The sequence below is a fragment of the Tasmannia lanceolata genome, unplaced genomic scaffold, assembly GCF_043159265.1.
Source record: "Tasmannia lanceolata isolate RefF3 unplaced genomic scaffold, GAP_Taslan_0.1 ptg000037l, whole genome shotgun sequence".
Taxonomy (NCBI): Eukaryota; Viridiplantae; Streptophyta; class Magnoliopsida; order Canellales; family Winteraceae; genus Tasmannia; species Tasmannia lanceolata.
In genome coordinates, this window is record NW_027518714.1 from 4598129 (window position 1) to 4740514 (window position 142386).

The following is a 142386-nucleotide window of genomic DNA, read 5'->3' on the forward strand; positions in this document are numbered from 1 at the left end:
TATCGCCACTCATGCTGTGAGAGGCATTTTCTTTCGAGAGTTCCTTGGTAGAGCTCTCCATTCACGTGGATGATCCTGAGACTGACTCGTGTGGGGGCACACGTCCCCGCCGCCTCTCTCGGATCGGGGTCCACAGCAACACACGTTCGACCCTATATGAATGCAATACAGATGTATATAAACACAGGTACTTCCTAGTTGGATTTCACTAGGCCTGTAAGTATATATATAATATATATAAAACAAAGTAGGGCTCCGGACTCAATCTAAAGGGTACTATGCGTATGAAACATACTTAACATGTATAACACAAGTACGCCCCGTGTCATACATAGTATGCTTCATTGCTCATCGGCTGCTGTAGACAAAAGTACGCCCAATGTCTACGACTGCAGCTATAGCGCATAGCTTGGAAATAGATTCAACAGTACCATCAGGGTGAAGACATCCCAGTCGGGTACGCATCGAATCTATCCCGTGGAGCCAAGAAGGAAAAACAATGAAATAAATAACAAATATGATAATGCATGATGTGCAGTGTGTGAATCCCTCGTTTTAATTACGCACCTGTCTGGTGCCCCTGGATTCTAACGATAGAATTCCCATTTAAAATGATTTTAACTCAAATTTCTCCAAAGTTAGTAAAAATGGCATTTTTAAAGAGTTAGGCAATGTTTCAAGAACTCCCCAGCAGAGTCGCCAGCCTGTGGACCCCGTTCCGAGATAGCCTGTGGACCCCGATCCGAGATAGCCGGCGAGGGAACGGGTCCCTATCACCATCCGGATCATCCACGTGTGAAGGAGAGCTCTACCAAGGAACTCTCAAAACGGATGCCACCCTCATAGCATAGCACGAGTGGCGATATAAAAGAAAGAGATATGTCTCGATCCGGAACCGAGGTTCGAAACCGAGACATACCTGAAATAAACTCAGAGTCGCCATCCATGGATATGCCATGGAACCCTAAAATCAAATCCTCTGTACAATGGATAACCAGAAATATATATGGGTTCGTGCCTGGTTACGAATGGGGAAGGTCTGAGAGCACCCCCGATTCGTCCGAGTGCAAGCACTTGGTCTCTTATGCCATTTATTATTAACTCCAAAGAAGTTTGGGTAAAAATCATCTGAAATGGGAACAATCCTCAAGAATCGTCTACCTAAGCATGCATTTCCTGAGGATAAAGATAATAAACACATATAAAATAAAATGAAAGATGTGCCACCTAAGCATAGCTAGGTTATGAGTGACAAACCTAATGGGTGTCTAAGTTCTGATGTGCAAACACATGCAAGCTACAGCAAAAGGTATAGGATCAGTACGAGAAAGTAAGAAAACACATCAAAACATATAATAACAACATAATAAATCCTAAGACTCCAAATTATTAGCCCGAGTCCTCGGGTGGTCTGGTATTCATCCAAAGAAGCCTACGTATCCCCGCCTCCACGAGAATCAAGGCAACGTAGTTCTTCGCGCCTATTCTAAGCTGTGATGCCTAAGACACCTAGCCCTCTATCCTAGACTCGATCTAAAAGACCGGACTAGTTATTAAAGTTTCTTGTACGATTATTTAAATTCCAGTGAATTATGGATTTTTAGGACACCCTATATGCCCTAACTAAATGCAGATTAGCCCTAGGCTAATGCAGGTGGTTCCTACAACCTAAGTGTAACTAGGCTGCATGCCCTAAGGAAAACAATAGGATTGCTAACGTATCCAAGACCTAGTCATCAGTCGGCGATGTGAATCGCCAACTAACCGGACGGAGGCACTCCTAGCTAGGACAAACCCCTAACTCTAAAACAAACACAAACAAGCACACAACAAATCAAAGACGAACTCCTAACTCTAAAACTCTCTATCTAGGACAAACTCCTAACTCTAGAGGAAGATTTTTGTTAAAAACAAGGTTTTAAAGTTGAAGGGTTAAAGTATATTTATTTACAAAGTTTGGCTGGACCTGAGATAAGAATCTCAAGCTGCACTACGTACCTCGTGGAAGAGGATCAAGCCAACGTAGTTCGAAACGAACTCTCTAACTATCAAACACTTACAGCAAATCAATTATTTTTTATGTTTTCACCCTTTTGGCCAAAGACCGGAGGGAATATACAAAACAACATCCTAGGGACAAACCCTAGGGTGTTCAGGGGAAACTATGCTCTAATAATACTATTATAAGAGCAAATGAGTCAAAGACTCTCTAATGACAGTAACTGAAGAATAAATGAGTCAAAGACTCTCTAATAAAAGCGACTAAAGGATAAACGAGTCAAAGACTCTCAAATAGGAGCAACTGATAACACTGAAATGAGATAACAAAGTCAAAGACTCTCTAATAATACTTGCAAATGAAACAGATGAGTCAAAGACTCTCTAAAAACGGAAACACGAGTCAAAGACTCCAATGACACCAACTAAAAGATAAATGAGTCAAAGACTCTCTAAGGGAAAAGAAACACGAGTCAAAGACTCCACTAACACCAACTAAAGGATAAATGAATCAAAGACTCTCTAAAAGAGATGAAAATACGAGTCAAAGACTCCACTAACACCAATTAAAGGATATATGAGTCAAAGACTCTCTAAAGGAAAAGAAACACGAGTCAAAGACTCCACTAACACCAACTAAAGGATAAATGAGTCAAAGACTCTCTAAAAGAGATGAAAACACGAGTCAAAGACTCCACTAACACCAACTAAAGGATACATGAGTCAAAGACTCCCTAAAAGAAAAGGAATACGAGTCAAAGACTCCAATAACACCAACTAAAAGATAAATGAGTCAAAGACTCTCTAGAAAACCACCGAAAAGGCAAATGAGTCAAAGACTCTCCTAAAAGACCACCTAAAAGGTGAATGAGTCAAAGGCTCTCTAATCAGAGCAGACTCCTATGCGAATGGACTATCGAATAAGGAGAAGCTCACAAGTAAAAAGGAATAAGAGACCTTGTGCATATTTGGCAAAGGTAAAACACCCAGCAGGGCCGGACAGCTACCTAGCCCTAGGGTGCAACAAATGTGCAACCAGATACCCATATAGGATAGGGGTATGAAGCCAAGCCGAGTAGGGTGTTCTCCCAAAAAACCAAACAACGCACAAAGAGGAGATCTAACGAGAGAATGAGACCAGGCGGGTCTCCTAAACACACACAAAGATGAGCTCTAAGCGACGAGGCTTGCCTCCAGAGGAAAACTGCCTAACGAGACAAAACGTGTCTCCTAGAAAGGACATCTCTAATAAGACCAATTGGTCTCCTAAAATAGGAAAAGAAACTACCATCTAAAGGAAGAATGAGTCAAAGACTCCCTAACAGTGCTATCCAAAGGACGAGTGAGCCAAAGGCTCTCTAATACTAGACTTAAAGGAAGAATGAGTCAAAGACTCTCCAATAAAAACACCTGAAAGGAGAGTGCTTACGAGACTAAGTAAGTCTCCTAAGAAAGACTCCCAGTACATCCATCATTGTCCTGGCAATGATTAAAGACAAAGGCAACTAACAGACCTAGTTGGTCTCCAACTAGCGAGGGTATAAGCTGAGATACAACTTAGAGAAGAACTCTATAAATGAGGCAAGGCATGCCTCCTATGGGTACACTATCCATCAAGATCAAGGTGATCCCCCCGAGATTAAGCTACAAATGAGGCGTGCCTCCAAAGGAGGATCGCCTAACGAGACAAAGTATGTCTCCTAGTACAGGTTCTAGTATCTAAAGAAATCTAACAGAAATCTAAAAGACTGTGCTAGTCTAATCAAAGAGAGAGGAAAATACTACCAGATAATCGCAAATTCCAATCAATTATTATAAAAAACAAGTCAAATATCAGCAAAATATGATCTACAACTAAAGAGTGCACAATCTGTAATAATAGCAATCATACAATGATAAATAATATTAATTAGTCCAGACCAGCCGCTGGATAGCCTAATAAAGCAAGAAACAACATTAAACACTTCTATGCCCAACCACAAGTACCACTGCCCCGATATGGGGGTGAAATCAGATGATGCTAAAGTAATCATCTGATATCACAAATACACAGAATAATATTCCTACAAACCGCCTTGAAATCAGACAGTACTCATGTCGATAATATCGAATAGAGTAGTCATCTGATTTCCTCCTTCAATTAAACAATTTATTGAAATAAAATTAATTAGCCCAGACCAGCCGCTGGGTAGCCTAAGTAAAATAAGCTTTCAAAATAGTCTCACCTGGACAGTCCATTCATCTTCAGAACCTAACTCAAAGTTTAGTACAAAAGAAGAATATTAAAATTTTTAATAGATTATACAAATGCACGCAATGATATTTCTGATTTTTATAAATTTTTGATGCATAACAAGGGGCATATCTGAAAGGTTGAGTACGCCTACTAAACAAAAGAGGGGAGCGCTACTTAAATTGAGCGAGTCCCCTAAAGATGGGCTTGGGCTATCGCCTTCATCGCCCCTACAAAGAGGAAGGAAACCTAAGGTTTAAGGGTTTTCAAAAGACTAAGTCTACTATACAAAGGAGGGGACTGCTACTTAGACTAAGCAAGTCCCCTGAAGATGGGCTTGGGCTAACGCCTTCATCGCCCTGAATGAGGGGAAGATCCTGAAAAATCAAAGACGATATCAAATGATTGGGAGCAAACCGAACCCTAACGGAGGTCCCAGAAACAAAGGAAGCTCTAGAAGTTAAAACGGAATCTAAACATTTGCCCAAAACCCACAAGATAAAGAAGGACAAACAGAAGGTATGAGGCTCCTCATCAACCAAGACTAAACATAATCGAATCAAATGAAAACAAAAGCATGCAAATTTTGGAAGGTTTTGACCCATGCAGCATAAACTATGGAAAAGCATATTCCTCAATACTTGTCCACCATCATAAAACCCACAAAAATGATCCAAACAGATATAGAATACAAGAGATCATCCAATCAAAACATTCCTACTACACCATCTGGGTTGAAAAGCTTAGATCGTAACCTTGTGCAATCATTAGCATTAATGGTTTCCAAACATCTAGTAGGATTCCTTGGTGCAACCAAAATGACGATGTTTTCATCATGACCATTTTCAGCAAACAAGTGACAGCAAATCCACACCATAGGTCAGAACAGGGTGGAATCAACAATGAAATACAATGTTATTACATGCATAAGCCTAGAGTCGGGAAATTACGATCAATCTATTGTTATCCTCACATTCAATCATAACAACATCATTTGGTTAGGACAGTCACCAGGGAAGATTGTATCCCAACAAAGCATTAGAAATGGTTTTAGAACCCATACTGAAAACTCAAGATTTTCCCATGAACAAAAGCTACACCAAACACAAGGTACAATTAAGCATCACAATTAGATCAGAGAAACAATCACTGTCCGGAATTGGTTGCCGATTCAACAAATAAATCCAAAAGGCTCCATAAGTAAAACATGGTTGTGGGAATATCAGTCTCTAATGAATGTCTTATGGAAATGACACTCTCACAGCCATGCTTTCACTAGGGTATTAAGCTGCCTTCCTTTTATTATACACAGAGCCGTCAAATGCTCTTATAATCTGGAGACAGCCTGTGATAAAAACCATTAAAAGAGATGAAATGACAAAGTAATTCCAATGACACCAAGCCTATCTTGTTTCACTGGTAAGATAAGGTAAACTCATGCAATTATCAAGACAGAACACGATGATGCCATTTTCCACAAAGATCAGAGGAGGGGAGTCCTAATTTCTTGAAAGATCACAAGTATGTAACACATAGAATTAAAGCTTGCATCATCGCCTTCATCTATGATCTAATCATAAGAAAAGATGAGAGGGAGATAGAATTACCTGATTCTGCTAATGAAATCCAAAGAGGGTAATGACAAAATATAGTGATCGGAACCTGCAAATTCACCAAAATTGCAGAGAATGCCAAGGCCTGAATTCGCCGGAATGAAGGTACTAGGCCGGAGAAAATGGCCAACTCTCACTTTCTCTATATATATTTTTCTCTGATTTCCCTTTTTTTATCTTTATTTTGCAGCGGAATTTCGACAAATCTGCCGGAGAACGAAGCATTTAACACGAGATCTGAGATGGAAGCAGCTCTCTCTCTCTCTCTCTCTCTCTCGGATTCTCGCTAGGGTTAAGGATCAAGACACGGAGGAAGAGGATGGCTGGAAATGACAAATTTCACCGGATTCCGGTCGGGAAATGGCTGTGAAGATGAGGTCAAAATGGTGAGAGTGATGAGGCCGCAGATCTAGGTTTTCCCTTTGCAGATTTTGCAAACCCAGAATCAATGGTGCCGGCCGGATCTCCGGCAATTTCGCCCGAGAAGAGGAACTCTCTCTAGATGATTCTCTCAATCTCTATGCTTCGGATCGAAGGAACGATCGCCGGAGGAAGAGAAATCAAAGGAAAAAAACCCCAAATCCCTTTTTCTCTCTCTCTCTCTGTCTTATCTCTCTTCTCAGATCTCTCTCTGTCTGTCTGTCTCAGATCTGAAATCTCAGATCTGAGATCCGAGATTTCTCTGCAAATGGGGTTTTGGATGTCCGGCTGGGTTCCGGTGGGGTTTGCCGGAGGTGGAGGTGGCTAGCCGGATTTAATGGTGTCCGATTGGAGAAGATGATGGTGCCGGTGGTGGGAATGGGGGTCGCAGATGGCCGGCGGCAAGGTGGAGCTAGGTCGGAGAAGATGGATTCGGGTTTCAGATCTGGATTTTCTCTCCTCTTCCTCTGCGATTTTTTTAGAAAAAATGAAATCCTCCCGTTTGTAACGAAAAATGGGTTTTATAAAAGCAAATGCCAAATTCGCACCCCCTCTATTACCTTGGACAGCCCCATCTAGGATAATCCACCCCCCTTTTAGTCTGCACTGCGCTTCTTGCACCGCTCGTCCTATTTGACAAATTTGCCCGAAATTTAATGAGATTTAGCGGGGGTCTTGGTGAAACCTCAATCTAGCTTGCGATGCAATTTGGGGATCCTAGCTTGGTGATTGGACGAGGCTTCGCACAAGCACAGCGAACTTGGGTCCGGTCAAAATGGGGTGTCTACACGCACCCATTCCACCTGCTAAGGGTCAATTGCCCTAGTGACCAAGATAGGCCATCCCAATACGTGTATGGAGGCAGGTTCGATGTTGGTTGTGTGCAGGTATGATATGTCCAATCTCAACCCCAATTAGGAACATTTTAGGTCTATAAAGAACTGGAAGGTCATATCTCCCTACCACATAATTTCTATGTGCATGACAAATCCTACGATGCTGCCTAGGGACAAACGTGTGTGAAGAAGCAAATCACACACTCCAATACGTACCCAATAGATATCACGAAACAATAAATAATAGTTTCAACACAACAACAATTGGCTTTTATGGCATATACTCTGATACTTCTACCTCGGTTGAATCCTTAATTTCCATTGGCCTTGAGAAAGCCCACTTGTTGAAACTATTTTTGTCTGTAGGGAGTCCTCCGATTCCCAATATTCTAGAGAGTGATAAATTCACCCCTAGAAGGATAAATTCACCCCTCTTTAACTATTGTGGATTTGTGGGTACAACTAGGGGTGTAAATGGATATTCGAAAATTCGAGTACCGTCCGCATCCGAATCTGTTTATAGCGAATATTATCTGAATCCGTTTCAAGCGGATATTATCCGAATCCGTTTATGAGATATCCGACTCTTAGCGGATGCGAATCTGGTAAATGGTACATCCGATCCGCTTAACATTCGAATCCTAGAAGTACATCCGTTTATCCCGAATATCCACATCCGTATCTGCATATCCGAATTCGCATTCAAATTCGATACCGGGATTCATTTTTTTATTTTTAAAATAATTTTTAATATTTATTATTAATAATATCATCAAATAAGTGAAATAAAACCCTATATTGATATTTTCACTAACCTACCTTGTCTTAGTATTTAAAGAGCTATCAAAAGTTTATTACATTTACCAAAAGACTTTCACAAGCCATTTAAAATAGAAAAGACAAGTTGGGAGAGTGCAGTTATCAAAACATGGATGTGTTGATATCAACCCCCCCTTATATTCAAAGAAGAAAAATACAAGTTGGGAGAGTGCCACTATCAAAACATGGGTGTGTTGATATGAGTCCCCCCACCCACAAACCAATTAAAAAAAGAAAAGACAGTAGGATTGGTGTCATTACCAAAAAATGGGTGTGCTGATATCAGTTATGTGCTTAAGGACCCTAATTATGAAAGGAAAGGGGGGTCGACACTTGCAGGGGGTCTCTCTCATCTTTCTTGAATAGGACAAAATGTGGGGCGGGGGGCAGGGTTAGGGCTGGCAATTTCACTCGAAAAAGCGGGGATCCGCCCCGCCCCGCGCCCGTTTGGGGAGGGGATTCCCCGATTTGAAAGGGGAAGGGGAAGGGGAAGGGGATTATAAAAATTCCCCGGTGCAGGGAGGGGAAGGGGATGGAGTTGTCCCCGCCCCGCCTCGCCCCGCTACGCCCCGCTAATCAATGCCATTTTTTTGTAAATTTTTAAGTGTTTTTTTTAAGGAAAACTACTAGAAACTCTGTGGATCGGCTACAAGATTCCCCCAAACATAAAGTTAGCTTGTCTTTTCCTTTTAATTAGCTTCTGAGAGCATTTTGGGAACTATAATAACCTTTTCACAGATGTTGAAATAATAAAGACAAGCTGAGAGCCTGAGACGCTGAGTGTATGCAATTATCAAAAAATCGTAGTGCCAACAAAATTTTAGGGTTAGATTGCAGGTTTTAATTTTCAACAAGAAAAATTTAGCTATTAGAAATTTGTTTCATGTCAGCACTAGACTGAATTGCAGTTAAAGAAATAAGTCATTTGTTGATTTTGTTCTCTTCTCCATTCTCATTTCTCATGCTCATCTGGGGGTTAACATGCTATACAGAATGAACATTATTTTGCGTGTGTGAGCGCCCACTTATGGACTTTTAAAGTTCATTGTGACTACTGAAATAGTTACTTTTTACACATTGGCTGCCTGTTTGGGGTAATCCTGGTGCTCATTTCCTATTTATCATTCCATAATTTATGCAGAAAATTGCTGAAAGATGAGGTCCTGTTGTTATTTATGTTTGTTATCTCATCCATGCATTTCTGATTTTGTCCATCTGTTTGTTGATCACATGAATAGAATCATAGCATTCATTACAATATTGTCTGTAATGGACGTAGAAGAAAGAAGCTCTGTTTGCTGGTTTGATTGGGTTCCAAAGAGGGGGCGGGGCGGGGATTTTGTCCCCGAAGGATGCGGGGAGGGGAAGGGGAAGGGGAAGGGGATTAGATATTCCCCGCGGGGAGGGGAGGGGGATTCCCCACCATCCCCGCAGAGGGGAAGGGGAAGGGGAAGGGGAAGGGGAAGGGGACCCCAACATCCGGCCCCGACCCGCCCCGTTGCCACCCCTAGGCAGGGTACTTATCTTTCTTGAGAAAAGAATGAAAAAAATGAGGGCTGAATTAGGTAAAAAGAAAGGGTAGTTAAAACTTAAAAGAAAGTTCATTTAGGCTTTTAGGTTGGGAGAAAGGAAGGCCATAGGATAGAGAATAGATGATGGAGATTAAAACTTAACTAGGGTTTTCAATGAACCAAGTATATAAAAAAGAAAAAGAGGAGAAAAAGGGGGCAGATTCTTTCGTTGAGAGAGGGGAGATCTGCTAGGGTTTCTAAAGAAAGGAGGAGGGGAAGACTAGGGTTTGGTGTGGTTAGCCACCACCTCCTCTTCCTCCGCCTCCGTCTCCACCTCCAAGCTCCGGATCCCTCCACAAGATTCACCACCACCATCTCTCCTCAGCCACCACCATCAAATTTCGTCGACCACTACCTCCTCCATCAAACCCTTGCCACCACCACCACCACCACCTCCTCCATTTCTGCCACCTATCACCACCCATCTCCTACATTTTTACCACCCACCACCATTTTCCATCTCATTTTAGGGTTAGAAGAAGAGTGAAAACAGGGGGATCTTTCTTTTCATTCCAAGATATTCTTAAGAAGAGCATGACTAGGGTTTGTAGCTTGAAAAGAAAAGGGGTTTTAGGGTTCCTTGAGAAGAGTTCATCTAGGGTTTAGAGAAAGAGATAGCAGGAGGAGAATAAGGAGAAAAGGGCTAGAGAATTAAAGTCTACGGCCACCATTTTTCATTTCCAAGCCGCACCTCCACTTCCTCATCCTAGCAGCCTTCAAACGAATTCGGTTACTGGATTTCGGACATCCGGATATGGTTACTGGATTTCGGACATTTGGATATGAATTCGAATATTCGAATATTTGGATAAACGATATGGGTAATATCCGAATTCGAACAATATCCGTCGGAATTGAATTTGGTAATAGATGTTAAATATCCGTTGAATTCGGATTCGAATTCGAGTAGTGTATACTGTAATCGAATTCGGATTTGGATATAGCCATATCCGCTTCGAATTCGATCCGTTTACACTCCTAGGTACAGCACCGGTACAATAGTGATCTCTCTCACTCTTTGTCTCTCTCTCTATCTTGCTCTCTATGAACCCTTGCGGGGCCAACAATTGAATTTGTTTAGATCTTTGAACAAGTTAACCCGCCTATACTTATTCTCACAACTAGTAATCTCTCAGTTCTCTCTTTAAACACAAATCCTTAGTGGGGCGCAACAATGAATGGTTTAGATCTATGAAGAAGGTAGACACCATGAAAAGTGTATTTAAAACAAAAATCACTTGAGCTCACTTTGTTCGAAGATCCAAACCGTTCATTTGTTGCGACCCAATGTACATAGGCCTTGCCCCAAAAATCATCTCCCCAAATTTGATCCTAACCCTCCAATCCAATACGATGACACCACATAAAAATCTCGATGAGTATGACACCTCATAAAAATCTCTACGGTTCAATGAGTTAGGATCATCTTAGGGAGATGATATTTGGGGCAAAGCCTATGTATGTTGGGTCACAACAAATGAAGGGTCTGTATCTTCCAACAAAGTGGCACCCGGTGAATTTTCTAAAGATCATTCATATTATGATGTATGTAGTGCCATATAATAGGTGGGTAATTTCTCATGTTGAAAAACCCAACCCAATGGGTAGCTAGGTTGGGTTTAAAGGAAAAAAATCTAAAATCCAACCTGACTCTTTGTAGGTGTACTATCAATTTCTTAAATATCTCCTTAATAGCATGAGAAATTATATTTTAGAATATCGATATAATTATTTTTATTGAGGTGTTTATGCCTGTGATGTTAAAATTTGATTTTCCTTCTTAAATTTATGCACTTGCTGACTTAAAATTAGAGATTTAAGGTGTGAAGATTTGTTGTTTTCTTTTCTTTGAAATTTGTCACTATCCTAAGCTAAACATTAAAACCCCGATCAGACCCGATCTTAGAAATTATGTCTTGAGATTCGCTAGGGCCCATTGCAGAAGGCATTTTGCGGAATGGTTGTGGCATGAGAGTGCAGCCAACTCAGATCAATTAAATGAATAAGACAAAATCTGAGCCTATGTAGGCTGCTCTCTCATGCAACAGACGCTCCGCGAAATGCATTCTGCGATGGTCCCTAGCAAATCCCATATATCTTTGGTAGAATAAGGTTAATGAATCTCAGGCCTTCCCATTATAAAAACTTGATCTGACTCCACACGAGATAATATTCAGGGTCCGGTAGGGTTATGGAAACCCCTACGTTCCCTACCGAGTTTCCTTCATTCTTGGTCTAGACAACTCTGATCATTGTCCCCTCCATTAATATAGAGAACGAGTCTATCTAGCTATAGGTTCTCCAGTTGTCTACAGATGGAATGCTAGAATGCTCCCTTTGTCTTGGACCCTCCTCAATGCTATGTCGCATTCAAATTTAGTAAGGCCGTGACGATAGGTAACTGGTATTTAGTGTCACGGGGAAGAGGCGAAGGGGGATAAATCCTCGTGAGCCTCCAAAAGGCTCCTTCCTAATCCTACTTTCACGCTCTCATTTGTCACATATTTTCTATCTTCACTCACCGGCCCTCCAATGATTGATCTTACACCAGTCTCATCGAGATTAGGAGGCTCTTTTTAGATGCCATGTCCTGTGCTTTGTTTGATATTAGTATGGCGCCCCCTTGTTTGGATATGTGCACCCCTCATCCACTTTGTTGGGGCTCCATGCAAAAGCAAAACATACCACATCGGAAACGTGAAAGAATGTGGATGAGGTTATAAGATTGAGCACCCTCCCCTTACCGGCTAGCTTTTAAGGGTGAGTTCTACCCAGGTCCCAACAAATGGTATCAAAGCCGGGGTGGGGTAACCCCGGGATACCCTCATGGATGGAGAAAATCCCTCGGGAAGATCTTGGTAACCCCGGTGTACCTTTCAGGAAGGTGAAATTCACTCGGATAAGATCTTGTAGTTCCCACGTTGCCATCGCGTGGAGGGTTCCTTCGGAGAAAATCTTGTAGTTCCCACGTTGCTGATGGAGGGGTGAGATTATCCACGTGGCTTCCACATGGAGGGGGAGATTGTTTGGGTTTCCATGCAAAAGCAAAACATCCCACATTGGAAATGTGAAAGGATGTGGATGAGGTTATACGGACTTGGGCACCTTGCCCTTAACGGCTAGCTTTTAAGGTGAGTTCCACCCATGTCCGTGTTGGGTTTCCGAGCCACTTTTCAGCATATTTTGTCTTCATTCACGAGGTGTTAGATGCAGCAGACCAACCACGAAATGCCTTTTGTGATGTACCCTAGCAAATCCCATGTTTAAAAGAACACTAATGAAATTTTTTTTTAAAAAAAAAACGAAACTCTACAAGCAACTTCTCACTCTTTCTTTCTCTCTAAAAAAGCTGAAATGAGTTCTCCTTTTTGTTGTTTTTTGTCCACATCTCCCGAGCCATTGTTTTCACCGATCTAGGTTAGGCAGAGTTGTACCATCGCGTGAGACTTGAGATGCCTTACATATCAAGTCACTGATCTTTGCTAGAAAATAGAAATAATCAGCATATCTCAATTCATATCTATAAGTTTGGCATTCTTGCTCAAAGTTCACATCATTTTGGTTGTACGTGAATGGCTTTATACATGGCGGGTCTTTCTTACATTTTGGTTTTTATTACTCACATTCTAAGGTGTTACTTTTCTTACATTACAAGATAACCATGCACACTAATCAAGGGATTGGTTTGATAGATACGTCTCTATCTTAAACTTTCTTTCTGCGTCAGTAAGGGCTCGATGGGAATTGTGACTAGGGTTGCAACTTGACGTCGGGCTGGGACCAAACGGATTGAACCTGATTTCGGCCTGAGTTGGGCTCGCCTTCAAGGTTAAGAAGAGCCAACTCAATTTAATTTCGGATTGGGTTAGAGTTGTGGCAATGGGCAACCCGACCCGACCTGAATCCAGCCTCTGTTTTTGAATTCTATCGTGAATTTAAAAACCTTAAGGTTATGTTTCTTTTGTATTTTTTTATCTTTTTTGCCTTAGGCTAACACGAACCCAACCCCATTCAGCCTGACCTTATTTTGAAAAAAAAAAATGGGTTGAGACTTAGAGAGATTTATAGGTGGATTGGGTTAGGGTCAACCGTCCTTGATCCAAGGCTTGAGTTGGGTCAGGTTAGAGTTGGGTGAGTGCTATCTCAGTAGCGTTGGACTCAACCCGGCCAGAGTTGCACCCCTAGTGGCTACAAGTTAACAACTAATGAACAATTTCAGAGTATCTATCAAACCATGGGGGCGAGAATATCACTTTCCAAGATTTTATATGGTGTAAGCCCTTATAGTCCCGTATTTTTCAAAAAAGTACTAGATGGACCACATCATAGGATGATCCAAACCGTCCATGTGATGGAACACAACGTGAATAGGTTGTGCCCCAAAAATCTTCCATAGGATGATCCTAGCCCTCTGATCTATAGAGGAACTGCATCATCCTATGGAAATGATTTTTTGGGCACAACCTATTTACGTTAAACCGGATCATCCTATACTGTGGTCCATACAATACTTTTTGAAAAATACAGGACTCTAAGGGGCTTACACGACATAAAAACTCATCACTTTCCCTTCTTCTAAATCCCGACATGTAACCCCTTAGACAGGTTGGCGATATTGGTCCTTGTCCCTTGTGAGGAAACGAACGTCATGCATGGCTAGTTATTCTTGCTTCATGCAATGCTTTCAACTAGGCGATAAAATAGGGGACCGCATAGTGGCTTAAATTCCAACTCTCTGTCTTATTCCTTTCTTTCTCGTTCTCACAGCTGCCTTCCTTCATTTCCTTCGTCTCCACCTCTCTCCCCTTAATGAGACATAAAGTATCTTTCATGCAAAAGAAGTGGGTTCCCATTCTCATTTAGTAAACCAACATACGGGCTATACATGTGAACAAGGTCTAAATTTGCTACGCAAGTTCACATAACGCCATTTTGCAGCTGACTTTTGCATGAGAGAACAGCCACCCCAGATGAATTAAATGAATAAGATAAAATCTGCCGAAAAGTGTGCCTGGGTGGCTAACAAATTGCCAATCAAATCCCCTATGTTAGAAAGTAATTGGATGTTTCGCACCCTAATTGAAATATTCTAAACGTACAATCAAAGCTTTTTTTTATTGATTGAGCGTGGAATTTTACCTTATTGCACAATATTGAAACGGCTAGTTACTCCAAAACATTAAGTTGTTGAAGGAGTTATTTAATATTTTACACTTTGACACTCCCCCTCACTTGTGGCCCTTCTTTCTAGGGTCAGCCTATATGTGGCACATGTGGCCCCTCTTTTGGGTTTGGCCGTTGCATGTGGACTTTTGCTATCCTGGAGGTTTGAACTCAGGACCTTTGCCTCTGATACCATGTGAAACGGCCAGTTACTCCAAAAGCTTAATCTCTTGGAAAAAGCATTATTTAATCTTTTATACTTTTGACACAAGCAATTAGTATTGTAAAATTGATGTCATTTCATCCCATTACTCATCAATAAAGTATTTGGAAAATTCTAAAGTGAAAAGGCTTGTTACTCTTGCTCATAAAATACATTCGTTGGGTTAGCTCTACTTCTAACTTGTATGTGTGAATATATTCTTGTGTTGGAGTTCCACGCAAAAGCAAAATAGTCCCACATCAGAAAAGTGATGGGGATGGGGATGGGGATGGGGATGGGGCTGGGTTATAAGGGAATGGGCACCCTCCCTCTAAAAGCTAGCTTTTAGGGGTGAGTTCTACCCGGTTAGATTCCCCATCAAATTGGTGTCAAAGCTGTTGGATCGATCTTGCAGGGCAAGAACTGCGGACCGTTCGGCGTTTGTGGTGGATTCTCGTAGAGGTGGAGTTTTCCTGACGAGTTTGTGGGTTTGATCCAAGATGGCTGCGAAAGGCTCAAACATGAAGTTTGAGGTGGAGCGATTTGATGGCAAGAGTAGTTTCAGCCTATGACAACAAAGAGTTCAAGACTTGTTGGTTCAACAAGGGTAATATAAGGCATTGTCGGAGAAAAACAAGAAGCCGGAAACAATGAAAGAAGAAGAGTGGGAGGAACTCCAATTGAAAGCAGTCAGTGCTATCTGGCTATGTCTCTCAGATGAGGTAATGTACAATGTCCTTGGAATTAAAACCGTACCTGAATTATGGAAGAAATTAGAGAGTCTATACATGGCTAAATCTTTGTCAAATAAATTATTTCTTAAGAAACAATTGTATGGACTTTGAATGGAAGAAGGAACTCCTCTTATGTCCCACCTTAACACATTTAACAAGATTATAACTCAATTGTTGAGTGTTGAGGCGAAGATTGAAGAAGAAGAAAAATCTATACTTCTTCTTGCTTCCCTTCCTCCATCATATGATAACCTGGTTACTACTTTGTTATTTGGGAAATACACTTTGGTTTTTTATGATGTCACTGCAGTATTATTAGAAAATGATATACGTAAGAAACCAAGTGGGGATGACTCCCAAGGTGAAGGCTTGGTGGCAAGAGGAAAAAGTAGTGATCAGGGGAGAGGAAGGTCAAAAGATAGAAGTCCTTTCAGAAAAGGGTCTCAATCTAAGTCGAGAGAAAAATGTGGTAAATTCAGATATTTCCATTGTAACAAGGAAGGCCATATAAAGAGGAATTGCAAAAAATATAAGCTTTTAGAGGGAGGGTGCCCATTCCCTTATAACACAGCCCCATCCCTATCACTTTTTCGATGTGGGACTATTTTGCTTTTGCGTGGAACTCCAACAATCTCCCCTTCCACACGGCAGCTACGTGGGAACCACAAGATCTTCTCCGAGAGAATTCCACCATCCTCGGAGGCACATCAGGGTTACCGAGGATTGCTCATATACTTACTAGGAACGACGGTTCTTGGCATCATGTTTGATGCCCATTGTACTTTTACACAGTTAGTAGGATATGTGGATGCCGATTATGCAGGTGATTTAGATGAGAGGAGATCTACTACATGTTATATGTTTACATTAGCCAATGAACCTATTTCATGGAAGGTGACACTTCAGACTACGATTGCTTTGTCTACGACAGAGGCAGAATATATGGCAGCAGGTGAGGCAGCCAAGGAGGCCATTTGGTTGGGTGGTCCTGTTCGCCAGATGGGACTGAAGCAAGAAAGTGTGTTGTTGCATTGTGACAGTCAAAGTGCTATTTATTTAGCGAAGAATCAAGTGTATCATGCCAGGACTAAGCACATTCATGTGAAACACCACAAGATAAGAGAGTGGGTGGCAGATGAAAGTATTCACTTGAAGAAAATACATACAAATGACAATGCAGCGGATATGTTGACTAAGCCAGTTACAGTAACTAAGTTCAAGCATTGCTTGGACTTGGCCAACATCACCAGACATTGATTATTGGTGGGGCACCCCAACGAGTGGGGTAGGCACCTCATGTGCAGGAGGTGCGGAGCTGTGTTCTTGATGATGCACAGTATAGTTGATCTTCACGTGGCTGTGAAACAAGACAAAGGTGGAGCTTATTGGAAAGTTGCCTTGTTTCACACGGCTTGTTATTATTAAATATAGCAATACCGTGAGAATCGATCAAGTGTTGGATCGATTGAGGAATCTATTGTAATCTTTGTTACTTCTTGATTAGTGGAATATCTCTCTTGGAACGCCCTGAGGATGTAGGCTTTGCTGAACCACGTAAAAATTGTGTGTTCTTTGTGGTTGCTATTGTGTGGTTTATTTTATCCTGCTTTAGATCGTGGATTTTGATCGGACCATTGTCCGTCAATTTTACTACAAAATGGTATCAGAGCTGGGGCATGGTAACTCCAGGAAAGATCTCGGAAACTCTGGTGTGCCTCGGAGGACGGTGGAATTCTCTCGGAGAAGATCTCATGGTTCCCACGTAGCTGCAGCGTGGAGGGGCGAGATGATCCACGTTGCTTCCGCGTGGAGGGGGAGATTGTTGGAGTTCCACGCAAAAGCAAAATAATCCCACATCGAAAAAGTGATGGGGATGGGGATGGGGATGGGGATGGGGCTGGATTATAAGGGAATGGGCACCCTCGCTCTAAAAGTTAGCTTTTAGGAGTGAGTTCTACCCGGTTAGATTCCCTACATCTTGGATCCGAAGGGCAACTATTACTCTATTAGTCTGGTAAGATTTAAACTTGGAATGTTGTTCAGGACTAATGAGTGCTAGGCCATTCAACCCGACTTTAATGAGTAAGATCACAAGAAACGGTATTAGTGTCTGTTAACGTTTATGACTAATGTAGACAAATAAGCACACAAATGAGAGAGAGAGAGATATATATATATATATATATATATATATATATATAGAGAGAGAGAGAGAGAGAGAGACTTTACATGCTGTGTGCCGTGAGATTCTCTATTTTTTTAAAAGCACAGTGGGGACCACTTAATAGGATGTAGGATAGCATATTCATGCTGTGGTCCAACTAATGAACGGGCTGGATCTCATTTGAAGCAAGTGGGCCCATTGTACTTTTCGGAAAATACTGGACTTTGTTATGTAAATGACCTACTGTGCCACAGCCTATTTATGTTTTGGTCCACAAGTTGAACGGGTTGGATCCAAGCTTTTAAATTTCGGTTTCGGTACCTATTTCGGACCCCACCGAAACCCAAGGTTTCGGTATGAAATTTGGTATTAAGCTTTGAAATTTGGGACTGAAATTTCGGAATTTCGGACAGAAATTCCAAAATTTTGTAACATTTAAAAAAAAAAAAAGAAAAAAAAAAGGGCTTTTTGGTCGAAATTTAAAACCATGGTTGGATCATCCTTTGAAGAGTGGGCCCCATTATACTTTCCGAAAAATACTGGACGTTACGAGCAAACACCCTACAAGATCTAAGCGTTACAACTTACAAAGAGGGCAATAGGTATTGAATGCCAAACACTAACTCGGGCTATCTCACTCGCCGAAAAAATCATAATTACAAATTTACAATGATTCGCAATATCCTCGCGTGGAAACAAGAGACAAGAGCAGACAAAAACCAAAAGGTAAAACAAAGCGCCTGTCTACGCCTCTACGGCATGGTCACGGAATTCATCAGAAGTCTACACGTTAGGTAGCCAAGGGCAAACTAATTTCTCAGTCACATGGGCAGAGATTGTACTATAAATAGGGGCGGTGTATGATCAGGGAAATAATTTTCAACCCCCTTTCTCAGAATTTTCAAACCCTTTTTTGCTGCTTTTTTTTTTTTTTTTTTTTTTGGGTTTTGCTAACGAGTGCCCTCAGGGCACTTGTTAAGGTGCATTGGGAACATGTTTTCACACTTATTTCCAACAAAAAGCCATAAAAGGTTGATAGAAGTCTTAAAACATTCTCAAAATGTGTGTAAAAACATGCTCCCAGTGTTAGCAAAAGGAAGTGGAGCAAGCGCGTGTGACGACGCTATTGAAGCCCAGAAGGAAAGTGAGATCATATTAACAGTTGATCTAAACCATTCATTTTTTGGGGTCTTTTCGAAGATAGGCCCTGCCCTAACCCTTTGATGATTTGTAGCACCATTTTAAGATGGCCCACTAATGAAAATGCCTTGAATCAAAGTGTTTAGTACAATCCAGCTCCCTACAATGATGGGGCCCGAAAAATGAATGGTTTTGATCACCCATTCATGTGGGGCCTGCTGTCCTCTTTAGCCTCATTTCGATTGTAATTACCAAACAATGTATAAAAAAGAGGGAAGTAGGGTTCTGATCTTAGTCTTCAAATGAGCGGTGTGGATCATCCAACAAATGATCCATTTTATAAAGCCCTACAATGAACTTCTTCTCATTACGACATAATAATATAGAATTTCCCATTTCTTTCATTCGAGCCGTTTAAAGCGAGAAATACTGAGTAGACGTAAATTTATCGCTTGATTTAACAGATAGTTCCGAGAAAATAGATACATTCCAAATTCTCGCGAAAAACGTCCTTCTTTTGAAAGAAAAGTACATTATAATTTATAACCTGCGGTGGCCCCGGCCCCGGCCCCGGCCCCGGGTCTTTTTACCATTTTTGAAATTTATAGCCGGTTGCCCGTTTCTGTTTTTTTTTCTCCCTCTCTTCGTTTTCTAATAATAAGAAAAAGAAAAATATCTTTTTTTTTTACTTATTTTTCGAACAGGATCCAAGAAAAGATGACCGTTCCTCGACGCCTGTGTCACCCTCCCTTGTATCGTCGCAATAAAACCTCTCTCTCTCTCTCTCTCTCTCTCTCTCTCAGACAAGCTGTTAAAAAAAGGGTTTCTCAAACTCGAAGAAAGCGATAGATGAGGAGCTATTTTTCCCTCAAGCTAGACTAGACTAGATTAGATTAGTAGATTAGGAAGCGGAGGAGAGGGGAAAAAAAGAGAGGAGAGGAGAAAACTCGTTTTGAGGGATGGTTGCTGGAAAGGTGAAAGCGGTGATGGGATTCCAGAAAAGCCCTGCAACACCAAAACCAGAAACCCCCAAACATCAGTGTTCTCCGAGCTCTCAAAAGCCAACACCAAGCTCGCAGAAAACTCCATCAAAAGCAGTTTTTTCTCGCTCCTTCGGTGTCTACTTCCCTCGTTCCACACAAGTTCAGCCCAGACCTCCGGATGTCATAGAGCTCGTTCGCCTAGTCGAGGATCTGCGGGAGAAAGAATCTCGCCTCCGTACAGAGCTTCTCGAACTAAAACTCTTGAAAGAGAATGCCTCTATTGTTCCTTTTCTTGAGAAGGAGATCTCTTCCAAGAACACGGAGCTTGAATCTTGTTCACAGAGAATCGAAAGGTTAGAAGCAGAGAATGACTCTCTGAGGCGAGAACTCATGAATATGAAGGAAAAGATGGAGAGTGAAGGGATGGAGAGCGAGAAGAAGACGAAGGAGATGGAGGATGAGATCTCTGAGCTGCGGAGAGTGATTGAGGAGAGGAATCGAGTGGAATCAAAGGCGTCCTGTGTTGAAACAGGTGAAATGGATGAATTTTCGTCATCGCAGAGATTCCAGGGACTGATGGATGTTTCTTCGAGGTCGAATCTACTGAAGAACTTAAAGAAAGGGATGAGATTAACCAGCATTGCTACGAATCAGGAGAATCAGAAGGTCGAGATTTCAGATCTGAAGGTAGAAGATGCAGAATCGGAACGGATGCAGCTTCCTGACTGCAACGTAGAGATTTCTGAGTCTTCCGTGAAATTTCGAGGACCTAGGGTTCCAAAACCACCCCCAAAACCCTCATCTTCCTCCTCCTCCTCATCATCTTCTTCATCATCTTCTTCTTCTTCTGAAATCTCTGTAGTTTCCAAAACTGTTGCTTCATCGGAAAAGACAAATCTTTCTTTGCCGCCGATTCCTCCGCCCCCACCGGCAGTTTCAGGCGGAGGACCGCCTTGCCCTCCGCCACCGCCACCACCACCGCCTCCGGCGAGGGTTTCACATGCGACGGTGACGAAGGTGAGACGAGTGCCGGAGGTGGTGGAGTTTTACCATTCTTTGATGAGGAGGGATTCTAAGAGAGAGGCCGGCGCCGGTGCCTCTGACGTTCCGGCCGCTGCAAATGCTCGGAACATGATCGGAGAAATCGAGAATCGGTCCGCTCACCTACTCGCTGTAAGTCAGACAAATTACCTCTATCTGCCCTAATTTTTTTTTGTCAAGATTTACAAAATTACCCCGCTCTGCTTCTCTGTGCGTGAGGACCAACGTGTTGTCTTAAAAGGAAAGTAGGAAACTGAGTAGATTAACCCTGTGTTTTCGTTGTGCGTGCCTGAAAAACAGCTGATTTTCGATTCTGTTTGATGTTTTTCCAAATCTGTAATTGGCAATTTGGCGTGCACCGTGCACTGATCCAGTCCGTCCACGAAATAATCATCCAAACCGTAGATCATTTTGATCCGCTAATTCCAACCGAATCCAATTAAGCTATTCGCAATTGCATTTATAGTGGGACCTACGATTTCCGTTGTTATTGATTGTCGTACATTCACAAGATGGATGATCTGGACTTTTGTCCACTTTCGCCACGTGTATGATGGATTAGGTGCTTCTGGTGTGTACTTTACTAACAAATCCACGTTTCTGAGCTAATCATTTAGCTAGTTATCTTAGCACAATTAGTTAGTACGCACGTGAGTAGAGGGAGTAAAAGGTATCCAAGTCCCTTCTTTCTTTCTATTTTTATAGGGCAAGAGGAATGCCCAAGCTTATTGGGTGTTTGGATTTCCCAGAGGGGGAAAAATCCATTTCAAATTGACTGTACTATCTGTCTGAAGTTTTCAATGGGCTGAACCCTGCATGACTTGAAAATTTGAATTTATTTTGACCAGAGAGCACAGATCTTGAGATGCCCTCGAATCTTGGGAGTCTCTTATGTGAAGTGCAAATACCCTTTTGTGGGGTAGATTGGTCATTTTAACTCCCTTTTCTTTCTGGTTTAATTAATTGGTCTTGTTCGAAATAAATAAAAAAAAATTATTTATTTGATGAGTTATTACTGCAGGGATATTTTCGTAATTTCGTATCTGATGCTTTTTTTTCCATTTTTAGATAAAAACGGACGTAGAAACTCAGGGAGAATTCATACGGTTCCTGATAAAGGAGGTGCAGAACGCTGCATTCACGGACATTGAAGATGTAGTCGCATTTGTCAAGTGGCTTGACGACGAATTATCTTTCCTGGTATTTTTCAAAAAACCCACCCACAAAACTTCCTCTGCTTTTTTCCTTTTCAGCCTTGGTAAAGTAATGGGTTTTTTCACAGGTGGACGAAAGAGCAGTGTTGAAGCACTTTGATTGGCCGGAGCACAAAGCAGATGCAATGCGAGAAGCTGCATTTAGTTACTGTGATTTGAAGAAGATTGAAGCAGAGGCTACCTCCTTCTCTGATAACCCTCGTCAGCCCTGTGGTCCTGCTCTTAAGAAGATGAGGGCTTTGCTAGAAAAGTAAAAACATTTTACCCTCTTTATCTTTCATTAGATTACAGGAAATTTCTCAATGAAACTCTAATTTTAGAGATTCAACTTAGAAATAGTTTATTGATTGTGATATTGTGGGATTCTTTTTGATGGTTTAAATTAGGTTGGAACATGGGAGTTACAATTTTTCACGTCTGAGAGAAGTTGCTACGAAGCGTTATAAGGAATTCCAGATCCCTTGGCAATGGACGCTCGAAACTGGATTTGTAAGCCAGGTATGGTTTTCTGTTTGTTTTTTTTATTTGATTACGTGATTGCCCTTTATTTTACTATACTTTTCCGATAATACCCTTTCCTAGATTTCCTTTCCCTTTCTTTTAGAATCGTGTGGTATAAGATTAGATTCTGGTGTCTTCTTGTGTTTTCCTTAAACTAAACCTAGGAAGTCCAAACTTTTCACTTCTGTTATAAAAAATGAGGACAAAGTGACAAAAAAATAGAAACGATTCGCCTCAATATCTCAACCCCACGCGCGAGGATTCTCGTATCCCTAGAGTTTAGCCTGTTCCTGTCAGTAGTTGTAGTTTGCTAGGAGAAAGATGTTAGGCGATTTTGCTGGCGGGTGGATGGGGCGTTAGATTTGTTAACTTCTCCTCGATAGATGTGGCCTAGAGAACAGACTCGCATTACTAGGAGTTGAATTTGCTGGTTCCTTGCCCTCAATCGAGGCGATCATGGAGAAACTGTCCCTAGAACTAGAAGGAGCCTAGTTTAGGTGTGGCACAACACCCAATATGATGGAGAAAGGCGTAGTGTTGGTCTAGCGCCGATGGGTCCCTTTGACCTGGTAATCTGGAATGGTGATCCGTCTCTTTCTCGTTTAATGTTTCTCTATCAAGAGAATAGGCTGCTTCATGTGGGCCCATTCCCGAAGTCGCTTTTGGTAAATCTCAACCAATCCGGGTCAAGACCAGGCTTGATTACGAACCCCTTGCTTTGACATGTTTAGAAAGTATTGGGAAAAGTAGCCCTTCTATAATGCCGAACCTAAAAAAAATAAGGAAGGTGTTGAAATTAGTGATAGCGAATCCAAAGCTTATAACCGCTCAAAACTTTATTGTACGCTTTACAGTATTAGGAACTTAGGGTTTGAATTTTGAAACATCCCACAGACCTTTTCGTATCTTTACTCTTGGATGTATTCTTTTTGTTTTTGTTCTGAAACATAGTGGGTTGGTTGCACCCAAAGCTCGGAGTAAAAGCATGGTTTTAAATTTCGGATTTCGGTGGAGACCGACACCGAAACCACCAATAACTGAAATGGCCGAAATTTCAGTTTTTACAAAATTTGACCCAAAAAATCTGTTTTGTTTTTAATTAATTTAATATTTAACCAAAATTTAATATTGAATAAAATATGGGTTTCGATTTGTGTACCAGATTTCGACCGAAATTTCAATGTCCGAAAACGGTACCGAAACCAAAATTTTAAACCTGGAGTAAAAGGACATATATTCCTTTATCTGGTATGGTTAAGGACATGTTTTCCTCTACCTAGCATGGTTTGGTTGCACCCTCAGCAGGGATAACCTTAATTAAAAGGACATATTTTCCTCTATCTGGTGTAGTTTAAGGACATATTTTTTCTACTTAACATGGTTGCAATTCATTATTCACATGACACAGTCCCCCCCTAATTTTCCCAAATGCCGCAAGCAAACGAAAAATGAGTAAAGAAATGGGAATTTGTTTGTTTTCCTTTTCCTTCTACTTCTATATTACATGCACCAAAATGCATTCATAAAAACCCAACACCACCGATGTTAATGCAGATCAAATTAGCATCTGTGAAACTAGCAATGAAGTATATGAAGAGAGTCTCCGCAGAGCTAGAAGCTGCCGGTGGTTGCACCGAAGAGGAAGAGCTAATTCTTCAGGGTGTGAGGTTCGCATTCCGCGTCCATCAGGTAATTCTTCACGGGATTCTATCGTTGCTTTTCTTTATTAGGTCCTGGATTTTACCAATATCTATCTCCCTCTGTTAATTTGATTCAGAGCCAGAGAGTTTTCGTATTTGTTACCAATTATACTGTTTAACTAAGTATTAAATTTCTAGCTTTATTTTCCTGCTCCTTTCCAGTTCGCTGGAGGTTTCGACGTGGAAACCATGCGGGCGTTCCAGGAGCTAAAAGACAAAGCTCGTTCCTGCCACATGCAGTGTCAAAACCAGCAGCAACAGAAGCTAGTTTGCAGGTCTACCTCTTGCTAGCCCTAACAGATTGCTTCAATTAAATTCAATGACGTTTTGTAAAGATACACCAATTCTGAAAAAATGCGGTTCATCTAATCAAAGCATTCATTCATCCATCAAATTACAGTTACACCCATTCATAAAAAATAAAAATAAAAAGCGAAAAACCAACTCATTACCCACAGAACCCTAGGCATTCTAGGCAACTATCTTAATATATTTCTAATCCCTTTGATCTTTGTTCTGGCGTTCTGGGTCTCGTCCGATGAGAAGCTCTTTAGTAAACTTGAGTATACTGATCACTGTTTCCCCCACAGCTTCAAGTACCCCTTCACCTTTCTTCTCCACTTCTTTGTCCTCCTCGTGCTTCAAGTACTTTTCTTTCTCTCCCTGTACCTCTGTTTTATTTTCCTGCTGCTCCCCACCTTCACCTTCATGCGCCTCAGAACGGGTAATCTTTCCCTTGATATGGTGAAGCTTTTCAGCTGCAGCCTCCTTTGCTGCTGATGCCTTTTCAGCAGCCGAGTCTTTGAGCTCGGTGGTCTTCCCTGTAATATAGGCCGTGGTAGCCCCCACAATGTGTTTAGCAGAGTCCTTGGTCGCATGCAAGGCAGTGCTTGCTGAGTGTTTGGCCTTCTCATGGCGCTCTTCTGCAGTCCTAATGGCCTCAATTGAGTTCTGTTGTGCTGTTTGCCGATATTCTTTAAGGTCTTCTGGAGACGAGGATCCCTTATCGGCGTGCGTTGCTTTGTCTTCCCCTTTCCCTTGTTGTTTAGATTGATGAGAAGCCATTGTTGATTACAAAAATTTTCTGGGTTTTAGTCTTTTAGATAAGGGAGAAGGAAAAACAGACGTTTTTAAGTAAGAGGGTGAAGCCGGTTTGGATGAGATGGTTTTTGGTTTCCGGGCCTGACATGTGTTGGGTCAATTTCATCTACGTGTTCAAACTGTGGAAACCGTAGACATGACTCACCAAATTTCTAACTCGCTCGTTTTACTATTGACTCAGCAAAAATCCTACTTGGGTCGTACCTATCGCACTGATGTCACTACATGTGTTGTCAATTTCATCTACGTGTTCAAACTGTGAAAACCGTAGACGTGACTCACCAAGTTTCTGACTCGCTCATTTTACTATTGACTCAGCTAAAATGGGTCGTATCTATCGCACCGATGTTACTACTGTTATTAAATTATCATTAGTTTAAGGAAAAATCCTTTAGGACAAATTATCATTTATTCCTGCTAAGTATACACGATTGGGACTAAGAATATGGTTGGCCATCACAGCTCTGTCCCATTACCCCTCATTCCACCCTCATTGGATGATTTTAAACCGTTGATCAAGGTTGATGAAAAAACATGTTAAATATATCTTTAAGCCATTGATTTTTCGGTCTTTGCAATTGATCTCCCTTGGAGTCAGGCTTGGATTCATTAGGTTGCGTTGTGATTGTCCATCAGATTCACGGTGCAGATCACCATATGCTCATGCCATGTGTCCATTGAATCAAGGTCGTTTTTGTGCGTATGGGGAGATTTCTTGGTAGTCCATCTCTCCATTTTACAAGGAATTTTGGCCAAAAAGTACCTAATCTGCAGAGTATCACTTAGTCGTTTAAAAACTAGTACCGATAAATTATAGGGGAAAATACAGATACACCTCTTAACTTTTTGACATTTTCAACTATAAACCCTGCCCAACTACACGCCCTGAGGTTTCAATCTGTATATAGGGGTGTCAATGGACCCAGACGGTCCGATGGATAGTTCGAATCAGAACCTGAATAGAAAGGATCTAAACACGTTAGAAGGATCCATGGACATATTTTGGATCCTCTTCGTAAGATCCGAAAAATTTAAGATCATGATCAAGACATAGGAAAAAAAAAAACCGATGAATAGTCACGATCCGAAGTCCTTTTACTAAGCAACCCTCAAAATATTTCTTATAATAAGTTTTAAAGGAGCAGTATTTTCATGAAAATGAAGTAAATATTTCTTAACTTACAACTTTCCACTTCCCCCTTTTCCAGACACCTTTTCCTCTTCCTTTCCTCAATCGGTGTTTCTTTTTGTAAACCGCCACTCACCCTCAACCAGGATTAGTTACTAGAAAGTTTTATAGTCACGCACCCTCGTACATTGGAGTTGTTTTCAACAATAAATTCTATTCTTCATCAAAATCATGGATTGTTATTAGATATAGTGACTAATTCTTTTTCGGAATTGAGGATGTTTTTGAGTTCATTTCAAATGAAGAAAACTAAGTTTTTTTATTTTTTTTGTAAGTAGGACCTTCTAGGACACTCAAATGGACGGTCCGATTTGAAATGGATCATGACTGGTACACAAGTAGGATCCGAAGAACACTCCGAATCCAAACCAACCAATAAGGGATTTGAATTGATCGTGAGTAAGACATAGGTGGATCCGATCCGAAGTGGATCCGTTGACACCTCAATTTGTATAAGGTGCTCCACAGTTGACAGTTCGTCCGCAGATCGAAGGGTTAGGATGATGCTATAGAGCTGACTTTTTGGGCACACCCTATTTATGTTAGGGCTCATCAAATGAACGTTTTAGATCATCCAAATAGTGTGGGTCCACTGTGTTTTTGGTAGTGTCTGGATTCGGGTATGGGGTTTGGAGGGGGGTATGGGGTCTTCATTAGCATTGATAGAGTTTCAAAAGAGGAGGTCTACCTTATACAAATTGAAACCTCAAGGAGTGTAGCTGGTGACTTTTAAAAGTCAGGGTTAGAGTTGAAAATGTTGTAAAGTTGAGGGGGTGTGACTGTATTTTTCCCTAAATTATAACACCATTCCTATGGCCCTGTTTGTTTCAGATTGTGCCAACCGGTGGTGAGGGCCCAAAACTGATTATTGACCTCAAAACCGATTATCAAAATCCAAAATGAACAGGCCCTGGAAGTCTTAAAATATGTTTTACTAAACTCCAACCATCTCCGTTGCCCTCTCTATCCATTGACCTTTGCATTCTCCCCTTGCACCCAACCTTTCAAGTCTCTCCAACCTTGCCCATCTCTCAGAACTGCCTCCACAAATATTCCGTGGAATATATTTATGGTTGCCAAACTTGCCCAAGATAACTTTATAGAAACAAATTCATTTGTTTCTTCAGAAGTCATTATAAAAGGATTATATAGATGGGAACGGATGGAGAGGAAGAGTTTTGGTGCGATTTCAAGTAGTACAAGACTCTGACCGAATCCCTATTTCAATTGTGATTAGGTACGAGAACAATGTAGTAGCTTTGCCTTTGTTTGTTATTAAGTTTCTTCATGCAGGTGATGCCCTTACATCATAAGTAACATTCTGCATGCTACTAGGGGGCTTTTTAATTTAAACTATCCAAAGCAATTGGTCGTTTTTTTGTGGCCGTTATTAGACTAGAATTATCTATACTTGCCGTATGATGGTCTTGCAGATTACCGATCCAGATCACATATACATGCCCGTGTTCCATCTAAGGCTAGAGGTTGAACATTTGGATAACATTCTAACCATGGAGGATGATTATTCAAAATTAACTCACAGATATTATTAAACTAGAGTGCATGTATTTTACATCAGTCATAAAGTCACATTCCACCAACATTGTTACAAAAGTCCTACCTATAGTGCTAGGTCTGAGATACACAAGAAATTTAAAGGGATATAGTTTGCCATAACTTTATACATTGATATTTATTCTGTTAGGATTAATGTCCTAAAAGTCAATTCATTTAGTATATCTTCACATTAATATTAATAAATGTTTGATTTCATTACATCTAATGAGTAATATATGACTGAATATGTGTGATGTGCTTGTTATTCGTCACATATTCGCCCTTAGGTAGCAAAGTATGCATACCATGTTCAAGGATTCATAAATCTTATGGAGCAGGAAGATATGGTATCCCAGTTCTTTGCAGACCCTAAAGGTTGGGTTTGAAATTAGACATCTCCTCTTGTATACAACCAGCACCGATCTTACCTACATGCACACGTTGGGGAGTGGCTTATCTCAGTCACTTGGGTAGTGGACCCTAAGCAAGAAGAGTGGGTGCAACAATAGGGATTGCGCACTGAAGAGGATCACACTAGAATAGCCTATGGATAGGATAATTAGTAAGGCTATTCTACTAGACATTGCCCTTTACATGTCCTAAGAACTGAGGGGTTATATTGGTCTGTGGGCTCAGCCTTGATTCTTAGCATATCTAACCATGGTCCTTTAGATATCACCGTAGGGTAGTACTGGAGTCTTGGACAACCCCACGAGGCTAATAGTGATACCCGACATGAAATTCTCCTCCCTAACTACAAGGATATCATCTACATTTTCGCTCAGAGCACTAGGCGTATAAAATAGTTTGGCGAAGCGAATTTGATAAATGATTTATCAAAGGTTTTACTAAAACACTTGATTGTTTTTAAATGATTTTGCAAATGCATTTGCGGGCTCTAACTGCATCAATGGAAGATATACCATCAGTGGGCCTAGGGAGTAGTAGTTATCCACCCCCCGTAGGACTCAACTCAATAGATGTGGAATGAAGAAGGAACCTGCACATATTAGATGTGATTAGGGGTATGATGATTTGACTGTCATCTTCAGGGTTACGTCTCGATAAGGCCACTAATCTAATGTGATTGTTGTTGTTAACTACGGAACAAGATCACAGTGGGGCCCTTCACTAGGTTTTACAGGATCGACCATCGGATCCCTGTAACGATTCCACTTACAACTCGAATGACCCGTTTATTTTCTTTGGATAAGGATCCTGTATTTACTAGATTGCACGAACGAACTAGATTCATCGCATTTGATGCGAGAGAAAAGATTTACGTAGCGCATTTACTAGATTGCACATACGAACTAGATTCGTCGTATTTGATGCGAAGGAAAAGATTTACGTAGTTCCTTTGGTGTTTACACACTATAGGATACATTTGGAATACCCAAAGAGTTAATTGTTAAATTTTGGGTATTTTGGGATTTATAGAATATTATGGATAGAGCTATTATGGGAGGAAATAACTTTATTTAATTAGAAAAATTAAATAACTAATGTGTATTTAGCTTATAGACTTGTTTTATTAAAACAATAATAATTTTCTAACCTCCTGGCCAAAATGAGTGCAAGTATTCGTTTCGAACAACTTTAAAAGGGCTACAACTTTATAGGAATGGCATAATTAGATGTATCTTAACTTGCAGAAAAGATAGATGAACTTACTTTGGCACACTCTGCACTGGACCCGCCCACATGACATTACTCGTTTCGGTTGCATGTGAGCGTTACTGTCTAGACCACCAATTGAAGGAGCAGGCTTTGAACGGTAATCTAATTTGCTGAAATAGCTACTGTCCTCCAAATCAATCACATCGATTCGATTCAGCCTTTTGAATAGTTTACTAATTCATTTTGAATAGGGAAATGATGTATGGGCCCCTTTTTCTTCCTTGGGCCATCCGCTTGTAGTGTAAAAGGTAGTCATAAATACACTATAAGAGGCTGGCCTAGGAGTGACTTAGTTGTCACAGGTTTGAGTAACGGAAATCGCCTCTCTGCAAAGCAAGAGTAAGGAGGCTACGTACATCTGGACCTCCCAGAGCCTGCAATGGAGGGAGCCCATGCTCTCCACACCCCCCCCCCCCCCCCACACCACACACACACACACACATTTTTTATTTAAGAAATGGGGTATACCGTAACCACCTGCAAACCACGCATATTTGGTGAGCCCGAGGGATTCGAACTTGTGTCACTAGGAGCATATCCATGACTTTAACCCAAAGAGCCACACCCGTATGGGTTATTTGGCTTATTGCCATGTGCCAGTGTGTGCTATTTTCTTTTTTGATAGGTAAGCTGAGATTGAACCTCCAACCTCTCAAGGTTGAAACACAAAGCCTTGACCAGTTGACCTTGAGGCTCAACCCCACCGTGTGCCTATTGTTCATGAATGAATGATAAAAATCGCTGTTAATTGACATTGGTGATCAACTGATCATGCTTTAATATACTCGAGAATCAAGAGCAGCTTGCCCGGCAATCTGCCTCGTAAATGCTCTGTTTGGTTACTTATTTTTGAGAAAAATATGGGGGAATGATCTTCTCCTAATTTGCCGAGGTTGTTTGATCGCCATTTTAGCAATTTTGGGGTCTTTGACCACCGGGGTTGTCGGGTGATGTGGCGCCCTCTAAATTCGCTCCCAAAGTTTTACCAAAACGTAGAAATTTGAGGAGAAAATCTCGGGGAGATAGAGTTCAGAAGAGGTGTGGGAGATCTCCCACAAATCTTAAGCAACCAAACAGCCTTCCCTACATCCTCTCTTAAGCTCCGCGTTGACTGATCTCCTTTTGATCTCCTTTTGACCTAATCTCTCACCCATCCACAAGCAACCAAACAGAGCAGTTAACCAGAAGAGCAACTCACATGCAATGCTGCTACCCATTTCGCTTTCTACTTTCTTCTCTCAAATAATGACAAAATAGATATATAGAGACAGAATTGAGAAGGGCTGGACAAGAGTTAGAACAAGTGGTACACCTACTGCCAGTCCTGTCATACATGCAGTGATAGTTAAAAAGTTACATTGCTTGTGTTTTAATTTTTGACACATCTGTTCGAAGGCCACAGGTTGGATGATGGTGACATGTGAGCAGTCCATTTTGGCCTAGTTGATGCGTGGTCTAGATCTTTGTAGCGTGCTACCACATGCACAGTGCTGATGGAAATGAACTCACATCAGTCGAGATCTATCAAAGCGTCAATAGATGATGCTATTCCTGTTCAGTTTAATGTGGGCCCTGCCTTGATAGAATTGAACCACCTACATGGTGGGGTAGAGTCCACAAATTACTCTGGTTTTAGGCTCACATGTATGGTCAGTGAAAGAAAGAAAACATGATTATCTAATTTCAATGGCCAACATTCGATGGATTGGATGATTAAGATGGTAATGGGAAATCTAAGATCGGGCCCACTCAGTAAGTGGACATTAATTGCATTGTTAAAGTGTCTAATGGATGGCCATTGCATCTTATTAGCCCCTTTTCGGCACTGTTGGTCGTGAATTAAGGGATAGTTGGATTCTCACTGGTTTTGCAGGTACTGATGTAGTTAGCAGAACGTGGTTCGGTAGAAGAATAGGGCTGGAAAAGAAATGAAGTAAAAAACAGACACAAAAATTGCATTTAAATTTGTCATTTACAAAAGAGGGTTGCTATCACCACCATTGGGACACATTGAAGTTGCATAGGATCAATCTAAAAAATAGAAAACTTTCTGATTTTCTTAGGATACTATTGTTCATATGCTGACTTGATAGTGGCACGCATCTCCTTTTATTAAATTTTACTTGCTGGCTTGCACAATTCCAACAAATTCTGAACATGGCCATCTTACATAACTGATAGCATGTGTGCCAATGCCATTGTAAAAAGAAAAAGGCAGTATTTTCACTACATTTCAATTAAAGTTACATTTTTCACTCTGCACTGTTCCAAAGTGAATTTACATTCTACACGTTGCAAATACAAAAATACATATATGCGGACAAGAAGACAGACAATGAATACCTTATTTAAGAGAATTTTTAAATATGCCAATCAAGAGAAAATTTTAAATACACCTTTAAATTACAAGACATATTTAGAAGAACATGCCCATTTTTCAAATTTAATTTATACTATAACTCTCCCTCCATTATCTTCAAAGGAAGAGGGCAGAGTATAGGAGCTGGTTCCATGTATCAGGAAGGCCCGCGATGCACCAGTGGCTGCAGTCCATGCCTGCATGGTCACCACTGTATGCCGATGGGTGTGCATCTTTTCTTAGCTGGGAGAGCAATGTTACATCCAGCAAATATATGGGTTTCGACATCCTTCTCAGCACATTTATTAGCACTGCTGACTGTGGAAGCCAACCTCCTGGGTACACCGATCCGGTCACCGGCCGAGTTTGCGTATAGCAGTTCTTATTCGCCCCCGGTTCTCCCCAATCCTTTCCCCTGGTTTCACCAAAAATAAGTAGAAACCCAAGTAAGAACATGAATTGGATTCGACACAAATGAAACTTTTGTTGGGCATAATGTTAAAGACTTGAAAGTATTAATGATTAAATAACACCAATTCTACCAGCTCAAGCTTTTGGAGTGATTGGTTGTTTCACATGGTATCAATGCTATTGCCTCAGTCACCGTAGGTCTTGGTTTCAAAACCCAACAAGTCCTTGATAGTTGATATTAAAAATCCATTTGCACAGCCAATCCAAAAAAAGAGGGTACCCACATGATGGGGAGTGTTTAAGTGTAAATGACCAAATAACACACCTCTAACAGCTTAAGCTTTTGGAGTAATTAGTTGTTTACCACACAATGCCATCTCTGTTGAAAAACAAATGTTCATGCCACTAGGATTCTTGAATTGACAGAAACTCACTCAAAAGTCCTTTTAATTTATGGGAAATGACTTTAGCACTACAATGTTTTATAAAGATGTTGTCTTGCATTTAAAAGGGCTGCCTGTAGAATATTACAGCTCTCAAAAAGCTCTTACCAGCCTTTACATAGTAAATGACAAGATGGGTCGCGCAACTTTATCAAAACAAAGGAGTGCTGAAATCATTTCCCTAGTTCATTCGTGCTTTTGGAACCATCTAATGTCAATTTTGTCATTTCATAGAAAAAAATTGATGTTTTTTTCAACAATTTTCCACAATAAGCATGTGAAATTTTATTTAATTTTCTTTCTTTACTAAGGAAAAGCAGAGCTTACTCGTAATGGGTTGGAGAGATCCCTTGGAAGAAGACTTTGGTTTTGGAAGGATCCACATAGGTGTCTACCCATTTAGCCCAAGTGGTGAGACCCTTTTGAAAGGCGATCAGACGATTCATGTCTTTGTATACCACATTTCCTTCTCGCAAGTAGTCCCATCTGCAACAACACAAGCACCTTAGACTACAGTTATCATCTTTGTAGCTGTTTTTTCATGGCGGTAATGATATTTCCACTCCCTTTTGTTTGCACTTCTTACTAAAAATCACTGCAGCTTTACTCCCTTTTAGTTTTTTTTTGGGTCAAAATGGGTTATTTTAGGGAAAAGACAGAGAATCGAGTGGACAATACATATCAACTCCCTTTTTCGCTTTTGACCATATAAGCACAAAAATATACAGAGAGATGTGTGTTTGGACAGAACGTACGGTTGGCTGCTTCTTCGGTGGACCCACCAATGCCACGTGTTGAAGATCAGCATGTCCATGCCTTTCCATGCATTACCGTTCTCGATGGAGTCCAGTTTGAGGACAAGCCCTATTCTCTCCCTGACCAGATCCACTAGATAGGTACTACGATAGTACAATACCGAGACTCCATAATCCTGTAAAATTATTGTCCTTGTTTATTCAATACATCCAATGAAAAGGCCTAAACAGAAAGAAAGAAAAAAAAAAAAAAAGGAAAAAGAATTAGTTGCAACCATGGTTTAAAATTTCGGTTTCGGTAACCGTTTCGGACCCCACAGGAAACCGAAATTTGGTATTAAGTGTCGAAATTTAGGTTTGAAATTTCGGCCGAAATTTGTAGCAATTTTTTTTAGTAAAAAAATGGCAGTAAAACTAAATTCCGAAATTGGCGAAATTCGGAATTTCGGTTTTGGTCCCCACCGAAATCCGAGAAATTTAAAACCATGGTTGCAATACCCTTATGAAATTGGAGGACCCATTCGGTGCACTGCTTACTTGTATTTTCGAATAAGTTGAGGGAATTTTCATCATGATATTATTATTGATAATTTGCATACTTACAGTAATAGCACAACATGAAATTATTTAAACCAATATGGGAAATGATAATTCTCCCACACCCCATTATCTCAGCATTTCCATCCTCTTTTGTTTGTCTTTGTGAACCTCCTATTCTTTAAATAAGCTAAACCACGTGGTTTTGAATTTAATATAATTATTTATAAAAAGGGATAATTACATTTACACCCCCTCTATAGTTTAAAAAGTGACAAATACACCTCTGTAGTTTCAATTTGTTTAAGGTTTGCCCCCTTAGCTGAAGGTTCGTCCATAGATTGAAGGGCTTTGGATTCGGGTATGGGCCCACATTATTTGGATGATCCAAAGCGTTCATTTGATGGGTCATGACATAGATAGGGCGTGCTCAAAAAATCAGCTCCATCGGATCATCCTAACCCTTCAATCTATGGACGAACCTTCAGCTGAGGAGGCAAACCTTAAACAAATTGAAACTACAGGGGTGTATTTGTCACTTTTTAAACTATAGGGGTGGAAGTGGATGTGTCCGAAACTAGAGGGGGTGTAAATGTAATTATCCGTTATAAAAATTAGTTATAATAGTTTAAGAAATGACACAATTCATGGCTTCCAAAGAGGACTTAATCTCCCATTTGGCGTTAATATATGTTAAAATAATCATTTTTGAAAATAAGGACCATGATTGATGGCATACAACAAGGCTTCGAAGATTTCATCTCTCTTTGGAAAAAGGAGGAGTTCCTTGTAAAAACTCTCAACTTTTCTCCTTGGCTGTTGGGAAGTTTGTAAACAGCCACTGAGAAAACATTAGATTAATAGCAGTGGGTGCCTATCAAAACAGGAAGACATATATAGTTTAAGAGATGGCCCAAAATCATAGGATGATCCAAACCATTCATTAGTTGGGCCACAGCGAACATAGGTTGTACCCCGTAAATCATCTCCATAGGATGATCTTAACCCTTCAATCTGAAACCTATACAGATCGGAAGGTTAGGATCATCCTATGGAAATGATTTACGGGGTACAGCTTGTGGCCCAACAAATGAACGGTTTGGATCATCCTATGAAGTGGGCCCCACTATACTTTAGTAAAAATATTAACGCACACACCATATAAAATCTATGTAGTTTAATATCGTATAGCTGTAAGCAAACTTATTAGGATAGGGAGCCAGGCTGCATGTGGGAACCACCACCTACTAGGTTGGTTCTACACTTCTACTAATATGCGGAACACCACCAACCAGTAGGTGGCCCTAGAATCGTCGGTTTCAGATGGGGTCCCACATCTTATAATTTAACTGCTTTAATGATTTGAATACACTGAAAATTTGGTGCAAAGCAACCCGGCAGAATTTTTCTTATAGAAAACACTCATTAGCCCACAAACAAGAAAGCAACTTTGGTCATGACAGAAAATTACAGGCTATTTGGTCTTTTGCAAAATGTTGAAAAGCACATGCAGATGTCGAGAGAGAGAGAGAGAGAGAGAGAGAGAGAGAAAAGATATATTCGCCCCTTTTCTTCCTTGGGCCACCCCTTGTAGTGTAAAAGGGTAGAAAAATTGAAAAAATACATTAGGGAAGAAATGGGGGCGAAGATATCCCTTCCCTTTTATTTTATATGATGGCAGCCACCCGCCCTAAAAATCTTCTACATGTGATGACCCTAAATTTTTGCATAGGTTTTTGTATCATTGTTTTTGGAACTTTATGAGCCGTTCATCTTACACAAAATACATCGTAGAGTTAGGATCATCGAGGAAAATTCTGGGCACGGCCTATCTATGGTGGGACCACTATATATTTTGAGCGATTATGTCTCCTCAAGATCAAGAATCAGTGTATAATATCTCTAGATTCTCTCACAAATCCCACTACTAAAATAAGCACCGACTGCAGAGAAAGTAAAAGACTAAAAAAGGCAGAAAGTATAGAGAAACAGTGGTCTTAGTACTACAAGCAGTGATTATGCATGCAGAAGAAAGAACTAATAAAAAATGAATGAAAGGGAATGTGAGGTAGGCTTCCCAATTTAAAAAAATCTCATTGGCCCAAAAGAGGGGGTCCCTCCCCGAAAAGAAACCAACGAAAAAGAGAGAGGGACAGGTGATTATGGTATTCCGTTTTGAAAATAAATGAAAAGTGGACTATGTTGGAAAAAAAAAAAGGTTCCTCAGCCCTTTAACAGAGAGAAAGAAAGCAAGCAAAAAACTCACCACAAATATCAATGAAGAAAGATCTTCTTTCCTTGCAAACGAGGTTTTGGCCCGTGGGACTGCAGCATGGAGCATGCATGTAAGTGATTGCCACTGGTTCAAGCTCAGAGAATCCCCCACAAACATTATCTTCTTTCCTCTAAATCTCTCTAAGAAATACAACCCATTGAATCTGAAATACCCAAACACCCAAACCAAACAAACTAAATACAGATCAAGAATACAAAAAATTAATACTAGTGAGTCTTATTTGATGAGAGAGACAGAGAGAGAGAGAGAGATGTGAAAGAGTACCTTGGTAACTCGCATCCATTGGGTTTCCATCTGAATTTCAAGTATAGTTTATCGGGTCGGCCGAATTTTTGGCAGTCAAATTCAGGATCGATAAAGGGGCATTTAGAGGAATCGTATAGAGGATATGAAGCATCATAGACCCAACTCCCTTGAAAAAAATTACAGCTGTTTCTACCTATCAGGCTGGTAGTGGTCTCATTGTGAAAATGCTCTGCTCTGGCTTGTAGGAGAAATGATAGGAGCAAAAAAGCAGCTAGAAAAGAGGACCAAAAGCCTCGGAATCCCATACCCATCTTGGTTTTCGAAAAAGGAGAGAGGCAAATGAGATAAAGGTGGGGGAAAGAGGAAGCGAGGGGTGGAAATTTAAGCTAGTGGGTTGGGGCCAGAGGCTCTCTGGTTCACATGCTTTGTCCAAAAAAATCTATTATTTTTAGTTCAAATGAGTTGGTTTTGAGTGAAAACCTTGGATTGTTTTGTGTAAGAGAGAGAGAGAGAGAGAGAGAGAGAGAGAGAGAGAGAGGAGCTTTATCAGGGCTTAGCTGAAACGTGTGTTTAGGAAGGATGGAGGGTGGGATTGGATTACCACGTTTTATGAAGGCCCAGTGTTATTATAGGAGTCTAAGCTTAGCTGCCGTTGATTGCGCTGTAGATACTTTATAAGCAATACTTTGTCTGTTAGTGTTCACACCTCATCTAACTTGTCTCCATCTTACTTTCTCACTTAACACTCTCAAAACGTTTCAAGGGGTTGATTTTAGGATTCCAAAAATTACTATTTACCCACCCACCACCACCCCCCCCGCCCCCGCCCAACCCCCCTTCTCTACGGCCACGAAGATAGTTTACTAGTTTATGAAGTGTCTTTAAACTTACAAGCAGCATTTGTGGCAGGTCCTAACATAAAGAGAGGGAGTGTAAATAACAAAAAAAATGGGTGTAAATATCAGCTCCTGTTGTGGCATAGAGAAAAATCTTGAGAAACGGAGCATTTTGCCCATGCTGCTTTAGCAATAGGAAAAGCAGAGTAAACGTGGGCCCAAGTGTTCTTTTCTTTGATTTCTAATTTTTATTTTTCTCATTCAACATAACTGATTTTTAAACGTTGTCTAATGTTTTTGTTATCGTTTGAGAAACGTAGTTTAGTGGCTGTTGGGAAAACGTCATTAACACATTAAAGGGTGAGACGTATCGTCGTCTAACGTGTCTCTTCTTATTCTATAAAACCGGATTTGTGGAAAATAGAATCTTCTCTTTTTGGAACGACTTTATGTTTTCCATTATTCTTCTCTCTGCTTTGATATGTTTTCTACAACTTCTATACTTGTTTACATTTAATTCTTGCATAGAATAGTTACTGTTGATTTCTATTTTCACAAGTTAAAGGTTTAAATCATTATAAAGTATTCTCAAATCCTAAATTGCAGATTTACACATCTTGTTTCTAACATATCCCATAAACAAACATTTTTTTTTTTTTTTACGGGCAACCTGGGATTAGGCAGATCCTCACCAGATATATTGAAAAGAAAACAAGATTACATAGGGGGGCCACCAGGGGCGATGCCACTTGAAAGGAAAGGGGGACACTTGCCCCCCTTAATTCTTTGGAGAAAAAATGTATAACTTTATTTTTTAATTTTTTTTTATGCTTACTCCCTTTTTAAAAAATATGCCCCCCTTTCCAATCATTCCTAAGATAGTAAATAAGTTTAAAATTTTAATTTTACCATCTTTATCTCCCTTCTTTGTGCAAAATTTACTATAATTTTTGCCCCCCCCCATGTGCAAAATTTCTGGCATCGCCCCTCGGGCCACAAAGGCAGCAAAGACATACAAATAACCATAAATCAGGGAAGTACAATTCCTATCACAAGGATGAACAATCCATAAGACCCAAGAAGAGGGAGTCCACTAAAGCATATATGTCCAAATGCGGCCATAAGTGGAAGAAACACCGGGCAGGGGCCAGACCTTCAAACCTCCATCCCACTCGAGAAGACATCTCCTCCGAAGCATCATCTGATATTACAAACGGATGTAGATAGATCCCGAGGAATCCTCATACAAGATCGCGCCCAGATGGGGCGGGATTTCCTGAGGCAGAAACATGGGCCCTTTACTACAACAATCCTTTTTAGAGAGGAAATCAGCAGCTCTGTTCTATTTTATGTGTATACGTATGTTTCACCTGGCATCGGGTGGTTCTTTTTCTTCGCTTGCTATAACTAAGAATGTGTGTTGACCAAGCAACCACCCAACCAATAACCACACTTATCTACATTGAAATTGTTATATAATTAATCCAAAAGCTAACTATCTATAAATAGAAAGAGGTGGATAAAGCGTATAATTTGCTATTACTATAAATGGGAATGTCTCGAACATAATCTATGTATATTTTTGTCTTCAAGCTCTTCATGCTATTATCAATTTATCATACTCAAGATGCCATCAAACCGTAAAACAAAGTGAGAAGTGCCATTATCAACATATAGTAGTGTGGATATAAGTTTTATATATAGGTAAAAGACATCAGCACAACCATATATGGTTTGATAATTACACAAACTCAGCTTGTCTTTTATTTTCTGATGGTTTGTTAGAGCTTTTTGGGAACCGTAATAATCTTATACAGTCCTTTAAATAATAAAAGACAAGATGGGTTTGTGCAATTGTTAAAACATGGTTGTGCTGATATCATTTCCAAATATGTGTGCGTGTGTGTCCACGAGTATTGCCGCGGTTGATGTTTGATCCAAGAATCAAGAACATATTTTTAATAGAATAAAGTGGGACCCACACCATTTGATGAGTTGGATCATTCATTTTGTGTGCCCCAACATAAATAGTTCGTGTTAGGATTAAATCCCAACCATGAGTGGCCTTGGAGGAAATCAACGGCAAGTATCTAATGCTACCTTGGTATTCTAATGTAACGTAAAGACTTGTTTGTTGTGAGAGATTAAAACTCTCTTATGGCTTATCAAGATAAGGTATGAAACGAAAAAAGGAGGGGATTTTGGGTTATCGGAAGGAAGCTTGATGGAGGGCTGTTTGTTTGCCCTTGAAAATTAACTCCAGAGGATGATCAATATGCTATGATATGTAGAGAGAGAGAGAAAACGGTTCCTACACATATGTGTGGAGAGTTCTCTACACACTAGCTTAAAATACAGTGGGGGCCCACATTGTTTGGGTGATCAAAGCCATCCATTTTAAAGGCCCTCACATAGATAGGGTGTCTACAAAAAATCAGATCCATAGGATCATCCCAACCCTACGATTTGTTGAGGTAAAATGGATGTCTTTAAACCTTCACAAATTAGTTCATTTTTTGCCTTCAAAGTTCGAATGGTTAGGATGATCCTATGAATCTGATTTTTTGTGGACACCCTATCTATGAGAGGACCTTAAAAATGAATGGTTTTGATCACCCAAATAATGTGGCCCCCACTGTATTTTAAGCTAGTGTGTAGATAACTTATCTACACATGTGTGTAGGAACCGTTTTCTCTCTCTCTCTCTCTCTCTCTCTCTCTCTTTCTCTCTCTCTCTCTCTCTATATATATATATATATATATATATATATATATATATATATATATATATATATATATAGAGAGAGAGAGAGAGAAAACGGTTCCTACACATATGTGTAGAGAGTTCTCTACACACTAGCTTAAAATACAGTGGGGGCCCACATTGTTTGGGTGATCCAAGCCATCCATTTTAAAGGCCCTCACATAGATAGGGTGCCTACAAAAAATCAGATCCATAGGATCATCCCAACCCTACGATTTGTGAAGGTAAAATGGATGTCTTTAAACCTTCACAAATTAGTCCATTTTTTGCCTCCACAGTTCGAATGGTTAGGATGATCCTATGGATCTGATTTTTTGTGGACACCCTATCTATGTGAGGGCCTTAAAAATGAATGGTTTGGATCACCCAAATAATGTGGCCCCCACTGTATTTTAAGCTAGTGTGTAGATAACTTATCTACACATGTGTAGGAACCGTTCTCTCATATATATATATATATATATATATATATATATATATATATATATATAACGAACATAATCTGAGCTTTAAAGCTCGGCTCGGCTTTATGAACCGAGCCTAAAAAGTTCACGAGCTTGTCCAAGCCGAACTGTACAAAGCTCGAGTTCGGCTCGTTTATTTGACGAGCCTAATTTTTGGGCTCGGTTCGGCTCATTTAGCAAACGAACGAGCCCGAGCCGAGCTTTTAATGAGCCGAACCCAAACATGTTTGTGATCCGGCTCGGTTCATCTGCAGCCTTAGGTACAACATGGGTGCCACCCTTGATATTTGATCGGAAGACAGCCTTTTAAAAACTCGAATGTAGTTGGATTAACTATCAGTGGTGGCGCCCTGATTAGGCGCGGACACCATATAAAAACTCCCAATATATGTGTCCTTATCTATAAATAAGAAACGTCAAAAGAGAATGGAACAGCCCCACACTCTTTTAATTAAGACCTTTTGGTGCCTTCCGCCCATGTAATGTTCCATCTGTCGCCAACCATTTAAGTATATTAGCATGCCATGAGTTGTCTTTACACGGCCGCCCTTGTCATGACATTTTAAAGTGACTCTTAAGACTTTAATTACATTGAAAGCGTATTTGCCAATTGGGATTTGGTAAGGAATTTCAGGTTTGAATGATATTTGATTTGGGGGCCATAATGAAATTAATGTCACTCCAAAGATAATAGCCCAACCCTTGGATCAAAGAGGGATATTTTTTAACAATGCCTGAAAAAATATTTTGATCAGTGATTTTCTCGACCTTTTAAATGGCGCCACTGAAAGAGCTTCTAATCAATGATGGGAGGGACATTCCATATAGCCTTTAGCTCAATTGGTAAGAGGGTTTGTTTATGGACCTCTTGGTTCGACGTTCAGTCCCAGCTTACCTACCAAAGAAAAAGAAATAAAGGATTACAGAAAATTTAGTTCGCTCAAATGAAATTAAAACTTCTCTAATTACATACTCAGTGATCTGTGTAAACTGTTCGATGAATTCTAAAAAATTCCAAGCGAAGTGGGCCTTAATTTCCAGTCCAATGAACACAAGCCCTAAAACTATTGGTGTAAGAATTGAGGCCCATCATTTTCTCCTTTTTGTGCTACTTATCCACTCGCGCTAGTGATTGGTCGTGGCGATTGGCGATTGCCAACCCCAGGAATAGAATCTTCTTGCTATTCCAACACAGTCAATTACTCCAAAATAGGTCTTATTCGATGGGTCATATGACATTTATCTACTAGGGTTAGCCTACAACATATTAAAGTTAAGTAGGTAGACAATCGTATGATCAAGATATAATGGCTGTAAATTCGATCCATCTACTAGGGTTAGACTCCCTCTCTTATTATTGAATAATAAATCCTTTTCAACTTCGTTAAGGTGGGCCAGGCTTGTTGTCTATAAATAGGGGGGCTTCTTTGAATAGTCTCACTTTCAACTGTGTTGGCGCCACGCCACCTTTTGGTTTTTTTATTAGGTGGTTAAGTTGCTTGTTATGGAAGGAAGATTGATGTGGTCTTGTGCATTGATTTGGAACTATGCTTTTGTCTCCAATCCCTTGATAATGAAAGCCTTCCAACCATGATAACAACCGCTCACTCTGTGGGGGCTCCTTTTGGCAATTTGTTCTTACTATATACCAATTCAAGACAAATTAAGCAATCATCAAGGAGCTAAACAGAATTTGTAGGGTCTTTTGTCTCCTACTTAACCGTATTAATATTCATTGACATGAGAGAGAGAGAGAGAGAGAGAGAGAGAGAGCGAGAGAGATAGATGAACTTTTGTTTGTATTGAATTGTTTTAATTAGTATTGTTAACAGAGATAGAGAATAATGCGATAAGGAATATGGACGTACCCATGGAAGGGATCTTTTTTTTTTTTATGGGTAAAAAAAAAGACCCGTGGAAGGTATCTTTATAGAGGTAAAGAATTTATAGGGTCTTTTATCTCCTACTTCCCATGGAAGGGATCTTCTTAGTAATGGGGGGTTGAAGTGAATTTGGTAAGGTAGGATGTGGAACCTTCAGCTGGTTTGGGGTACACTCTGCCATTGCACTTTTTTTTGGGTTTTTTTTTTTTTTTTTTTTGGGGGGGGGGAGGGGGGTTGGGTTGTTCTAGTGGGGTACAGCTGCAGTTTCTGAGGGAAATAGCTCCCTGAAGATACCATGATTGGGCCCACTTGCATGACATTAACACGGCCTAGGTTTGTTCATAGCAGATGGGCTACTTCCTCTGACACCGTAGCAGAAAAAAAATAACACTAATGATTAGGGCTGCAACTCGAGCCGGGTTTTACCCGACCCGCATCGACCCAACCCGAAAATAGGCTGGGTCGGGTTCAGGTTTCATGGGTTTTGGGTCGAGCCGGGTTCAGCATTCAAAAGCCCGCATGAATCTCGGGTCGAGCCGGGTTTGAAGGGGCCCGACCCGACCCGAGCCGAGTTACATAAGTTATAGTATGTACATTTTTTTCTATTGTTAGTTAAAAGTTGAAGGGATAATTACATTTACACCCCCTCTAGTTTCTGACACATCCACTTCCACCCCTATAGTTTAAAACGTGACAAATACACCCTTGTAGTTTCAATTTGTTTAAGGTAGGCCCCCTCAGCTGAAGGTTCGTCCATAGATTGAAGGGTTAGGATGATCCGATGGAGCTGATTTTTTGGGCACACCCTATCTATGTCAGGACCCATCAAATGAACGCTTTGGATCATCCAAACAATGTGAGCCCACATTATTTGGATGATTTTTTGGTAGTGTTTGGATTCGGGTAGGGGCCCACTTTATTTGGATGATCCAAAGCGTTCATTTGATGGATCCTGACATAGATATGGTGTGCCCAAAAAATCAGCTCCATCGGATCATCCTAACCCTTCAATCTATGGACGAACCTTCAGCTGAGGGGGCAAACCTTAAACAAATTGAAACTACAGGGGTGTATTTGTCACGTTTTAAACTATAGGGGTGGAAGTGGATGTGTCAGAAACTAGAGGGGGTGTAAATGTAATTATCCCAAAGTTAAAAGTGAAAACCCACGCACCCACTGTTACTTACCGTATGCGAGTGTAATTTCTGCTTCTATGAGTTGAGTTGATTCAAGTGTTTGATTCAGCATTGTTTGATTGTAATTACAACATTATTTGATTACAGCATTGTTTGATTCAAGTGTGATGTGAGTGTAATTACATCATTGTTTGATTCAAGTGTAATGTGAGTGTAATTTCTGCTTCTATGAGTTGAGTTGCCTTGCCAAACAAGAATTTTCCTTAAAAATTTGCGTCAACGTGAAAAAACCTGCCCCGACCCGAGATTTATCATGGGTAGGGCCGGGTTTGGAAATCGTGGGTTTTCCGAAAAAAAAACCGACCCGAGATATTTCTCGAGTAGGGTTGGGTTCTCCAAAACCCGACCCACCCGACCCGAGTTGCAGCCCTACTAATGATGGTTGATTGCAAAAAAGGGAAATGATTTCTCCGCTCAAGTGTTTTGATAAACATGAACTCTGCTTGTTTGTCGTGTAGTATTTAAAGGGATGTCAGAGGATATTATAGTTCTCAAAAAGCTCTTAAAACCCTTTAAATACTACACGACAAACAAGTGGAGCGCATGTTTATCAAAACACTTCAGCGTTGAAATCATTTCTGAAAAAAAAAAAAAGAACTAAAAATTGCAAATGGGGGACACCAAAATACAGGAATTGACAACAGGGGACAGTCTTTTGCAAAATTATAAATGGGGGCCGAAAACGGAATTTGCTGGAAAACCGGACCAAAATACCCCTAGGGTTATCAAGTCTAAAAAGGGGTTATCAACTGGTTAACAGGTCTATATATGATTTAACAACTCTAACCTAAACAGGGTTATCAAATCTCGCTCGGGGATATCAAGTTCTCAACAGGGTTATTGAGTCTCACAAGGGGTTATCAAGTCTTTATGAACTTGATAATCCCTGTTCACGTACTTGATAACCCCTTTTTAGACTTGATAACCCCTAGGGTCATTTTGGTCAGGTTTTCACTGTTTACGTACTTGATAACCCCTTTTTAGACTTGATAATCCGTTTTCGACCTCCTTTATAATTTTTCAAATGAGTGTCCCCCGTTGGCAGTTCTCGTATTTTGGTGTCACCCATTGGCAATTTTCCAAAAAAAAAAGAAGAAGAAGAAGAAGAAAAGAAATGCAATGATCCAAATTCAATAGAGAGAACCCTAGATGGTTAGATTGTACAATCCGAGAGGCCTTTAGGCTATGATGTCTATTCATTAGAGCCGATCGGGTGAACAGCTATATCATATCATTTAGTAGCCCCAAAAACATGATCTTGCAGGGCCCTTATGAAAATGTATTTAATATTATCATCGACAAGATCTAATTGAGGGCATTTTGGTTTTATATTTATTCATACCTTCTAATTGAGTATGGCTCCAACATGAACTCAAGGCATCCATAGAGGAGGCTAGGTCTATCCATGCTCTCCTCAACTAAGTCCTCGGACTCGGGTGCTCAAGGCATAGTGCCGCACAAAGAGACTATTCACTAGCCTGCAACACAAGTCCACATCTCCTGCTTAGATATCTAAAGCCCACCAAAGAACAAGGCGCGGCTTGAGCCACATCCAATCCACCAAACCTGAAAGCTTGGTCATCTATGGCACTAACATGCACCATGGAATGGTTATCTATGGCACTAACATGCACCATGGAATGGTTATCTATGGCACTAACATGCACCATGGACTGGACCAATTGCAAGACTTTTGGCTCGCATGTGCACCATGGCACGAACTCTAGAAGCTGAGGATGCAACAACACAGCCTTAGTACCAATCCGTATGCACAATGAAGGTGGGAGCCCAACCAGCCTACACTTTCTTTGGCCTCCCCCTTTTTTTTTTTGATGACATAGGGTATTCCCATCTCAATTTTAAGCCCGGGGGATTCGAAGTCCCGTCAATGGGGAGCTTACCCGTGACTTTAAGCCCTTTAGCCACACTTGTACGGGCTTCGGGCTTCGGGCTTCCGTGTGATACTAGGGCCAATTCCTTAAGTCTTGCCTAGCTTTGAAGCGAGGACTAGCAACTAAGGTTACCATATTCCCAAAAAAAAGGACTAGCAACTCGGTTCCAAATTAACACTCACCTCACTTCAGATTCAGTACCATTTTTATTGTAACTCTCTATTCTTTCTAAAAAATTTACTTGTCAGGAATGAGAATGTATTCATCATAAGCCATTTCGTATTGTCCTCTCTCCATGACCTTACAAGATGTCCATTTGAAGTCACTTTAGGGTGGCCCACGAAGTCGATTCTGCTAGGCCTTGTCTTTCAAATTTGATGTGACAAATAACTATTCATTTCTCATTAGAATGGCCCTCAATACTCCATACGATGTCCCATCTAGGGGTGCGGCTGGGGTCGGGTTCAACCTAAAAAAAAAGAAGTCTCGGGTTGAGTTTGGGTTCGGGTTGAGTTCGGGTCGGGTTTGGGCAACTCGACCCGAGTGAAATCCAACATTTTTTTATCAAATTTTTTTTTTTTTTAAAGCTTAAAAACTCGGGATGGATTGGGTTGGAAAAAAGGGTTCTTCAGGTTGGGTCAGGTTGACCCTCTTCGAGTTAGAAATAGGGTGAGGTCGGGTTTGCTCAACATGTTAGTTGAATTTTCCATTTTATTTCGAACAAGAAATAAATAAATAAATAACTGAGTATTCCTTTCTCCATAAGTACTCCACGGATTACAGCATAGGATATTCTAAACCGTCCATTTGATGGGCCACAACATAAATAGGTTGTGCACAAAAAATCATTTCCACAGGAAGATCCAAGCCCTCTGATCAGCAGAACTGCATATTATTGAAACTTCTATAGATCGGAGGCTAGGATCATCCAATGCAAATGATATTTTGGGCACAACCTAATTACATTGTGGCTCATCAAATGGACGGTTTGGATCATCCTACACTGTAAGTTGTACAATATTTTTTACGTTCTCTAAAAAATACTAGACTATAGGGGCTTACACTGTATAAATTCTCGAGCAGATAAATAACAAGTGGAGAAAACTTGCACTGGCATTGTAAAGTACAAGGAAAATAGAAAGCACGACGAACATGGTTAAATTTGTTCTGTTTTAGGTAATTTTTTGGAATAAGACAAAAAAAATTTGACCAATTCTCTTTTCTCACTTGTCATCCTAGCGCAGGGTACATACGAATCTCCCCTGCATTTATCCAATTTCATCAGATGTCCCCGAAAAGTGCAATCTTCTAACACTTATTTTCTAGTCAATAGAATTCAAGTTTCTTGGTGACAGCCAAGATCCTGATTTGGATAACTGGTAATGTATTAATGATTCATATGCTTAGTCTTGGTACACCGATTGTTTGAAGTGGGTTATCAACCATGGCTTTTCACATAATGTAGCATCTGCATTTTGCATTGACTTCAAACTATGTCTTATATAATTGACTTAATGGTGCTTGAGCTTATTATTGATCTATAATGTCATTGAACTTTATCAGATGCTTTAAGTTAATTCAGAGGCACGTGTACAAAACAGTAGTTCCTATGAATGAAATTCGGCAGAAGAATTTTAAAACACAAAATTGTATAGGTGGGAGTAAAAAACCAGCAAACATCCTGGGAAATCCATCCTTTTGAATTTTCTTTCCCATTTGTTACCAACGATCCCACGGATGTTTATCCCTCAACTCAACTCAACTCAACTCAACAAAGCCTTTGTCCTTGTTGAGATTGTTGGGGTTCCACGCAAGAGCAAATAGTCCCACATCGGTAAAGTGATGAGATGGGGCTGGATTATAAGGGAATGTGCACCCTCCCTGTAACGGCTAGCATTTAGGGGTGCGTTCTACCCGGTTAGATTCCCTTCAAATCGTATCAAAGCTGGTGCGTGGTAACTCACGGGAAGATCTCGGTAACCCCGGTGTGCCTCCAAGGACGGTGGAATTCCCTCGGAGAAGATCTCGTAGTTCTCATGTTGCCGCCGCGTGGAGGGTCGAGATGGTCCACGTTGCTTCCAGGGGGAGGGGGAGATTGTTGGGGTTCCACACAAAAGTAAATAGTAAATAGTCCCACATCAGTAAAGTGATGAGGATGGGGCTGTGTCAAAAGGGAATGGGCACCCTCCGTCTAACGGCTAGCTTTTAGGGGTGAGTTCTACCCGGTTAGATTCCCTTCAGTCCCAAACTAGTTGGGGTCGGCTAAATGAATCCTTTAGAAAAATCTCATGAAGTAGGTGAAAGGAATCTACCCGGCTCTAATCCTGGCTCTAGTTGAGTTCTTCTGCAAGGATGTTTATCGCTGAACCTAAGAAATGTTTTTCCAAAATTAATTTATGTTGGCTGCTCGTATACCGGTTATACTTTTAACTCATTCTGAATTCGCCAGTGGTGAATTCATTGATGTCAGGACTCATCTAAATCCTTCAATCATCAAATCAAGCATTTGAAATTTCTTTTGAAGGGATAGATTTCTCACTGCATTCTATGTTGCTTTGTACTTTTATATAACTACCATGATTGTACGTCATTATTCAAAAATCGAAACTTCAAAACAGGTCAGTCGGACTTCCCCATTGATAGACAACTTTACTTATCTCAATAGTATCCTCAGCATTCCATTGTCTAGTCCAAAAGAAGTTCATACTTCGCACTAAGTTATTTAATTACACCTTGTAGCATGGTGAGAGCTGAAACAACATCAGTTTGGCTTTTGGTGGTTAAGGCTAGGAATAGGAATAGAGCCTTTAATCTCAATCGATGTGGCACTTGGGTCATAAGTAGAACTAGTAAGATGAAGCTCAGACCGTCCACATTTTTAAATGGTAGTTCCCTCTAGTAACTTCGATTTTGATCTGCAAATAAACTACTTGATGCTCTTTTATCACTTACTGGTTGCTATGAGATTTACCCTTTATTGCTTGTCATCAATTAGAGCAAAATTTAGCTCCCTTAGATCTATCCTGAAATATTACTAATGGCCTGTTCTGGCAAGGGCTACATTAGGAGTGTAAGGTTCTGAATATCTCTAGTGAGAAACATTTTCCAGGGATTAAGAGTTAAAAATAAATAGCAAAGGTAGTGTTATCAACCTTCTATGCAATCTTCTATTCAATTAGCATGCAGATGCTTTCTTCTCCATTTTACAACAAGATCTATTCCTGAAGCCTCTATGAATTATGTGCTTGTTGTTAACTTACCAACTTCTCCAAAAGCTTAAGCTGTTGGAGAAAGGCGTTATTTATCTTTTATACTTTAACACTCCCCCGCACGTGTGGCCCACTTGGGAGACACGTGGCACATGTGGTCCCACTTCGGGCCGACCATTGCATGTGGATTTTTGCTATTCGGGAAGTTTGAACTCGAGACCTTTGGCTTTGATACCATCTTAACTTAGCAACTTCTCCAAAAGCTTAAGCTGTTGGAGAAAGGCGTTATTTATCTTTTATACTTTAACACTTGTTGCACTCCTGAAGTTGTTTATGGCATGGTGCATGTGATTCAAATCGTCGCCAAAAAATACAACATTTGCCTCCTTAAGCCATCCCTTGAGTGACCAAGGTAGCTTTCCAAATCTGTTAATGGAAGGATCACTTTCGCGGGACCCCTAAAGCCCTGTTTGTTTTGGATTTTGAGAACCGTTTGTGAGTCCAAAACTGATTATTGGACTCAAAATTACGTTTAAATTTGAGTCATATAATCAGTTTTGGACTCACAAACTGTTCTCAAAATCCAACCCAAATCAATAGAGGGGCCCATGTCTACCACTTCTGTCGTAGCATGGTTGGTATGATCCTGAAGCATATTTTTGCAGTATGAACCATAGTTCCCATAAGTTGCAGAACATTCTGTTCCAAAGCAGGTGCTTGGGTATTTGAATGCCATATATTGAATTGCATAAACTCAAGATTTTGTAGGCAACGGAAAGTGGCTATAGAAGGGAGGATGTTTAAAGAAGCATAGAGCAAGGTGGATTCCTCCTCCTCTCCTAGAACCTTAAAGCCCAAATTTGGTGGTTGTTCTCTTGGAAACCCCGAGCCAGTTGGCGTGGGAGGTGTTTTTAGATATTCCAATGGGTCTCTTGTGCTTGCCTACTCTAGTTGTAGTGGTTTTTAGATATTCCAATGATCACTTCCAATCTGATGTTTACACCAAGTATATTGTGGTTGATTTCCATTTGTGTGTAACAAGGTAGCACGTTAGGCTCTTGGTGTTCAGTTCCTGCAATTCTTGGATCAGATTGTTGATGTTCTCGCCAATATACAAGTCTTTAGCCAAACACAAAAAGATATTATTTCACATTATAAAAATATCTCTATTTTGTGTTCCAGTCTCCATTCTTCGGTACCCTTTTTAGATGTTGGCTCTTGGGTCCCATATTGCAATCGTAAGGGAGGGGGTGGGGATAAAATTTGAAACTGAAATATAATTAGCTAAAACAACACACAGCCGGAGTTCTTGGAAGCTGTTGGACACCTTCTCCAAAAGGAGGATTTGGACTGGATAAAGAAAAACAAACTTATCGAATTACATGACAAAACTATCTATAAGAAGGAAGGCCTCCGGGTATTATAATATTTGTGCTGGGCAATTTTTACATAGCATCCATGTCAATGCAACAAAAATTCCATCAGCATCTACATCTCATTCTATGGTATTATAATATTGAAACAATCTACGTTGCTTCCAATCTGATATTTCATTATCACACCAAGTATATTGAGGTTGAATTCTATTTGTGCATGACAAGGTAGCACGTAAGGATCTTGATCTTCGGTTCTGGCCAATTTCGTATGAGATTGTTGATGTTCTCACCAATACATGCACGAGTCTTCAACCAAACACAAAAAGATGTTATTTTTGCTTTTTCAAAATACCACTATTTTGTGTTTCAGGAGCGTTGTCTCTGTGGTAGAATTTGAGACACATATAATTTATCTAAAACAACACATTTCCTGGGTTCTTGCAAATCCTTTGACAATTTCTCCGAAAGGAGGATTTGAACTGGATAACGATAAACAACCTTACAGTATTACATACAAAACCACCTATAAGCAGGAGAGCCTCCTAGATGGGCAATTAGATACAAAACCACCTATAAGCGGAAAAGCTTCCTCACAGGGCAATTTTTACATGAAATATACAGCATCTGCTGTCACAGAGATATGACATGATAAAAGTAGAAGGGATATAAACAAGGGAAAGAAGTACCATCTATTACGCGGTTGGGTAAGAGGCTTTCATGGCAATACCACAGAGACCTTCCTTGGCACCAATGTCCCTTTGCATCTTTATGTATCCACTTTCACCCCACCCACTGCCCCATGAATTCTTCACCAGCCAGTACTTGGTCCCATCAGCACTTGTTCCATAACCAACAGCGGTAACACCATGGTCGAGATTGGTACTACAATCGCCCGTGAAGACCCCACTTGAGTAGAATTGGAAGGCATATCCACTAGCATCAATTGCAACAGAAATGGGTTGGTTTGCCACAGCCTTCAATAGAGCCTTCTCATTGTTGGCGGGCACATCTACATAACCATTGATCTCTGCCGCATGGGTAGCTGCCTTCTTGGTGTTGCAAGTCCCATCAACTCCCATATAAGGATAATTGACTTCCGTTGTAAGGCCTTGGTTGTGCTGAATGAATTTGAAGGCATCGTCCATGAGACCACCCTGACACCCTTGATCCACTCCTTTAGTATCACAATCAACTACCTCCTGTTCAGATAGAGAAATCAACTTACCCTTCTTGAGTTGGGTAATTCCTTCCATAGCTGCAACTGCTGAGAATGCCCAACAACATCCTATTTTCCACATTTCATTGTAAGTCAGCAATCAGTAGATGGCAAAATCATGTGCTCTCTTCTTATTTTCACAAGTAAGAACCTACTAGATGGAACCCATGACCCTTAAGTAAATAACAAAGTGTATTAAAAAAAACTTACCGCATTGGCCTTGGTCCTTGATGGGAGTTACAGCACCTTTCTTTCTCCAGTCCATGCTAGATGGCACCACACTGATGTTCTCATATGTGAACGTGGCCGTTGATTCCGATGCTCTTGTGAAGGATGGCCTAAATCCATTACGAGAGGCCATGAACTCCTCGTTACTTTGGTCTGCAAATTCGTTTACACTTAGCTTGTGGTGTTTGTCCCCAACGTTGTTGAAAGATTCTATGAATTCAACATTGCCCTTGAATATCTTGAAACGTTGCTCCTTCTCCACTGCGTCCTTGTACATGCGCCCATAAAGTGCCATCCATTGCTCATGCTTCTCAGGCATGGATGCCTCAGGGAGCGTGCGGGAGATGGCTTGAGAGGCCCAAACTCCTAGAAGAAACAAGGCCACCAAGTAGCATTGGGAAGATGAGGCCATGGAGTAAGGAAATTGTTGATGATATGATGATGAGATGGATTACGTTAAGGTGGCCTGACTTTATATAGAGCGCGAGATTAGATGGAGATGGGCTTTTACGTACTAATGTTTATCGTTAATTGTGGTGGGGAGAGGGACTTCCTACGTGCCGGGCAAGTCTTCTGATTATGATGGGGAGAGTGACAAGCTTTTTTATAGGTAATCAGCCACCCAATTTGGTTTCATGTTATTAATTCTACCGCATGGTCCACGTAGACTAACTTCTATAGTTTGTAATGTTCTACATGTTCCCACCATTATATTTCGTTACATAACAGCCCTTTAATGAGACTTTGTTCAAGTTAACGTATCTTTTAGCTAAGAAAAGCCCTTAATGAGAAGCGTGTGTGCTTAATTTCAAAGAGAAAACACATCTTACCTTGTATAAATAAGAAAACAAAGCTAGTTTAGGACTTATTTAGATACCTCTAAAATTTATTTACGTATAATCTTATATGAAAACATTTTTGAATTTATATATAATTATTTGCATATTATTGTTACAATATTTAGAAATAATTCAGATAATGACTTCCAAAGAGACCCCAATAATCTTATTTGCAAATAAGGACCACTTCTGATGGCATCAAAAGAGACCCTTGTTCTCATATACGACAAACTAACATGGTGGCATGCTTAAATTTCAAGAGTGGAATTGGATCGGTAGGACATTCTATATCTTGTGTTTGGTGTTTGGTGTTTGGATTCTTTTATAAAAATAACATTTTATTAAATAAGAAACCTATTACAAGTTTACTTCGAGGGGTATTGATTGTCCCATATGTATAGTAAGCCTCTAGAGGCTCCTCTTTTGGCTTTCACTTGATCAAGTTCATAAACGTAACACTCGTGTAAACTGTATGTGTAGCTAGAAAAAAATGGTGGGGCTCACATATTTGAGTGATCTAAGCCATTCATTTATTTGGCCCCAGTGTAAATTGGTCATGCCCCAAAAATTTCTCCATAGGATGCTTCTAACCCTCCGATTTGTAGAGTTTTAAATGGACAGAAGGGTATAGAAACCTACGGAGCGCTAATTAGGATCATCCTATGGAGAATATTTTTGGGGCACAACCTATCTACGTTGATGCCCAATAAATAAATGTCTTAGACCACTCATGTATGTGGGCCCATTTTATTGTTACCTCACCTTATGAAAACTATATGATTGAGTTATCTTGGACTATGGATATCCTAATCTTTAAGTCTATCGAAAAAGTACAATCAGTCAATCCAGAGTGGGACATGAAAGGTTTTGATTATTTTGTTTGGAAAGTAACAGCCTCTCATCGTAATTGTATTTCCTCTGTGCTTGAGAGACCTTGGTCTTTCGCGTATCGGGACACTTTCTACCCTTGAAATAATTTTGGATTGTAAGGTTGGGGCAGCATATCATGAGGTTTTTGGGTTTTTTTTTGGGCTCTCGGTTTGTGCTTCTTCATTATGTAATGAGGTGGGACTATTGGTCCCCAATTTCTGTATATCTCAAGCTCAAATTCTCACCAATATATTACTCTTCTGCCAAACACAAAACGATGTTATTTTTCCCATTATAAAAAAGTCTACCGATAATGGACCATCATGTTTTGATAATTGCACAAAGTCATCCAGCTTTTTCTTATTTAATCAGCTGTGAAAACTGAAAAGTTATTGAGATTCCCAAAAAGCTCTCATCTGGCAGTTAAATAAAAACATTGTAGTGCCAATATCAGTGGTATTGCCAATAAAAACACAGGGTGACTCTGCATTTGTCAAAACATGGTAGTGCCAATATCAGTGGCCTATAAAAATACCTTCATTTTGTGTTTCAGGTGCCACGACTCCGTTGCCTGGTAGCCTTTATAGACGTTGGCCGCTGGGACCCAAATTGCAATCGTAATGGGGATCAGAGTATATATAGGATAAAATTTGAGATAGAGATATAATTTAGCTGAAAACACATTGCCCAAGTTCTTGCAAGTTGTTGGGCATTTTCTCCAAAGGCAGATACGGTCTGGATAAAGATGCACAACCTTATAGAATATAATTACTTAAAAAAACTACTTAGAGAAAACCTTCAGACAGGGCAATTTTTACATGAAATATACAGCATCTACTGTCACAGGAGTGTGACATGATGACAGTAGAAGGGATTTAAACAAGGGATATTAAGATGTATCATTTATTATGCGGTTGGGTACGAGGCTTGCATGGCAATACCACAGAGACCTTCCTTAGCGTCAACGTCCCTCTGCATCATTATGTATCCAGCTTCACCCCACCCATTGCCCCATGAATTCTTCACCAGCCAGTACTTGGTCCCATCGGTGCTTGTTCCATAACCCACAGCGGTAACACCATGGTCGAGACTGGTACCACAATCGCCCGTGAAGACCCCACTTGAGTAGAATTGAAAGGCATATCCACTAGCATCGATTGCAACAGAAATGGGTTGGTTTGCCACGGCCTTCAATAGAGCCTTCTCGCTGTTGGCGGGCACATCTTTATAACCATTGATCTTTGCTGCATGGGTAGCGGCCTTCTTGGTGTTGCAAGTGCCATCAACTCCTTTATAAGGATAATTGGTTTCAGTTGTAAGGCCTTGGTTGTGTTGAATGAATTTGAAGGCATCGTCCATGAGACCACCCTCACACCCTTGATCCACACCTTTAGTATCACAGTCAACTACCTCCTGTTCTGAAAGAGAAATCAACTTACCTGTCTTGAGTTGGGCAATTCCTTCCATAGCTCCAACTGCTGAGAATGCCCAACAACTTCCTATTTTCCACATTTCATCATAAGCAAGCAACCAGTAGATAAGAAAATCATGTCATATTCACAAGTAAGAAACTACCAGATTGAAAACATGACCTTAACTAAAATAACAAAGTGTATAAAAAATCTTACCGCATTGGCCTTGGTCCTTGATGGGTGTTACAGCACCTTTCTTTCTCCAGTCCATGCTAGATGGCACCGCACTGACGTTCTCATATGTGAATGTGGCCGTTGTTTCCAATGCCCTTGTTAAGGATGGCATAAATCCATTACGAGAAGCTGTGAACTCTTTGTTACTTTGGTCTGCAAATTCGTTTACACTTAGCTTGTAGGGTTTGTCCCCGACCTTGTTGAAAGATTCTATGAATTCCACATTGTCCTTGAATATCTTGAAACGTTGCTCCTTCTCCACTGTGTTCTTGTATGAGCGCCCATAACGTGCCATCCATTGCTCATGCTTCTCGGACATGGATGCCTCAGGGAGCGTGCGGGAGATGGCTTGAGAAGCCCAAACTCCTAGAACAAAAAAAGCCACCAAGTAGCATTGGAAAGTTGAAGCCATGGAGTAAGGAGAGTGTAGATGATATGATGATGAGATAGATTATGTCAATGTGTTCTGAGTTTATATAGAGGGAGAGATTATATGGGAAAGGGTTCGTTACGTTTATTGTTATTGTGGTGGTGAGAAGGACTTCCTACGTGCCCGGGCAAGTGTTGTGATTTGGATGTGGAGAGTGACAAGCTTTATTTTTTTAGATAACCAGCCACCCAATTTGGTTTAATGTTGCTACTTATGTGGCATAATCCAATTTCATTTCAAGTTAGGGAGATTATAATTTCACCCCTCCCCCTAACGTGATTTGACGTGAACAGTGGGCAACTTTAACGCTTTTTGACATGTTAAAAAGGGCGCACATTCTGCCCCGCGGCGGGGGGGAGTGGTTTGAAAATATCGTCGCCCTAAAGTTAATGTACTTGTAAGCAAGGTTTAAAATTTCGGTTTCGGTACTGGTTTCGGACCCTAAAATTTCGACCGAAATCTGGTACAAAAATCGAAATTATTATTTTATTCAATATTAAATTTTGGTAATTTCAGTCGAAATTTCGGTTAAATGTTAAATTAATTTTTTTTAAAACAGATTTTATGGGTAAAATTTCAGGAAAACTGAAATTTCGGCCGAAATAAATGACCATTTCGGTTTTTAGTGGTTTCGGTGTCGGTCTCCACCAAAATCCGAAATTTCGAAATTTAAAACCATGCTTGTAAGTTATAACTAGAGGCTACTTACCATCCACGGTTAAAGTGAAAAACGTTTCATTTCTAATAGCGGAAAAAACCCTAGTTGAAAACCGTTTATTCTTAATTTCATATACAAAACATAACTTACCTTATATAAATAAGGAAACAAAGACAATTTAGGACTTCTTTAGACACCTCTAAAGTTTATTTACATATAACCTTATTGTATTGTATGCACACTTATGAAGTTAAATACAATTATTTGCAAATAATGATTCTCAACTCAACTCAACTAAGCCTTTGTCCCAAACTAGTTTGGGTCGGATTTGCAAATAATGATTATAATACTTTTTAGAAATGATGTAGCCAATGACTTCTAAAGAGACACTGATGTCACATTTGCAAATAAGATTAAATTAATGTAATTGGTGGCATCCAAAGAGGCCCTCATTCTCACATGGGACAAACTAAAATGGTAGCACGCCTAAATTTCAAGCGTGGATTTGGATAGGTAGGACATTTGATCTATGTATCAGCAAAATTCGTTTATGGGTGCTTTGAGGGCTAACATTTTCTGGGTTTATTTTTTGGGCGATGGTATTTTCAACCCCCCAAGCACGCATGCGCCCCCCTTATAACGGGAGTTGACGTCAAAAAAACATTAAAGTTGCCCACTGTTTAAGTCAAATCATGTTATAAGTGAGGCGCATGCGTACTGCAGGGGGTGAAAATATCATCTCCTTAATTTTTCTATAAATATCTCATTTAAAGGAAAATGATAAATGCGCCCCCTTTTCATCACTTGGGAGTTGGGACACCAGCAGCAGCAGTGTATCAATGACTGCGAGGGGCTGATGTTAGGGGTGCAACTTGGGCGGGCTCAACCCGAACCCGACGGGTTCAACTTGGGACAAAGTCAGGTTGGGTTGAGTTCTGGTCAGGTTCGAGTTGGGTTTTCTCAACCCTAGTTGAGTTCGGGTCGGGTTCGAGTTGAGGGCTTGGGCAACCCAACCCAAGTGAACCCGACATTTTTAATAATTTTTATATTTTTATAAGTTAAAAATCTCGGGTTGGGTCGGTCGTGTTGGCAAAAAGGGTTCCTCGGGTCGGGTTCGGGTTCGGGTTCTAGTTGACCAATAGAAGTTTCTAATTTAGCTGTCACGTGTAGCTAAAAAAATAACGCGAGTCTCACATATTGGAGTAATCTAAGCAATTCTTTTGTTGGACTGTTCAAAAACCAAGGCAGCAGGTTTTGTCTCTACCCGCACTTTACATTCTCGGGCATCACATAATTTCTCTATATCCTGATCCTCGTTAGTCTACGGTGAGGCGTGAAAGGTTTTGATCATTTTTGGTTGGGGATGAATAGCAGCGGGGACAATGAGGTTATTAGCAGGCCTATTCCATCTTGTGTTCACCCACCCCAACGATGGATTACGTATAGTCAATATAGAAACTTCACATATTGCTCTGCCTACCCCAAAAAAAAAACATATGTTGCGAGGAGTGCCGTAACACATTTCGTAACTCTGAGAAGGGTAATTTTATACTCATATGGCACTTGTCATCATTTCCACTTCATTTTCAAGATCTCGAAAGTCAATGCTTTTCCCTGACCACCACCATTGCATTCGTAATGCCTTCACGTTTTCTCATGATATAACTTGGGACATTGCCACCTTACCTACTGCCGCCCTTGTACACTGCACATGTTTGGCAACTGTGAATCTTTTTCCTTGAAAGGATTTGTTTTTCTAATGTTTGTTAACCCCTTTTTAGGTGGAGGTTATTTTAGGTAAGACTTTTCAAAGCTTTTTTGAAGCAACCACATTCAGCATATGAAACTACACCTGCTTCAGCCACAGAGCTTCACAACCCCATCGTCTCCATCTCCATTTTCAGCTTCCTAGATCCGCCTCCATCTCCACCTCCGCCCTCTATCTCCACCTCTCCACCATTATGAGTCCGCCCACATTCATTTATGAACCAAAAACCCACTTCACTTCCCATCTCTGCAACTCAATCTTCTTCACCGTAAAACCCTATTTTGCAGCTCCCCCATTTTCAAATCTTAAAATCTACTCTCATCAGCCTTCAATCATCAGAAATTCCTTCAATCCAGACTTCATAAACGCCTTCTCCATATCTCCATTTTCATCCCATCCCACCGTGTGGAGATCTAGGAGAGAGAGAGAGAAGGGAGTGCTAATACCTGGCCATCTCCAGACTAAAAACAAGAAGAAAAAAACAAAAAAAAAAAAAACTGGGTCCCCAGCGGGTCCACCCGGCCCGTACGGGTGGGGTCCGGGTCAGGTCATTTGTGACTCCTAAAATTCCGGGTGATTTGTGACTTGGCCCGTACGACCCGGACTCGTACAGGTTAGGTGAAACCCGGCCCGGCCTGGCCCACCCGTTTGCCAGGTCTATAAGAAACCTCCATAAGAGAACTACTACCTAAAGAGTCACTTTTGTGGTTGATGATAAAGAGGCATTTCTGAGAGGCACGTATGAAAAATCAAGATTTGATCATGTAGAAAATCACGGGACAACCTGTATGGACTTGGTCCCATCTTTGGACATCCCATGCGTGGGATAAAGGTTTAAGAAAATCAACGATTGATGAATGAAAGGCTTAGATTATCAGAGCAATGTCTTCTCGACGGCATTTGTTCTCAGGATTGGGGAGTGATCTTGTTTCTTTCATTGTAATATTTTTCTTTAAATTATATACCGGTAGGGATCCGCCTAACCCCAGCTTACCGATCATAAAAATAAATAAGCTTACATAATTTTATGATTACCTGAGTCCCCCTAGGTGGGCCGGATGAGACAATTAACTTTTGGGCTCTTCATGGGGGCATAAATGTGTAATGAGACTGCTGAGGTTTTGTAGACCACCATGAGGTGATTCAAGAAACTAATGTTATTCGATCAAGGTGGGACAGCTGACCCAATATTAGTTCCTCTCTGAGTACATCTATAATCTCATACGAATGGCTTCGAAGTTAAACAAAAATAATCTTATTTGCAGATGAGGACCAATATTCGTGCCATACCGTAAGGCCCTTAATCTCAATTGCATGATGGCATTATTCAGTTGTAATTGGGTGATCCAAACCATTCATTAGTTGGGCTCTGATGTAGATATGGTGTCCCAAAAAATCTACTCCATAGAATGATCCAAACTCCTCCATTCATTGTAGGGCTAGGATCATCCTATGGAGTAGATTTTGTGAGCACGCCTTATCTACAACAGGGCCCAACAAATGAATGGTCTTGATCACCCAAGAAATGATGGCCCCACTGTTTTTTTGGCATGGCCACCCACTATAGAAATGAAAAACACAGAGAAGGGCAATGAAAACATGAATTGATATACCTATTGATCAATGGTCCAGACACGCTGATCAAAGGAACATAAAAAGACTAATTAAAGGAACCCGAACAAAACGTCTTCAACTCGTGCGCTTATCATAAATAACAGTGGCCCCCACCTCCTCCCGTTTTAAATTTACTGATAATCGGAGGTTTCCTTTTCTCGTTGCCTCTTTTTCCCCGTCTCCTCCTCTCATTCCTTTTTTTTTTTTTTTCCTTTCATCGCTCCAAGCTCTGATATTTCTCACTTTCATATTTTCTTTTGTTTTCTTGGTTTTTCTTCTCAGGGAAGACATTGAAATCTTCACTATTACTGTGGGGTATCTGTAAGTGAAGGAACCGAAATTCTATTTTGTTTTTCCCCTTGATTTTACCCATCTCTTCCTTTTATAGTTTCCTATATTTCAATGTCTCTGAAGTGGATTTTTGTTGTATGAATTATCGATTTTCATCCTGCTTTTATATGAAGAACTTGTTGTGAGGTGAGGTTTTTGTTTTGGCTTGGTACTATTATGGACTTTTGCTTTTGTTTGTTAGGGGTAAACTAAGAACAACTTCAAGAAAGATAGAGTAACAATGATGTTTATAAATTTAATGTGGTCAGAGGACTTTAGAAATTTGGGGAAGCATCCCTCTGTTAATTTGTTTTTTAGGTGAAGTTTCAACATCTATATCTTGTTTTTGTGCAAAACAATTGTTGGTGCAGCAGTTTCTTCTCTCTGTGAAATGAATAGATAGGACAGAAAATTATTTTTCTTTTGTCTTCTACTGTTCTTTTTTGCTATCCCTGTGGAACCCTCTTTTGGAGAGAAACCGAACTGTATAAATTTTTATGTTTTGAGGTGATTTTGTAACATTCATAGTTATGAAGTTCGACCTAACCTCACACAAACTGTGACTAGGAGGAGCAACTTTAGGTTACTTCGGTTGGTTATTTCTATCTTAATTTTAGTGCGGATGCAACGAATTGTGGAATATGTATAAGTGAAATGACTTTATGGTGTAGCCGGAAGTGCGAAGAACGCATCAGGTTTGAACAACGTCGACACTGATCGGAATAACTTTCTAATCAACGAAGGATTATTCTACACAATCCACAAAGAACGAGATAAAAATTCTGTTTTCTCTAAAGAAAAAAGAAGAAAATTTTCTTGATTTCAAAGTTCAAACACAAAGTTGAAAAAAAAAACCGTGCAAACAACAATTACACTTGAGAATTTATAAAACCACCATTTCATATCCTAAATGAAACTCCTACATGAGCCATTGATCTAATCCAATGGTTGTGATTAAATCCCAAAAAACTCAACTTCCTAAATCTTCTAAGACTATTATTCTAGACATACCTAGACTCAAATACACAAGGTGGAAACAAGAGAAGTTTTCTCGTTCCTAAATTCCTGCTATATAGCTATGATGTAGCCGACACAACCTTTAAAAAAAAAAAATTTGATTTAGCCGACTTTGGATTTATTGCTGACAGATGTGTCTTGTCATGTCCAACACGAAACCTGTGTCCACACGTGTCGACACTCCTTTAATGTTTAGACACCCTTAAATGTACTACTGGAAGTGTGAGACTTAATATAGGCATGTTGACACATTTTTGTACTGTGTGACATTCTGTTTTATTATTGAATATTGTGTTATATCCCCTCTCCTAAACCTAAAACCCTAAACAAACTCTTATTCCAATATTATAGTCATTGTATCCTATTGGTTTTTTTTTTTTTGGTGTCCCTGTTTAGCCGTATCCCCATTTCTAAATCTTTCAGGCTTGTCAAGTCCCACACTCCGTGTCCATGTCGACACTCGTGTCTGTGTCCATAAATCATAGATATATAGTAGAGTTAAGTGAAGCTACACATACGTGTAGCGAACTTAGCTACACCGACGGCTGAAAATACAGTGGGCCACATTGTTTGGGTGATCCAAACCATTCATTTGATAGGCCCTCACATTGATAGGGTGTGCCCAAAAAATCAGCTCCATTGGATGATCCCAACCCTTCAAACTGTGAGGAAAAAATGGACAGATTTGTGAAGTTTTTTACACGTCCATTTTTCCCTCCACAAATCGTAGGGTTGGGATGATCCTATGGAGCTGATTTTTTGGGCACACCCTATCTATGTGAGGGCCCATCAAATGAATGGTTTGCATCACCCAAACAATGTGGCTAAGTTAGCTACACATATGTGTAGCTACACTTTTCTCTATATAGGAATCTGACACAATATAAACGTTTGGGTTTCTAGCTTTCCTTGCAGCCAAGGGATGTGGCCATGTCATTCCCCTCCACTAATAGTTTTAAAACTCCCTTGTGTCCGCATCAACTCCCCCGAGTCGACTCCCTTTTACCTTAGCCGCGTTCTGCATTGCACCACATCCGTGTTCTGCATTTTGCCCTACAAAGTCAATAAAAACTCCTCTGACTCTCCCAAATTGTGACCGCGTCAAGCCGTCAACCTCGTTCTTGGCCGCGTCCGCGCCAAGTCGACAATGATTTTTCTTGGCCGCGTTCCGTGCCTTATTCGCGTTGTTAAACACTAAGAACTCTTAAAATTAACATTGTTGGAGCTTCCAAGTGCAATCTAGGGCATCCTGCGGCAGGGGTATCATCCCTGATGAAAATGTTAACATTGTGTTGGCATTCTCACACTACAATGGACGGGGCAGTAACATGTCGGCAGAATGCCGCGCTCTCCTTGATGGGTTTTGCAAAAGTCTGAATCTTGGGAAAGTGGATGTAGAATCTGATAGCAAAGTGCATATAGAATTTACTGAAGAAAAAGGTGAAGTCCCTTGGAGTTTTGGACTCTTAAGTGCCTTTGGCATGAAATTTTGAAGCTCTGTGAGATCTATCCCCTTATCATTCATTAATATAGAGAGGGGAACACAGCACCTGATCTTGCTAATGCAGCCTGCAAAGACCAATCCAACAAGATATATTACCGATGTATTGTACTGATATGTGGGATTTTGTCTCTACTATAGACCAAAAACCAAATATCTGGTAAGCTGCAAGTGGGGATTTTGGGTTCATAGACAGGTACATGGAAAGGCTGGTTACTAATGGATATAATCAGAGAAAGGAACTTGTCCATGATGTGACATTTAGTCCAGTAGTGAAGAGCACGGGAGTGAGTCCAGTCCTTGCTCTAGCCAATACTTTTGGCTGGACCCCTAGATTGATGTAAAGAACACTTTTCTTCATGGGTCATTGAGAGACGAGGTATGTATGGATCAGGCACAAGGTTTTGAGACTGTGGACTGAAATCAATTTGATTGTAAAATCTCGAAGCAATCAATAGGTTAAAACAGGCACCCTGACATGGTTCAATAAGCTTCACCAGGCACTACAGTGGATGCAGGAGGAGTAAGTCTGATAACTCACTCTTTTTTAAACACTCATTTTGGCATGGTTTTGGTGTTAGTATATATGGATGATATTCTCCTAACAGGGAGTGATAGGGATAACATCCAGAGCCTCAAACTGGCTTGAAAGGTACCTATGATACGAAGGGCCTAGGCATGAAATAATAGTTTCTCAAAAAAGATCTGATGAAAGTGTGCGCTTGTCCCAAAGGAAGTATGTAGTGAAGTTTTCAAAGTGTTTAAGATGATAAATTTCAAAACAGTTAGTACACCTAAGGTATACAATAAGAAAACTAGTGGAAAAGACTGAAGCTTCATTATCCTTGTTCTTATAGGAGTATGGTAAAAGTTCTTTAGCACCTAAATCTTATTAGACTTAACCTTAGAAGCAGGAATCTTCCTCATGGGTGCCGCTCCCGCGCTAGAACCCCAATTCGGCGCTCCTTAGGAAGGAAACCACTGACATGGCACTCATAAACTGCTCCTATTACTCCATTAGGCCCACCATCGCCAACTTCTTGCATCAAACTTGCCCAACTCTCCGAAGTACAGCTCTCCGAAGCACTTCATTGGAGCAAACACAAAGCATTTTCAGAAGGCATGAGGAAACAAGGAAAGAGGGCATGAAAATGAAGATAGTTAGAAATTGCTACTTTTTGATGTAACGAAATTTTGAAAGTTATATATGAAGATGGTTAGAAATTTTTTGATATACTTGAATTTCGAAAAACATATAAGAAAATATTGCATAAACGCTCCCATAACTCTCTCCCAACCCCCCCACGCCCCCCCCCCCCCCCACTTGCCCCCACTTCGACCCAACATAACTTATGTGGTGAATCAGTTTTGACAGTACCTTCGCGATCCTCGGGAGGAACACCTTCATGCTGCCAAGAGGATTCTAAGGTACATTAGAGGCACCTTAGATCACAGCCTATTCTATAGGGCACAACATGAGAAGGCAGTCAATAGTGTGTGGTTATTCAATTGCGGATTGGGCAGGCGATCCAAACACATGGAGGTCAGTGCCATGATATTGTAGTACTCAGTGACTGTTGTATTACTCAATGACTGCTTAATATCATAGAACAGCAAAAAATAAAGGATTGCAGCCAGATTGAGTGTAGCGGCAAAGTATATGTCCATTGCTTCTACTGCAGCAAAGCTTACACGATTGGGACATATCCTACATGAGTTAGATATGAGATCAAAGATACATGTTCTTTATTGCAATAATCAGAGTGCCTTCAAACTATACGGAAATCCAATCTTTATGCGCGAACAAAGCATTTTTGAGAAGGTGATGGTGAAATTTATTCTAGATATGTATGTATCCACTCAAGAAAAAATGGCAATTTTTTTATATTAAGGGTATTTTAGTCATTTTACCCAATGATGGATAAAAACTAACGTAAACAGTATTTTTGAATTTTAATAAATTTATGAACAAAGTTTAGATAGACCCCATCTCATAGTTTTAAAACTCCTCCGCATCATTGTGGACTCCCCCGAGTCGATTCCATTTTCCCTTGGCTGCATTCCGCATTTTGCCCTACAGACTCAATCAAAACTCCTTTGACTCTCCTGAGTTATGACTGTGTCAATCGAGTACTCAGCCGTGTCAACCACGTTCTTGGCTCCGTCTTCGCCGAGTCGACCGAGGATTTTTCTAGGCAGCATTTTTACCCTCATTCGCGTTTTTAAACACTGCTCCATTTTCTTCTCTTCTCTTTTGTACTTTAATGGATGACCAACTTTAAGAGATTTTTTACACTAAATGACTATTGTGTGCTGATTCTTTTTTCATGTATTTTTTCTCTTCTTTTCCTCATTGTATGATTTTTTACAGTTGTTGATTGTTAAGCACTTTTAATTTTTAACCATCATTCTTTTGAGTTTTCTCATCAGTGCCTACAAGTGCTTTTGAGGAATGGAGGTGTATTTCTTAGTGTTGGATTAAGCCTTCTATTTCTGTTTCTATGCTACATCACTTGAACAGTCTTGCAGATCCATATCCTACGAATTTTAATGGGACTGTGATCTGTTGCAATGAACAGATGAGGAGTATTATCTTGGAATAAGAATTAAAGACTACGCCCTTTCTGTCTGCCCAAGAAATTGGAGGAAGAACGCGACAAACTGTTTCGGGGAGGAGTATATATGTTCAACATGGATTTGAAATCTAAAGGTATAACCTGGGTTGGCAACATGTACCAGAAGTTGGAAACTATGTGCCGCGAGGTTTGCCAGGATGTAGAAAGTATCATGAATCAGGCATGCATCTTTTCATCTTAATGCCCTTACAAGCTATCATGAAAACTAGTTCTCCTTTTGCCCATCTCTCAGATGTAACTATTGTATTTTTATGGGACTGATATTCGTGCGACCATGGTTGTGCAGATATCAGTAGCCTATTTTTATCACATTCAATTATGACTGTGTTCTTATATTATTATGTTCTCATCTTAAGCCGGTGGTTTTCTTCTATTATATGTAAGATTTTCTCTATGATAAATGAAAATGCTCTTTCTTTTTGTGGGCAGGAGCCATCTATATATGTCGAAAGCCAGGTGCAAACTGTTGGTGTAAATGTTCAGAAGTTTTGCAATGAAGTCATGCAGGACTTGCTTTCCCCATCTGCTTTGTCTGTTAAAGGACCAATTACTGACTCATCGTTAATGTGTGATGTGGATGTTGGGATCTGTAAAAAATCAAAGATAGATACTGAAGAATGTCCTGTAAGTGAGAAGCCGTTATCTTCTACTGAATTGGGGGCATTTATTTCTGTGGGGAAAGATTTGAAACCGAGATCATTAGCTGATGAATCCCATGATGTAAATCATGGGGAATCATGTGATACACTGATCAATAAATCAGTTTCAAATTTAGTTGAAGTTTCAGCACATACTTTCCCAGAAAACATGGTGAGTTCATCCAATTATCAAACATGTTCGTTCCTATTTTCATCACATTCAATTATTACTGTGTTCTTATATTAGTATGTTCCTATGTTACATTGGTACGGATACGAGTGTCGGAATCCGACACGAGTATCCAGTGTTGGATTCGGCAAACCTCAAAAAGAAAGATTCGTGGATTCGCCAGAATATTTTAATTACAATAAATAATAAATTAAAATTTTTAGTAGGTTGAGTGGATACAATGTTTTTTTTTTCTTTTTTGGTTGAAATTTCATTCAAGAAAAAGGACCAAGGTGGTCAAATACTGAGTGAAAAAGAGTGGGAAGCAAGAGCAAACAGATTCAACCACTAAAAGAAAAGTGGACCTCAAGGACCAACGTAGGTCAATGAGGTAAGAAATCAAATTGCTCAAGGGCTTCCTTGTGCACCCCTTCCCTAGCAAGCCTATCCGCTGCTCCATTGGCCGTTCTTCTTATGTGGCTAAAAGAAATGAATGAATTACTTGAGATATCCTTGATCTTCTCAAAAAACTCGGCGAATCTCCAAGGGTAAACATGGGATCCTCTTAACCAGCAAATAACATTAAGGGAATCCCCTTCAATCAGTACTTTGTCCATATTTTCACGCTCTAAGAGCTTGATTCCAGTGTTGCATGGATTCGGATTCGCGTGTCGGGATCCGACACGGATTCGAGGTGTCGGATTCGGCAAACCACCCAAACTAGGATTCGGGTTTAGTAATTTTTAAATAAAATAAAATTTTCAAAATTTAAAAAAAAAAAATATATATATATATATATATATATATATATATATATATATGAGAAAACGGTTCCTACACATATGTGTAGAGAGTTCTCTACACACTAGCTTAAAATACAGTGGGGGCCCACATTGTTTGGGTGATCCAAGCCATCCATTTTAAAGGCCCTCACATAGATAGGGTGTCTACAAAAAATCAGATCCATAGGATCATCCCAACCTTACGATTTGTGGAGGTAAAATAGATGTCTTTAAACCTTCACAAATTAGTCTAATTTTTGCCTCCACAGTTCGAATGGTTAGGATGATCCTCTGGATCTGATTTTTTGTGGACACCCTATCTATGTGAGGGCCTTAAAAATGAATGGTTTGGATCACCCAAATAATGTGGCCCCCACTGTATTTTAAGCTAGTGTGTAGATAACTTATCTACACATGTGTGTAGGAACCGTTTTCTCATATATATATATATATATATATATATATATATTCATGAAAATTTTGAGGGTAGAGGGTTGAGGCAAGTTTTGTATTAAGAGAGTTGAAGGAGGAAGGGGTCGATTTTCGAGGGCCGAGGCGCTAGGGTTTTTATTAAAAGTGTATTGGTTGTGCTTTCAAATAAAAAAAAGTTAAGAAAATACATTTAAAGGGAAAATATACAGGATTTGCATTTCAAAAGAGACAACGATGAATCTGATTCGCTCGAAGAAAACAGGATTCGTGCAGGACACGGCTACGACAAGAATCTGGGTGTGTCCCACGTGAATCCATGTCCGATTTGGATGAGGAGATGTGTCAATACGGATTCGGCATAGGGGGGCAAAGAATCCATGTAACATAGCTTGATTCCTTTGTAGGCTGCGCACTCCTCCTCTTCATTTGAATCTTCCACCCAATTGGGCCTGCGAAAGTGTACTTCACATCACCCTCATCATCTCTTAGCACTCCCCCTGTACCTGCTGGTCTGAGATTGCCAAGGCTAAGATCCATCGAAATTAAACTTCATAAATCCCGGAGGTGGTGGCTTCCCATCCTGCACTACCGAAGATCATGGTTTTAAATTTCGGCCAGGACCGAAATTTAAAACTGAATCCAAAATTTAAAATCTCGGCTGAAATTATAAGATTTTCACCGAATGGAAATTTCGTTTCAACTGAGGCCAAAACCAAAATTTCAAGCTTTGCCGAAGATCTCATCTCCGAGCTTTCACACACCTCTCTCCATCCATGCCACAAATCTAAAGCAAAAACAAATTTAAAGCTTGGGAGGGTTTTTACCTATAACCTTGTTGAATAGGAAAGAGGGATTTTTAGCATATCCATTGAAGACTCTAGCATTTCTTTCCTTCCATAACACCCAAACGACTGCCAAGAAGGATGTCTTCCATTGTATATTTCCTTTTTTCCTCCAAGGATGTCCTCCATAGAAATATAAAAAAACTTGCTATTAGGATGGATAAAAGTTAAAATATGTAGTAATTGTAAGGTTGTGGTAGCAGCATTCAGGAAAAAACAATTAAAAGAGACCTAGAAGTGTCTATGTGAATCCTAAAGTATTGGAATCCGAGACATGTCCGACACAGATTCTTCGCCCATTCAGAAGAATCCATGTAACATAGTCTTTTCGTCATAAGCCGGTGGTTTAATTCTCTCTTCTGTAGGATTTTCTCTATGATAAATGAAAATTATTTTACATTTTGTGGGCAGGAGCCATCTAAATATGTCGAAAGCCAGGAGCAAATTGTTGGTGTAAATATTCAAAAGTTTTGCAATGAAGTCATGCAGAACTTGCTTTCCCCATCTGCTTTGTCTCTTACAGGACCCATTTCTGAATTTTCTTTAATGTATGATGTGGAGGCTGGGCTGTGTAAAAGATCAAAGATAGATACTGAAGAACATCCCGTAAGTGAGAAGCTTTTATCTTCTACTGAATTGGAGGAAATTATTTCTGCGGGGAAAGATTTGAAAGCCAAATCGTTAGCTGATGAATCCCATGATGTAAATCATGGAGAATTTAGTGATACGCTGATCGATAAATCAATCCCGATCTCAGTTGAAGTTTCAGGGCTTACTTTCCCAGAAATAGTGGGCGAAAATCATGATAAAGTTTCAGATGTAGCTGCAAATGTTACTGATCTTCCAAGTGTTTTCACATCTGAATCAGTTGTTCCAGTTATATCCCATGAAAAAAAAGGTATTGGAGGGTAGATTGATTCTATCTAGCAGTGTTTTATCAACCGATACAATTGGTATTGATTCCAAAGTCCTTATTTTACTAGTTTTGCTTGTTTTCATGTTCTAGAATTAGTGAATTACTGCTTAATTGTTGTTAAGATTGCCTTAAACTGCTGATAATTGCAGGCATCTGCACACCATGCGAGACGATGCCTCTGGTTAGAACTACTGAAATTGGGCATGACCAGCTCAAGAAGACTATTGTATTAGAGGATTCTCTGCCCATACCTGAAACTGGTATGTATGTTGCAGCAACACATAACTTCCCACTTCTCCCTTTTCATTATTTTTTTATATTTGTTTAGTCATTTTTTGCTGTATCCAGTTGCATATGCCTTCTTGATGCAGTATTATATTTATCATGATTGCATGCTTCGAGTGGTAACCTTAGAGTGTGTCACAGATCGACATTTTAATATTGATGAACCCCTTGTGATTGTTTCTCACAATTTATTGAGAGCTTGATATTTTCTCAAATTAATGTTCCTTGCATTCATTTCTTTTGCCTTATTGTCAAGGAATATTTTATCTTCTCCATCTTTCTCTTTTGTGGGTGGGGGGGTTGGGGGGTTGGGGGTGGACCATCTAATTGGATTGTGTGTTCAGTTTGTGTGTGAACTTGTAGTCTTGAAGTTCTCTCAGATTGCAAATTTACACTTAATTGCATCCCACATTCCAGTTAGATTGCAAAGCTAAACTTGCACTAGAGCTAATTCAGAGCATGTAGAATAATCATCATTCCTTACCCACATCATAGAAATCTTTATTACTCTCATATCTGACCTTATTACCACTTTCCCAATTCTGTTTCTGTCTTCTCTCATTTATGTATTGACGATATCTTTCTTCATGAATCCTTAACCTGCACTAGATCATAGTCACAAATATTTGTCTTGGGATTTTCTCGGGAACTTGTATCTCGAGATATTTTAATTTTTTTTGTTATTTTCGGGCTTATATCAGGAAAAAACTACTAAAATAAAATATTTATAATACATAAAAATATAAAATTTAAGAGCAAAACTAGTTCAACAGATAATATCATGAATTTATCACTTCATTCTCGTGATATTTTCGCAACAAAAAATAAAATATGTAGTTATCTTGATAATTCCTTGTAATCTAGGGAAATTTGTAGGATTTTGTCGTTTTATTAAACAATTGCAAAATATCATGCGATATTTTCGAAAATTTCAGAGATATCTGTGAATACACCACTAGATTAGAATGTTGCAGTACTGTGTGGATCCTAAATTCTACTTCCAATCTAATTTTAAATATGTAAATGAAACATGTCAAACCCTAAGTTTCAAAAATGACTGAATTTGCACCTCCGTATCTTTCTGCCATGTCATAATCTCTTGATTGTAATCTGAAAATCCCATCCTCGTGGTCCATAATTCACTGCATTTATGATTTTGTTGATATTCTTCCGGCTCCAAACCATTCTTTAACCTTTGGTAATTTTAAATATAGTTACCAGAATCCTTCATGTCGTCATTTTTTCTGTCAGGCAACTGAACATATTCTGAATTAGTTGCTGTTTCTGTCTTTCTTTTCATCCCAAACCCTTTTAAAAGAATGTTTAGAGAGGAAATGCTTACTAGGTAATGATTCAGATCATGGCCAGCTGTATTATTTAAGATTTTGTGAGGCCAGCGGAACAATATGAAAGCCAGGATAAACCAGAGCTATTCTGACTTAAGAGTTCAACTCTACGCAGCTATTCTATCATGTTTTGCATGGACATATAAGTCCTTGATCTCTGTGTTACTGGATTATTAGAGTGAAATTTTGTGCACTACATCATCACATCCTATCATTTGTAATTAAAGAGACTTGCTTTTGGAATGGCCATATTGCTTTGAATTATACTGCGAAAATTTGACTGCTGAAGGTACTGTTCTTGATCTTTTATTGGATTCGAAAAGATAAATAGATCAAATGCTTGAGAGTTTTACACACCAAGTATGCTAGATAGAACACAACTTACGTTATTTTCAAAATCATAACTATATTTATGCGTTGCACAATTGCTAAAAAAAGGGCAGTGATAAATCGGCCCCCATATAGGGCAGCGCTGAGAGAGAGAGAGAGGGAGAGAGAGAGATGGGGGTCGATTTAAGATATCAGGGGGTCTATTTATCACTGCCCTAAAAATATCCTACTCTAGCAGTACCTAAATAAGGATAGGGGTTCAGTCAAGTAAGATATCTGCACATCCCGTCTTGTCCCCATTGGTTGTGTTATGGCCTCTGTTTCATAATTAAATTAGTTATTTTTCAAAAAACAGAAAAAACAGCGATATCTGCACATCCACTAGCTGTGATTTAAGATTCCGTGGCATGATGTCCGATTAAGCTATGGTATGAGCCTTGAGGCTATTGAAATTAAATATTTGCTTTGCGGAAACCAAAATTGTGCCTTGTATGTGATGTCCCGCCTTAAGAATTTGTTTATAAAAAGGTTATTGAAATTAGAAAATGCAGCTTATACCTCAGGTTAGATTTCCTTCTGTTCTTTTTAACGTTATAAGCATATGATTCACGCTCCTTCCATCTTTATTGATACGACTTGCATCGTTTTGTGATGAACAAATGAAAATAGGACAAACGACTAGTTGTTTCTTAATCTAAAAATGTATTTTACATGTCGCTTCAGTTAAGATTCCGCATAGCCCATTCTTGAATTAATTGTGTATTTCTATCATTTCCCAGCATCATGTCTTTTCTGTTTATTGCTCATTTAGGAAAAGAAAGGGAAAACCATCGGATTAGTGTACGCCTTTGCAGCTAGACCGAGCTGTAGGGTTGTGGTTCTTAATGATGTTAACGGCTTCTTAGTTTTTGGGACTTATTGAGTATTTGTGGATGCAGTTGGTAAAGGAAGATCAGATGATTGTGATTTGTCGGAAGCATCTGAGGATGATAATACAAGTGGGCCCGGGAATGAAATCATAGAAAAATTTGAGGATGTTAAACTTGAAGAAAGCTTCGTAGACATTGAAAAGAATGAACTTTGCTTCATCTCTTATCGAGCAAGCAAGAATAGGTCATACAAGGTAAGCTCAAATGCACGTACCCACTAACCGCCAAATATGCACCTGTACAGAGGATTTTAACTTAAGATTGTTTTCTGTATTAGAAAAAAATCCGGGATGCTTTTGCTTCGAAACTGCGGCCAGCAAAGAAACATGACGATGAGCAAATTGCAATTTGGTTCGGTGATATCGATATGGAAACCAAACGGAGAGGGGGGGTGTCCACATCTTCCAGTATTATTGAACACTTGGAATCAACCACATTGTCAAATCATGATTCCTATGAATCAGATTGGGAGTTGCTATAATCTATAAATACACGGAAAAGTGCTCTGTAAATAAGAGGCAACCCATCTAGTTCTGCAACCGCCATATGTATAAAAGGTGATGCCACGGTCATTTCTCTATCTTAGACATCAATGAGTAATAGGCAGAAATGCTATTTAACATTAAGTTAAAGAAGGAAGATAATCCATCAGTTCTGGTGGAGTTGTCTTCAGATCGTTGCACTAACATTGCTTTTGTTTTGAGGACATTCAATTTGAACTTTCTTTTCATTTTGCTTTATTGTTCTTGACCCGAATTTTGTTTTGATTCTTGCTGTTTTGTTGTTCCTTCTTTTACTATAATCTTTCTATCGATTGCCCCCAGTGTTTAATATGGTGGAAACTTAGGATCCTTGGTGGATTTGCCCGGGCCAAACTGTGTTTTTGCATTGCTGTTTTGTTCTTATCATCGACAGATTCAATTATTATTGTACCACACTGTTCTTGCAGCTGCCGTCACAATGCAACCGACATAGGCGGCGGAATTAATGTATCTGCTGTTCACCAATTTTTGTTTAGGTAATATTTTGTTCAAGAGAAAAGTTTGATAGTCACTGTCCAATAATAATAACAACAACAACAATAATAATAAAGATAAGATTGCCATCTGCTAAATACAAGTTTGGTTTTATGGGTGAATCCAGTCAGTCTTGTTTGGTTTTCAGGCCTAAAGGTGGCTCTTGGGGTCTTGTTTGGTTTGGTTTTCAGGCCTAAAGGTGGCTCTTGGAGTCTTGTTTGGTTTTCAGGCCTAAAGGTGGCTCTTGGGGTCTTGTTTGGTTTTCAGGCCTAAAGGTGGCTCTTGGAGTCTTGTTTGGTTTTCAGGCCTAAAGGTGGCTCTTGGAGTCTAGTCTTGGGCATATGGTCACGGGAGATTGTTTTGTTTTGTTTTGTTTTGAAATTTTAACTATTGTATAGAGGCTTTTTTATCATTTTGATGGAAGCCATCCACCTAGATGATGGGTGTTGGTAATGACTATTAGTCTATTACAATTCCCCAAAAGCTCTCGTTAGCCAAAGTGTAAAACAAAATGAGTCGTCCCATTATCAAAACAGGATCCTGCAGTTATACATAGCTTTTTTAGTTTTATTTTTTGCAATTTCGCCAGCCCTCTTTACAAAAATACTATCACTAGTTGCACCTGGACCTGGACAGATTGGCCGTGATAGCTTTTGTATTATATTGAAAGGATCCTTGACATAGTTTGCCTGACTCGACAACTAAATCTGCAAAAAAGATGACTAATATTAGGGCCATATGAGTCGCCTCAAGGGGAACGAATAAAGGCTACCGAAATTTGCACTACCATGTTTTAATAATGACACAAACTCACCTTGTCTTTCCTTTTTTAATTGTACGCTGAGAGATTTTTGGGAATTGCAACAGGTTTTGACAGTTTGTAAAATAACTCATGAAAAGGTGAGTTTATCTAATTATCAAAACATGGTAGTGGGAATCAGTAGCATATTTAAAAATACCGAAGTAACCAAAGAAAAAAAAAATGAGCCCACATTTTTGGGTAATCTCAGCCATTTATTTCTTGGGAATCACCATGGATAGGCTGTGTTCCAAAAATTCATCTCCATAGGATGATCCTAACCATCCAATCCATGTAGGTTTGTAAACCGTACCCAACAAATAAATGGCGTGTATCACTCAAATATGGGAGCCCCATTTCTTTTTTTAGCTACACTTGCTATCTGCACCGGTGCAACATTTACAAATGGGCATGCCACCGTTATAGTTTGTCCTATGTGAGAATAAGTGCCTCTTTGGATGCCATCAAGTGGTCCTTATTTGCAAATGGGCGTTGGGGTCTCTTTAGGTGGGTGGGGGAGGGAATATCATTCCCCTTTCTTTCTCTAATTAATAATAAACATTAGCTAATAGAAATGAAACTTTTTTGCACTTTGACGGGCCGTTATTAAAGAAATACATTCACTAGTGGCGTGTATGGCAAGTGGCCTCTAGTTATAAATACATTCACTTGAACAAAATCTCGTTAAAAGACCGTTGATAAAGAAATACAATGATGGGAACATGTTGATCATTATAAACCATAGAAGTTGAGCTATGTGGACTATGCGACAGAAGAAATAACATGAAACCAAATTGGGTGTCAGTCTCCCCATCCAAATCAGAACACTTGCCCGGGCACGTAGGAAGTCCCTCTCACCACCCTAATAACAATAAGCGTAACGTATCATTTTCCATATAATCTCTCCCTCTATATAAACTCATAACAGCTTAGCATAATCCATCTCATCATCATATCATCTATATTCTCCTCACTCCATGGCTTCAACTTCCCAATGCTGCTTGGTGGCTTTGTTTGTTCTAGGAGTTTGGGCTTCTCAAGCCATCTCCCGCACGCTCCCTGCGGTATCCATGTCCGAGAAGCACGAGCAATGGATGGCACGTTATGGACGCTTGTACAAGGATGCTACTGAGAAGGAGCAACGTTTCAAGATATTCGAGGACAATGTTGAATTCATAGAATCTTTCAACAGTGTTGGGGACAAACCCTACAAGCTAAGTGTAAATGAATTTGCAGACCAAAGTAATGAAGAGTTCACGGCCTCTCGTAATGGATTTAGGCCATCCTTAACAAGGGCATTGGAAACAACATCCACTTTCACCTATGAGGACGTCACTGCGGTGCCATCTAGCATGGACTGGAGAAAGAAAGGTGCTGTAACACCCATCAAGGACCAAGGCCAATGCGGTAAGATTTTTATACACTTTGTTATTTTAGTTAAGGGTTATGTTTTCAATCTGGTAGTTTCTTACTAGTGAATATGACATGATTTTCTTATCTACCGGTTGCTTACTTATAATGAAATGTGGAATATAGGAAGTTGTTGGGCATTCTCAGCAGTTGGAGCTATGGAAGGAATTACCCAACTCAAGACAGGTAAGTTGATTTCTCTATCTGAACAGGAGGTAGTTGACTGTGATACTAAAGGCGTGGATCAAGGGTGTGAGGGTGGTCTCATGGACGATGCCTTCAAATTCATTCAGCACAACCAAGGCCTTACAACTGAAACCAAGTATCCTTATAAGGGTGTTGATGGCACTTGCAACACCAAGAAGGCAGCTACCCATGCGGCAAAGATCAATGGTTATAAAGATGTGCCGGCCAACAGCGAGAAGGCTCTTTTGAAGGCTGTGGCAAACCAACCCATTTCTGTTGCAATCGATGCTAGTGGATATGCCTTTCAATTCTACTCAAGTGGGGTCTTCACGGGTGACTGTGGTACCAGTCTCGACCATGGTGTTACCGCTGTGGGTTATGGAACAAGTACCGATGGGACCAAGTACTGGCTGGTGAAGAATTCATGGGGCAATGCGTGGGGTGAAGCTGGATACATAAGGATGCAGAGGGACGTTGTCGCTAAGGAAGGTCTGTGTGGTATTGCCATGCAAGCCTCGTACCCAACCGCATAATAGATGATACTTTATGTAATTTCTATGTCACAACCGATGCTATCTGTTTTATGTAAAAATATCTCAGGAGGTCCTCCAGCCTATCAGTTGCTTTGTCACGTATTTCTATAAGGTTGTTTATCATTATCCAAATCCACATTTCAGAGAAAGTGTCCAGCAACTTGCAAGAACTTTGGCAATGTGTGTTTTAGCTCAATTATATATGTCTCAAAATTTATCCCATGTACCCCTGGCCAACGTCGATTAAGGGTTTTGGGAACAGAAACAGCACTCCTGAAACACAAAATAGTGGCAGGTGAAGACTTTGTATTGGTAAGAACATCGACAATCTTATCATTGATATGAAAAAACCGAACATCAGGAAGCTGTGTTGGGACAGCTTGTTTATGACCCAAGTGTCGCAATGGTTGAATTGATGGTTCTATTCATATTCCTGGCCTTTGTTTTTAATGGATTCCAATTCCGAGCTTTAACCATCAAAAGCCTAACTTATGCCCTTTCAGTCTTCACCATGCGAAAAGGTGAATTAAGTACCTTAGTTCGATACTATTGAATTCAGAAAGAAATCCACCCCTTCCAGTGAAATGTCAAATGCCTGATTTGATCATTAAACTCTTCAGATGAGTCTCGACCAAGGTTTTAAATTTCGACCGAAGTCGAAAATTTCAGGTTTCGGTCTCAACCGAAACCAAAAATGGGTAAACTCGAAACCTTACAAAATTCAACCAAAATTTTGTTTTCCCCGAAATTTCGGTCCAAAATTTACCGAATATCACCAAAAAATCTGGATTTCATTCGTTATTTAATATTTCTTGAAATTTCAGCTGAAATTACCAAAATTTCAGAAATTTAAAACGAACTTTTCTACGTGATAAAATATTACTTTATTTGATTTCGTTAAATTTCATCTGAAATTTCAGTTTCGGTGAGGAGTGAAACGCATTCCGAAACCGAAATTTGACACCATGGTCCTGACATTAATTGAATTCACCACTGACAAATTCAGAATCATTAAAATTAAACTGGTATACCAACAGCCAAAAGAAAAATACTTTTGCAAGCATAGTTTCTGGATCCAGTTCCGCGGTTTGGCATGATAACAAAAAACAGAATATGAAAAAGCATGTGATCAAGTTCGATGACCTTATGGATCAATACTAAGGTCAAGCAAAATTGCTGCTTCGTTCTTATTATTGGCAGATTCAGTTGTTATGCTTTTGCTAGACTTGAGAACAGAAGTGAAAACACAGGTTTGATTTTTGGGGAAATGTAACTTCATAGAAGTCTCTTTTACCACACTGTTTTTGCAGCTGCTGCCACAATGCAACCAACCTAGGTAGTGGAATTACCATGTCCACTGTTCATCAATTTTTGGCAGAGGTAAATGCTTAGGGTGGAGATTGGTTGGTTTTGTTTTGAAATTTTGCCCCTTGTATAAAAGCATTTTTATTAGTTTCGCGGAAACCATCCACCCAGAAGGTATGCACTCTTTTGTGTCACACACGACCATATGGTCCATATGAACCCATTTTTAGGGCAACCGATTGTCACGGGCCAAATATTTGAGCAACGGAATAACCCGTGCGGCGCCCCAACATGCACAAATGCTAGGGCAAGCCTTCAATCGTGCAAGGCTTCAAAGGCCCTACACGCCAACACCCCTTGATGCTTCGAATGTGCACACAAACTCTAAGCTGTTCAACAGGCTACTTGGCTCAGTTGTTGACATGCGCTTCTAGATACCCACACTCATGATCAGCCTGCATCACGAGTACATCGAACATAAGGCCTTGGGGCCTAATGCAAAGTCCATCGAGTACGAGGCATGACGATGCCACGCACCAATCCGCCAAGCGCTGGGGCTTGGTCATCCAAGGAGCAAGATGCCCCATGGACTGATCCGCAAGGTGTACACCTCGCGAGGGCAATCGAAGTCGCCCCGGCACGAACCCATGGAAGACCTAGAGAATGGCCTACCCACGAGACGTACCGCGGTGCAAAGGGGCAAACAGTATAGGTAGCCCCCTGCACCGGTCCGTCGCGCAATGCATGTGGGAACCCAACCCAACATGCACTGTCTTTGGCCTCCATCCTCAACCAAAGAAACTGGAGCATCCCTATGGATAGCTTGCAGTCCGCACCCAAAGCTCCCTTAGGGCACGCCTACGAGTTGAAGTATGATTTCCTACTGTGTGCAACAGATGCACAAGCAAGTCCACTTGCAACCCATGAGCAAGCCACCAAGGCTCCTGCCCACACATGCTGGGCCTAACGGGGGAGGAGTCAACAAGTCACGGGGTCAACTCCTCCTATAGAGTTTGGCCAACCAACCAGCTTAGCGGCGAGTGGCGACCAAATGTGCTATAAACAACGCATTTCCAAGACGCAACGAGACAAGACGGGATGGATTTTAATACCGGTTGTGTCCTGAACTGTTTTCCCGTGACACGATACTTGTGCTACCATGGTTTGCCAATGGTACGAAGTCACCTTGTTTCATACATTTTAACCAGTTTGTAATATCTATTTTAACCAGGAGGTGAAGTTATACGTAGCTTCTTTGTTTCATTTTTGCAAGAAGCAAACTTTCCACACAAAAAAAAATACTATTATTTGTTGCACCTGGACATGGACGGATTCGGCATGATACAACAATTGCAGTTGTAGGAAGATAATTAACAACTCGAACAACAACGATCCACTTCGGATCAGGCCCTTTGTATTATATTGAAAGGATCATTGGCATAGTTTGCCTGACTTAACCACAAAATCTGCCAAAAAGATAAAACTTAAGGGCCCGTTTGGATGCCGAGAAGAATTTGATTTGGATTTCTCACATTTGCAGCCCTTTTTGTGTTCTGATTTGGATCGGATCAAATCCTTGAATTTCCAAATTAACAACTGACAGTGAAAAAAATCATATTTCCAAATAAGCTGTGGAAATAAGTAATTGAAAATCTACAAATCTGGCAGTTTCCTTCACCCTCTTGGCTCCTCAATCTCTCCCCTGCAGTAGGAAGTACCCCTTTCCCTCTCTGTCTCCCTCAACATGAGCTGCCGGATCTATTCATTTTGTATTCAAAACTCAATTCCAAATCCAAATTCAAAATGTGAGGTATCCAAACGGGCCCTAATATTATTTGAAAGTGCAGTTTCAAGATTGCCCATACGAAATCCTTTTTGTATAAGCGTCTGGGTGGACATGCACTAAGATGGAATAGGCCCCACAATATCCTCATTGTCCCAGCTGCAATATGATGAGACGCTAATCCTCTTGAAACAAAATGATCAAAACCATATGCCCCACCCTTGATCTACAGATTGTACCTTTCGGTTGGACTATAAGGATCGAGTACCCATATTCCTGGACCATACAAAGAGTCACCTTAAGGGGAACAATTTTTAAACGCTACAAACTCGATCAAGCAACAGAAAATACAGTAACTTACTAAAAGTGGTTGTGTTAATTTCAAGGATTCAAATTTGGGTTTCAGAATGCATTTCAGTCCTCACCCAAACATAAATTTTGGCCGAAATTTCAAAATTTCCGTTCGAAATCTAATCCACGGCAAAATTTTCTCCTAATTTATTTCAACTGAAATTTTGGAATTTCCAAAATTTTAGGCAGAAATTTTAGAAATTTCGGTAATTTCGGCTGACATTCCTGGATAATATTAGATAATTGTAAGTCTAGATTTTTTGGTGAAATCCCTAAAATTTCGGACGGGATAAACTAAATTTCGACCGAAAAAAAAATACCGTATATGATTGATTTCGATTTCGCTATCGACCGAAACCCTAAATTTCGGATTTCGTCGAAATTTAAAACCTTGGTTAAATTGTAATCAAATACCAAACACAAGATAAGTTAGGCCTAAAAGCAGCAATAAACCAATTTTGGTGCTCTAATTATATAAAAACATTTCCAACCAATCCAAATCCTCTCTTAAAATTTAGGCATGGCACCGTTTTAGTTTGTCCTATGTCAGAATAAGGGCCTCTTTGGATGCCATCAAAAGTGGTCCTTATTGGCAAATAAGATTAATTTAATCTTATTTACAATAAGTGTTGCTATGGAGACGGAGAGTGGAACCGAGAGTATAACCTAACAAATCCCCACATGCCAAATGGCATGTAAGGGATAGATTTGGCATTTTCATGGAGAAAACAGCCGAAAATCAAGGTAAAGATTTTTAAATATTAAAATGCTATTTGTTCGGTTCCACAAATCGGTTACCGAATCATTATTCATTTGGAAATGGGCATTGAAGTCTCTTTGGAAGTCATTAGCCCCATCATTTCTAAAAAATATTATCATTATTATTTGCAAATAATTATATTTAAAACCAAAAATGTTTGCGTATAAGATTATATGTAAATAAATTTTAGAGGTATCAAAAGAAGCCCTAAACTCTCTTTGATATTTTTATAAGCTAAGACATGTTTTCTTTCTCAGATTAATAATAAACATTGGCTAATAGAAATGAAGCATATTCTACTTTAAGCTCTATGACAAGGGGTGATACATACATTCACTTGAACAAACTCTCGTTAAAAGACCGTTGATAAAGAAATTTAATGATGGGAACATGTTGATCATTATAAACTATAGAAGTTGAGCTCTGTAGACTATGCGACAGAAGAAATAACATGAAACCGTAGGAAGTTGAGCTCTGTGAACATGTTCTGATTTGGGTGTCACTCTCCCCATCCAAATCAGAACACTTGCCCGGGCACGTAGGAAGTCCCTCTCACCACCCCAATAACAATAAACGTAACGTATCATTTTCCATATAATCTCTCCCTCTATATAAACTCATAACAGCTTAGCATAATCCATCTCATCATCATATCATCTATATTCTCCTCACTCCATGGCTTCAACTTCCCAATGCTGCTTGGTGGCTTTGTTTGTTCTAGGAGTTTGGGCTTCTCAAGCCATCTCCCGCACGCTCCCTGGGGTATCCATGTCCGAGAAGCACGAGCAATGGATGGCACGTTATGGACGCTTGTACAAGGATGCTACTGAGAAGGAGCAACGTTTCAAGATATTCAAGGACAATGTTGAATTCATAGAATCTTTCAACAATGTTGGGGACAAACCCTACAAGCTAAGTGTAAATGAATTTGCAGACCAAAGTAATGAAGAGTTCACGGCCTCTCGTAATGGATTTAGGCCATCCTTAACAAGGGCATTGGAAACAACATCCACTTTCACCTATGAGGACGTCACTGCGGTGCCATCTAGCATGGACTGGAGAAAGAAAGGTGCTGTAACACCCATCAAGGACCAAGGCCAATGCGGTAGGGATTTTAATACACTTTGTTATTTTACTTAAGGGTCATGGTTTCAATCTGGTAGTTTCTTACTAGTGAATATGACATGATTTTCTTATCTACTGGTTGCTTACTTATAATGAAATGTGGAATATAGGAAGTTGTTGGGCATTCTCAGCAGTTGGAGCTATGGAAGGAATTACCCAACTCAAGACAGGTAAGTTGATTTCTCTTTCTGAACAGGAGGTAGTTGACTGTGATACTAAAGGCGTGGATCAAGGGTGTGAGGGTGGTCTCATGGACGATGCCTTCAAATTCATTCAGCACAACCAAGGCCTTACAACTGAAACCAAGTATCCTTATAAGGGTGTTGATGGCACTTGCAACACCAAGAAGGCAGCTACCCATGCGGCAAAGATCAATGGTTATAAAGATGTGCCGGCCAACAGCGAGAAGGCTCTATTGAAGGCTGTGGCAAACCAACCCATTTCTGTTGCAATCGATGCTAGTGGATATGCCTTTCAATTCTACTCAAGTGGGGTCTTCACGGGTGACTGTGGTACCAGTCTCGACCATGGTGTTACCGCTGTTGGTTATGGAACAAGTACCGATGGGACCAAGTACTGGCTGGTGAAGAATTCATGGGGCAATGGGTGGGGTGAAGCTGGATACATAAGGATGCAGAGGGACGTTGACGCTAAGGAAGGTCTGTGTGGTATTGCCATGCAAGCCTCGTACCCAACCGCACAATAGATGACACATCTATCTTTCCCTTGTTTATATCCCTTCTACTTTGATCATGTCATTTCTATGTCACAACCTATGCTATATATTTTATGTAAAAATATCCCAGCCTGGAGTCCTCCAGCCTATATGTAGCTTTGTCACATATTTCTATAAGGTTGTTTATCATTATCCAATCCAAATCCACATTTCAGAGAAAGTGTCCAGAAACTTGCAAGAACTTTGGCAATGTGTTTTTTAGCTCACCACCCACCCCCCCAATTGGCCCGAGTGGCCAACATCTATAAATGCTACTGGGAACGGAGACATCATGCCCTTTCAGTCTTTCACCATGCCAAAAAGGTGAATTAATTACCTTAGTTCCATACTATTGAATTCAGAAGGAAATCAACCTCTTCCAATGAAATTTCAAACGCCTGATTTGATGATTAAACTCTTTAGATTAGTCTTTACATAAATTGAATTCAGCACTGACAAATTCAGAATGATTAAAACTAAAATGGTATACCAACAGCCAAAAGAAAAAGAAAAATAATTTTGCAAGCATAATTTTTGGATTCAGTTCCGCGGTTTGGCATGATAACAAAAAACAGAATCTCATAAAGCATGTGATCAAGTTCAACGACATTATGGATCAATACTAAGCTCAAGCAAAATTAAGTCAGTTATATAAGCCTGTTTAAAGTCGATGCAAAATGCAGATGCAGCATTTCGTGAGAAGACAAACAACCGGTGTACCAAGACTAAAGCATATGAATCATTAATGAAAAAGCAGTTCTTAAATAAAAAAAAAGTGGTGGGGATACCCTATGTCATCAAAAATAATAATAATAATAATCAGCCGTTATCCAAATCAGGCTCTTTAGTCGCCTAAGAAACTTGCATTCACAACCAGTTATATTGAAAAGCCAATCAGTTTTCCTGTTCACATTTGATTACCAAATTGATTCAAGGATCTGCTAAAGAAAATATTAGAAACGCAGATCATATTTGCTAGGTCACCTTGCATGTGACAAGGATGTGGGAAACCATTACACCCCATAGAATTTATTGGGTAGATTAGGTCCGTTTAATGATCAAGGCTTCGACACCCAAAAGAACCCATCTAAGATCAAGGGTTAGGATTGTTCCACATGGGACCCTTCAATGATCTACGGTCTCATGGTAGTGCACAAGATTAGAGTTCCCAGCAAGTGCCCTCATATGCCGAGAGTGTACAGGTAGAAGAAATGTTGACTGTTTTAGTTCATTTAGTAGCTCAAACATGATTTGGCACCACTTGATTGCTTACCATATTCTCTCTTAGAATCCAGCCATGACTTTTTGCATGGTTAAAAACTCCGAAACTTTTGAAAATTTGGTTCAGGCATATCCTAATGAATTCAATAATATATAATATTTTTCTTATTTTAATCTCGGCTTGGGTTCTACCTGTGCTCTTGAAATTTGAGATTTTTTTTGTTCCAACTACTTTCTTCTTGACTGATTTAGAAAGTGACATTTGGCTTACCAGATAAGTTTTTCATTCAGTTGTTTTAAACTTTTAATTGTGGGAATAATAAATTTAGACATATTATTTAATATGGCTACTCATATTGGTACTTCGATGTTTTGATCATTGCACTAACTCACCTTGTCTTTTATTATTTGAACAGCCGTCAAAGGTAATAAGAAAACGTCCAAGCATTTGGTAATAAAGAGGAACACAACTCTTGAAACCAGACAGCAATATAAGCAAATGTGCAAGCATCCTTCTGTGCGCTTCTCGATCCCTAATATTGAGTAGAAGGGAGCCACTCCTACCTGGGCTAGGAATCTTCTTTTTCAATAACTACCAAATGAAGAAGCTAAAATCAAACTAAAACTTGATGGAAAACTTGTGAATGCTAAGTTGGACAGCATCGTCCTCGTATCGAATTTCACTCATGGGTCGGGTCTTCCCTCTTACCAAGTTTCAGCAATCTTTTCATCAGACTATCTTACAAGGTTCAGATCGCATCTTTGTTTCAACCATTGATCATGTTGATCCATCCCATCTGCACAACACCCGTAAACATAAACCCAACTGATGGAATAGATCACTCCCAAACCACCCAATCCACAATTAGAGATGACCAAGATGCAAGCATGACAAGTTCCCCAGTGACCATGCCTTATGTGCCCACCATAACTTAGAATTGCTACTTGCCACCTACGCTCATTTCAACCATCATTGTCAAAGTAAACCTAATTAATAACCCATCTTAGTAGAGTTCACCTAATTAAGACCTCTTGAAAATCTATAAATGATCCAAGGGCCATAATCAAACTATTGCAAACGACCATACAACTCGTCACTATAGCCAGTGAGAGAATGATACCTTTAGTTGCTTTCTTTTCGTTCTAGTATTATATCCCAGGATTCCATCATTATCTTATCTTCTATTTTTCATGGAATTTAGATTCCAAAACTTCTAGGGCACACAATCTAAACGTTTACTGCACCATCTATCATCTCTCTTGTGGCCATGTGTTCTCAAGGCCATGGCCTAACAATCAAAAATCAAATATTGTACCACTTGTTTATTATTGTTTATTATCACACAAGAATGTCACACATTCAATCACCAAAACCTTTTTCAACTAAATTTTTTCATTAACAAAAACATCCTGAGGAAGACTCAACGAGCCGCTACACAGAAATAACTCCATTCTATTCTGACTCCTAAATGATGTTCAAAATCCTTCTGAGAGTTATAAAATCAGCCCATCATCCGGTTGAGATGATACAGGCAGCAATTCAATAATCAAAGCCCTGTTTCGAGGACCATCACTATGTCAAAAACTAAAAACCTTTCCCATTCAAGATAGAATTTTGTGCACCGAAGTCCTAAAACTCTTCAAGTAGGTCGAGAACCAACCTCGGAAGGAAAGAAAAAAAGCACCGAGTATTTCAAAGATGAATTACGATTCAAGAAATAAAGATGATAAAGGCAGTGGAAAGTAATGGCCTTCCACTCATTTTGTGAATCTTACATGAAATGATCCCAACTTAACCAATCTACAAACATCAATTAACAGTATACACTAATATTTGAGGGGGAAAACTCCTCCATCACACAAGTAATTGAAACATTAAACAATGAAATACATTTTTTTAGCACTAACCTTGAAATACTAATCAATCTATAGACATAAAGTAGCAGTATCCATTAATTTGGAAGGGAGGGGGCTTTGTGTGTGTGAGTGTGTGTTGGCGTGGGGGTGTGTGTGTGGGGGGTGGGGGGGGTGTTAGATACCAGCTTCTGTACCCAAAAACAAATGTTTATTATTGATTTTTTTTTTTTTTAAAGCTTCAAAAAGTTGAAAAAGTAGGGATGGATGGGTATCGCTCTGTTTCCTTGTTGCTTTTTTTTCTTTTCCTTTTTTTTTAGGTACGATCAACAAGGAAAAAGATATTAGTTCTAACGGATTTGGAGGGAATCGAAATATTTCTTTGATTCTTCCATGCCGGCATTTGATGAGAAATAAATGTTTATTTCCCGAACAAGTGTATAACTTAAAAAATACATGTCTAATGTAGAACACAGTTTATGGTACCCTCGAAATCCGAGAGAGAGACCTCATGTTGAACACAGTTTTTTGTTTTATTTCCCGTAAAAACTTTACAATCTCCATGTGGCATTTGATGAGAAATATATCTCTAATTAACATTTCAACAAATTGAAAGGGTTGTCGGTGTGCATGAGTCGTCAATAAGGCAAACTTTTTGAGCTTGAGCTAACAATCAAACTCTTGAGCTTAGAGGCATCCCCTGAAGCATCAGCTCTCCTCATAATCAATTCCATATTTTTATCAAGGCTTTGCTTTACCATCTTCTTAATAGCTTTCTTCCCTTCCTTTGTCTCTTCTCGACTCACAGGGAAACCCATCAAAACCCTTCCTGTCTGTGGCCCAGAATGTGCTCCTATCTTCATTTGCCTCCCATCTTTAAACCATTGCAGTATTCTCAAGGCCCTCTTCTGAGCCAAGGGGGTCCCTAAGAGAGCAACTTCAAGAAGAATAGGAACAATTCCCGATCGTTTCATTTTGTCTCTCTGCACCGAGCTCCGATGCGCCAAAATCATCAATATGTAAGCTGTTAGTTCTTGGCATTTGGGTTTCTCTTCCCAAGTCATAATCTCTATCAAACTTTCTGGGACCAAGGGATCACTTTCCATAGCCTTCTTTCCAACAACAGTCACAACCAAGTTCCCTAGAGTTGCTAAGGCTGTCTCCGAAGCGCCTTTCTCGGACGATAACATTAGAAGAGTGTGTACTGCACCTCTTGAGACCAGACTTCCAGCGTGGTCGAGTATGGTGGAGAAGTTGTATAGAATACCCAAACAAGCCATCTTTGTTTCGTCGGTCACATCAGAATCGGAATCGGAATCAGAATCGAGAATTTTGACAACAAATGGGAGGATTTCCAATGAGGCGAAGGGGAATTGGGTGTTGGCAAGCGATGAGAGTGACAATAGGAGGAGGACAACGAATTGTCCTACTCCATTAGGATGCGGCACGCCAAGGAGGTTTGGCAATTTGGCAAGGATTCCTGCCTCCACCATTAGAGCCTTGTTGCTGAAAAAAGAAAAGATAAATGAGACATTGATGCAACTTGCATTATTATTTCATGGGGAGTTATGAATACAACCAAAGAAGGATTTGATTAGAGTCAAAAGGGTTTTGTTCATTTGTCGCAAAGGTATTCTTTAAGGTCTTCTTGTTTGAAAGTAGAGGTCAATGGTTTGGCTAGAAGCCAACCTTTCTTACATAAGAGAAAGATGGGTCTCCCCGCAGACATTAGACTTCTTCAAGTAGTTTGGTGGGTTACCACTATATGTCTTCTATAACAAAATCCAATATTGGCACATTAAGAATGTTTAAATGTATAATCTTTACCATCATATATGCAAATCAACAACCTTACTTAAGTAGAACATTAATTAACAAATTAACATCCAGTGCAATTTACTGAATTGCCCTCAACCCTGAGATAAAATATCTCCTCTCCAATCTATTTATATTTGCGTTGGGATAGGAAATGAGAAATTTGGCCATTGGCTACCCAACAAGGGTATTATTTTGAGCCTTTCCCCATTACAAAATTCTCACTCGACTACCAAATAAGGATTTTGTCCGGGCTACATCAAAGTCACGCACACTGGCCCAAACGATCATAGAGGAATGGTTCGGTACGGGTCACACTCATTGGAATAAAATGGGGCGCCCGCTAAGGCACAGTAGGGCCCACCTCTTATTGATACGAAAATTTCACTTGAGATGGCTTGCTTTGGATCTACTATGATTTTTCGAACATAACAGATCCAAAGCAAGGCTATCAAGTTAACGATTCGGATCAAACAAGGGTAAGACCCACTATCATGTAGTGCGCCATTATAACAATCGGTGTGATTCTCAGAGCTAGTGGGAGAAAACCACTCACCTCTCTCTCTCTCTCTCTCTCTCTCTCTCTCTCTCTCTCTCTCTCTCTTGCATATTTCGATCTCCGGTGAAACACGTCAGATTCCGGTAGATAGACGCACATATACAGATAAAAAAGGTAAAAGGAAAAAAAAAATCTATCTCGAAACCAGGCATAATCATATGGTGCCGAAAAGACAAAATCAGGGTTCTTTAGGATTTTTCGTAATCAAATCAAAGCAAGGAAAAACTAGGAATAGACGGGAAATAAAACTTACGTGTATGTACCATTAGCAAGCTCAATTAACGCCTGAACCGCAGATTTTTTATGATCCGAAACTTCCGAATCGAGCATCGAAACAAGCGTAGGTATAACGCCGAGAGTGGCCAAAGATTTTCTGGTCCTCAAATCCTCTCTCGCCAATCTGCTAATCTCCTTCGCAGCAATCTCCTTCTCATCCCAACCTCCAAAGTGAAGTTGTTTCACCGATCTCTGTAATACAAAACAACTCTCAGCAATTCCTTTTGCCATCTCTACGCCCCTATCATTTTCTTCCTCTCTATTCTCCTTCTCGAAACGCTCTGATGAAACGTATTTCTTTCGACTCGTCTTGATTTGAAGGAATCGTCTGATTCGAGCGAAAAATCGAAGCTCTTGGTAGTAAGAGAAGAAACAGAAGGAATCAGAGTCGGACATCTTGATCGCGATCTGTCTTTGTAGTAGATGGTCTGAGAAAGTTTAAGCTCTCTCTATTAAATGGGTTTAAATTTAAGAGAGGGAGAAGAGATAGGAAACAGATATCTCAGGCATCACATGTAGAAAATCTGTTTTAAAATCACAAGAGAGATACAAGAGAAGACTCGCTAACCCAAGTGCAGTTATATATGTTTTTCCTCGGTTTGGCTATATGGGTTCTTTAATGAAAGAAGATCTGGTGCATTAATTCTATAAAGTATATAATAAAAAGGTTAGGCACCTTATAGACCCTAAGTCTATGCCTATTTAACAAAATACCACTGCTTTTTCTTTCTTGTTTCTATATTGGTTCTCTTGAAATGATCTAACCTGAAAAACGAATGTGAAAATGATTAAGTAGGCCCCATTTCCCATCTCTATACGGTACACGAAATATTCACTAGAGGGAGGGAACTTTAAATAGTCAAAGACAAGGAGAGTTAGTGCAGTTAATAAAACATGGCCGTGCCAACGTATGTAGCCTTAATCAAACGCTCAAGACCATTTATTTATTTTATTTTTATTTTTATTTTTTTTTTATTAATGAAGGTTGTCCCCTTCAGGGATAGGACTATTTCCCTGCGGATGCGCGCAATCACCCGGAAACTACACGCATCGGATAAGCAAGGGGGGATTCGAACGCTCATCACTGGGAGCAAACCCATGACTTTACGCCGAAGAGCCACACCCTTCCGGCTCAAGACCGTCTCATTGACTAATTTTGGTGAAATGAGTATACATAAGGTTAAAATCCTCTGCCAATTTTGTTACAAAACAAAACATACGTATTAGCGTAATTTCACACTTAAATAAGGCTTATTTTTTAAGAACGTCGACGAGACGGCAAGGTACCAAGAGAGCTCCGATTTCTTTCCTCCGCCATCTAAAACATACGGAAACTGTTCAGTGTTCTGTGCAGCTCACGTGTCCCTCGAATATTTTATGGATTCTCTATGTTTCTACCAATATTAAATGAGAATGACTGACCAGAAAGTCATATCGAAAACATAACGTATGGTTTCTATGTTTCTACCGATATTAAATGAGAATGACTGACCACAAAGTCACACCGAAAACATAACGTATGCTTATGATAAAGGACAACAAAAATCAACGGCTTAACTTTTCTGGGTGCACAAGGCCCGTTCATTTTTTGGGCCCCGAATTAGGCCGTGTCCCGAAAATTATCGCTATAAAATGATCCTGACCCTCCGTTCATTATATAGGTTTCTATACTATGTCGTCTCTATTAATTGGAGGGTTAGGGTAATCCTATGTAGATAATTTCTTGGGCACTGCCTATTTAAGTGGGGGCCCAACAAATGAACGGTTTGGATCATCGAATCATGTGGGCCTCACTGCATTACACCAATGTATTGGACGTAGACCTGGCAAAAGCGACCCGTGCCCGCGGGTCGACCCCACCCACCTGCAAATTTGCTGGCACGGGTCCGAGTTTTAGTGACCCGTCAAAACTAACCCGCGGGTGACCCAACCCGCAAAAAACACGGGTCGGGCGAAAACATAACGTATGCTTAAAAATCAACGGCTTAACTTTTCTGGGTGCACAAGGCCCGTTCATTTTTTGGGCCCCGAATTAGGCCGTGTCCCGAAAATTATCGCTATAAAATGATCCTGACCCTCCGTTCATTATATAGGTTTCTATACTATGTCGTCTCTATTAATTGGAGGGTTAGGGTAATCCTATGTAGATAATTTCTTGGGCACGGCCTATTTAAGTGGGGGCCCAACAAATGAACGGTTTGGATCATCGAATCATGTGGGCCTCACTGCATTACACCAGTGTATTGGACGTAGACCTGGCAAAAGCGACCCGTGCCCGCAGGTCGACCTGACCCACCCGCAAATTTGCGGGCACGGGTCCGAGTTTTAGTGACCCGTCAAAACTAACCCGCGGGTGACCCAACCCGCAAAAACACGGGTCAACCCACGGGCACCCGCAAGTCACTTGGCTTTTTAAAGGGTGGTGATTTTGTTATGCTAATCTAGAGGGTTTGATGCCTAAATAGGTTGTGGCTGGCACCATAGAATATAAATAGGTTGTGGCTAGCACCATAGGTTGATCCCAACCCTCCGATTTGAATGTTAGAGGGTTGATCACTTGATCGTAACCCTCTATAGATCGGAGGGTTAGGATCAACCTATTGAAATGATTTTTGGGGCACAACCTATTTAGGCTGTGGGCCATCTAATGGACGGTTTGGATCATCTCACGGTGCCGGCCATACCCCCCTCATCAAAATCCAGTGATAATATTTTCCAAACTAAACTACTGTTTGAATTTGCGGGTGACCCGCGTGTTGACCCGGCCCACCCGCTGGCCGCGCAGGTCACCAAAATTCTGACCCGCAAAAATGCGGGTCATCTCCTGACCCGACCTGTGTGACCCGCACCCGCATCACCCAGCGAGTTGACCCAGCCCGACCCACCCGTTTGCCAGGTCCAATTAATGGCCTACGTCATGTAAAAAGTACTTCCGGTTTCTCGGAATCGTCTAGGCAGCAATGAAACAAATAAGAAACTACATAATACCATCATCTGGTTCCTTCCTCTGTGTATGTGGGGCCCCTTGCCGCAGCCACCCACATGGCGTCTTCAGTTTTTAATGCAAAGTGTCTTTTTTATCATTCACCTTTTGTTTTTCTGAGAATTTATACGATGGGTGGCCGTGAAAACACGTGAAGTCTAAAAAAGTAAGTACGGCCCTCTCCATATGATGATCCAAACTGTTCATCTGTTTGGGCACAACGTAGATAGGTTGTGCCCCAAAAATCATTTCCATAAGATGATCCTAACCCTCCGATCTGAACTGATCTGAATATGGAGTGCCCCAAAAATTATTTATGGAATCTTCTACACATCGGAGGGTTAGGAGCATCCTATGGAAATGATTTTTGGGACACAACCTATTTACGTTGTGCCCAAACAGATGAACGGTTTGGATCATCATATGGAGTGGGCCGCACATACTATTTTAGACTTCACGTGTTTTCACGGCCGCCCGTCATATAAATTCTTTGTTTTTCTTTCTCTTGGTTTTAGTAATCGTTACTAAGAATAGTAGTGCCGCACTGAGGCACTAAATTCAACCTATGGAAAATGGCAAATTTAGGCCCACGTGGCAGTGCCACGCCGGATTCCACTACATTGTATGTGTTGAGCCAAGCTCGGACGGTTATTTCTTGTGGTTTATCATTCAACAAGCGAAGATAAAAGTGGTAAGATGAGGTGGACCATAATCTCCCAACCATGGTAACACGTGCTGAAATAACAGGTTCCTCTTATCCTTCCTCATCACTACACGTTTCGTGGACGGACCGCGTGGATATCGCATGTTGAATTGTTTTGTTTATAATGGCCTATTATGTTCGAGCATAAATTGTATAATAATTGGGAAATGTTATCAGCACAACCATGTTTTGATATTTGCACAAACACATTTTTACTTAAAAGAGCTGTCAATCGTCACCACGGTTCACGGGTAGCTCTGACAAGCCAGTTAAAAAACAGCAAAGAGAAGCTGCATTTGTGCAGTTATCAAAACATGGTTTTGCTGATAACATTTCACATAATATCACGCGGTACTTTTTAATCCGTAGGCCATGTTTGTTTTGGATTTTGAGGCTACATGTTACGGACCTGAGTGGGACCTGTCTAGTTATGGGACTATATATGTGGGACCCAACCTGGTATGGGACAGGTTTAAAGACCCTAACTTTATGGGTTCCATCAGCTCTAAAGCTTTTGGCATATTGGTTAGGTACCTAAAATAAAATCACAGGAGATTTAACATAAATCCTTTATTCTATTTCAAATCGTAACTCGAATGAGCCTTTATTTGGCATACATCTCCCAGGGTCGATTGGGAAGTGGGCATAAAGATCTTTACGATACAGACAATAATTCGGCTCATTTTCAATTAGGTGATTAGGTATATAATCAATACGTCAAAAGCTTCAGAGTTGATGGGACGTGTTAGGCTAGGCCCTTTAAACCTGTCCCACACCAGGTTGGTCCCACTTAGACCTATAAGTAGGCGGGGCCCCTTAGGACCGTAACACAATTGTGGGATCTAAATTGATTATTGGACTCAAAATTATGTTTAGGTCCTATTTGTTTTGAATTTTAAGAATTGATCGCAAGTCCAAAACTGATTATTGGATTCAAAATTAAACATAAATTTGAGTCCAATTATCAATTTTCGGCTCACAATCGGTTTTTAAAATCCAGAACAAACAATGCCTTAATTTTAAGTTCAATAATTAATTTTGGAATCCCAATCGGTTCTCAAAATTTCCTAGTATACTTTTACTATGATCCTCAATCATGTTAATCAAAGAAAATAATGTTTAAGGCAAACACAAGCACTTATCATTGGACATCGCTTCTCTTGTGTTTAATAGAGGTTTTCCTCTTAATTTATCCTTAGTTCTTCTGCTTTAGACGTGGCCAAGCAACCAAACCCTCGCATAAGCTTTGAATGATGGTAATCCGCCCAAACCATGTGGAAATTAAGAAGACACCCTGAGATGCCTCTTGCTTGTCTGCTCTTGTCTGATGACGTGACATGCTTAATTGTCTCATTTTATAACAAGAGAAAAGTACGGAATGTGGGCTCATGTTTCAAGAAATTACGGATTTCGGGGACCTTTTAAAACAAAATGAAACACGGGCTAATCTTCAAAATGACATGATAGACGGTCCTCCTTTTTTATTACTGCCTATTAAATTGGTGCGCTTCACGAGACTTCTTTTGGTTCGTTTGAATGTGTATTAGAACCGACAGAACCTTTGGTTCGTTTCTATCTTTGCCGTCGGAAATAACTAGAGACGGATGGATGGTTGACACGTGTTGGGAAACTTTTTGGAACGTTGACGTTATTAGATACTTTTTAGAACGCTGACGTTATCTTTTCTCACTTCTCTTTTGGCTTAGAACGGTAACGCTATTGAATACATCTCTTTTGGCTTAGAATCTTTTCTCTTCTCTTTTGGTCCTCATTATTTACGCCGGGGTACCCATTATTTCTGCCGGCATACACCCTATTTCTACCGGCGTACCCCATTAATTACGCCGGGTTACCCATTATTTCCATCAGCGTACCCATGAATTCCGTCGGCCTGCACCCTATTTCCTCTTACACCCTATTTCCGCTTGCATCCTATTTCCACTAGCGTATCCCTTTATTTACGCTGGCGTACACCCTATTTCCGCTTGCACCCTATTTCCACTGGCGTATCCCTTTATTTAAGCCGGCGTACCTATTATTTCCGTCGGCGTACCCATGAATTCCGCCGGCATACACCTTGTTTCCACTTACACCCTATTTTTGCCGGCGTAGCCCTTAATATTCCGGCTGCGTACTATAGAATTCGGTAGGGTTCTCAGCTAAAAGAGACGTGAGAAATAATGAAATATTCAATAACGTCGTCGTTCTAAGCCAAAAGAGACGTATTCAATAACGTTGCCATTATAAGCCAAAAGAGAAGAGAGGACAAAAGAGAAGTGAAAAGATTCTAAGCCAAAAGAGGTGTATTCAATAAAGTTACTGTTCTAAGTCAAAAGATAAGTGAGAAAAGATAATGATCGACTTTGGGTTGTCAACGTTCCAAAAAGTTTTCCAACACATGTCAAGCATCTATCCGTCTCTAGTTATTTCCAACGGGCAAGACAGAATCAAACCCAAGGTTCTGTCGGTTCAAATACACATTCAAACAAACCAAAAGAAGCCTTGTGAAGCGCACCAATTTAAGAGGCAGTAATGAAAAAGAAAGACTATGCCGATGTCAGAAGGGTATCAGGGTCTTTTGACCACCCGATTTTGAAGATTAGCACGTGTTTCATTCTTGTTTTAAAAGGTGCTCGTAATCCGTAATTCCTCGAAACATGTGCCCATATTCCATAGTTTTCCCTTTTAACAAAAATGTTGTTTTTGCTTGGATTTTCTTGGGATTTATGCTCTCTCTATTCTCTCTCTAAATTGGTAATGACACCACCTACCACTACTCTACGAGGTTGACAACTAAACACTACTTACCAGTTACCACTCATCTACGAGGTAACTACAAGGAGACTACTTGTCATGTCTACTCCTAGTTGACTACATAGGTTTTAATTCGCTACTACTCTCCGAGGTAACTATATGAGACAAACATAAGCTTCTTCTTCGCAAGACCCCCACCAGATATATTAAAGGAAAAAAAAAAAGAGAATACAATGAAGCTTAGAAAACATAACTAACCGAAGATAGAAATGGAACCGAAAAAAGAAAAGGGCTCAAGAGAGCAATACAAAGCACATTTCTTCGAATGTAAGAAAAATTGATTCTACAGTCTAAGATATTCCTCCCCTGCCCTATCAGCATGGAGAATTTGGAAGAGAGGGTCTGGTATACATGCCAAAGGAATGTCCAGACCCTTATATGGACAGTTTCTCTTCGATAGATAACATAAGTTTCATGCTAAAGATAAAGGATTACAAGGATCAAGTGTTTAACTTTTCGTAAAAGAATCCTAACTTTTCTTAATTGGATCAACTTTTCTGGATCCATCCATGTCTCAAGAGCATAGGATCATTAGATCAAGGTGTTTTCAAGGGCATCTGTACAAGGGTTCTCTTTCTCCATGGAGTTTTGTTTTTTAATCGCAGCCATCACCTTCTTCTTAATGGCTGATTCCAATGCAATCGAGCTTAGCTTACCAAATCTAAAGCTTCTTATCTTGTTTTAGGCATGTTTATTAAAGTGCCACGCTGTATCCTCAATTCTCAGGGCTTGTGGCTCAGTGCTACTGTGACACACTGGTTTGAGAAAAAGGTCATTTAATGGACTTTCCACTACATTTAGATTAGGCAGGGTGGCAGTGTTCGGATTGGATTTGTACCTTTACGGCCAATAACAGCATTGGAAAGAGAGACTGGACTTTCTAATGGGTTAAAGTTGTATGATGTAGCATTCCAACTTTGAATGAAGAATATAGCAAAGGACTTTGCTACCTACTCTTATCTAGTCTATTTTTTTAAGGCAAAAAAGGTAGGAAGTTGATATTTGTATTAACGGCCTCTACATCGGAACTTTTGGATGGAGTAAGGGTTCACGGGTTTTGGGTCTTCATCTCCCCTTTGGTTATTTTCAACAGTCATGGACTCATGGGAAGAAGCACCTTTTTTCTTTGGGCGCCTAAAAAGCACTTGGTCGAGTTCAAGTTGCAAAATACCGACCATGGTGTAGTGGTTGTTTGGTAGACTGACCTAACATAGTCATCTACGGATTTTGAAGTTCGTATTTCTTTGAAGGGAAATGATAAATCGCCCCTTTTCTTTACGTGGGACAGCCAACAATAGTGTATGTCCCAATCAGGCCCCGTCGAATCCTTCCCACGTGAAGTAAATCAGCCCCTTTGAAGTTGTAGATACACGAGAGGTGGCTGCCCCAAGTACAAAAGAAGGGGTGGATATATCACTTCCCTTGTTTGAAATATAAAGTACAAACAATTTTTTGAATAAGGAAATTGTTATTTTATATTTAATATTGTTGAATAAGGAAATTGTTATTTAATCTGCCTCCCCATCGGGAGGCAGATTTGTTGACTAAGCGGGGTGTGAGTGGCCGGGTGCTGGAATGGTTTGACTTCCTCCCGCCTTGAGTTGTGTTTTGTATTTTTTCTTTCTTTTTCTTTTATTTTTCCGCTTCTTGTATTCTTGGGGTGGTCCATCTATTTACCATTTCAAAAAAAGTTGTTAAAAACTAGAATTGAAAATACTTGATTTTTGTACTCGATCTTATGTCACCTCATGGTGTTCTACGGGATCAAAGGTGTTGATTTCAAATACATGTCTTTCTGTTGGCCCAAAAGTTGGCTTTCATTCTCGGATTTGCTAGGATCCATCGCAGAGGCATTTTCACAGATGGTCTGTCGTATGTCAGACCAGCCACAGAGGATCACTTTTCATCAAATTTTGTCATCGTGCCTTCTGCCATGGACCCTAGCAAATCCCAAAATCAGCCCATTCACATTCGCTTTTCCCTGAAGGGTTCACTCATTTTCTAATGAGTGAAAACACCGTGTTTTCACTCACAGCCATTCATGGCAACGTTCTTTGTTAAAAGAACTACCTTCAAAGTTAGAAGATTTTACATGGTGTAAGGCCTTACAACAATTCGGTAGGGATACCGCCCTTAATATTTGATCCAACAGCAGCTCAATTTTTGTGCTTTTTGAGGAGCTGCTGTTAGATCAAGTGTCAAGGGCGGTACTTCCACCGTACAAAGGCCTTATTGTTTTTTTTTTTTTTATCAGTAAGCTAGGGTTAGGCGGACCCCTACCAAAATATTAATTAAAGAAAGATGATACAAAAGAGAAACAAGACCAGTCCACAATCCTTAGAACAATGACTAAGGAAAGGAGTATAACAATCTGGCTTTAGAGAAACATGGGTATACCCTTGAAATCAAAACTTAAAACAAGTAAGAGGAGAGAGAATACACATGAATTCTAAAGCCACACTCCATACTCATGTGATTAAGCCCCTAGTGATCCAAGACTTCTTTCATCTTCTTGCTAAATTTCCTTGCTCTCATGCTCTCCCTCAATTTCTGAAACTTTGTGGGTTCCTCTTTTTCTGGAGGAGTACTCAGATGCAAAGTTTTCAGCTAGAGTCTTGAACTTCGGCTTCCTTGGCAGGAGAGTCAGAGGCTCACCCAAATCCTCATCATCACTCGGATTTGAGATATAACCTTCGATATCATTAGAATTTTCCTGGCTATGGAGGATGGAATATTTGTTTTGGAGATAAATTAACTGAGCTTTATTTGTCTCTCCCTCCCTAGCCCTAGGGCTCTCCCCTTTGCTTAACACTTTACTCACTTCCTGCGACTCTACTTGCGTCACCTCCTTTGCTTTTCCACTCTCAGTTCTTTCAATTCTTGGAACTTGTTCATCAATCTTGTTGTCTTCTGTCCTCCTTTGAAGTTTCATCATGTTTGTTGACCGGTCTCCACTCCTTTTTGCTTTTAGGTTCCTTCTCCTTCTGCTGTTTTGGACATAACGTCTCAGAATGAGAGATTGTTTGGCATGTAGTACAGCTACCCGGTTTCCATTCATAGATGACTTCCCGAGTTTTGATCCCTTTTGATGTCTTTATTTTCACCGTATCAGGGTACTTGCAATTTACATCCACTTCCACACAGAGCCTCGCATAGCTGAGTCTCGTGGTCTCAGAGGTTTGAGTATCCATATACAGTGGATTTCCTATTATGCTCGCGATCTTGCTGATCCCATTTTGGTTCCAAAATTGGAGTGGAAGACCCTGAAATTTGATCCAAATCGGCACAGAGGTAAGCTCCAGTTTTTCAAAAGGAGTATCGGAAGTCCATCTTCTTAAAATCAGGGGTGTCTCCCAGCATAAGATTGGTCTTATTCTAGTTCTCCGGGACTTGAGTGCAATCCTCCTCACAACAGAATTTGAAGAGGAAGAATCCCTTGTTCATAGCAAACAATTCAAAATCTCCCTTCAACTTCCATTTTCGTTTTAGCTGCTCCTTCAAGGCCACAAAATAGGGGAGTCTGCCCAGGAAGTATCCTATAAGGCAATTTGCCCAAGGATCAGCTCCATTCTCCACCTCATCTTCAAAACTTGCCATCATCTCCCCTTCCAGCTGTTCAGGTTTGAAGGAACTTTATTTTTCTTAGAGGCAAACAGATTTTTCCACCACCCCCCCAGTTACTGGTCGGATGATTGGGTTTTCCTTGTCCAAATTCAAATTTTTTTCTGAGCGGGAAGTATCTTCTAGCTCCCCCCTTTTGCCTGATGTTTGAAGGAAGAGGGCCCATCTCATCTCCTCCTTCACACTAATGAAGGAGCAGTTTTGACCATCGATATTTCTTTTCAAAAATTCAAATTTTGCAGCTTCCACTAGGTGGGAGTTTACAACTGGACTCAGGCTTTGAGGAGACCCATCCCCTCCATCTGTTTTCGTGTCAGTAGGCCTTGATTTTGCAGCAAATAGAGCTAGGAAGTCAGACACTTCTTGTCTTTTTTCTGAATCGCCTGACTTCTCTGGAAGTAAGAAATTCGCCATTGTTGGGCACGAAGGAGGAAGAGTTTGTTCTGTGAGTATATCCCTTACCTGGGATGGATCACTTCTCCCTGCTTTCGTCTTATTTTTGTTTTTTGTTTTTTCCGCCTCCACTGCTCGACGAGTCTGAGTTGGACATACCATTACTCTTCTTGTCACCAGGAGCTTCTTATGTTGGTTAAGGAAATTCTTCCACTTCTCTTCCAGCTATCAAATTTTTTATGTTTTTAAATATGCTATCGACAAACATCAAGGGCTCGAGCAGCTGGACGGGTGATGCCAATGAGGATGATAGAGCTTTCTTCTTGAGGGAATCGATATGAGAGAAAAAGCTGGGGGCCAGGCAGTCTTGCATCGGCCAGCCACCATTTTCCTCATTAAGGTAGAAGGAAGACTTACCAGGGTGGGTCAGGGATCTCCATCTTTCTTCAAGACCTTATTGTTGTAATGCCTTACACCATATAATTTCTCCAAAGTTGGAATGCTTTGCTTTAGACGTTGCTATATTCCGTCAAAGATCACTTTGACGTTGCCAAGAAAATATAGCAACGCCCTTTGAATGAATAGCAAAGGACGTTACAGGGGGTGTTGCTATATCAAAGGTCACTTTTGCTTTGGCAGTAAAACTAAGACGCACTTATAAAAGGAAATAAAAATATTGAACAAGAAAATTCCTAAAACAGAGATACAATGTTAGATCATCACTATTGCTGTCTCTTGTACATTCCTTCGATAAGGGAGTTGGGAAGCTGACCAAGCAACTGCTAAAATTGAGCGAGAGAGAGAGAGAGAGAGAGAGTAAATGAATAGTTTCTAACCGATCTCAACCTACTTGGAAGGTGTCCTAATCAGAAAGGCTTAGTCTAATGAATGAATAGGTTCAGAAATGACAATTCCACTGTTTTTAACAGATTCTTCATTCACGGAAAAAACCACCAGACATAAATGAATCAGGCCCGCATTTCTGACTGAAATTCCAACTTCAAAGTCATTTACACAATGTTTTTATGTAACCTGGTAACAAATAGCAACCAATTTTTGAAAAGTGCAGTACGAACTGATGTAACTCTAAGGGGATATACATCTCTACTAAGTAAGCAAAGCAAGTGGAAGTTCTTAAACCAAGTTAATCTGCTGCCTGAAAATCTCCAAAATCATCTTCCACTGTACCTTGGGTGCTTTTCTTTTCAGATGGCGATTCTGTGGATTGAGCTTCTTTTGTAGAGTGTATGGCAATATTATTAGTATTCTCTTGAAGACTCAGATCAGGTGGCATGTTGGCCGGTTTCTCAAAGGAAGTAACAGGCGAAAGTGGGGGAGGTGGTGGTCTAAGACAGATTGTGGGCTCTTTCTTGCTAGCCTTCTCATCCAACGAGAGATTGTTGAGACCCTGCTCAAAAAACGCTGACTTTGCACCAGAAGTTCCTTTCTGTGAACACAGAGAAAGTAATCACAATCTCATTCCAATCAATAATTCTGACCTATATAAATGTGAATGAAGGTTGGAGGTGTAAGAAATATTACATTATTTAAATGAAGCACAAGGGTTTGCCCTTCTTTTAGACTGTAATCAACAGAAGAACTGCCCTGGTAATGCTGCTCCATCTCTTCAGCAGTCTTCTTTTTGTTTAGATATCTTTTGAATTCTGAAGGAGAAACAGTGTTATATCGGTTGCATTGGTCAACAGTTCATTCTTTCATATCACACTCCCATGGTGTAACTCATTTGCCATGCCCCCTGATTGAGCTTGTTAAACGAACACATGCTCCAACTTACTGATGGTATTAAATAACAGTAACTTTCCTTCCACACTAGGCCCGGTTTGGATTGCAGGAAAAATACTTCTTGTGGAAAAATTTTCCTAGGAAAATTGCTTCATCTCCATGATTAAAATGATATAGTTAATGCTTATTTAGAGGGATATCATTATAAATTGAAGCTCCCTCTAAATAAGACTTGAAGGGCTGTGGTTCAAGTTTCTTTTTTCCATTTGTAATCAAACAATGGAAAAGTAAAAAAAAATTGGAAATTTTTTTCTTTCCCAAACTTTTCCAGAAAATTCCTGCAATCCAAACAGGGCCTAAAAGAAAATACAGGGAAAAAAAAAAAGAAAAAGAATAAAGCAGAATGAACTGGAGGATACTTCATATGGTCATGAAGGGCGGCTTGGAAGTCATAAGCTTGAGGTCTTTCTCGGAAACCTATTCCAAAAAAAGCATGACGTAGACGGCCACCTGCATGCATTACAAGCACAAGACTCAAATTCCAACTTAGCCGTGTGTTACAATCACATGCATTACAAGTCAAAGTGCACTCCAGTTAAATGAAAATCCAGATATTGAGGGAAAGAGAAAGGCCTAAAAAAGGGAGTACAGGAGTGAGTAACCAGTGGTATGACATGACAATAAAAATGTATTTTTTAACCAAACTAAGCCACCTTCAGTTTATAGGGTTCATTTGTAATGTCTTCTGGTTAAAATTCATGCCCCGGATTTCACTTTTCCAGCATTATTCTTCAGGATTTTGACTTCAAAATTCTTAGAATGATCTCCTGGCATTGGATCAGTTGCACCTTGAATCCATTAACTGCGATATGGAACATGTGTCTGTTTGTTTGGGATGCTGCAACAGTACTATATTTGAAGTAATCCATAAATATTTTTTGCAACATGAAAATCCGATGGAATGGTGGATTTCTAGAAATCGGGTCTTACACCTTCAGGTTCACGAAGGCACAAAGCAGAAAAGACAACCCATTACACAGCTGTACCCAATTATATCTCCCAATCAATTGTAAGGACAGTACTAGCATCGATCCGAGATTTTATTTTTTTTTGACACAACTCACATGATGCTATAATTTAGTTCATGCATCTGGGAATAATCTTCAGTATGATATGATGGGCTTTTTACAATCTTTCCATTACTATATGCTCTACCTCTCTATCAGCAATGTTCTCGGGCAATCATAATGACAATATGGAATTCTATAATCTGAGAGAACTTATATGAGAAATTTTAAAATTTTCATATTTTGTTTTCTGGTTTAAGTTTCCTATCATTTCTTATATTTCTGAAGCAAAAAAATAATATTGCATTTTCACTTTAAGAAAATGACAATTTGCTTGCCTAGAGCTATGCCAAAAGACTGCACCAGTTCTAGAGCAATTAGATGATAAGACCACACAAGAAAACCGATAATGGAAATAATGATTCAAATCCTAACACGATACTCTTACATGAACTTACAGGTTTTTTCATAAAACACCATCAGATGTGTCTATAGGTTTATTCATAAAACAACATCAGGTGTGTCAATAGGAACAGTGAGCTCAAGTCCTTTGACAGTTTAAAAGAGAAATATTTAGAAAAAAAAAACAGAAGAAAGAAATTAAACCACGCACATAAAATAGAAGGATTAGTAATTTACCAATATTCTCTTCAACCCGAAGAACGAAGTATCTGGAGAAGCAAGGAATAAAAACTCAGATATGCAAGTCTGTACCTAAATACAATGTATCGGTAATTTGGATAGAAGCTACATACCAAAACAAAATGAACTATATTTTCCAAAAAGAAAAGGAAAATGAAGAACCAAAAAAACAGAAACGATTATAGACAATGTATAGTATGAATCAATAACTCATGAAAAGGAGGTAATCTCCATAAATCATTGAGGTATTGAGTTAATATAGATTGACCTTGGTTGAAGTAACGATGGAACCAAACCTGCTGCTGTCAATTACAGGCTCCACTGGATGGGGCTCCCCATTTCTCAGGAATGCTCGAGCATAAAGTTCTCCTGCTTCAGACATTAAATATGCTTAATAGAAACAACAAAAACATAACACGTACGATTGGGATTTTTCTTCTCCTCTAGCAAAAACTAAAAGATGACTATACCTGTGGCCTTATCTTCAAGCTTGATAATGCACTCCTCTCCCTTACTGATTACTTTTAATGTCCCCTCCCATGCCCATTTGTTGACATCCCACTCATCAGCCCTAAGAATCAGAATACGAATTTACAAACTTTTAACTCCAATAAGTGCAAAAGTCCCTTGGACCTCAGAATAAATATGTGTGTCCATACAATTCAATACAGGTATAGATTGTGATAGATTGTGTTGAAGTGTGTAAGGTCATTTTGGTCATTATGTGTATAAGTGAGGGTATTGTAGTCTTTGTACTATGTTGCCCTATTTTGGGCTTTATATATACATCATTACATGGGAGAGCTCCTTAGTGGAGAATCTCACCATCTTCTCCCTCGCTCTTCTTCTTCTCCTTCTCTTCCTTATCCCCATTTCTAACAGATTGTATTGATTAACCACCTTCAAACCTGAATAGTCAGATGCTGACGGGTGAACAGAATCAAATGAATACTATGTTCTATCGTATGTCAAGGGAATGATGCATGGTAACCAAAACTAGAACAATCTGCTTACCATATAATGCCCTAAAATAACAAATATTGACACAAGCATAGTGTTGATGTGTATGCGTGAGTTTATGATGGGGCCCTTCACTAAAGGACATACTTATACAGCTTGTTTTCCCTTTAATATAATACAAAAGAGTAGAAGATGTGGATTGCACTAAGAAACTCCATGACTTCCTTTCCCCCTTCTCTTTGTTTCTCCTCGTATGATCTACCTTTTATCTCAATCAACCATCAACATCTACTTGATATCAGAACAAGGTGTTGCCCTTTTGCTGAAAATATTTAAGGCTCCCTAGGCAACAAAAAGGTCACACAACTAGGATCAGCAGCCCTATGGACCATTATGGGAAACTGATCATCGAGGTATTTATTCATAGGGTGTTTTGGAGTTTTCTTTGTCTTTTCCAGATTTTTTTGCTCAAGTTTTGAGAACCTAGAGATGCAGCTTCTCCAAAAATCCTGAAATATTCAGATCTGATAATTTGGAGTTGGTACCTTTGTGGAGATTATGTACGTTATTTACCAGTGTTTAAAAATTCGTTGACTCGACTCGGAACTTGCCCGAGTTGACTCCCTTTTACCTTGGCCGCGTTTCGCTTTGCACTACATCCTCATTCCGCATTCTGCTTTACGGAGTCAATAAAAACTCCTATGACTCTCCCGAGTTATGACTGCGTCAACTGCATTATTGGCCGCATCCGCGCCGAGTTGACAAGGATTTTTCTTGGTCGCGTTCCGCATCACATCCTCCTTTTTAAACACTGCTAATTATTTACAATGAAATTTTGATTCTATATGATTTTCTGAAGATCCAAAATCAGATCTGAACTGATTTTGAGAAGTTTTGAAACTTCTAGGGTGACAACCCCCCATCCCCCTCTTTCTTGTTTAACTGGGCTATCTTCATGTAATCATCCTATATCTGAGGAGGCCTCAAGTAAGAATATCGAGGATCGGCATATAGGTTTACGAGAGGGGGGGAATTGTTTGGGTGAGATATGATTTGTTGTTGTTTTGCAAAGGAAATAATGAGATTTGTTGGGAAATCGAGAATGTCTACGAACAGCTTGTCTGAGGCCACAAGTAAGAATATAGAGGATCCACATATGTGTCTATGATTGGCAGTCATGGTGCTAGTCCAAATATACATATTACAACTGCACAATTGGACGGGACAAACTTCCTAGTTTGGGCGTAGTCTTCCAAGATGTATATTGTGCGTGTGGGAAACTTGTTACCTTACTGGTTGAGAAAAGGCACTGAACATGGATGATCCCTCATAAAGGGAGCAGAAAAATCCGATGGTTATGTCATGGCTTGTGAGTTTGACGCATCTCCACCCTCCAAAATTTGTGGGAGGAGATGGATCATCTGCAGCCTGCAGGTGATCAAGTGGAAGGAAATGACTCATGGGGTAGCAAAACTTTTATGCCTATGGATTCTCCTACGGAAGCTAGAAATCATGGTAGAAGGCCCTGTGAGAATTTATTTTAATAATCAAGCAACTATCAACATTGCCCATAATAATCCTATACAAAATGACATATTCAGATGGATAGAAACTTTATCAGTAAAAGACTTATTTCTAAGTGTGTTTACCTTATTTGAGATCAGAGGGCCAACTAGCTGATGTATTTACAAAGGGTGTAGTAAAGCCTAAACTTGAGGTAAGCTTGGCATGATCAACATTTATGACAAGCTTGAGGGGGAGCATTGTTGTGCGTGCATGAATTTATGATGTGTCCCATCAATAAAGGACAAATATGTTATGTTTTATTTTCCCTTTAATATAAAATTATAAATATCAGAGATTAAAAGGCGTGGGTTTCGATAAGAAACTCAATGACTGCCATTCGCCCTTTCTTTTCTTTCTCTTCTCTTCTATTATTCCTTTTCTCTTCCATCAACCATGAATTTCAACTCATACACTACATGTTGATATATTTGCCTAAATCAGTAGGATCCTATAAACCTCTTTCTTGTTCAAAACCTGTAAAGCTGCAAACTCTCATGCCCCGGAGTCTTATATCTCTTCTGATCACTAAGGTTCCAGGTCACAGGAGAATGGGTATCGCCACTGAAAAGGTGTCCTAGAGGTTACCAACAATCGGTTATGAAAATAGGGAACAAACAGATGTTAATGAGACACAGAAATGCAATTTTATATATGCTATCATCAGTTGGACTGGGTATTGTTGTGTGCGAATGGGAGGTGACACCCCAGTCAACCGACAACTACTTGCGACTTGTGTATGTAGAGTTGTACAAACATGAGACCACAAATGCAAGATTCTTTCAACACAAATAACTCAGGAACATGTGCTGCGATCATATGGCAAATATTTGAACAACTTGTATTATCTTGACCAGCTCCATGCCATGTTCACAATGTGTTGTGACCTTTGACCAGGGAATCCATCCTTTTGCAGACAACGGACATTAGGCATCTTGACTTTAGAATATCAGGAACTACATGCCATTGGAAGACGAGTGTAATTGTTTGGTTCTCACAACGAATGTGCATATTAAGATAATGCTAAAAATGTATATTAACAAGGGTGTTAGTCCTAGATAGTCTTAATCAAATAGAAATTATGTCAATCCATTAACAGTATATGCACCCTGCCTTGATCCACAGGGTTCCATTCTCAATCAAAGAAGATTGTTGTTAGTGGAGCCTTTGAAAAAGTTCCAGCGAAGCGGTGGAGGAGTGCATGGCCAACTAGCTTTTCATTTGGAAATGCTACCATGGAAATTGATAGGTACATCAAGTGGTTGACCAAAGGCAGCCATGCCCATTGTTCAAATCTCTTTTTAAACCAGCTTAGTTTAGTACTTTTCTCATCAGTAAAAGTGAAGAACATATATCTACCATAAATAGATTAGTAGGCCTTGTGAACTTTGTTCAAGACTCTTTTTAAACCTTCCTAGCACTTTTTCCATTAGAAAAGTGAAGGTCATATGTCTACCAAAAATAGATTAGTAGGCCATCTCAAAAGGTGCCATCAAATAATAATGGTGATATGTGATAACCATGTCCAATATCAAGCTGATTGCATAGGCATCATAAGATTTGCATCCAAAAGGTAGAGATGTTTAGAGCATGACCTGTAAGAAGCTGCACTTTTCCTTGGAGGTATCTGTCCATCGATAATAAATTAACATAATAAACACATCATTAGACTATTACAGATAAATGGTATTTTACATGGAGAACGGGAAAAATTAAATACTGAATACCAAGAAAAGGATTTTACATAACAAAAAAAATATGTATTGCCGTAAAGATACTTGATAAGCTCTTAAGAATCTATAAGCAAACACATACTAGTAAATACTAAAACTGATTGGATCTAGTTAATCAGTTAAATTGAGTTGATTGGATCTAGTTAATCAGTTAAATCATGTCGACGGGATCAGTTAAATTATTTGAACAATGGTCACGATGAAACATATACAGTCCAGCAAATGATTGAGAGAGAAAAAAAAGGGAGTCTGAGCTGAAGTAGTAGAATTAATTGCAAATAGTTCATGTAGCACTGGAACATTTAATTAGATTAACTTATAATATGCATTGAAACAGCAAGCTAGAGTTTAAATAAATAAATTTTTAGCAGGAAAGGGAAGTACAAGATACAAATCACAACATGACACATTTTATGGAATACAACATTATGAAGGAAAAATATTGCAGGGACTTCAACATTGCGTATTTTAGGCTTGTTGATGGTCAGGTGATTATCTGTAGATTACAAGCCTGGAATGTTGTGACCAACAATATAGTCAAGAACTCCTGTGACCAACAATATATTGAAGAACTCCCACAATATACACATCCATAGCATGTTAACTGTGACCGCCCATTATAGTACCCAACTCAAATACCCATAACCTATTACAATAAGAGGAACACTAGACTCAAGACAACAATTCCGGACTTGTATCCAACATAGAACTGCCAATTGAAAGATCTTCTGCAGTTGCCTTCAAAACAACTGACACTTGCATCTCAATTACGGAAGACCCTGAAGTTAAACCAGAAATCTTTGCCTTGAGATTTCAATCAAAAGGCACAAAAGTTTTTTTTTTACCAAAAAGGGCACAAAAGATATTTCCAAAAGCTATCTTACAGGCCCAGCAAAGATGCAAAAATATTACTTACGGAAGACCCTGAAGTTAAACCAGAAATCTTAGATTATCAAAAGGCACAAAAGTTTTTTTTTTACCAAAAAAGGCACAAAAGATATTTCCAAAAGCTATCTTACAGGCCCAGCAAAGATGCAAAAATATTACTTACAGAAGACCCTGAAGTTTAACCAGAAATCTTTGTCTTGAGATTATCAAAAGGCACAAAAGCTTTTTTTTTTACCAAAAAAGGCACAAAAGATATTTCCAAAAGCTATCTTACAGGCAGGCCCAGCAAAGATGCAAAAATATTACATAATAGGAGTGCCTTCTCCGGTCTAAAGCTTTAGAATAAAATACTTCATGATAAATCAAGAAATGTCACAAGGCATAAGGTCTAGAATCTCAGATCTGAGGGAAAGCTGAACAATTTAGACACTGCTAATTTTTCTTCCGTTAGGAAGACTTTTCTACAGAAGTGTTTGGAACATATATAAAGTAGTAAAAGGTAAAAGTAACAACAATACTGTGTCGTAACTTGTAATGCAATTCGATGATGTTATAGGAAACCTTTTCAACAAAAGTGTTTGAAACATATATAATGAAGCTAAAAGGTAAAATTAACAAAAACACTGTTCTAATACAGTTTGATGGTGTTATTCATCAATAGCATATTAGATAGGTTTTTTTTTTTCCCTACAATTCAGATTTTCAAAAACCAGTGTCATCTGAGCTAAAAAATAAGCCAGTACCATAACTACTAAAACATATGTCCTGAATGGAACGTATCCAATATCTGTAGGTTAATTGCTTCGAGGCATTCTCCACCCTAGGACTGAAGAGACACTGATTTTGAGTTCTAACATTTTCACTTCATGCAACACCTTCCACAGCATGCTACCATCCAGATCAGATATCTGCCTATAATAGATGATATTGCAACTATAACGATGGCCTATGATCAAACAATTTACATCAAACAGTTGCCAATCGGTGGCACAACTCAATCACACGAGCAACGTCCGACACCCATGTATTTGCCAAAAGCCAATCTAATATGCTCCAATCAATTGAAGGCCTGTTGCACGTCAAACAATCTCGCACCCAAAACATAGCCATGCATCGCACTGAAACCAATTGAAGTATAAAAATGTAACAGATTAGGATTTAGTCCTAATTCAGCCAGTGCCTGAATGCAGACTGTACATACGTCACGAATCTGTTCTCGCTGTTTATCTAGAATTTTCAAGTATTCATTGCACTGTACACTGTGCTAGATGAAGAATTTGACAATCATTCTTAGTTTATTTTATATATGGGTCCAATGTAACCCTTGTGGAATAGGGCATTATTGTAATTTCCTCCACAATTCCTTCTCATCCAGTCACAGTAAGCAGAAATTCCCCTAATGATTCTTCCACATTTATGGCAAGCTTTTCAATCTTCATTGAAGAGAATTCAAAACAGACTAAAATTGGGTGAATGAATTCACACAAAATCCGACCAATGACGATTACCACATGTCATCTCGATGTGGGTGACTTCTAAATTGCCGATCCTCAATTTGAACAGCATTTAGTTAAATTGAAATGGAAATTGAAATTCATTCTAGATGGAAATCGATGATTTAGCACAATATCATATCTAAAGACAAGAATTTCAGTTCCAGAGATAGGATTTCTCATATAAAATCAAAGTTAAAGAGAGAGAAAATAATAGGGAGGGTTAGAGAATATTACCAAATAGACATAGCATTCGCTCACTTGAAAGAGCACCAGTTCAACTGCTTCTATTTCTTCTTCTTCTTCTCCTCGATCATCCAATTTCAATGATTTCTCCTGCCCTTTCTCCATGCTCGAAATCTAAGATCCGGTTCGAACAATACAAGAGAGAGAGAGAGAGAGAGAGAGAGAGAGAGAGAGAGAGAGAGAGGAGTGAGACTAAAACAAGAAATTCGCAATATGGAGCAGGAAATGGGAACTGATGGAATTAAAGATGGGAAACGAAGAGGTTTTTGTACTCTCCTCAGGTTTACTTTAATTGGTGATCCCCCAATCAGATCATCAGATCATGGGACCACTCGATCGTTCAATGATGGGAGAAATTAGACCGTCAGATCAATTACCATTCAGGGTATTATAGCATCTTAGTGGACACGTGTCGCATTTGTACTTTATGGGCCAGTGGGCTACCAATTCAAAGTGTCTTAAGGACTACGGATATCGCTTAGCCTGGTTTCTAAGAAACTTCGTTTTGCACAGGTTTTACCTATTTTAGTAGGTTCGGGAATAAGAGGGAATAAACTTTCGGTACGTTTGGATTGGTTGATTTTTACGGAAATCTTTTTCTCTCACCTAGGGGTTTACGCATAGAAGCAACTCCGTTTGGTTGCCGGACTTTTTTTTTTGGTTCTTGGGATTTCTGTAGAACAAAAAACTCCCTGGGAGATTGGTGAAAAAAAAAACTCTCTGGAGGTATCCCGGTAAAATAAAAATCCAATGTTTGGTTGACCGGATTATGGTGGGAGCTTTGTTTGGTTGCTTGAATTGTTGGGAAGGAAAAAAAAATCTTCTGCAAGCTTATTTTTGGTTCCTAGGAGTTTTTTTTTTTTTTTTTTTTTTTCCAGGGTAGGGTTTCGTGCATGGTTACTTTGGTTCCTAAGATTATTTTGAGCCCGGCAACCAAACGTGGGTTTCCTACGGAAATTCTACAAAAGTCCCAAGAACCAAAAACATTCCGGCAACCAATACCAGTTCTGAGCTTCACAACCGGTATTTACCGAAATACCCTCTTGACGAAAAAATTAAAAAAAAAAAAAAAAAAAAAAAGTGCTCCTAACACCACAAAAGGGGGAATGATAAAAAGGGTGATGATATTTTCACCTCCACTCAAGTATGCACTCGCCCCACTTTTAATGCGTTAAAGTTGCCCACTATTCACGTTATAAATAAGGGGGCGAATACGTACTGCAGAGGGGTGAAAATATCATCTCCCTATTTATTTTGTCTTATTTATTTAATTTATTTGAGGTGGCTGTTCTCCCATGCAAAAGCCAGCCGCGAAATGGCTTTATGGGAAATTGGGTAGCAAATCCCTTTAAACTAGAAACAAACATGGATCGGAATCGGATTACCCAAATTTAAAGGTGACAATATGGGCCCCTTTACCCCGACTAAATAGTTACACCCCCTTATTTTCATAGATGCACCCCTGCTTTTCACAGCTTCTTTCGTTTGTTTTTCTGAGTTCCCAATTAGTATAACTGCGTAATTCATCACCAATGAAAGGAGCTTGAATTCTCCAAGGGGTGGTGTATCAATCAAAGCAAGGATGAGAGCAGGTGGGACCCTCAAATAAAAAATCTCTGAAGAGAGAACCTATCAAGGAGTCCTTATCGCCTTCTGTGGGAGTGTATAACCCCCAAACCAGGAAAACAAAATCCCGGATTTATTCAATGGTTGCAGAGAAACAAAACCATTTGTGAGATGCCCTACTTTCGCCTGTAAGTTTCAACGTTTATTCGCTTTTTTATATTCTTTCTTTTCCCGTGCTGGCTTGAGTTTTACTATATACCCTTTTCCTCAAGTGGGTTTCATGTAAATTTTGTTTCAATTTTTTTTATTACTGTTACTACTTGGAGCCCCATAAGGGTTTTTCTATCAGATTCAACGAAAACCCTTTTCTTTTTTTTGGGTCTATTAAGTAGAAGTATGAGAATGTGGTAGAAATCCATGAACTGTATGTGTTCAATCAGTTTATTCAAGCAGGTTTGTTGAAAGATTGTTTTATGAACACTACTTTTGAGGGAATTATGGCTAAAATACCCAGCCATTAGTAAAATATCAATGCACTGCACATGATGATTTAAATGAGAATAGTTGAGTGTCCATACACTCCCAGTATTTCCTGAGAATAAGAAATTGTAACATTGAGAGCTTGGATTTGGGTAACACGTGTCAGTTTATTATAGTTTTTATTTTTTAATATAAGCTACTTGATCTTCAATTTGCTTCACCTGAACAAAACTGTGATTGTTTTCTGTGTGCTTTGTCCTTGTGTGATAGTACACAGTGCTATGTCTTCAATTTGAAATGTATCCCTTTTAAATTTACTGGATGTGATGATATGGGAGTACTCGTATTATCACAATGCTTTTACATTTGTGATAGTTGAAATGTAGCCCTTTTAAATATGTCATAGCCAGGCAAATTTTGCCATTGCTAGCTGGACCGAGCGATAGATTTCCATGCCTTGCTGGACCACACCCAAATATATCTAAACAGCTAGAATTGGAATTTCTATCACCGGAATCACCATCCCCAAAATGCAAGTTACCAGTTAAAATTCTATTTTCTATGCCTTGCTGGTACACATGATGTGCGTCTGACAACTCTCTTCATCGGACACACACAATCATGACCAATTCTGATTTGACCAATTCTGATTTTAGCCTAGGACACACACTCATGAACAGTTCTGATTTTGGCCTATGTAAATGATATCATAATTACTGAAAGTGATACTCTTGAGATTCAAAGAATGGAAGATGGTCTAAAGGAGAATATCAACACGAAAGACCTTGGAGAGCAACACAATATGGTGGGAGCACTATGGTACCACATGTTCACAAGACCTTATATTACTAATGCTGTAAATTAGGCCTTTTAGCTTCTACATGACTCAAGAGTCAAGAGAAAAACACTTTTATGATTATGAGGTACATTAGAGGCACTCTCGATCATGGATTGTGTTTATGGATCCTGACCATAACAAGGGAGTCAAGGTTGGAGGATATTTTGATGGAAACTGGGCCAGTGATCCTAATACAAGGAGGTCAATTATAGGGTTATGTATTCTAAGAAGAATTGATAGCAAAAGGCAGAATCCAATTGCAAGTCTTGTGCAAAGGTAGAATATTGGGTGATAGCTTCTACTACTGTAGTAGTCTGTAGACCTTACTTGGCTCATGCGTCTTCTATAGGAATTCCGCATTAAACTGATTCTTATACTCCCAATTGTGTTGATCAGAGTGCAATCTAGCTATCACAAAACCTAGTTTTTCATGCTAGAACAAAGCATATAAAAGTTCACTATCCCCTCATTTGGTAGAAAGTAAGTGGTGAGTTCATAATTTTCTTTTGAGTCGAGATCAGTTGCTGATAATTTCATACGACCACAAATTAAGTCGAGGGGATATCAGAAATCTGTATATATGTTGTGTGATTCGGCATTCTGTCACGTACAAAATATAAGATAATGCAATCCTCAGTAGGAGATGAATGAAGCAGTTGTGCATCTCTCTCACACAAACTTTTTCTCTGCTCTTTATTTCAAAACTGTGTGATTCAGGAAGCTTTTAAATAGTAGCCTAATTCACCATGTAATGGAAATTTCCTTGCTGCCATAATGCATCAAACTGTGTCTGAATAGTAAAATCTAATGACCAGCCGTCTAAAATATTATCTTGTGAAGAAGTGGGAGGGTGAGAAGAGTGTCCCTGGTTAAAATGGACAAAGAAACCCAATAAGTACAATAAGCGGAAGTACCTACATCTACACGATGATTATTATGAGCTTAAATTGAGTAAAACCTTTGCATTTTGATATCAGGATAGTAGGTAATTCACCCTTTAATTATGCTCCCAACACGCTTCCGGGATCGCTTTTGACGTCTGTGGTGGATCGTGGACCTTTGCAACCAACTGTAATGCAAGCAAGTTATCAGATACTTTTTCTGAAGAATATTTCCCGGTCTCTTGCCTTCAATTATCCCATCCCAAAAGTTCAATTGTGGGGAACATTCCAACACAGTGTGAATGTGGAGGCTTCATCTGAAACTGGACTTCATTGTCAGACACAACTGAATATGGTCTCATCATTGGAGCCGAAAAGCCATAAGGAAAGTTCAGTTGACAAAAACGAGGAGCATCTATTGCATGATTTCAAGGGACTTTTATTTGATGAAGTGGGTAGTGCTTCTATAAAACACACTAATGAGGATGATAAGGAAATTCAAAGAAGAAGAAAGATTGGGCTCGCAAACAAAGGAAAAACACCATGGAACAAAGGCAGGACGCACAGTGCAGGTTAGCTCCAAGCTACTTGCTTCTTAAATGTTAATGGGAGTCTGCAATTTGCATAATTTATCTCATTAACCGACATTGTCTTACTTACAGAGACCCGTGAACGAATCAAGCAGAGAACCTTAGAGGCCTTGAGAGATCCCAAGGTGATGTCATGTAAGAATCAGTTTTATGCTGTTTGTCCCATGGGTATTGCACACCTGCCAAACCACATTCCTGCTTCTTTCATATGTCAAAGATTCATAGAATTTTTTATTCTCTTCTTTTATTTTCAGATCAGAAAGAAGATGTCTGAATGGCCTCGTGCTCACAGGTATGCTTGTTTCCTCCACTCATTAAATAAAGCGAACCTACTTTATACTGGTAAACTTCCCTTTTTGCAGTGTTCAGAGCAAGGCAAAAATAGGCATTGGGTTGAGAAGGATTTGGGAAGAGCGCTTGAAATGGAGAAGGTTACAGGAGAAATGCTATTTAAAATGGGCAGAAAGCATTGCAGATGAAGCCAAGAGAGGTGGCTCTGACCAAGTAGAACTAGATTGGGATAGCTATGAAACGATGAAAGAACAAATAATTCATGAACAGCTTCAGTGGGCTGCAGACAAGGCAAAGGCAAAGGAGATGGCAAAATTAAAGGCAAAGGAGATGGCAGAACTAAGGGCAGAACAAGCAGCAAAAGAAAGGGCAGACAAGAAAGCGGCAAGGCTTGCCCAACAACGTAAAGAAAAGGAACAGAAGGCAAAAGCCAGAGCAGAAATGAAGAAAAAAGTACAGAGGAAATCACAGGAAGAGAAAGAAGAGTTGTCTGTATTTACAAGGCTAAAACTCAAGGCAAGATTAACCAAGGTAAGACCATGAACATCCCCACAATAACCAAATAACAGTTAGCTATCCGCTTTCAAGAATGATGTAGTCAATGGCTTACAAAAATGCCTCAATGTCCCGTTTACAAATAAGATTAAATTAAAATATTCTTATCTGCAAATAAGGACTAATTTTGGTGGCACCCAAAGAGGCTTTTACACGAATTTTGTTTGACAAACATTGTTATGCATGTTTGATACAGAACAAAAATTCTGCAGTGGGTGAAATTGCTAGCCAACAAGGCATGGCAAATGACATCGAGCCAGCTATTGAGAAATGGGATTTAGAGTTTATAAAGAGAGAGAAAAAGAGAATGGAAGTATCACTTGCAGATCAGATACGAGCTGCCAAGAATAGAAAGACAGAACCTGCTGCAAAGGAAGTTCCGAAAACGTCATTTTTCGATTCCTCAAGTGAAGGGAAATCAGGAGGCAGCTAACTTCGATATGCTATGTAAGGAAGGTGGCAGTACTCAAATCTGTTTATTCTTTAACCTTCAGCTATCATGTGTATGTACATATATAATATATTGGAATGCTCAACTGAAGGGTGCCCTTTCAAAAAACAGCCGCAAGGGTGCCCCAGTTGGGTCCATGTCATCAAAGTTCGTTAATTAATCCATTGCATTTACATTTTTCAGTGCTATTATAATTGCACTTCGATGATGTGGATCCAACAGGGTTGCCCCTGTAGCTGGTTTTTTTTAAGGCGCCCTTCAGTTTAGCATTTCTCTATAATATATTGGTGCATAATTGTATACATGAAATCAACATTGCTTGTATGAATTAATGAACTGTTTCATATGCAGATCTCAGATAAAAGGAGGTGCAGAAAACATCTGTTGTTAGACCCCACTGACAGCCATGCATTTATCATTACAAGAACTATGTGTTGTAGAGAGCAATTGGAGTCCTCAAAATACTCAGGATTGGGCCAGCATATTCCCCATTGAGTTGCGGTGAGCAGCTAATGGAGTTAGTACCATTTTTTTTTTAGTTACTACCATTGATGAACAAACTGTTTAATGATCCATTCTTTAGCTATAATGTATGTTAAAACTGTTATGTCATTTCTATTAATGAACCAAAATTTCCAATTTCATAATGTTTTAAATCAAACACTTGTTTTTCAATGAAAGATAATGAAAAAAGTAAGGTTGCAATCATACAAGCATAAATGCACATAAATGCACAAGATCCCATCAGAACTCTGAAGTTAAACGTGCTTGGGTGACAGTAGTACTAAGGATGGGTGATCACTTGGGTGGTACTGCTTTTAAGGGTTGAACCTCTAGCCCATTTTTTTGGTTGAATTGCACCTCTTTCTTCTTCTTTTTTGATGGGTAAGCTGGGGTTAGGCGAGACCCCTACCAGATTTCATTAAACAAAGAAGAAAAGATACAAGAGGGCTTAAAGGCAAACAAGAGGAACAAACTCCCCAAGGAAACAATCATATGTCATCCACATACACACAACTGCAGCAGAAAAGAAGATAAAGAGACCCAAGGATTACAATCTAAGGAAAGGAGTACCATTTCGGTCATCATCAATAGCCAAGAGAAGGGCGGGGGTGGCCAAGAGTACCAAAATGGGGGTACCTTTACATGGATAGATTCTTTTTGAGAGAATATCGGCTGCTGCGTTTCCTTCTCTCCAGGTGTGAGTTATTTTCCATTCGTGAAACCGGTTCAGCAGATTCTTCAATTGAGCTAACAAACCTTGCTTTTTCCAAGGGACAGTGGCAATCCCCCGGATGATATCAACAACGAACTTTGAGTCGGATTCAATCCATAGGGAATCGATACCTGTGGGCAAAGCAAGGTGAATCCCTTTTTCGATGGCTAGCATTTCCAACTCATAGATTTCTTCTTTCTCCACATTATCAGAGAACATGGAATGCAACATCCCTTTTGAATCCCTGATGAGCCCTCCAATACCACCTCCAGCAGAATCTAGCGAAGCATCAGCATTGAGCTTGAATTTGAAGGGCTCAGGGAGAGCCCAGGAATAGAATTTTTTCTCTTTGCCGTTCAGGACAAACTGATAGTTGAAATTTTTCGGAGAGTTCATGTTTCGATTCGAGCAATTGTCTTTCAAGTGAAGCCCATTCATCTTGATGCTGGCCTCCATCAAGACGACTTTGAGAACATATCTTTTATGGGTAGAGGTCGCTCTGTCCAAATGTGATGAATCAGAGAACTGAAACAGATCTTAATGACAGTAGCAGTCTGACCTTTGCCAACCGCAGTCAACCTGACCCACTCCTCTTCCTCAGCGACAGTAGACTTCAGCCTTTTGCGGTGCCCACTTCTCCATAATATTTCTTACCATAGCCAAGAAGAGTAACTGCAATGGAAGAATAGATGGTCAATTGATTCAAATTCTGAGTGACATAGAGGACAGGTTGTGTCAATGGCAATGCCCAGAGAACTAATTCTGTCTTTTGTGCTTAATTTATGCATGAGAGTTTTCCAGGTAGTGAGAGCGGATCTAGGGGTATGACCAGAGAACCAAACAGTTTTGACCCATGGCGGTTTGCTGGATTTTTCTCTGAAGGTGTTCCAGCCAATTTTAGTAGAGTAGAAACCATCAATGGCAGGCTTCCAAATGGGATGATTGCACCCATCCTCACTTAGCGGGATCTGATTGAGCGCTATTTTTTCTTCCCTGAGAGAAGGCTTATCAATTTGAGGTTTCCAGCTTCCATCCTGGTAGATTTCAGAAAGCAAGAACATGGCACTCAGGGGGTAATCAGCACGGTAGCGGGAGAAGGAAGAATGAAGGGTGCTGGAAGGCAGCCAAGGCTGATCCCATAAATCGACTTCATCCTCTTTCCCAATTTGGTAACAGATGTGAGGCCTGGCAAGATCCCTAGCTTTAAGGATATTTCTGATTCCCCACGAGGGCTTCGAAGGCATTTTAATGGACCAGATGTTTTTATTCTTCACATACTTAGCATAGATCCAGTTACTCCATAGTGAATTGTTCTTTTGCAACAGGTGCCATAACTGTTTAACCTGCAACCCATTGTTTAGGTCTTCCAGCTTTCTGATACCCACTCCACCTTCATCTTTAGGCCTGCAAATGTCCAACCAGCTTACCGAGTGGAATCTCTTAGTGGAATCAGTGCCACCCCATATGAAATCTCTGAAAAAAAATTCAATTTGAAGAAGAATGCCCTTTGGGAGCGCAAAAGAGGAAGCCTAATAAGTTTGTAAAGAACTAGGAACAGTTTTCACTAGTTCAATTCTGCCCGCTTGCGCCAGATTTTTGGAAGTCCACTGCTGCAGCTTCTTCCTGATTTTGGAGATCAGGGGGGTGAAGTCGCTTGCTGAAAGCCTAGAGAATATCAGGGGCAGGCCCAAGTATCGTATAGGTAGCTTTCCTTCTTTGATCTGCAAAGTGTTAGAGATCTCTTTTTTTGCAGAGACCCCTAAGCCCGCAAGGAAGACTTCGCTCTTCTCTTTGTTCACATCTAAACCCAATACAGCAGAGAATTTCTTTAAGCAGACAAGGATTTCAGAGGCACAAGATGGGATGCCTTTTGTGAAAATCATCAGGTCATCACGAACAACAGGTGAGAAATGGAGATATTTCTTTTTGAGAATGGGGTTGCGATTTTATTTTGGTCGAGAGCTTCATCAAGAAAAATGGACAGCATCTCCATTGTGATTGCAAAAAGAAGGGGGGACAGGGGGTCACCCTGACGGAGCCCATTTGAAGAGGAGTCTCTATGAGGGGTGCCATTGATCAATATTGAGAATGATGGTTTGTTGATACATTCATATATCCAAACTAACCATCTATCATGAAAACCTTGCTTTTTCATGAAATTAAGAAGAGCTGAACGATTCACATTGTCAAAAGCTTTTGCCAAATCTAGTTTGAGGCACATGGATTTTGGGGATTTAGAAGACTGGAAGTTGTGAATGAGGTCATGGCTTAACAAAATATTTTTTTGGATATGTCTACCTGTTATGAAGGCTGATTGGGCTGGATGGATGAGGGAGTTCATGACAGATTTTAATCTCTCTGCGAGGACTTTGGTGATGGTTTTCTAGATAAAGTTGCAGAGGGATATTAGCCTGAATTTATCGGGAGAGGAAGCATCGAGACATTTGGGATGAGAGCAATAAAGGTAGAATAAATTTCAGAAAGCAGCGTACCTTTTTGGAAGAAATTCTGAATTGCTTTAGTGAAGTCTTTTTCAATTAGATACCAGAAAGTTTGAAAAAAAACAGCATTGAAACCGTCGGGGCCGGGGGCCTTCTCTTTGTCTGCACTGAATACTACTGTTTTGATTTCGTCTTTTGAAACAGGCCTAGACAAGAGGCTTGATCAGCATTCAAACACCGAAGGGGGTTAGGAGTGGGATGGGATTGCAGATTTCCATTGTTCAGAACTTGCTCGAAGTGCTGCACAAAAGAGTTAGCAATATCAACGGGATCAGAAGATTGGGTGCCATCAGACCTGGTGATGAAGTGGATACTGTTATGGTGATGGCGGGTTTTCATGGCTGAGTGGAAAATTTTGGTATTGGAATCTCCCAGTTGGAGCCATTGCACTCTAGATTTTTGCTTATATAGGGATTCTTCAAGAGCGGAAGCTCTAAGGAGATCAGTTCTGAGGTCATTTTCCTGGGTGATGAGAGTAGGGTCAAGAGGATTAGATTGCGGGAGGGATTGGGTTTCAGCAAGATTGTTGCGGATCAGAGGGGTGCGAATATCTATTCTACCGAATACATCTCTATTCCAAGCTCTCAGATGCAGTTTTACCTGCTTAAGCTTCTAGCTGAGTTGATACATAGGAGTGCCCTTGATTTTGATGCTCCAAGCTTGCTCCACGTTTGGGTAAAGAGATTCATCTTCAGTCCACATGTTCATGAATTTGAAAGGCTTTGGCCCCCAGCTTTGTTGAGCGTCCATGGATATTGAAATTGGGCAGTGATCCGAAATACCCGGGGCAAGGAATTCAGCAAATGACTGCGGGAATTGATGAAGCCAGAGATCATTAACGAGAGATCTATCCAGCATTGCCACCTTTCTGTTTTCTGTTGACCTGTTATGCCAAGTCCAGCTCTGCCCATTTGAGGGCAGATCAACCAAAGAGCAGTTAGAGATGCATTCATTGAACTCCTCCATTTCATTGAGATGATGATTGGTATTTCCAACCCTTTCATTTGCATACCGTACAACATTAAAATCACCCAGCACAATCCATGGCAGAGTGATGTTAGGTTCCAAGGATTCAAGGTTCGACCAAAGAGCTCTACGGGAAATATAATAATTGTGCGCATACACCGCCGTTGGATTGAAAATCTGGTTTGATTGGAGCACTCTAACCTCAGAATGCACATATTGACTGGATTCTTCAAGGATTCTGATATCAACTACTCTAGGATTCCAGAGAATCCACACTCTTCCTTTTATGACTGAGGAATAATTACCATGAGAGTGCCAGCCTTCGATAATCAAAGAGGAGTATTCAGCTAACTTATGAATTTTAGCTTTAGTTTCTATTAGGCAACAGATGGGGGCCTTTGTTTTTCTGATGAGAGCAGAGACCTCATCTCTCCTTCTACTAGTGCAACGACCTCTAATGTTCCAGGCGTTTATCATCTTCAATCAGAATATTTGGAGAGGGTTTTGGGCTCACAAGGAGACTTTTTGAAGAGGAGGTTTGGGGGATTTGTGGCAAAGGGCCGGAGGTGGATGTGGGGGTGTGGGAGTGGGTGAAGTATAGGTTTAGGGTTGAGTGAGGGTGGAGCCTGAGAGGTGGGGGGAGCAGTGGTGGGTGAAAAACTGGGATTTGGGGAGGTTTGGGAATTGAGAGGGGGTTGGGTAGCAAGAGAGAGAGCTGTGCTGGATTTTGGGGGATGCGAAATAGAAGCAGATGCAACAAGCTCAGGGGAATGACTTTTCATTTCTAGAGGATTTGAGGAGGGTTCTGAGGATTTTCCTGGGAAGGAGAGGGGGGTTACGAGGCACAGGCAACAACATCATCAGCAGGAGGGCAGGTATCCTCTTCCAGGTCACCAAGAATGTCAAAAATATTTGAGGTCTGCACATTTGCAACTCTCTGGATAGGACTATTGTAGTCAGCAGCGACAGGGACAGAATCCAGCATGATTTCTGCAGAAGGTTTTGCAATCCATTCCTGCTTTTGTCTGGCTTTACGGATGCTTTGGACTTGGTTTTGGGGGCATCTTTTGGTTAAATGGCTGAATTCTTTGCAGCAGAGACAGGCCTTGGGTTTCCAGTCATATTCCACGCATGGGTTTCCAAGCCAGTTGGAGCCTGGATATGAATGGTGTCTGGAAGCTCATCTTCGGCAGAAACTTCGACGCAGACTCTTGCAAAGGTTAACCTGCTACCCTCTGCTGTTTTAGTGTCCATGTATAATGGTTTACCGATGAGGCTTGCCAGTTTGCCTAGGCCAGTTGGGGTCCCGTATTTCAAGTGAAGGGCCGGGAATTTGATCCAAAGAGGTATGGAGGAGAGTTTTGGCTTTTCCAGCGTACAATCCGGGGTCCATTTTTGGATGATTAAAATTCGACCCCCATACGTAGTATAGAGGTTTCCAGCACTTTGGTGCAATCTTCTTCGTTACTGAACCTGAATAGGAAAAAGTTGTTGGGTAAGGCTACCATATTGAAATCACCTTTTGGGCTCAATTGGTTAAGGCGTTTTTTCTTCGTGCCCTGAAGTTAGTGGTTCAATCCCATCTTACCTACAAGAAAAAATAAAGTAATTATGCGGCAGAAATAGATAGTGGTACATTATGGCGAGATGTTCTCAGGAATGGTCAGATCGACATCAATATGAATATGTTGATTAAAAAAGGGAAATGATTTCAGCATTCCTTTGTTTTGATGAAGTTGGGCGACCCACCTTGTGGTTTGGTATTTAACGGCTTGTAAGAGATTTTTTAGAACTGTAATATTCTGCTGCTGTCAAGATGAGAAGATGTTTAGCGTATCTTTATAAAAACATTGTAGCGCTGAAATCATTTTCCTTACAAAATACTATAAATACTGGCCATAAGGCAAATTCTTAACAGCCATGTTTTGATACATGACGCTCATGTTTCTTGTCTTTTATATTTAAAGAGCTGTAAAAGGGTTTTTACAGTCCCAAAAAGCACTTACATAGTTACATGACAGTTAAATGCTAATAGACAAGATACATGACGCTCATGTATCAAAACATAGTTGTGCTGAAATCAGTTCCCTTTATTTATAGGCGTTAACTTCACCACTGCTGCGATGTCCAATTGGCATTGAGCTAGGATCACGTGGGCCTCTTCATGATCTTATACAAGATCAATGGTATTGTTTACACGTTCCTGTGTGGGACCTAAGGTTGATTGCTAGGATTGATCAAATACTCAATAGTGGGAGCTTAGTGGCCCTCATTTTTTATTGATCTGAGCCTTTCATTTGAGAGGCCTTGCTTTGGATCTCCAATGACCCAAATATGATGTTAATCATGCGATCGTAGCATTAAATAATGTGTTTTTAGGGAAGTGATACGTTCACCTCCTTCTTCCTCGGGCAACCCCTCTAATGTATTTATAAATGCTCTTTTGACACTGCTAGGGAGTGGGGTCGGGGAATAAATCATTTGCCCTTTTTAACTGTTGCATGTTACAGGCTTACAGCATAGGGGTACCCCTTTTTTACTGTACATGTTCAACGAAAAAAACCCCATTTTAAGATGTTAGAATTATGAAAAATGTGGGATGGCGAGTGGGTTGACAGTGTATTTATGAACCCATTTGTGATAGTGTGGTTCAGAAAAAATGGTTTTGATCAGGCACCATACATTTTTCTTCTGCACAAATCTAGACCATTGATCATGATTGGTTGATGGATGAATGTCATTGGTTGATTATCGTGATCAGGCACATCAGGATCAATCGGAGTCGCAGATTGGCTATCAAGCGTTACCCAACGACCAAATTAGTAATCAATAGCGTATAATAACCATTATGGGGTGAACTAGAGTTCTACGCTAGTCAAAGGTTGCAATCTGGAGTCGATATGGACCACATAGTCACAATCTAATGGTCTAATTTAAACCAGTATTGAACAACCATGATCAGGGATGAAAATTCCCCAGTAACTCCATAAAAAGATTTCAAAACTACCGTTGGGAAGACGGAGAAAAATATATGCTACAAACTCACATTATGAAAATTTTGATTTCTAAAGCTACTGGAGGCTCTTCGCATTATTTTCTTCTTACAGTCGAAACAACGACTATCCTTTTCATCAGGCTTGTCAAATTCAAGGATAATTCCGATCTATTATCATGCATTAATCTGAGACAGGGCTTCATTGTAGCTTGGAGGCAATTTCGCGGAATCCCATTGCCCATATGTTCTTCAACTAATGGTGGCCAGCGCCTTGAAGCATTTCATTCTGCTTCTCCATTAACCACCACAACAATTATCCCCCAACAACTTAAAACTACCAAATTCCGCAACTATTTTTCTTCTAAATTTTGGTTGTTCAAAACTTCATCTTACCGATGCTTTTCTTCTTAAAAAGAAGTGCTTTCTTCGAGTGTGTGGAAAACCATTGAATTGAAAGGACATGATTCGATCAATATTTGAAGCACAATTGTTGGAGAAATTGTAAGAACAGTCCCTGTTGTAGAAAAGTCGCTGGAATGGCTAAATCCTGTGAGTTTTTCCTATGTTGAAGCCATCTAAGTGTGCCCAAATTGCTGTTTATTAAGTTGACCGGCTACTAAAATTGAAGGAGATCTGTGAAGGGTTAGTTGAATCGAGTGTCAGGAGGCAGATTTATTGCTCTTGGTTTGCACAGGGAATTTTCCAAACCGAGAGACTAATTCAGAGTTCTTGAGGATACATCCTCATGCTCCTGATCAGAGTTCTCCTTTTAAAATCTCTCGACTCCGTAGCTAAAATCATCAAACCCATAAGCTTAAACCCAGCATTTAGTCCAAAATGTAATTCTATATTGGTTTATTTGAAGAGTTGAATGCCGATTGGGGTTAATGTGACTGTTATAGTCGATGCATTTTAGTATCATGGTTACATTGTGTTGAAGGCATCAAGTTTGATAAAAATTTGCCCATAGGAAAACTAATTGTAATACTCAAAGTCAATTCATGTTAGATCGATTACAATAAGAGCAACTACTCTTCTATTCTAGAGGCTCAAAGCATCAGCAAATTACTCATCCCTAGAGCTGGACTACCTATCATGATTTATGTTTTTTTATTTCCTGCATGTTTCTTCTACTGGGGTATTCCGTGCCTAAGGAGTCTCAATCAAATTCTTCTCTGCTGTCCTTGAAATTAGTGGAAGCTCTCATTTGACTGTGTAACAAAGCGTATCAAATTCTTCTCTGCTGCCCTTGAAGTTAGTGGAACCTCTCATTTGACACTGTAACAACGCCTGAATTGATGCTGCACGCATTATGTTTGTGAAAATGTTCTTTAAAATTCAAGCTATTGCTCTTCATTGGGTTTTGAGAACAAGGTTCGGATGTCAACCAAGTCTGAAAATGTTCTTTAAAATTCAAGCTATTGCTCTTCATTGGGTTTTGAGAACAAGGTTCGGATGTCAACCAAGTCCTGATACAGAGCGCTCACAAAGGCAGCACATTTTCCATGTTCAAATACAACCGAAACAAAACTAAGGGTGTGTTCCACAACCACTCTCCGCAGGGCTTCTCTGGAGCCGACGAAACAGGCGAACGAGAACCGCAGAAAGTCATGGGCTGAAATCTCATTCTCCTAGTTAGCATAACTGCATCCATCAGTTTTTTGTTCTTCTCAGTCTAAACACAACTCAGTACAGAAAAAAGCAAAAGAAAAGAGTAAATTAAAAGGCATAAAATTGTAGTACTAAATTCAGTAAGCAGACATGGAACCAATAAACAACAGTGTGAAAAAACAACTACTTAAGATCTGCCAAAGTTCAACACATACAAACCATTATCTGAAAGCAATTAACTAGTTCAGACGAGGATTAAAGAACTCAGACAATGTACCTTCTGTTCAGGTCCATGCATACTGCAAAATGAATAACTTAAAGAGGTAAAATCCATATCACTTAACAGCAGCATAATAACCATGACAACATTTGGTAGATTCAAGACATCAAGTCCTCTAAACTTCAAAAACAAACCCTACACATTCTATGAATTTGTCCTCAATTCTATGATTCACCACTACTAATAGTCTATGTTTGGCATTGAGGGAGAATCTCTGCCAGGTACATCTTTTCCCTGATAAGCATTGCTGTTCGGCATGTTGCCCATGTCCCTGTTAGGCACGTAACTGTTCTGGTAATCTCTGTTTGGCATGCCACCCATTTCTCTATTAGGCATTTCCCGGTTCTGGTAATCTCTTCCAGGCATTCCTCCCATTTCTCTATTAGTCATGTCCCTGTTCTGATAATCTCTGTTAGGCATGCCTCCAAAATTGTTGGGTGTGTCCCTGTTCTGGAAATCTCGGTTGGCAAAACCACCTGCATCTCTACTAGGCATATCTCTGTTGAAATATTCTCCACTTCGCCCAGCTTCTCTATCAGGCATACCTCCCATCCCAGGCGTATCTCTACGGGGCACAGGGTTTTGCATATGCTGATTGGGCATTTGAGGCCCAGGGTTTTGCATATGCTGATTGGGCATTTGAGGCCCAGGGTTTTGCATATGCTGATTGGCCATTGGAGGCCCAGGGTTTTGCATATGCTGATTGGGCATTTGAGGCCCAGGGTTTTGCATGTGCTGATTGGCCATTGGAGGCCCAGGGTTTTGCATATGCTGATTGGCCATTGGAGGCCCAGGGTTTTGCATATGCTGATTGGCCATTGGAGGCCCAGGGTTTTGCATATTCTGATTGGGCATTGGAGACATGTCTCTATTTTGAAAATCACGATTTTGCATATTCTCTCTCCGTCTTTCAAAATTCCTAGATCGATCAAAGTTGCGAGGTCTATCATTGCGTCTTGATCTCTCATTTGCACGTGCATTGTTTCGGACCCATTCCTCATGGTATTTAGGATCATAAGGCACAGCTTTACCATCTATAAAAGGTTCCCCTGCACAAAGAAAACCAGTAAAACAAGGAAAAATTCAGACGGAAAAAATAGAAATGATATATCAACCCTAAAGAGAGCAAAATACAGCTTAGGAACAAATAAATGACCAAGTTCTAGGAGCAATTTACTCCTTTGAACATTCGCCAAAGACGGCGACTTAACCAGGCATGCAGGATCTAAGCTCTATTTCATGAGGCACTTGTAAAGATCTCAGCAAAAACTGGCTAGGCCAGAAGACACTGATCAGGCAGCCAAAGCATGTTCCAGATGAACCATGAAATCAACTAATTCACCCACACATTGGAGGAATTGGGAAGACAGGATACCCGTTGCATGTTCCAAACAGCTGGAGCATATCAAACTATTGGCACCTATCATTTTCTTAAATACTCCAGCCAATTAAAAAAGGGCAGCTGATGAAGATTCATCTAACCGATAGATACAGTAACACGATACCTCTATTAGCAATTTAGTATATACAAACATGACACCTCTACTAGTAAAAAGGAACGTGCACCGCACATACAGCATCTTAATGAACTATTCTGATTGCATGTGAATTTAATAATAATGTTTAAGCAAGAAAGACAAGTTTATGGAGCTCATACAATTTTTGAAAAGAAAAGCCTAAGATATGAGGAGCCACAGAAGTGCATTTGCAATGCCAAAAAATACATGTATCAAAAGCATGTACAAATCTATATTCTAATGGAAACTATTGTTGAAACTACATATGTTGAAGACAATCAAGTTTATATATCCTTAAAAGCTCATTACATAGATTTTGACTGACACGGTTTGACCTATATATCATGCAGAATCCTTTGCTGAACATTGATTTGAACAATGCCTCACTTTGGACTGAAAATTGGTCTCAACTTTGCGTCACATGCATTTGCTATTTGAAGGTTTAAAGGGGAGTTTTAAAGGCCAAAGGGGCGTGATCCGATGTCATCACTTGGGTATTTTGTCATCACTATTAGCTCATATAGTGGACAAGATTTTAGATGTACGTCTAATCTCAACTATGTTCAGTCAATATAAAAACAGTAACTGAACAAATTCACCAATTAAATGAACCATCCAGCCTAGATAGTGAATACTATAGAGTAGTTAAACCATTCCATCCAAACAAATATAGCACATATCAAAGCTCCCTTGGGAGGGGATATAATCAAAATTCATAATCATAATTGTCGACAAAATAGAATACACTGGGGAAAAGATATACACAGAAAAGGGAAAAACACAATAAAGAGAACTAAATATTAAAGTACTGATATTGGAACTACCATGTTTTTATAACTGCACTAATTCATCTTGTCTTTTTTATTTAAACAGCTGTCAAATGTGGTAGTGCAAATATCACTACCCAAAGATTATTGTTCTTTTATTCTATCAAAGGAATAAATATTATTACAGAACTAGAATAATTTATAAAATATTTTTTAATATTATTATGCAATTAATTAAGAAGTACTTTAAAAGTAAAAAAATAATGTGTTAATTTAAGATAAAAACTCAACTCAACTCAACTAAGCCTTTGTCCCAAACTAGTTGGGGTCCGCTAAATGAATCCTATAGATAAAGTTCATGAAGAAGGTGAAAGGAATCTACCCGGCTCAAATTGTTAATTTAAGATAAAAAACTATATTTTAGAATTTGGAATCTGCAAACAACGCAAGACGACCACCAATTTAAATTCAACATGTGAAGAAAGGGAAGACAACCTCAACCCAAAGAAAGAAATAGCCTAAAAATACCATTTTTTATTCGTCAAGGAAAATGAGATTAAAGCACTATTCTATCAAGATTTAATAGTTCTTAATAAATTTGCATCTCATCTCACATGGAGTTTGAATCATGAGCAAAAAGGTAATTTTTGAGTCAGAGGGAGATTTCTTATCTAGTAATAGGATTTTCTGCATAATCGAAAATATCAGGCCATTTTCAATAGGTTCAACTGATATTCGGATTAGAGTTACATTATGGCCCGCATCAGGTATTTTGATTTTTGAAAGTGGGCGCTATTTTATTTTGTCCTAAATGCATTGTCATTAAAGAGCCGAGAAACGAATATATGGAAAATGGACTATGTCTTTAACTTTTGCTTAAGATTCTAGAAAATATTTGTGGTGCTTACACTATCATTCGGCATATGTTGCAACTGAAATGCAAAGTTCACAGCCATAGAAGCTATGATTTGTGGACACGGACACAGGGTGCCGGACACGGCAAACTCCCAAAATTTAGAAAAGGGGACAACGCTAAAATAGAAAGTAAATATACTCATAATTTGTGGACATGGATTCCTGTGCCGAGTTTCGACCAAGTTTCGACACGGATACAAGGTATTTGACATGGAAACCCCTTAAAAACTAAAAATAGTGTCACACTCATACACATGCATACATATAAAATTGCTAACACTTCTAGCAGTACATCTAAAAGTGTCTAAAGGAGTGTCGACACGTGTGTCGTGTCAGACACGACACGACACGTGTGTCGGAAATAAATTCGAATTGTCGGCCAAATCATAGCATAGAAGTATCTTGTTTTCATTTCTATAATGAAAAGCACAGTGAAACAGATGGGCAAGTATTCCAAACTACAAAGCTTATCAATTTGATGAATTCTACAGTGAAGATTGAAAAGGATAAGTGCAATCCAGATTCTGAAACAGGTCATAAAGAATAAAAACTAAGAAAGTGACACAACAATCTTACATTCTGTGCAGTTTAAAACAATGCCTATGATAGCGTTCTTACACTGAAGCAGAAATTTAAAAACTTTTGATTTTAAATCTTGCTTTAATTTTCATCCGAACAGATAGCAAAATTTACAAGACTACAATGCCTCCTTGATTGTATAGGCTGGATTGATATGCCTGTGCAGTGATTTGAGCCGCAGAAGTGCTTATACACTGACTTATTCACTCTTTTGGTTAGACATAAGTAGATCTCATCCAATTCTTACATGGCCTACTCACCTTTACCAGCAACCAAGGTTTCAAATTTCAGTTTCGGAATGCCTTTCGGCCCTTACCGAAATCGAAATTTCGGCCAAAATTTCAAAATTTAAGATGACATTCAACGAAATCAAATAAAGTAATATTTTATCTCGTACAAAATTTCAGCTGAAATTTCGTGAAAATATTAAATAATGAATATAATCTAGATTTTTTGGTGATATCCCTTAAATTTCGGACCGAAATTTCAGTCGAAATAAAGTAACGTTTCGGGTATTAAGGATCTCGCTTTCATTCTCCACAGAAACCCAAAATTTTGGATTTCGGTCGAAATTTAAAACCATGCCAACAACCTAAACCTCATTTCTCTCCTACCCATTTTTCCTCATGTCAGCTGACTATTTTCCCATATAAACAAGTAAACAACCAGTTCTGCACGGTTTATGAGGAGAAAATGCAAGAAAAGATCGAATAAGTATGGTTATAAATCACAAGCTCATGACAACTGAGAACTAACTATGGTTCCACACATCTAGACACTTCAATTTTAACACATCCCAGGCACTTAATTTTTTTCCACAACAACAAAAAATGACCAATATCAAATAGTCACAGAAAACGCATTTCAGTGATTCATATTTCAGCATAACTACGGCAACTAAATATTGGTCTTTCACTGATGGCAGAGTATCAGACTGTTTATAAACAGCGGTGGTGAATGCAAACAGAGAAGATCAGTTACCTTAAGAAAACTTTGGGATAAAATCGAACTTATATTGAATTGAATAAGATGGTTTTTTAGTGCAAGGTGCTGGGAAAGCAAATTTTTTAGGCCATTATCAAAGAATAAAGACTCAAAGCCAAGTTCAAATAGTAAAAGACTATAACTCTTGCAAGACCCAACAATAATCTAGAGATGTGGGTTTCAAAAGAAGAAAAAGCCTATACAAGCCTTTGGATCTATGTAGTCCTCTTAAAAAAAACTTTAATCTTAGATAGATTGCATCTTCAGTTATGAAAGTGTGAAAGATATCTTGTATCGAGGAACCAAAAGAGGATATAGAAGCCAAAACAGAGTAGGGCAGACCTCTCTAAAATGCACATATACAACAAGACAGAAGGATTATTTCAGATATAACTTCTCTTTAGTTCACAATAATAATATATTATTGATCTCGATGTATGCATTTACTTGAGTAATTGAAACCATATCATAAAGAACCAAATGTGTTATTTCCTGAAACGAAAATGTTCATCTCAATTTTAAAGTAGCAGAAAATGTAGGGAATGGGGAGAAAAATTAGAAGCAAACTGTGAATCTGAAGTTCAAATGGTCTTTACAAGATGCATCATACAAATAACATGAAGCACAATTCATATTAAGGCAAACAAAAATGACAGCGCATAACCACAAACTCAAATACCCAGCTGACAGTGCCAAACTGCCAATAACCAGTAAATGCATACAAATGCATTTGCAACAAAAATAAAAGAAAAAAAAAACTTAAACGAAAGACACGGATAAAAGATGAGGAAGTCTAAACTGAAGGGAGCCCTTGCAAAAAAGAGGTGAAAGGGCTCCCCCATTGGCTGCAAATCACCATCATGTTTGACTTTTCGGCAGTTATTAATGCATGATGGTGATGTGCACCAATGGGAGAGCCCTTTCACCTCTTTTTTGCAAGGGCTCCCTTCAGTCTAGAATTCCTCATAAAAGATTTGCAAAACCCAATTCTCAAAGCCACTCAAATTATACATTCAAAATGACCCAAAACAGCTACAGCAGCAACTAAGATCCACAAATTCAAGTGGCCTGATAGCATGAGAGTAACCAATAAAATAAATACAATTATAGCAACAAAATTAACAAGTTCAAAAATAATAATTAGATGATAAAAGATTCTTTTAAATCCAATCATCAAAACTGCCAAATTATATCAACAACAATAGTAACAGCAACTTGCAAACAACCCCACTTTTCCAGCAATTCCAATCAGTGCTAAAATCAGCATTTGGAACAATCAAATGAAAAAAAAAATACAAACTTTCATAAACAACAGCAAAGACACTTAAAACCCATGAACCAAAACACCAATACTGAAACATGGAACGAAAGAAAAGAATAATAACAACTAAAATCTCAAAGACCCAGATGGCTATACCAGGAAAAGAGATGCATTTAAGAGGACAAAATACTCAACTGTGAGATATATAAACATGCAGAAACACTTAAAACCTAAATACGCTAAAACACCCAAATTACAGTAAGAAAATGACAAGCAGAATGACAGCTTCATTGGTCATCAACAACTGGAGGGTTGTCATCCTCTTTAGGAGGCAAACATACAGCTCTCTATGTATATATGTGCTGTAAGTAAAAACAAAAAAAAGCAACGAAAAATATGAAGTAAAAGCAATAGAAACGGAAAAAAACTAAAATGGCAAGAAAAAAAGAGACAGAGACGGAAAAAAGCTTTGAGGCCTCACTCTCAAATTATTCTTTGCAGATAAGAAACTCTATAACCTTAATGGGCAAGAAGAAGCATGTCGCCCACGATGAGAAAAGCCAAGGAGGATGGTCATGAAGCGCTTCCGCATTAGAGAGAGCGAGGAAAGCCGTAGAGAAAGAGGGATCCAAGCAGGAAAAGAGATTTTAAGAGGAGAGATGGTTAGAAGGAAGTCGAGTGCGGTGGAGAGGTCTGGAGTGTTTGCAAGAGCAGAAGTTCATGCTTTGTTTTTTTTGGGGGATGGATATGCCAAGGTATAACAGCGGCGGAAATGACGAAATTGGTCTGCTGAAAGAGGATACGGTCAGAATATTTATCAAAAGATAGGCGGGAATCAAAAGGAAATTTAAGCAAAAGGGGTAGGAAAAGTAAGGGCTTGCTTTATATTGTTGGACGGATATGAAGGGGTATAGCAGAGGCGGAAATGACAGCATTGGTCTTTAAAGAGAGGATGCAATTTAAGCAAAAGGGGTAGGAAAAGTAAGGTCTTGCTTTATATTGTTGGACGGATATGAAGGGGTATAGCAGAGGCGGAAATGACAGCATTGGTCTTTAAAGAGAGGATGCAATCGGAATACTAATCAAAAGATAGAGAAGAGCGAAAGGGAATTCAAGTTAAAGGTTGTAATATTTATATATATTTATATATAGTAGTAGTTAGATTAGTGTGTGTGTGTGTGTGTGTGTGTGTACCTGCATTGACACAAAACATACGTACAATGCATGCATAAATAAATGAAACATGTATGTATGACTGAATGTACAAATGAGGACAATATTTCTAGTAGAAGGCTCCATTTCTTTCGATGTAAAATGGGCGTAACACAAATTATACGTACATTTTTCCACTTAAAATGGGCAAAAAAAAAATGTTTTACCCTCATTTTATGTTGAAAGAAACAGGGACTAAATATCAAATGACACATCACGCAAGATACCTTTCCATGATTATTTCTTGCATAGAAAACTAACTTCACAAATGAACCAATTCCTAGCCTCACCTCCATAATCTTTAGCTTGAACATTCAAGTAAGAATCAGGAAGAACCCACCGAACCTTGGGCAAAGCTACATTAAATCCACAAACAGTGTCAATAACATTCTTAAAATTCAACAAGGAAACCAACAAGTGAAGGTATGATGAAGTGTGGGCATACTCTTGATCTTGTATGAAAGCTCCTCTGAGACAATGCATCCAAAAGCAAAGTAGTGCCTCGTTGATACGGAGTATATCGATTTCTTTGCTTCCTCTTCACTGTGAAAATATGTTTACATAATAAAACAATCAATGATGTACGGAATCAATAAACTGAAGAACAAGAAAAATAAATAATTAAAAGGCAAGAGTGCAGACACAATACCAAAAACAGTGGGGCAAGGAACATGTCCTAATGTCTATGAAATTTAAAAAAATACACAAGATTCATTCAATACCTGTGAAAATACAATAGAATTCTCAGGAAATCCCAGGACCAATCCCACAAGAGAGAAAAGCGTCCACGTGGGAAAAACTTAAATTTTTCATTCAGTGACTCAAACTTGTTACAAGAGACCATTTTCAGAACTTGAGGATTATGATTTCTTTCAGTTTCTTAAAAAAATACCAAGAACAGTTTTGATCATTCACAGACACTACAAAAATTTATTTATTTTCAACCCAATCCAAATGTACATTGAAAAGCCCATTTCCAGAACCCTAAAAATAACTTATAGTTTCGGAACTATAATATAAGTACCACACATTCAGCAGAACTGGGAAACAAAATGTGACCCCTTAGCTATTTCAGTCAACTTAGTGAAATCAAAACAAAAGCAAGCATTCGACTGCATCGATAAAATCCATAAGGTAAATAAGAACTGAAACTCCTAAAACCCTAAAAAAACAAATGAGAAGAACCATACCAGATAGAAAATCGAACCCTAACCCTTAGCTATTACAGTCACTTCAGTGAAGATCAAAACAAAAGCAGCCATTCAACTACATCTATAAAATCCATAAGGTAAATATGAAGTGAAACCCCTAAAACCCTAAAAAAACAAATGAAAAGAACCATATCAGGCAAATAATCGAAAGCAAAACCCTTAACCCTAGGGATTGCAATCAACTTAGTGAAAACCAAAGCAAAAGCAGGCATTCCACTGCATCTATAAAAATAAATAAGTAAGAAGTGAAACCCTAAAACCCTAAGACAACAAATGACAAGAACCATATGGAGACATCGATAAAAATAAATAAGTAAGAGGTGAAACCCTAAAACCCTAAGACAACAAATGACAATAACCGTATCTAGCAGAGAATCGAATCGAAAACCCTAACCTTCCGAGCACCGACGAGAGGGTCTTGATATAGCTGTCAATGATATCGTCTCGAGTAGTGTTCTCTTCGGGCGGTTCCATAACAATAAGCCAGTGTTCAAAATCGCACCCATCCAATAAAATCGTTTCCTTAGGAGGACGGTTGCTCCAGTTTGGGGAAGGATCGTTCAAAGAAGAAGTTGTGGGGCGCGACGACAAGCATCGGAGACCAGATGCAGTCGGAATCCGGCGAAAATCTGTTAGAATTGTGAGAGGACGGAGACGAAGAACAGGAGAACAGCGAGCGAGATTAGGGAGGGAGAGAGAGGTGGGAGAAGTGAAAGAACGAGAGAAAAGAGAAGAAAGGGAGGAGGGAGAGGTGAGAGTGGACTTAGAGATTAGGGTTCGAGCAAAGAGCGTCACCGCCATTGTAAAACCCTAGAAATGACAAGAGAGACAGAAGGCAAAGGAGTGGTTTCGGGATTTTTATAGTGAGTGGACAAGATATATTGCTAGGGCTAGCAGTGCTTATGTTTGGTTGCCTTCCCTCAACGAAAAGTAAAGTAGAAAAATCCACTTTTTCACGGTACTTTCCACAGGATGCAACCAAACAGAGTCTCTTTTATTTTTTATTTTAATTAGATCCCTTTTATTCCTGACAGTTGAACATTAATTTTGAAAGTTTTGATTTTAAAGAAGAATGCAGTATCAGTGGAGAAATTTAAACTGAACATGCGGACATGCTCGTATTCAGCGTCCAACGGAAGTATCGCACTTTAGTTGATACGACGATAACATCTTAAAAAGTGTGCTGTTGTTGGATCAAATATCAACAATGGGATGATGAATACGAGTATGTTGGCTCATTCATCATATAATTTCTCATATTAATGAACACCCATGACACATGACTACATTTAAAAGTCCAAAACTAGAAGAATGATAAGTGCATTTAGGTGAAGTGAATCTAATGGGGCACTCGGTTTTTGTGCAGGCACGCATCAATTTACAATTTTTTTCTAAATTGAAGGGTGTGCTTGCAAAAACCCAGCCACGTGACCCCAAAATTGAATCCGCATCACCCACTTGCATTTATGTCTCCTATGATTTTACATTTCTTTAATTGTTCATTTTAATTGCGGTCGGGTGATGTGGATAGAGCACCTGTGCAGTTGGGTTTTTGAGTTAGTTTCAAAACTCCTCCGCATCATCATCGTAAACTCCTCCGAGTCAAGTCCCTTTTTACCTTATTCGTGTTCTTGTCCAGATTCACATTGTACCCTACTAAGTCAATCAAAACTCCTACGACTCTCCCGAGTTATGACGACTACTAATTCAATCAATTGAGTACTCAACCGCGTCATACCGAACCATTGTCGTTAAATTCTCGCTTATAGATCGAACAATCTAGGAAAGTTACAAGTAAGATCTACAAGATAACTGAGATCTCAAACACGAGATGATCTTATTGATAAAGCAAGAATCTAAAGCTTACATTCAAGATTCAAAGCAAAGATGATCTAAAGTTCTCAGAGAGAAAAGACAAGCAAAGCTCATAACTCTTTCTCTCTCTCAATCTCAAATCAGAAAGCTTGTTGAGGAAGATTCAGGTCCCCCAAATGAGTGGGAGCGTTCCCTTTTATAGTAGAAGAAACCATATATCTTTAGCTTGGTGTATTATCAACGTGTCATCTTCGTATTCGTCCTCTATTATTTAAACCATTCTTAGTGTATATTCTGTATAAAGCCACATGTCGCTATCAAGTGATTGTGGGATTAGATCTGTAATGACTTTTGCTGACGTGGCTTAAGAGAATCATGTGATCTTTTCATGAGCGAAGAGCAATGAGTGATTTATTTTAAGCCGTTGGATCATAGGATGATACGCATCGAAATCAGAGAACGTAGGACCAAATTTACCCTCAACATGAACCGATTAGGTTTCACTCTGGCTGCGTTTTGACCCACATCTGCATTTTGCAACAATGGTTTGCTCCCTTTAGTTTGGCATTCCTCTTTAAAATATCATTTATGTCGCTCCCACAAAACTGAATCAAAACTTCATCCTTTGATGGTGCAAAAATTGAATAAGCTTAGAAATTTGACCTGTTAATTCGAACTATGTAAAGAACGAGCGCAGAGACCCAATTTCTTGACCATGGAGTAATTAAAAATTGAATCAAAGCTCATATGTTGGGAAGTTAAGAAGTTGTTTGGTTTTGAATATTTAATAAAGGAAAGCCGCTCCAATCCATGATCCAATGAATATAAAAATTGTTATAATATTGTGGAATTCTCTCAATTCAAAACATTATGATATCAAAACATTCTCTCAAATCAAAACAAAGAATCAAAACAAAAAACAAGTACTGCACACAACCTGCTGCTTCACAAACATGCTTAAATTTCATGTGAAAAAATAGTCCTGCAAGGGCACCCCAATTGGACCCTTACAGAAAAATATAAATTTTAAAAAAAAAAAAAAAAAAGTAATAAAAAAATAAATAAATATATATATATATATATATATATATATATATATATATATATATATATATATATATTGGTGAGATGGTCCAATTGGGTTGCCCTTTTAGCTGGGTTTTTGCAAGAGCGCCTTTCCGCCCAGCATTGCTCGAAAATTAAATAAAAATTTTGTTTTTTAAAACTTTCTCTTATTTATGATTTTGCCACAAGTTTTCATTCATCCTATAAAAAATGAATACTCGCTTTCAAAAGTGGCAAATGAGACAATGTGAATAGCAAAACATCTATATTCTTCCTGTGTTGCCAATGAGAAGAAGGAATGAGGGACCTATGCACAAATGCCAAACGGGCCCACATGAAGGTTCTAGCAAAAAAGTTTGAAAACCCACTAATTAGACCTATGCGCACGTTATCACACGTGTGCCCGTGAGGCTCTAACTTTGTTTGGTTTGTACTTTGTATGCTAAAAGATATAGGTTCATAAATGCATAATACAACTAAGACTTTCCAATCCACACATCTTCCCAAAATTTAGCTCCCTTCCCCATCCCCACTCTAAATCTATCTAAGGACTCATGATGGGATCTAGACTCAGAAATAGACTTTCATGCACCTAACCATTACATAAAGATGGGTTCCTACCCCCTCCCACCGGGAAAAAAGAAAAGAAAAAGAACACACACACTTGTCCCTAATAATTTCGCGACATAAATATTCTTTTTCCTCATCATAGCTCCAAAGTCATTCTCCTAGTAATGCTTGTCGATCTTATTTGTCCAATTCCTATGCCTCCGTGCTTATTTAGCCTGCAAATTTTCTTCCATTTCACAAGGTGCTTAAACTTCTTGTTAGACTCTCCACATTAGCAACTACATGTAGCTGGGTCCAACATAAAACAAGTTATTAATTTTCAAAAAAAAAAAAAAAAAAAAAAACATAAACCAGGATAAAACCAACAGCATGGAAGCAACAAACATATGGTGTCATCAAGAAAACATGCTTGAGTTTACTCAAATATCATATAAACTAATTTCTACTTCAACAATCATGAAATGAAATGCATTGGATGGACTGTCATTTGCAGTTTCTTCCATCAACCCTACAAAGGAAGAACAACACGTGTATTCCATCAGACACAAGCACAAGAAGATAAGAACATATAAACACCAGATGTAATCTCCCACCCTCGCACACGCTTTAGGAGTTCCCCAATACAAATACTCCAATAAAGAAATAAGGTTTTATAGTATAGAATATATATAGTATAAGCAACAACCTCCAGTTTGCTAATTCATGAAGAGGAGCTTGAAGATTCAAACAATGAAATCCTTCTCATTTTATTTGATAGAGCTGTCATGGGTGAAACTCTGGTGAAGCAACCCTGTCAAGAACAACCTTCAAGGCCCTGTGAACAGAACTTGCAAAAGTTTGATGTTCCTTCTCATCGGACTTTCCTTCACACATCATTACAAAAGCATTTTTTTACTCTGCCCCCCAAAGTTGATATCTCAGCCCTCACTGGTTTAAGCTGAAGAGACAGAAGTGTCTGTTTCAGATCAGCCAGAAGCTCTGGATGATCCTCACAACATAGAGATGCCTTGATGTAAAAACTTTCTTCGTTAATTCCCACCACGTTGGACTCAACTACTTCATCAATGTCTGATGGAATTGTGTACACTTTACTGATTTATGTTGCATGCCTTTTGAGTTCCTTAACGTGATTGATCACTTCTGCAAGCAATGTAGCTTTGTCCATCTGCATTAGGTTGTCAGTTCAACTGTTTTTGTTAATTTTTTTACAGCAATCACCCATAACAAGTTCTTCACAGTCCAATTTTCTTACCATTAATGTCAGAATAAAACAAATCAAGTCAGAAATATCAGAATAAAGCTAATCAGTCAAGCAATTGCAACAATTAAAACATTAAGGCCCATATGAGAAGGAAAGGATGCCCAGAAAAATCTTTGCACCTTAGGAGGTGCATGGACAAGACTCCACAAATACAGTTGATATTCTAAAGAGAAATAAGTGATCGTGAATAGATGTGTGTTGCGTAAGAGGTCAAAGAGTCATGTAATCATATTCTTATCCATCAGGTGGCTTTGATTATTTGGTGGAGAATCCTTCCATGGTTCAGTGGATGTTGGGTTGTCCCATATTCATTCTCAGTTCTTTTGGAAGAGTGGAGTTGTCATCAGCTTGGGGAATGAAGGCCGTATTACATGGTCCTCGACCCCTTATGCAATTACTTGGGTTTTATGAAGTAAAAGAAATAGTAGAACCTATTATTTTTTCTTGAAAAAAAAAAGGTAGAACCTTTTAAGAAAAAGAGAAGGTTATTGTGTGAATTGCAGCAAAAGTCAAAAGCCTCTTAAACTCTTGGGCTATTGTTAGAGAGGAGTTTAAGGGTTACTCAATCCAAGATATGGATGTTTTTTCTCTGGGATCAATTGGGGTGTTATCTTTCTCTGGATAATTGTGTTGAGGGATTGTAGCAAGGGGTAGGATCATGTTCTTTTGCCCGGCTTAAGTATTTGATGCAGATAATAGGCCAATGAGTGGCATATTTGCCCATTAGGATTTATATTTCCATGTTATTTAGTTTAGGAATTTATTTTCCATGTTATTTTAGTTTCTAGGAATTTTAGTTTCTAGGGATTCTTACAATAGGCAGTTTCCTTATTTTAAGGACTCCTAATTGCCTATACATAGGCCTTATGTAGTTGAGATTATTAACTTTGATGATTAAATGAATTGAGATTCTCCCCTCTAATTTCTTCTTCTTCTTCTCCCTAATTTTGTCTCTTCTTCAAGTTATTTTCGTCTCTTCTTTCCCTATTCTTCTAATTCTCTCCCTTTTCCTCAATTTCTCTTCACAGTGCTGCATCAATTTGGTATCAGAGCTAAAGATCCAAGACTTTAGTGAGGCTCCTTCCTCTCGGTCCCAACATCATTCTTAGCCGACCTAGATCTTTGAATTTACGCAAACTTTCAGCCCTCATACACCTCATATCACAGCCTTATTTCAACCAAAAACCTTTTGATCCCAAGCCCTAAATTTTGCCCTAGAATACCCTTTAAAAAAAATTTACGAACCCACTGCTGTCCCATATCTACCCATAAAACCTCCTGCTTATCGTGTTACCACTACCACCAAAAAAACCCTTTTAATTTTCAGCCTTTACCTACCCCACAAAACCTGTAGAAGACTCCCACCAACCAGCCAGGCATATACCAAGCACCTCCATCCAGACCTTTCTCCAGGTTTTTAGGCTCTTCTTCATACACTTCTAGTTCACTATTTTCTACACCCAAGAACCCAGATTTGTCCACCCGTTAGCCCATTAAACCTAAGAAATACCCTCAACCAACAATCCTTTTCCCTACCCAATTCCCTCTCTGCTGCAGAAATTTTTAGATGTTGAATCTGCCTCTATCGTAGCATTAAGAGTCTCACGTGCCGCAAGAAACAATCCGCAAAATCTTCTCCGCCATTGTTGTTGAAGAAGTTTTGGGATTTTGGAAAGTTTCTGTGTCGAGATAAAATCGTGGCTTTATGTGAAAAGGCAGAATCGTGGTAAGCAAGGCAACTTCCATTTTGGGTTTTCCAAATACATCAACTTGCACGTTACCTTTATTGGGCAAGGGGAGACATGTGGCAAGCATGAGAGGCGTCATGTTACCTTCCCTGTTACACTTTCTATTTTGAAGTTATCTAACGGTAGCAGGTTACCCCTTTTTTACCAGCTTAATAGCTAAACCAAATTTCTTCACTTATTTCATACTTACCCAGTGACCTACAGTAGAAGGTAACAAAGTTTATGATAAACAAAAATATAAGCTGCTTCCGTGTTGCACTTGGAAAGGACGCTGCTGACAGTTTTTGCTACAATAACTTAACAAAGTTACGTTACCGTGCAGTAACTTGACTTTTCAAAAAGCAAAAAGCTACACAGTAACTTGGTAAATAAAGTTACCGGTTCCCTTCTTTGCATTACTAAAGAAGGCCACTAATACATTCCCCCCATTCTACCCTTGGGCAACCCCTATCTGATTTCATTTACAAAGTAAGTATAACCTAACCCCTTTTTTCCTAGGACAACCCCCTTTACAGTAATTAGTTTGGAACAAGTTCTCTGTTATGTGAAATATGTTGCTTCACTTGAGAAAAAAAAAATTTAGTATTCCCCTTCTTCCCCTTTGCACCCTTTTCTGTTTACAAAAACCTAAATCACCCCCCTATTTTACCTTTAGACACAAAAAAAAAGAGCAGAAATTGAATTTTCTTTTTCTCTTCTCATTCTCTCTCCTCTCTCCATCACATTTTATCTCTCCTCACCCGAGCTATTTCCAATCAAAATTGGCCCTCGACCTCAGCACGAAAGTTGTTCGTGACAACTTTTAGAGCGCATTCAGCCTATTTTCAACAGCGGACAGTAGTCTTCCGCATAGTTTCATGACCCATCTCAGCCGTTGATCGCATCCATTCTTCCGATCATCAGCTTTCACTCATCCGATTTGAGATCCGAGACAGGTGTTGTGTTCCATTCGACATGACAAACAAATCAGACGGTTGATTTCAGTTTTCGACGCCGATCCCAATGGCTCCGCCCTATGTTCCATATTTTGATAGGTACGACGAAAGCTATTGGAATAGCCGCTCACTTTCGGTATTATGAGGATACATGTTTACGTTGGATTGATGCTCTAGACGCATATCATGAGTACAATGGCCATGATCACCGCCAGACTATCTACTGGGCTAAAAAAACCGTGCGACGACAAGCCCGATGCTCATGGAGCCACATTGAAACGAACCGTCGTAGAAGACGTGAGCAGCCAATCTGTCGTTGGGAGGATGTTCGTGATGCATTTATGAATATTTATGCGCTCGACTATTTGAATCAACAGAGATTGAATCGTGAGCGAGAATATAAAGTGTTGTGTAGTGTTGAAAGTAAATTCGAAGCCCTCCTTGAATAACTAAAAGAAGACCGTCATTATATATGCGAAGCTAAAATTATAGCTGAAAATTCAGTGCGTCGTATACGTGAGCAAAGACAGCTTCACACTTCTGAGGCAAATATTGTGGCAGATCCATGTGAGGTTTTTCCCATGACAGAGTTGATCGAGCATCGTCCTGAGTCAGAGCCGAGTGACATGACTGTTGAGCCATTACCTGAGATAGATGATCGCGAGCTTATTACAGAGGATTGCCCTATATTTGCACCAATTAATCAGATTGTCGAGACTTGTGCCGACACAAATGAACTTGTTCCGCAGATTGATTATGAGGTCCATCTGCCTGTCATCACTGCTCAAGCTTCAGTCCTAGACTCTAATTTTATCATTGATTCTACTGAGCCTGATGAGATACTGGCGGATGACTTCCATGTAAATTCTCATGTGCCTACTGAGCTACCAGTTGATGTTGATTATGTGGAGGATGTTCCCCGATTGGTACCACCCATAGCTGTTTTGCCGATCACGCCGATCCAGGACGAGTACATTGCAATCTTCCCAGGTTTCCCGAGTCTCACGAAAGGCATGTATTTTAATGATTTTGTATGGATGCTTTATTCCATATTCCGCCGCCAGCCTTTCAGATCGCTTTCATTGCTGTTTCGAGCATTAGCCATCAGGATTGCTTCAGACGGATTGCGTCTCCTTCTACTTCATTGGATTATTTTCATATTTGACCAAGGCGAACTAGAACTCGAGGGCGAGTTCTTTTCAACCGGAGGAGAATGATGCAGATAATAGGCCAATAAGTGGCATATTTGCCCATTAGGATTTATATTTCCATGTTATTTAGTTTAGGAATTTATTTTCCATGTTATTTTAGTTTCTAAGAATTTTAGTTTCTAGGAATTCTTACATTAGGCAGTTTCCTTATTTTAAGGACTCCTAATTGCCTATATATAGGCCTTATGTAGTTGAGATTATTAACTTTGATGATTAAATGAATTGAGATTCTCCCCTCTAATTTCCTCTTCTTCTTCTCCAAGTCTTCATCTCCTCTTTCTCCTCTATTCTTCTTCTTCTTCTTCTCCCTAATTTCGTCTCTTCTTCAGGTTATTTTCGTCTCTTCTTCCCCTATTCTTCTAATTCTTTCCCTTTTCCTCAATTTCTCTTCACGGTGCTGCATCAGTATTTCATCCCCAACCTAGGATCGAGGCAACCTTTGAGAGAAGGGATATCTATCCAACATTATTTTATATGCCAAAGGGTGCTCCCCAGCCCCTTGGAGATTACTGAGGATTATTGATGACATTAAAGAGCTTAGTGCTGGGAATGAGTGCCACTTTTTTACATTCCTAGATGCGCTAATGAGATAACGGGCACCCTTGGCAAAAGGGGCGCGCATAGAGTTTCTTTGTATGTGGGTAACTTCAGCACAATTATATTTATCTATCATTTTTCTTCTTTTTCTTTCAATAAGGTTTTCTTTAGCATAAGAGAGAAGAAGAAAATGTCAGGAATGGGATGTTGGATAAACAAGTTTTTAACTTTTATGTAAGAAAAGGGTGTCCTAGGCAACAGAAAGAAGGGTGCTGTGATCTAATTGCAAAGAGGTGTGTAGAGAGAGAGAGAGAGAGAGAGAGAGAGAGAGAGAGAGAGAGAGATGAATGCAGTGCATAAAAGCCAAGTTACATAACAGCTACATGACATGATTTCATTTTCATTTTGAAAAAATACAAGATTCTTTAATACGCCCTTCTCCGATAGAACCCACAGAACTAAGATTTTTATTGCTTCTCTAGTGAAAGGCTATTGAAAATTAAAAATAAATAAATAAATAAACAGCAAGGAGAAATCAAAATCAAACAACAGGAAATCAGAGAAAAGATATCATCTCAAAAGTAGTAATAATAATATATAACTGACTATCGAGCATAGGAAATGAAGATACTCATTTTCTTATCAGGCAAGTCATTTTATCAAAAACTGGATATAAATAGCCAAAAAGTAGAATAAAGAATATAAGAAATTCAAAATAATCAAATAGAAATAATAGAAAATCACAGAAAATGCAAAGACCAGTACTTATACAGTGTTGATTCAATTTAAATTGGATTCTTGGCATGGTTGTCTCATAACCAATTCCAGTATATTAACAAAAACATTCACCTATAGTCCTATACTATATATAATAGGAACACTTGGGTGGCCCCAAGGTTACTTAAAACATTAGCAATTAAGTATCTTATAAATGCTAGATATCAAAGATATAAATGTAAATTTCTTTATAGCTATTAAATACCTTGCATACCTAATAATCATATTAAATAAATCTCTATCTCTATCTATCTAAATTTCTTTAAAGCTATTATAGTATGATATGGTTTAGATA

At 39.5% G+C, this 142386-nt stretch overlaps 11 protein-coding genes, 1 non-coding gene and 1 pseudogene across 16 annotated transcripts in view; 5 read left to right on the forward strand and 8 right to left on the reverse strand.

The window, feature by feature from the left end:
• Positions 1-19626: 19626 nt before the first annotated feature.
• LOC143861030 (Tetratricopeptide repeat (TPR)-like superfamily protein) lies at positions 19627-24939 on the forward strand. The gene is made up of 6 exons (XM_077371916.1): positions 19627-21049; positions 21986-22117; positions 22200-22381; positions 22518-22629; positions 24187-24321; positions 24495-24939. The coding sequence occupies exons 1-6, from the start codon at positions 19853-19855 to the stop codon at positions 24621-24623; spliced, it is 1887 nt and encodes a 628-aa protein (XP_077228031.1). The 5' UTR covers positions 19627-19852; the 3' UTR covers positions 24624-24939.
• Positions 24940-32057: 7118 nt separating this feature from the next.
• Positions 32058-37451, reverse strand: LOC143861031 (protein trichome birefringence-like 39). Its single transcript, XM_077371917.1, has 5 exons — positions 36925-37451; positions 36631-36802; positions 33828-34003; positions 33400-33558; positions 32058-32633 (listed from the first exon to the last, which is right to left on the reverse strand). The coding sequence occupies exons 1-5, from the start codon at positions 37215-37217 to the stop codon at positions 32336-32338; spliced, it is 1098 nt and encodes a 365-aa protein (XP_077228032.1). The 5' UTR covers positions 37218-37451; the 3' UTR covers positions 32058-32335.
• Positions 37452-47139: 9688 nt separating this feature from the next.
• LOC143862749 (U6 spliceosomal RNA) lies at positions 47140-47243 on the reverse strand. The gene has a single exon (XR_013240465.1). It is a non-coding gene; the product is annotated as a U6 spliceosomal RNA (small nuclear RNA).
• Positions 47244-51085: 3842 nt separating this feature from the next.
• LOC143862021 (senescence-specific cysteine protease SAG39-like) lies at positions 51086-52394 on the reverse strand. Its single transcript, XM_077373012.1, has 2 exons — positions 51953-52394; positions 51086-51811 (listed from the first exon to the last, which is right to left on the reverse strand). The coding sequence occupies exons 1-2, from the start codon at positions 52380-52382 to the stop codon at positions 51219-51221; spliced, it is 1023 nt and encodes a 340-aa protein (XP_077229127.1). The 5' UTR covers positions 52383-52394; the 3' UTR covers positions 51086-51218.
• A 2191-nt stretch (positions 52395-54585) lies between these two features.
• LOC143862014 (senescence-specific cysteine protease SAG39-like) lies at positions 54586-55752 on the reverse strand. Its single transcript, XM_077373007.1, has 2 exons — positions 55308-55752; positions 54586-55178 (listed from the first exon to the last, which is right to left on the reverse strand). The coding sequence occupies exons 1-2, from the start codon at positions 55735-55737 to the stop codon at positions 54586-54588; spliced, it is 1023 nt and encodes a 340-aa protein (XP_077229122.1). The 5' UTR covers positions 55738-55752.
• Positions 55753-59966: 4214 nt separating this feature from the next.
• LOC143860668 (uncharacterized) lies at positions 59967-72688 on the forward strand. Its single transcript, XM_077371435.1, has 7 exons — positions 59967-60116; positions 65223-65439; positions 65709-66089; positions 68554-69040; positions 69208-69318; positions 71958-72142; positions 72226-72688. Exons 2-7 carry the CDS (start codon positions 65326-65328, stop codon positions 72427-72429), a joined length of 1482 nt encoding a protein of 493 aa, XP_077227550.1. The 5' UTR covers positions 59967-60116; positions 65223-65325; the 3' UTR covers positions 72430-72688.
• Positions 72689-74727: 2039 nt separating this feature from the next.
• On the forward strand, positions 74728-75973 carry LOC143860669 (senescence-specific cysteine protease SAG39-like). Its single transcript, XM_077371437.1, has 2 exons — positions 74728-75170; positions 75300-75973. Exons 1-2 carry the CDS (start codon positions 74741-74743, stop codon positions 75890-75892), a joined length of 1023 nt encoding a protein of 340 aa, XP_077227552.1. The 5' UTR covers positions 74728-74740; the 3' UTR covers positions 75893-75973.
• Positions 75974-80616: 4643 nt separating this feature from the next.
• Positions 80617-82081, forward strand: LOC143862085 (senescence-specific cysteine protease SAG39-like). Its single transcript, XM_077373084.1, has 2 exons — positions 80617-81196; positions 81327-82081. Exons 1-2 carry the CDS (start codon positions 80767-80769, stop codon positions 81920-81922), a joined length of 1026 nt encoding a protein of 341 aa, XP_077229199.1. The 5' UTR covers positions 80617-80766; the 3' UTR covers positions 81923-82081.
• A 3401-nt stretch (positions 82082-85482) lies between these two features.
• Positions 85483-88279, reverse strand: LOC143862084 (ARM repeat superfamily protein). Its single transcript, XM_077373083.1, has 2 exons — positions 87634-88279; positions 85483-86512 (listed from the first exon to the last, which is right to left on the reverse strand). Exons 1-2 carry the CDS (start codon positions 88050-88052, stop codon positions 85645-85647), a joined length of 1287 nt encoding a protein of 428 aa, XP_077229198.1. The 5' UTR covers positions 88053-88279; the 3' UTR covers positions 85483-85644.
• A 10786-nt stretch (positions 88280-99065) lies between these two features.
• Positions 99066-108697, reverse strand: LOC143861781 (Adaptin ear-binding coat-associated protein 1 NECAP-1). Its single transcript, XM_077372709.1, has 8 exons — positions 108497-108697; positions 105741-105772; positions 102093-102193; positions 101919-101991; positions 101620-101651; positions 100333-100423; positions 99713-99824; positions 99066-99617 (listed from the first exon to the last, which is right to left on the reverse strand). The coding sequence occupies exons 1-8, from the start codon at positions 108608-108610 to the stop codon at positions 99315-99317; spliced, it is 858 nt and encodes a 285-aa protein (XP_077228824.1). The 5' UTR covers positions 108611-108697; the 3' UTR covers positions 99066-99314.
• A 1263-nt stretch (positions 108698-109960) lies between these two features.
• On the forward strand, positions 109961-120704 carry LOC143860046 (histone-lysine N-methyltransferase, H3 lysine-79 specific-like protein). Of its 4 annotated transcripts, XR_013239560.1 has the most exons (9): positions 109961-110259; positions 112367-112842; positions 112933-112985; positions 113115-113152; positions 113223-113682; positions 113903-114153; positions 114509-115356; positions 115439-115520; positions 115763-120704. XR_013239560.1 is itself a non-coding variant. In XM_077370555.1 (7 exons), exons 1-6 carry the CDS (start codon positions 110243-110245, stop codon positions 114137-114139), a joined length of 1281 nt encoding a protein of 426 aa, XP_077226670.1. In that variant the 5' UTR covers positions 109961-110242; the 3' UTR covers positions 114140-114153; positions 114509-120704. The 4 variants fall into 4 exon arrangements, 1 of the variants encoding a protein (XP_077226670.1); XR_013239558.1 differs by having other exon boundaries at positions 114509-115520; XR_013239559.1 differs by having other exon boundaries at positions 115439-120704.
• A 2914-nt stretch (positions 120705-123618) lies between these two features.
• Positions 123619-133020, reverse strand: LOC143860047 (uncharacterized). The gene is made up of 4 exons (XM_077370556.1): positions 132567-133020; positions 131407-131504; positions 131252-131317; positions 123619-124775 (listed from the first exon to the last, which is right to left on the reverse strand). The coding sequence occupies exons 1-4, from the start codon at positions 132971-132973 to the stop codon at positions 123907-123909; spliced, it is 1440 nt and encodes a 479-aa protein (XP_077226671.1). The 5' UTR covers positions 132974-133020; the 3' UTR covers positions 123619-123906.
• Positions 133021-136025: 3005 nt separating this feature from the next.
• The window catches only part of LOC143861155 (transcription factor bHLH30-like), an 8989-nt pseudogene continuing 2628 nt past the window's right edge, over positions 136026-142386 (reverse strand). The window contains exon 2 of the transcript XR_013239928.1: positions 136026-136787. The product of XR_013239928.1 is annotated as a transcription factor bHLH30-like (transcript). The remainder of the gene's footprint in view (positions 136788-142386) is intronic.

What these genes read in the sequence shown, in the direction of transcription:
- LOC143862084 (XM_077373083.1), bottom strand. Translation starts at nt 88,052, where the DNA reads ATGTCCGACTCTGATTCCTTCTGTTTCTTCTCTTACTACCAAGAGCTT. An exon ending in CTTGCTAATGGTACATACAC is followed by an intron (nt 86,513 to 87,633) that starts GTAAGTTTTATT and finishes TTCTTTTTTCAG; the next exon opens with CAACAAGGCTCTAATGGTGG.
- LOC143861030 (XM_077371916.1), top strand. Translation starts at nt 19,853, where the DNA reads ATGGTTGCTGGAAAGGTGAAAGCGGTGATGGGATTCCAGAAAAGCCCT. An exon ending in GGTCCGCTCACCTACTCGCT is followed by an intron (nt 21,050 to 21,985) that starts GTAAGTCAGACA and finishes TTCCATTTTTAG; the next exon opens with ATAAAAACGGACGTAGAAAC. An exon ending in AAACTGGATTTGTAAGCCAG is followed by an intron (nt 22,630 to 24,186) that starts GTATGGTTTTCT and finishes ATGTTAATGCAG; the next exon opens with ATCAAATTAGCATCTGTGAA.
- LOC143862085 (XM_077373084.1), top strand. Translation starts at nt 80,767, where the DNA reads ATGGCTTCAACTTCCCAATGCTGCTTGGTGGCTTTGTTTGTTCTAGGA. An exon ending in CAAGGACCAAGGCCAATGCG is followed by an intron (nt 81,197 to 81,326) that starts GTAGGGATTTTA and finishes TGTGGAATATAG; the next exon opens with GAAGTTGTTGGGCATTCTCA.
- LOC143862021 (XM_077373012.1), bottom strand. Translation starts at nt 52,382, where the DNA reads ATGGCCTCATCTTCCCAATGCTACTTGGTGGCCTTGTTTCTTCTAGGA. An exon ending in CAAGGACCAAGGCCAATGCG is followed by an intron (nt 51,812 to 51,952) that starts GTAAGTTTTTTT and finishes TGTGGAAAATAG; the next exon opens with GATGTTGTTGGGCATTCTCA.
- LOC143860047 (XM_077370556.1), bottom strand. Translation starts at nt 132,973, where the DNA reads ATGGCGGTGACGCTCTTTGCTCGAACCCTAATCTCTAAGTCCACTCTC. An exon ending in GCTTTCATACAAGATCAAGA is followed by an intron (nt 131,318 to 131,406) that starts GTATGCCCACAC and finishes GATTTAATGTAG; the next exon opens with CTTTGCCCAAGGTTCGGTGG. An exon ending in TCAAGCTAAAGATTATGGAG is followed by an intron (nt 124,776 to 131,251) that starts GTGAGGCTAGGA and finishes TTCTTTGTGCAG; the next exon opens with GGGAACCTTTTATAGATGGT.
- LOC143861781 (XM_077372709.1), bottom strand. Translation starts at nt 108,610, where the DNA reads ATGGAGAAAGGGCAGGAGAAATCATTGAAATTGGATGATCGAGGAGAA. An exon ending in GCGAATGCTATGTCTATTTG is followed by an intron (nt 105,773 to 108,496) that starts GTAATATTCTCT and finishes ATCGATGGACAG; the next exon opens with ATACCTCCAAGGAAAAGTGC. An exon ending in TTGTGCTTCATTTAAATAAT is followed by an intron (nt 99,618 to 99,712) that starts GTAATATTTCTT and finishes CTGTGTTCACAG; the next exon opens with AAAGGAACTTCTGGTGCAAA.
- LOC143862014 (XM_077373007.1), bottom strand. Translation starts at nt 55,737, where the DNA reads ATGGCTTCAACTTTCCAATGCTACTTGGTGGCTTTTTTTGTTCTAGGA. An exon ending in CAAGGACCAAGGCCAATGCG is followed by an intron (nt 55,179 to 55,307) that starts GTAAGATTTTTT and finishes TGTGGAAAATAG; the next exon opens with GAAGTTGTTGGGCATTCTCA.
- LOC143860668 (XM_077371435.1), top strand. Translation starts at nt 65,326, where the DNA reads ATGTTCAACATGGATTTGAAATCTAAAGGTATAACCTGGGTTGGCAAC. An exon ending in ATACTTTCCCAGAAAACATG is followed by an intron (nt 66,090 to 68,553) that starts GTGAGTTCATCC and finishes TTTTGTGGGCAG; the next exon opens with GAGCCATCTAAATATGTCGA. An exon ending in GCAAGAATAGGTCATACAAG is followed by an intron (nt 72,143 to 72,225) that starts GTAAGCTCAAAT and finishes TTTCTGTATTAG; the next exon opens with AAAAAAATCCGGGATGCTTT.
- LOC143861031 (XM_077371917.1), bottom strand. Translation starts at nt 37,217, where the DNA reads ATGGGTATGGGATTCCGAGGCTTTTGGTCCTCTTTTCTAGCTGCTTTT. An exon ending in AATGGATGCGAGTTACCAAG is followed by an intron (nt 36,803 to 36,924) that starts GTACTCTTTCAC and finishes TGGGTATTTCAG; the next exon opens with ATTCAATGGGTTGTATTTCT. An exon ending in ATCTCTCCAACCCATTACGA is followed by an intron (nt 32,634 to 33,399) that starts GTAAGCTCTGCT and finishes TGGTGAAACCAG; the next exon opens with GGGAAAGGATTGGGGAGAAC.
- LOC143860046 (XM_077370555.1), top strand. An exon ending in AGGCAGGACGCACAGTGCAG is followed by an intron (nt 112,843 to 112,932) that starts GTTAGCTCCAAG and finishes TCTTACTTACAG; the next exon opens with AGACCCGTGAACGAATCAAG. An exon ending in AGGCCTTGAGAGATCCCAAG is followed by an intron (nt 112,986 to 113,114) that starts GTGATGTCATGT and finishes TTTTATTTTCAG; the next exon opens with ATCAGAAAGAAGATGTCTGA.
- LOC143860669 (XM_077371437.1), top strand. Translation starts at nt 74,741, where the DNA reads ATGGCTTCAACTTCCCAATGCTGCTTGGTGGCTTTGTTTGTTCTAGGA. An exon ending in CAAGGACCAAGGCCAATGCG is followed by an intron (nt 75,171 to 75,299) that starts GTAAGATTTTTA and finishes TGTGGAATATAG; the next exon opens with GAAGTTGTTGGGCATTCTCA.